Here is a 144,179-nt window from a genome sequence, read left to right as displayed (position 1 = left end):
AAAGAATCGATCCCATTTACAATTGCACCAAAAACAATAAGACATCTAGGAATAAACCTAACCAAAGAGGTATAAGATCTGTACTCTGAAAACTATAGAACACTTATGAAAGAAATTGAAGAGGGCACAAGGAAATGGGGAAAAAAATTCCGTGTTCATGGATTGGAAGAACAAACACTGTTAAAATGTCTATACTACCCAAAGCAATCTACACATTTAATGCAATCCCTATGAAAATACCAAAAGCATTGTTCCCAGAGCTACAACAATCCTAAATTTTGTATGGAACCACAAAAGACCCCAAATAGGCAAAGCAATCTGAAAGAAGAAAAGCAAAGCTGGAGGCATCACAATTCCAGACTTCAAGCTCTATTACAAAGCTGTAGTCATCACAACAGTACGGTGCTGGCACAAAAACAGACACACAGATCAATGGAACAGAATAGAAAACCCAGAAATGGACCCACACTTAAGTAGCCAACTAATCTTCGACAAAGCAGGAAAAAAAAATATCCAATGTTAAAAAGACAGTATCTTCAACAAATGGTGTTGGGAAAACTGGACAGCCACATGCAGAAGAATGAAACTGGACCACTTTCTTACACCATACACAAAAATAACTCAAAATGGATGAAAGACCTAAATGTGAGACAGGAATCCACCAATATCCTAGAGGAGAACACAGGCAGCAACCTCGTCGACCTCGGCCGCAGCACCTTCTTACCAGACACGTTGCCAGAGGCAAGGGAAACAAAAGCAAAAATGAAATGTTGGGACTTCATCAAGATAAGAAGTTTCTGCATGGCAAAGGAAAGTTAAAAATAGAACTATCTTATGACCCAGCAATTGTACTAGTAGATATTTACCCAAAGGATATAAAAATACAGATTCGAAGAGTTACATGCACCCTGATGTTTATAACAACATTATCAACGATAGTGAAACTATGGAAAGGACCCAAGTATCCATCGACAGATGAATGGATAAAGAAGATGTGGCATATGGAACGGAATACAATGGACTATTACTCAGCCATCAAAAAGAATGAAACCTTGCCATTTGCAACAACGTGGATGGAGCTAGAGTGTATTATGCTAAGTGAAGTAAGTCAGTGAAAGACAAATACTGTATGATTTCACTCATATGTGGAATTTAGGAAACAAAACAGATGAACATATGGGAAGGGGGTAAAAAGAGAGAAGGAAGCAAACCATAAGAGACTCAACTGTAGAGAACAAACTGAAGGTTGATGGCGGGAAGTCCATGGGGAATGGGCTAAATGAGTGATGGGTATTAAGGACGGCACTCGTTATGATGAGCACTGGGTGTTGTATGTAAGCAATGAATCACTAAATTCTACTCCTGAAACCAATATTACACTATATGTTAATTAACTGAAATTTAAATTAAAATTTGGAGAAAAAAAATTAAGTTTCTATGACTTAAGCTACTATAAGTAGGCTCTTCTGTTAGCTGTAGTTAAAAGCATTCCTAACTGATAAAATGATCAAGTTCATTATAAGACATACCACCTCTCTCTAGGTGTGTTAATACATTCAATCAGTTTATAGTCAAATATTAACTGGTCTGGGATACATTTTGAATTATCTCTACTTGATTTCAAGTTTCACTTTCAGAGGCTACCCTTCCTTCACTCATTTCTAATTCCACTACCCCAATCATGCAATCACCCCAACTGTCACAGCCCTGAGTACTTCAGGTCTCCTTTGCCAGCACTCCTTTCCCTGATCTGTTACTTCTTTCAAGTCTTTCCAACCCGTGCCAGATTGCAGGTATTTCTCAATCAAAATGATCTCTTTTATCATGATAAACAATTGATTTCAGTGCTGAAGGTATCAGATGTCGTTGATGCCATCATTAACAAAAGCTATAGAATTCCATTTGTGGGAGTCTGGATACCACATTTACTTACTTATTCTTTATCTCATTCCAGTTTCAAGAGGGTAAAAACAAGATGTTTTATGCTTTTCCTTTGGTGGTTTCTTACCTGATAGAGGAACAACAGCAGTCCTGTATTTCCATTTGTCCTATTTGTTCTTTGCTCCTTTTTCCCTCTTTCCCGGTCTTCCCTTGGATTATTTTTTATGAGTCCATCTTGCCTCCTCTATTGACAAAGTAGCCACACCTTTTTAATTTTTTTAGTAGTTCCTCTAAGCTTTACAATATGCATCTTTAACTTATCACCATCTGCCTTTGCATGTTACAGCATTTAACATACAACGTAAGGATCTTTTACCGACATCCTCGCAATCTCCCCCGTTCTTTCTGCTGTTGTGCTTATACTTTCTACCTCTATAAATGTCATAAATCTCATAAATACTGTTATTTGTACAAAATCAGTTAAGTCTCTTTTAAAGATATTAGAAACAAGAAAAATGTCTTTGATATTACCCACATATTTACCATATTTCCTCTCCCTTCCTTTGTGTAAAGTCATGTGTCCATCCGGTATCCTTTTCCTTCAGCCTGAAGAACTTCCTTTAACATTCCTTGTAGTAGAGGTTCACTAGTGATGAATGCTCTTGGCTTTGACTCAACTGAAATGTCTTTATTTTGCCTTCATCTTTGCAGAACATTTCCACTGGATATAAAATTCTCGGTTCACAATGTTTTTCTTGTAATGCTTTAAAGATGTTCCACCATCTTCTGGTTTGCATTATTTTTGATAACAAACCAGTGATTAATCTCATCTTTAAGATGTTCTCTTTATCACTGGTCTTCAGAAATTTAATTCTGTAGCGCCTTGGTGTGCTTTGTGTTTTTGCTGCTTGGGGTTCCCTGGGATTCTTGGATACGTTGAAGAGAGTTTTCAATGAATTTGAAATAATCTGGGAGTTGAACAACAGAATTACAAAACTGTACATTGTGTTTCATTGTTGACATGTTGCTAAAGGTAAATGAAGAGTGCTTAACCACTATTCACAGCTCCTTAACAGCTTTTTCTTTTTAAACATGGTTTCAGAGACGAGGTACTGAAAAGAAAGTTTGGGAAATTGTTCTGTCTGCTGTCCTGCCCAGATTCTAAGCACCGTAACTGCATAATTTCCCTCTATTTTATAGGTAAAATACCTGTAAAAAGGAGAAAGGAAAAAAGTTGTGTGAATTAATATGTTCTGCATAATGGCCTTTCCAACATGTTCTCCTATTTTCACTAAGCTGCTTTTTAAAAAAAAAAAATCTCCAGGTACGATTTATAGTTGAATATTAAATCAGGTCATGGATGAGGTCCACTTCTAAAGTTAGACAGAGTTGTAAATAATTTATCCTGGGGATGTGTTCTGGATTGAACCTTGTCTACATGATGTCTGGCCAGGCAGATAAAATACTCCAGGCAGAGTACAGTAGGGATTATAATACTGATTACCCAGCCTCTGTAATGATTCCTGATTCTATGACCACTGGGGCAGGCCTCATTGGTTGGCAAATATTAACAGAATCACTGCACAATTATTATTCATGAGGAAGATCAAAGCTTCATGAAATAAGAGAATGATCCTGCATAAGGGCAGAATAAAAATACGTTTAGAGATAAATCCTTCTCTGTCCTTATTGGATCATTCACAATTATTCTTCCTAATCCAAAAATTATTATACTTCTTATATCACCAGCTAGACAGAAAGGAATAAACATTTAGAGGGTACCTACTTTATTCTAAGCACTCTATAAAGGGTTTTTACAACACTATTTAATATTTACAACCATAGGAGGAGGAAACTAACTCCATGTTACAGATAAGCACACCGAGATTCAAGAATCTCATCCAAAATCACACAGCTGGTAACTGGCAGCACTGGAATTTGCCTCTAGGTCTGCCTGGCCTCAAAACTTCCTGCTTTTGCTGCCATACAGTGCATTCAGCTCCATCTTCCAAAAAGTACTCCCTAAGGGGCGCCTGGCTGGCTCAGTTGGAGGAGCATGCAACTCTTGATCTCAGGCTTGTGAGTTTAGGCCCCATGTTGGGTGTAGGGATTACTAAAAATAAATAAATAAACTTAAAAAAAAAAGAAGTACTTACTGAGCTAACTACACTTTGGTTTCATGTCAACAGGTTGGCATTCTCTAAGTTACTTGCTTAGGGGAAAAAACCCCCTCCTCCTGTCAGATGATGAGTGTGTACTCTATCTGGAAGGGAATAATATGAAGGAAGAGCTATGGACCATTTTCAAAGTACTGGGCTAGCACTCATCTCAGAAAGAATGACGATAGTGTCATGCCCCAGATTCACTGGCGAGATGTTCAAAGGGGAATCCTCCAGGAACACAAAGTCCTGTGGCCTCTGGCATTCTCCTGTGAAGAAGTCTGGATGGGAGTGGCTGCTTGCAGTCTCTTAGGGTGGCCTGGATCTCTGAGCAAGTGGATGGTTTACTGTAGGTGTTTCTGATCCATATTGCAGAGTCCTGCTTATCAGTCCCAGCCTTGGGACAGGGGGCAGGGGCATAAGGCGGAGGAGGAAGGCTTAGGAAAAGGAAGAAATTGAGGAGAGGAACTGTCAAGACCAAGCATTCTTTTTTTAAAATATTTTATTTATTTATTCATGAGAGACAGAGAGAGAGGGGGGTGGAGGCAGAGGGAGAAGCAGGCTCCTCCATGAGCAGGGAGCCTGATATGGGACTCGATCCCAGGACCCCAGCATCACGACCTGAGCTGAAGGCAGATGCTCAACCATCTGAGCCACCCAGGCGCCCAAGACCAAGCATTCTTTGCTGTAGTTAAAACAAGGCGTGTGCTAGTGAAACTTAATTTGTGAGAAGTGGACCAAATGTGTAGAATGTTCACAGTTTTCTGCCTGAGCTCCAACCTCAGGACAGTATTTAATACACGGTCTGTTTTTTAATTTTCCATTTTTGCTATAAGATCTATGAGGTATAGTAAAAGATCTCTTGACTTAGAATCAGGAGACCTGAGTTATATTTCTGACTCTGCCGCCTTCTAGCTGTGTGACCTTGGACGAGTACTTTACCCTCTCTGGGCTTCAATTTTCTTAGCTATTAGATGAGAAATTTGTACTAGTGAATCACTATCATTCTGCGTTTCTATGATGACAGAAGTCTCAAGAGTAGAGGTTGGAGAACTTTAAAGAAAAAAACCTTATTATTCCAGATTATATTCATCCAGGCTAGCTGTGTTTAAATGGCTGATTTCATTCCCAGTTTTCCCTGAAGCTCTGGAATGGAAATGTATAATTAACCATTTTTTTAGAACAACAACAAATATCTTTTTAATTTAATAAAATCTAGATGACAAAACAGAGCACACGTAAAAAAATAAGTTATAATACATAGTAATTAAGACTAAATGAAATCACATCTGTAAAATGCCAAGCAAGGCATGCCACTCATAATAGGCACTAAGAAATGCTAGTTGCATATCTCGTTTTTTCCTCTCCTATACATCCTCCTATAATTAGTCTTTTAAGGAGACCTTAAAATGTATTACAGTTCTCTCAATCCTATGGTCCTGGGTCCCCTTTTGATCTTCTTGTACCCCTTCTCTTACCTCCATCATCTCTTCAAAAGGAATGACTCAATCCCTTATCCTCTACCTCCAGAATCAGTTCTCAGGTAATAACCTTTGTTGTCTCTAGCACAATATGCCCAACATCCGCTCACATCAGGGCCAGAACATGGGTCTGTTCCTTGTTCCTCAAGTCAGACAGACGCTTGCTTGGGTGGAGTTCACTCCCTTGCCCTTCCTTCTTTGAAGTATCTTCTATTTTCCTGGATTCACAGTTAACACTTAATTGCCAGTTTATGAATGGTACAAAGATTTGTAAGCTGGATTCTGAACTTGAAAATCTATTGCATGTACCCAGGGGCCATAGGGAAAAGAGGGGGTGTCTTATACTTTGTGCACTAACAGGCAATTATTTCCTATGATCTTCCTGAGTAACCTCCATACCCAGATTCAAAGAGCTGATACTTTGGGAAGCCTAAGGATGGCTCACTGCACTTTGCAGGTTTCCTAAGTATTTGTGAGGGGTTAGAGCCTTGATCCTTGAGCTGAGTGGTTGGCAGCAGTCTTCCCTCCAGACAGGATTTCCGAAGGGGAGAGAGGGAGGGTGGCCTAGAGGAGGAAGGTGACACTGAATAGGTGACAAACTGTATCTGCCCCCTCAGCTCTGATTGTTCCTGTCCCTTTTCTCTAGGAAGCTGGATCCCTTCCATCCACAACTAGAACCTGCAATGTTTAACTGTAAGACCCTGGCGAGCAGGGACTATGTCACGTTTCTTTCATATTCCCCAAGCACAGTGCTTGGCAGGAAACAAAGCTTAATAAATGTTTGTTAAATGTTAAATAAAAAAACAGGCTTTTACTGACCTTTAAATGCAGAATGACCTCAAAGTGACCTCCATGATCCTGCCTCCTGTTGTTTATGCTTTTGTGTGCCCCCCTCTCTGCTTGTGCATGGGCAGCACTGGTGACTTGCTTTGAACCAAGAGACCATGATAAGGGTGACACGGTGTCACTCCCATGATTATGTTACATTACGTAAAGCCCTCTCTTGCCAGGCAACACAAGCAAAACTAGACAAATGGGACAACATCAACCTTAAAAACATCTGTACCTCAAAGGGAACAATCAACAGAGTGAAAAGGCAACCTAAGGAATGGGAGAAAATATTTGCAAATCATGTATCTGATAAAAGGTTAATATCCAGGATACAGAATGAACTCCTACAGCTCAACCATAAAAAAACAAATAACCTGTTTAAAAATGGCCAAAGAACCTAAATGGACATTTCTCCAATGAAGATATACAAATGGCCACAAGCATATGAAAAGATGTTCAACATCACTAATCATCAGAGAACCACAGTCAAAATCACAGTAAGCTACCACCTCACACCTGTTAGGATGACCACTAACCCCCAAAAAATGAAAACAAAAATAAGACCCGGAAAATAACAAGCACTGGTGCAGATGTGGAGAAAAAGAGAAGCCCCGTGCACTGTTGGTGGGAATGGAAAATGGTGCAGCCTCTATGGAAAATGGTGTACAGGTTCCTTAAAAATTAAAAATAGAAATACCATATGATCTAGCAATCCCGTTTCTGGGTATAGATCCTAAAGAATTGAAAACAGGATCTTGAAAAGATATTTGTACACCTATGCTCACTGTACCATTATTCATAAGAGCCAGAAAGTAGAAGCAACCTAAATGCCCATCAATGTGGCATATAATATGATTGCACTCATATGTGGAATTTAAGAAACAAAACAAATGAGCAAAGAGGGAAGAGAGAGAGAGAGAAAAACCAAAAAACAGACTCTTAACTCTAGAGAACAAACTGCTGGTTACCAGAGGGGAGGTGGCTGGGGGATGGGTGAAACAGGTGACGGGGCTTAAGGACGGCACGTGTCCTGATGAGCACCGGGTGAGGTATGGAAGTGGTGAATCACTATATTGTACGCCTGAAACTAATATTACACTGTATGTTAACTAACTGGAATTTAAATAAAGACTTAAACACATAAAATTTGTGAAAGTTTGCCGACAGAAAAAGAAATGTGGGATATACATACAATGGAATATTATTCAACTTTTAAAAAGAAGGAAGTTCTATCATAGGCTACAACACAGATAAACCTTGAGGACATTATGGTAAGTGAAATAAGCCAGTCACAAAAAGACAGTGTATGATTAACTTACATGAGGTATCTAAAGTAGTTAAACTCATAGAGTCGGGAAGCAGAATGGTGATTACCAGGTGCCAGGAGGAAGGGGTAATGAAGAGGTTTGCAATAGGTGTAGAGTTTCAGTTTTGCAAGATGAAAAATTGCTAGAGATTTGTTATACAGCAATATGCACATAGTTAACACTATGGTATTGTACAAATGGTTTAAAATGGTTAAGATGGTAAATTTTATGTTATGTGGGGGTTTTTTTTCACAATTAAAAGACTCTCCTGCTAACGGACTACTCTGTAGACTCTCCTTGCTGGCTTGATGAAGTAAATGGCCATACTGGGTAAGCGCATGTGATAAGGAACTGCAAGCAGCTTCTAGAAACCACAGGTGGCCTCAACCAACAGACAGTAAGAAGCCAACATCCTCAGTCAAGGAAATGAATTCTACCAATGCTAACAACTTGAGCTTGCAAGTGGATTCTTCTTTGGCCATACTCCCCCGTGAGAATGCAGCCTGGCTGATGCCTTGAGTAGAGGAATCAGCTAAGCCATGCCTGGACTCCCAACCTACAGAAACTGCAATAATAAATGTATGTAATTTAAGCCAATATGTTTGTGGTCATTTGATATATGGCAAAAGATAACTAATACAAAAGGGATGGTATAAAAAACTTGCTTCCAAGTAACTGCTTTGCTATTGTGGAACCCTGAAATAAAAAAGGTTCATGGTGGACAGTAATGGCCCTTGGGCCAACAAGACCAGTCTTAAGTCATAAACATTCAGAGACTTGGAATATGTCCGCATCTTTGCCTGAAAGTCACTCATCCTCTATATCTTGTTTCCAGGAGGCAATTGCTGAAGATTTAACACAACTGCCAAGAAGGGGAAAAAAAAGAGTCATGATCACATGTATTAAAGTTCAACCCCAGGGTCTCGATGGTCTCTCTCTACCATAATTCTTTATGATCTTCAGTGAGAGTCCCATGGAATGCAACAGTAACAGCCTGGGGTAGGCTTAGACTAGGATGGTAAATTTATAGATTTCATCTTATAAATACATAGGGCGGCTGGGGATAACTCATTATAACATGAGAATGTCTCTGCCTCAGTCTAACAATACAACCTCTCATTCTTCGGTTTGTTGTAGGCATTCCTGTGGCAAGAGTCAGAAATGAGCAGAACTTGGCACATTCATGGGATTTCAAGTATGATCACTCCTATTTCTGTATGTTCCCAAACAGTATCTACCACTCCCAATCCTTCTTTTTGGCCAAGGAGATTCTTATCTCCACTTCTTTGCAGAGTGAATGGAATGGAAACTTTCTGACCATTTGGCTCCCTTAGTCCTTTCAATTAGCAATAATCGCGCCTCAGATAAACCTCATTGGCTACGATACTGCCACTGCGCAAAGCTTAGTCCTTACAAGTGCATAAAGTGTTAGTAGCAGGGGGTGGCGGGTGTGTGTGTGAGATGGACAAAAGTAAGCAATGGGGGTGGTTGGAAGCATGCAGGCCATCCCATCTGTGGCTAAGCCAAGCCAGAAACTCAAATGTGGTCAGACTTCCCTGGCAGGTCAAAGTCATTGTCTCAGACCTCCACGTCTTCCCAGATGTGCCAGCAGAAAGGAAAGGACTTTCTTGGTGCCAATGAGAAAAGACACTGATTGGCACGGCTTGGATCACAATATCAACAAAGCAGGTGGCATGCTTTGATTGGCAGCTCCCCCACCACCGCCAAGGAGAACCATCTGTTTGGGTGTAGGGGGAAGATAATTATTCAAAAGCAGAAGATGCTTTTCTGGGAAACAACTAGGTGTCCATTACAAGCCCTGATCTTTCCTCTTGTTCAGTATATTTTGGACTGTACCACGAAGTCCTAGTTCCAGTCATACCTGTGCTCCTTGTGGTGAGCAGTGAATCCCCCTTTTGCCTAAACTAGTTAGAATCAGGTACTATCACTTGCATTCAAGAGTCCTGATTAATATCTTACTCATTACTGACCAGCCTCTTAACTGCAGCCTAAAGTAACATAATACTTTACATTTACAAAGAGAAGTCTTACACTTTTGATGGTCCACCCCTAAAAATGAAACAGATTTCCATGTCCTAACGTATAATTTCTCAAACAAAGAAAAAGGATAGAAAAAGAAAAGAAAATCTTGGCTCAAAACAGGGCGTTTTCCTGGGGCTAGTTGTTTTTATTGATCATTCTCAAAGGGTGTCACCCACACATAGCAAGAAAACCCCCTCTGGGGAAGACCCAAACTCTAGTCTATCCCAAGTATTATAACCTGTGGAATACAGATGTCAGATGTTATCAAAATTTAGATACTTTGAGCTAGAGCAAGCACATCTGGAGAGTCATCTCAAAGTATACTTTCATGTAATGAGGAACCTGAATTTACAATGTTTCTCTGGCTTCAGATCAACAAAATTACATCCCTGCTCACCTAGTAATTTCACTTCTAGGAATCTTCCTAAGGAAACAACCAGAAACCTGGGCCAAACCTGGATGGAAAGATGTTCATCAAGCATTATTTATCATTGAAAAAAAAACAAAACTTCAAGAGAATGGTAAAATAAATTGCACAGAATTGAACTCTAAGAAGCCATTACATTTTCTAAAAAATTTAAATATACTTAATGACGGAAAAATACACTACAAATGTTAATAGTAATAAAGCTAACAGTCCAGGTGCTACACTGAGCACTTTATATGTACTACCTCATTTAAGCCTCACAACAACTAACCATATTAAGGATATTCTTATTACTTACTCATTATAGACAAAGAAATGGTGATTTAACAAGGTTAAGTAAATGGTACAATCACACAGATGCGGAATCCATTTCCAAAGTCGTAATAGCTAAGAAGCCACTACACTACTCTGAAAGATAGAAATTATACTTATAGGATACCAATTTCTTATTATTACACACATACACACAGAGGTCATTTTTAAAATATTTTTTTAAAGATTTTATTTATTTATTCATGAGAGACAGAGGGAGAGAGAGAGAGAGAGAGAGAGAAGCAGAGGGAGAAGCAGGCTCCCAAGGAGCAGGGAGCCCGATGCGGGACTCGATCCCAGGACCCTGGGATCATGACCCGAGCCAAAGGCAGACGCCCAACCATCTGAGCCACCCAGGCGCCCCATTTTTAAAATATTTTTTAAAAGTACAGCAAAAAAGCACAGACCAGTCAGAACTGACACTACGACTAATCATGATGGAAGCCAGATGTAAACAACCAAAATGGCCATCTAGTTTGAGTTAGCCTTTGCTGTATAACAAACCACCCTAAAATTTAGTAGCTTTAAACAACCATTTTATTGGCTCATGATTCTGTGGTTGATAATGTGGCCTGTGATCAGCTAGGCGGTTATTCTGTTGGTTTTGCCTAGGGTCACTGTGTTGACTTATTAACCAAATCAAAGTTTTTCAGTTAATCCCTTTTTATGCAGTTTTAAATATAAATTCCAGTATCAAGAGTTAACATCGGTCATCCATTGTATCTATTCCTGACAATGGAAAAGCCTAACTTGTTTCACCACTATAAGAAAATTCATATTTCTTACGGTTCTAAGCTTCTACATGTGCACAAATACAATCACAATGAGTTGTTTTTGGTTTTTTTTAGCCATCAGCTTTTCATAATACGCTCTTCTTGGGGCACCTGGCTGGCTCAGTTGGTGGCGCGTGTGACTCTCGACCTCGGGGTTGTGAGTTCAAGCCACAGATTGGGTTGAGAGATTACTTAAAAAATAAACTCTTAAAAAAAAAAAGAATAGGCTCTTCTTGCCATATGGCAAAGTGCAGCATAAAAGCATGAAATTTAAACTGGAAAAACAGAACACATAGGAAAAAATGAAACAAATTTTAATGACAATCATTATTCTGAAAAACTAAGCAACCGAAACTGAAAACAGCCTTGCTATTGCTTCGACAGGCAGCTATCATTAGTGCTTAGTCATGGAGGTCTAATATACTGTTATCAAGAAACACAAAGGTAACACACTCTCCTAGTTCCTCCCACAAGTTAATCCAAACAGAGTAGGGAAGGGCCTATGAATGGTCATCCATGTGTCATGGTGTCAGGAAACACAATACCTTGAAGTGGCTTAGGCAGATGAGAATCAATGCTATTTTTAAACATCTTTGAGAAAGACATTTCATAAAGCCCCTGGGTGACCCACTATGTATAACCTCCCCAGAGGGTGGGAGGGGTTTAACAAACAGCCTACTTTTGCTTTCTTTTTTACATACAGGATATTGCTAGCAAAGGCAGAGAATCACTTGTTGAATGTTTGGGGGAGGTCATCTGGTGATAGTCCACTTCTCATTCTATGGACTGAAAATGCTGTGGGCCCCTTTCATGCTTTGACATCCTGGAACCCAGGCAGGGGGGCCAAAGCAAGCCCTCAGGGGCTCTGGCTGGGCCAGTGGGTTGTAAAAGAAAAACTGTATCTGCAAGAGGCTTGAATACTTGTTCCAGTGGGTACAATCGAGAAATAGCTATACTCTAATTCAACTGTTCCCAAACATTTTGCTCTCAGGACATTTAAAAATCACTGAAGAATCCAAAAAGCTTACCTTTGACAATCCTATTAAACATAAGAATACACAAGCACACATTCCTTTAGTCACCAGAGCAATGTCATCACACATTCTATAAATCTGTAACTATTTCAAAATAAAAAGCTAAAGAAAAGGGGAAAAAAGCACAGAGGATGGAGCAAGTACTTTCAACAGCAATGGAAGCCAGAAGATAATCTGACATTATCACTAGGCTGAAAGAAAGTAATTTCCAACCTCAACTTCTACAAGCGGTGAAATAAATCCTTCAAGAATTTTAAGATGAATTGAAGACATATTTAGACAAGCAAAGCAGAAAAGCTTTCAAAAGATCTTTACTGAAGGAAATTGTGAAGAGTGTACCTCAGGCAGGAGAGTGTTTCCACGAGGAAGGCCAGATTTAACAAAGAATAAGAAGGAAAAAAATAAGAAAGACAACAGTGTGCTAACTCTAAAAATTACAAGTATGAAAGAAAAATTATTGAGGAATCCAAATAATTTACCTTAGGAAATTTTAGAAAACGCCAAGAATATACAAGCACACATTACATTAGTCATCAGAGCAATGACTTCATCACACACACATCAGGTCGCCTCTGGAAAATTCCAGCAAGAATGAAAAAGGCCAGTGACGTCTTACTATTATTATGAAACTAGTCTTGACACAGACTCCCTGAAAGGAACTTGGGACCCACAGGGTGCCCCGCACCACACTGTAGAACACCGCTGCTCTAACCCCCATGTTGCCCAAGGTTGGTTCTCCTGAGTTTCACTTCCCGACCGGCCAAGGAAGAAACAGCAAGGTCACTGGTCAGGGTTCACAAGAGGAACTCCCCTCTCCCTTTTGTAAAGGCGCCTGGGTGACGCGCACGCCACAAAGTCGGGTTTCCGGGAAGGCTTTGAGAGGTGCCGCTAGAGGGCGCCCCGAGAGAACGCCCGCGACTCACCTCCCCGCCCCCCCCTCCCCGCCCCCGCCCGCGCCCGCGCCCGCGCCCGCGCCCGCGCCCGCCGGGTTCACACGGAAGCCCGGAAGAGAAGGAGGCTCCCGGAAGAGGGGGGCGGTCGCGGTCTCATTGGACGAGGTGCCTCCGCCTCACGGCGGGAGGCGGAGCTTCTTTGCGCTAAAAAGCGGGACCCGGCGGCCGCTAAAGCGCGCAGGTTTCGTCGCAACCGGGTGCAGCTTTTCCGTCGCTTACCGAGGTCCGCTGGGTCATGGTGCCAGCCTGACTGAGAAGAGGACGCTCCCGGGAGACGAATGAGGAACCACCTCCTCCTACTGTTCAAGTACAGGGGCCTGGTCCGCAAAGGGAAGAAAAGCAAAAGACGAAAATGGCTAAATTCGTGATCCGCCCGGCCACCGCCGCCGACTGCAGTGACATCCTGCGGCTGATCAAGGTAGCGGGAGGCCCGGATTTCTCCTGGGGCGGGGGGGGGTGGGAGGTGGGGAGCGGCTCCGGCAGGTCCCCCTCTCTCCGCCCGCCTCCCCCAGCCTCTGCCGGGCCGCTGTGGGCAGGATACTGGGAACGAATCGCCGCCCCGCCCACCCCGTTCCCTCTGAGCTGGCTGGGTCTGGGCCTCACTTAGTTTTCTGCTTCTCTCCCTTTCTCCCATGTGCATCGCCCCAGGAACTGGCTAAATACGAATACATGGAAGAGCAAGTGATGTTAACTGAAAAAGGTAACGCAGCTGTAGCTGGGCGGGGGAAGGGTATCCGGTACTTGTCATCTTCACCGAGGCCATCACTGTGTGTCCTTGCTGCCCCTTCTTGCAGATCTACTAGAGGATGGTTTCGGAGAGCACCCTTTCTACCACTGCCTGGTTGCCGAAGTGCCCAAGGAGCACCAGTCTCCGGAAGGTAACCGCCCTCCCCTTCCAGAAGCCAAACACCGACTGTTGTATAAAACTTATAGTGTCTGTTGTGTAGAACCACTGACAACACAGGCCAAAGTTACTGAGAAATTGGCCAGAAATAATAGCCAGTGTTCAAACTACTGAGAAAAAAGAAAATAGATGTGCTGCACATAATAATAGGGCGGGTTGAAAGAGCTGTTTAAGTAAGTATCAGAGTGCTGTGGAGACCCGGAAGAGTTTGAGCTGTTTTAAGTAAGTATCAGAATGCTGTGGAGACCCGGAAGAGTTAGGTATAATGTCATTTGTTGTAATTCAGTTTCATAAATGGTTCTTGTTTGACCCTAACGTAACCTTTTTTGTAATTGTGTTAAATCACATTTTTTTCTTTAATTTGTCCCAATCTTCAGGTTACAGTCTCTAGCTTCGCCATGTACATGGCCCTTCCGTGTACATGGATGGGCGGGGAGGTAACTAAAAGATCCTTTACACAATAAAGTAGATGATCATGATAAATGAGGTAAGGTCCTATTATCACACACTTAAAACACGGTAGATCAGAAACTCCAGTGTACTCTCTTCCTGTGTTTGCAAAGGACTATAAAGTGGCTAGAAAGTTTAATTTGAAACCTTTGCCTCCATTTGAAATTATAGACACCCTGTAAGAGGATGTCAGATTGTTTTATTTTTTTGCTGGTCCCTGTTGACTGGTCAGAAGACAGAGCTAAAAGGGGAAGTTGTTTGGGTGGGTCCTTCATTTTTTTTTTCTGAAGTCTCTTCCCCAAGCTAGAAGAAATGAACGCAAAACATAAGGGATGAGGTACTTTTTGGAGGTATGTGGATGTTATGTAATACCTGTTTCTGGGTACCTCTGCTTCTTCTGGCTTAAAACTGGGGAGAGCAAATTGAAAATCTGTGAATTGGAAGGCAAGTTCTGAAATTAAACGTTGCACTTTTGGCCTGATGTCCTGACCTTAAGGAAGCAGAGTTTCTCAACTACAAATATTTACTATTCTGAACTGCCGTGTAAACCCGACTTATTCCCAAGTCAACATACCAGTATATCAATAGGATGTGAATAATGTGTGTGTTTAGTTTAAGACTATAGCAGTTTTGCTCTGGCAAGTAATGAAAGCATTCTCACGTCCTGAGTGTGAGATCCAGCAGATTGCAGAGTGGCCAGTCCACAATTTTAGCCTCGCTTCAGCTAGCTCTAATGTGTGCTTTTTGCAAATACATGTTCTGAGAACAGTCAGATCATCCAACAGTGGCCTGGACTGCACTAGCATAAAAATCAGGAGACAGTCCCAATTCAGTGGCTACTTATTTCTATAATACATGCATGTCTGTTTTTTTAAAAACCTGTGATAGACTTCTGATTTTGCAGCTACAACTTCTATGGGTTGCTTTTCGTCCACATCTCATGTGATACTCTTATTACAGGACACAGCGTTGTGGGTTTTGCCATGTACTACTTTACCTATGACCCATGGATTGGCAAACTGTTGTATCTTGAGGATTTCTTCGTAATGAGTGATTATAGAGGTATGGCTGAGTTTAGGAGGGGTTTGCTCTGAAGAGAAACCAGGGCTTAAAGTCCTAAAGAAGACTTTTTAAACGGTACTTCTCTTTCTTTTAGGCTTTGGTATAGGATCAGAAATTCTGAAGAACCTAAGCCAGGTACGTCTTGGTTTGGGAAGGGGGTGGGTTTGGCTTCCAAGTTTGTTAGGGTTACTGAATCATTTTAATGACTGAATCAGACTTAGGTCTTGGAAAGCAGGTGGAAATGTCACCGAGTTTGTTTTACTCTCCCTTACAACAGGTTGCGATGAAATGTCGCTGCAGCAGCATGCACTTCTTGGTAGCAGAATGGAATGAACCATCTATCAACTTCTACAAAAGAAGAGGTGCTTCTGATCTGTCCAGCGAAGAGGGATGGAGACTCTTCAAGATCGACAAGGAGTACTTGCTAAAAATGGCAGCAGAGGAGTGAGGAGTGCTGGTGCAGACAATGACAGCTTCCATTCTATTTTAGATTAAATTCTCAACTGATCTTGCTTTCTGTCCTGCTTGTAGTCAAATAATAGAATGAACACCCATTCCAAAGCTTTATTACCAGTGGCGTTGTTGCATGTTTGAAATGCGGTCTGTTTAAGATGGCAATCTTGTATGCAGTTTGGAGTCAGATTTCTCCTTGAACATCTTTTGATAAACAACAGGGTGGTATGATCTTAATGTATATGAAAAAAACTTCATTCTTGTGAGTCATTTAAATGTGTACAATGTACACACTGGTACTTAGAGTTTCTGTTTTGATTCTTTTTTTTAATAAACTGCCCTTTGATTTAATTGGTATAAGCATTTTTACTAATCTTTATTTCTCAAGACATGTTTCTTGCTTTTGAATATGAAATAAAAATGGCCAAGAAACATAACCTGAGAACCTTACAATTATTGAAAAAGTTTTCAACCCAATTTAAAGTGGTCACAAGCTGTTCTCAAAGTCTAGAAAGAAGCCAGTTGAATTCCATGGTGTTATAGGTAGCAGTGTGTAAAATGACTTGACACTGGTGACTGGACACTTCATCTGACAGAATTTTCAGGAGCTGAGAACCAGGTTAGAAAGCGAAGCCCCTGACAAGCCCATTTGTTACCCACAGAAAAGGCGGAGACAGGCTTCTCAAATACTGGGGGTGGAGGGGGGCACACACCTTGCCCACAACAAGCTCATCCCACACAAAATGCCATTCTGAAGGAGGGAAAGCAGATCGCTTTGCTAATCAGGCAGGAGCGAACCAACATTTTTACAGGAAATGTGCAAACAAAAACGCTGGAGGTGGGTGAGGGTCCCAATCAGGGAAATCAATTTATTTGGAGGGCCAGTCTATGGTACTGTCGTACCCCAATGGGTTTCTATGTAGAAAAACAATAGTGCTTAAAACAGGGTGGTAAACAAAAGCTTCCTCCAGAACTGAAAAGGAAACTACCAAGAGGCATGAGGAAGAGACAGTCTTAGGTAAATGTTAACCTTTCTTTTAAAGTTTTATTTTTCCGTAACAATACACCCAACATGGGGCTCAAACTCACAACCCCGAGATCAAGGGTCATATGCTCCTCAAACTGAGCCAGCCAGGCGACCCTGTTACCTCCTTTTATTACTCATTACACTGAGCTAAATTCCTAAACCCAGCAATTCGCATAGTAAAGAAAACGGTAGTTAATAAGAACCACCACTGTGCTGATTTCTGAGATTAATGTTTTCCAAGTTATCAGATACCTGAAAAACAATGCTCCCTATCTTCTTTCTGTGTTCTCCAGGAAAGAAATACTAAGCTCCTCAGTTAAAGGGGGGTTTTGCCTGGCATCCCTTGCTCCGGCGTCTGTTCTGGCTTCCTAAGTTAGAAGGTAGCCATATAAACAAGTGGGATCCCGTACTGTACTGAATACAGGAGAGCTTTGGGATTTTTGGTGGCTCAGAGAGCATGCTATGAAAACAGGTTTCCAGAGTCCAGGGTCCTGCTGGGATGGTAAGTAACTAGGAAAGAGAAGCCGACAAACATCAAAAGGGTTAACTAAACACACAGAGCCTTGCAGGGAAAGCAGACATTTTGAAAACCATGTTTTGGAAAGTGGGTCTCTTTGAGGAAAACAACTACATGCTGACTGTGGTTAAATATGTGAATAAATTAGATTAACCAAGCAAGTTACAATATAACTCTTTGTTTTCTCATTCTTAGAGCTTAGGCCTAAAAATCCAGGGTTGTCACACAAAAGCTTTTATGAAGGTTGTGTCCACTCTAAAGAAGTCCCTTACGTTTAAAATTTAGAAGCTGCAACACCACAGCATCAACCCACTGAATGCTTAACTCGACTGCAAAGACACCTCTTGAAAAACTAAACTGTAAAATCCGTAAAGCTTGAAATCCCTAGGCAAGTAAGAAAACATGTCCTGGGAAATTTTATGAAAGGAAATAATAAACAATGATAAAACCAGAAAGTGGGGAGAAAGATAGCTTCCTGTAAAGATAACTTTAAAATTACCATTTTGCTAAAATATTATGCCTGACATAATCATTTGGGAAGAATAGGATTTCGGACCTAAGGACTTGCGAATCATCATATTACATAGGATATCTCAGGGGTTTTCTGTGTGTGTGTGTGTGTGTGTGTGTGTGTGTGTGTGTGTGTGTGTGTGTTTAAAACAACTGCTATTTGCTAAGTGTATTCTGTTCCTCCAAAAACTTATAAAATCAAAATTTCTGAAACTATCAAAACGGGAAGTAGCTGGGTTTGTCCATGTCCAGGTTTATGACATCCTGCTACTGATGCAACCACAGGGTTGATAGTAGAGCCCTGGTCTGTCACTGCCCAGACCAGAGCCCAAGATCATCGGCTGCTTCCATTCCACAGGGTAGCCTTTTGAAGGAAAGAAAGGGGCCCTTCACACAGAAAGGCAGAAGCAACAAATCAGAAGAAGCCCAATGATTTACTAATGCCTTATACCCACTCTACCCCATTCCATGAGTCTCCTTTGCATTGGGTCCCCAGCAGGGCCTAGGATGGATGGCACTTAACCACTGTTCCTTGAGGCAAGAGGCTGCTCAGCAGCCACTGATGGAGCTGGCCCTACTCCGAGAACCCGGCCACCATCTCCTGCTAGGGGAAGCAGCTTCCTCCTCGACTGCGGCAGACCTGGCCTCCCACTCGGAGTCTGCAGGCGGCCTTGCCCGCTCCTAGAATTCTGTTCGCTTGACTGGCTACATCTTTGTTTTCTTGTTTCATCAACTCTTCCTGTGGACTGTCACCTCTATGTGACCCTGTGCATGATTCTCATCCCTTTTCTTTGTGCTGCCAGTCGAGGCTTCAAGCCAGTCAGGGGTTACCCCCAGCTCAGACTGAGAGTTCCACACCCTTACTGAACATCCCCTCCAGCATCAACGCCTTCCTTGCCCCACCTAATGCCACCAAATGCCCTTCCTCAGAACGTTCTCCCAGCACCCCATTCCCCCATCATCTCTTTCTTTCTTGTGGCTCACCTCTGCCCAACAAATGTTTTAGTAGTTTCTGGATGGTTATCAACATAATAGTTAATAATAAGAGCTAACCTTTAGTAGGCACTCCCCAGGAACCAGGTATTACACTTAGCACTCTGTGTACATTGTTATCCAATCCTCGCCAACACACTACAGAGGGAAGTACTCTTACTAGTTTCTTTTTATAATGAGAAACTAAACCTCTGAGAGGTTAAGTTGCCTAAGGCCACACAACTAGGCCTGGGAATCAAACTCCCAAGCCAAATTTCTCAAATCCCTGGAGGTTCACTGCCATACTCTCAAAGCACCTCATGTTCTCTATAAGAATGATTGAATTTGGTGTTTCTTCTGGATTATACTCTAAAGATTAATCGGTATGAGCATTTTTCTAGATCATCAAAATCAGTAGTTCTCAGTATTGGCAGCAGGTTAGAATCGCCTAGAAAGCTTTTAAGAAATACTAAAGCCACACCCTGAGAAACTCCTAATTTAATTGTATTTGCATCTGCATGTCAAAGTGAAGCCAGGATGGAGAGCCAACCGATCTAGATAATGAGCTTAAAACAGAATCCTAGTTGTAGTTGTGAGCACAACCATTTCAGTTTGTTTTATGCTGCTCACCTTAGCACTGTGTCATTAACAAAGACCAAGTCCCACCACAACAGCATGAAGGAGAACCTTCTAGAGAGTTTTTAGAGAAAAATCACCACAGAATTGTGTCATCCAAGTGCATACAGTGCTGAAACCAATAACATCCACCCCAGCCATCAGCACCATGTTCCTCTGCAAGCAACAACTTCACTTGAGCAAAAAATCTCCCCTCATATTAAATCAGTGTTTTTCATTTGAATTTTATTAGTTTGGTCATTTTTTAAAGATTTGGTTTGCAAATGTATATTGGTTTTACAATTGTGTAGGAGCTATGAACATAACATATCCACATCTAGTTATGTGTCTATAGTAAGTAATATAATAAAAGTAACTTCTCTGGGCATCTGTGAGAATTCTATATTTTTTAACAGATTTCTTTTTTTCTAATTTTTTAAAAAATTTAGTTACTCGGGCGCCTGGGTGGCTCAGTCGTTGGGCGTCTGCCTTCGGCTCAGGTCATGATCCCGGGGTCCTAGGATTGAGTCCCACATCGGGCTCCCTGCTCGGCGGGAAGCCTGCTTCTCCCTCTCCCACTCCCCCTGCTTGTGTTCCTGCTCTCACTGTCTCTCTCTGTCAAATAAATAAATAAAATCTTTTAAAAAAATTTAGTTACTTAACATACAGTGCAATATTGGTTTCAGGAGTAGAATTCAGTGATTTATCACTTACATGCAACACCCAGTGCTCATCACATCAAGTGCCCTCCTGAATACCCATCCCCCATCTAGCCCATCTCCCACCCACCTCCCTCCATCAACCCTCAGTTTGTTCTTTTTTCTTTTAAGTAGGCTCCATGCTCAGTGTGGAGCCCAAAGTGGACTTTGAACTCACGACCCTGAAATCAAGACCTGAGCTAGATCAAGAGTCAGATGCCTAACTGACTGAGTCACCCAGGCGCCCCTGTTCTCTGTCTTTGTCTCTTATGGTTTGTTTCCCTCTCTCTTTCTTCTTTCTTCCCTCTTCCCATATGTTCATCTGTTTTGTTTCTTAAATTCCACATACCAGTGAAATCATACGGTATTTGTCTTTCTCTGACTGACTTATTTTGCTTAGCATAATACATTCTAGCTCCTCCATGTCGCTGCAAATGGCAAGATTTTATTCTTTTTGATGACTGAGTAATATTCCATTGTATAGATACCACATCTTCTTTATCCATTCATCAGTCAATGGACATTTGGGTTCTTTCCATAGTTTGGCTATTGTTGATAATGGTGCTATAAACATTGGGGTGCATGTATCCCTTCAAATCTGTATTTTTGTATCCTTTGGGTAAATACCTAGTAGTATAATTGCTAGATCATGGGGTAGTTCTATTTTAACCGTTTGAGGAACCCCCATACTGTTCCGCAGAGTGGCTGCACCAGTTTGCATTCCCACCAACAGTGCAAGAGGGTTCCCCTTTTCCACATCCTTGCCAACACCTGTTGTTTCTTGTGTTGTTAACTTTAGCCAAGAATTCTTTCCTTGAAAAGAGGTCTATGTTAAGTTCGAGACACACTGCCATAACCATAATGCAAAACTGTCTGCTTCTACATGGTCAAAAAAAAAAAAAAAAAAAAAGAGGGTGGTGTCAGAAGTAAAACTTTACCAGTTGGGCCCCAACTTGATCAGATTCAGATCTGATTTTTTGGCAAGAAAATTTCACTCACACACACACACACACAAAGAGCATTTCACAGATGATTTTTTCCCCCCACCAAGGTGTGTATAAAAAGTCTAGTCGTCTCTTTGTGATGCTGGCGGCTATTAATATCAACACTTACTAGGTCCACTGATTGACCGGGAGTTGCAAAATGGTGATATTCTGTTTCTATCATTGTTTCTTCATTTATTAGCTAAAATATTTCTATAAAAAGAGCACTCTCCCATCTTGTATTTCATTACCATGAAGTACAGTTCACCCAGCAAAGGCAGGATAAATACTTGATTCTTCCCTTTTATTTACTAGCTCTCAAAAAGAGTGAACTGGCTTCCCCAGCATCTTCCAATTAGCACCCCCCACCCCACCTGCCACCAAGTATCATTATTAACTCATGGACTTTAAACATTTCCTGTCTTAATTCATTGTCCTTATTTTCCTTATTGAAGCTCAGATGGCCCTAGTTGTTCAGTAGGAGGTTCTTCAAGTGGGCTTCAGAGTCCTTTGAACACGACCCCAGAAGCTCTTGGTAGCTTCCTCACTTTTAAGATGTCTCAGGTGCATCTTGTACATTCCCTACCCCAGATGTGACATCAATGGCTAGGTCCTTCTGAGATTCAGAGGTTCCTAGAGAAGCAACATTTACTGGGAGCAACTGTGTTCTCCACTGTTTTGATAACAACAGGGGCACAGCGGGGAGAGCCTTTTAAATGGGGGCTGAGGGTGGTGGCATTTCACTTCTGGCTTAGCTCAGAGAGACTTTCCTCAGCTCTCTTCTTCCACCTGGTTCCTTATACTGCTTTCTTTCATCCAGTCCCTCAACAACAACAACAAAAGTGATTTCAGAGGCAGTTTGGGTCTGGTGGAAAGAACACTCCACTTGGAGTCAAAGGAAGCTGAATTAGATGCTGGTTCTTCTTCATTACAGTTGCCATTCATAAATGAGATTATGGATATGGACGTGCACGAGGTACATTATTAATAGATTCTATGTGATCCGCTTATTGTAAGCTATGTTGAGCATTTCCTATGTGCCAGATGTTGTGATTTTGTTACTTCATTAATCTTCAGGACAACAGCATAGGGTATTTGAAGGGTGGCAGGATATGCCACCCCAAATATGCCACTTTGGCAGAAGGATTATTTTGAGCTAAAGGCACTTGAAAAACAGCAGATGCAAGAAGAGCGTTCTTATCTCCCCTTTTCCTTTCTGAAAATGGGAGATAAGACTCCCATGTGTGAAGTTGCCCTCCCTGTCCCAGGAGCAAAGAAACATACTTGCACCATGAGTCAATGCCAGAATTGTGTACAGTTTGTTAAAATAATCCTCTTCCTTTAACCTCCCCACATATTTTAGCTACTTTTCCACAATTGCCTCTCTTTGTTCGACCTAGTTTTTTTTTAAGATTTTATTTATTTACTTGACAGAGAGAGAGAGCGCGCACACACACAAGCAGGGGGAGCGGGAGAGGGAGAGGGAGAAGCAGGCTTCCCGCCAAGCAGGGAGCCCAATGCGGGACTCAATCCCAGGACCCTGGGATCATGACCTGAGCGGAAGGCAGACGCTTAATGACTGAGCCACCCAGGCGCTCCTGTTTAACCTAGTTTAAAAGCATGTAGGTTTTGCCACTTCTTTGGATCTTCAGTTCCTTATGAGGGCTCCCATGTCACGTAAAATTTATATGAAATAAATGTGTATGCTTTTCTCCTGTTAATCTGTTTGATGTTAATTAGATTCTCAAGCCCGGCCGAAGACCCTGGAGAATGAACTTTTGCCTCCCTCACATATTCCAGAGGTGTGCTGGTAAAGCAGCTGGAAGTGGGGTTGGGGGCCTTGATTCGTAGAAGTTGCTGATTAACATGGTGTAAATACTTCCACCGGGGCTGATTTGAAGCTACCCATGGTTTTAACCACTGGCTTGCAAAATTCCTGAATGTTTAACAAGAGGCTCTCCCAAGCCGGTAGGAGCCTGCTTCAGCACACCCCTGAATCAGGCCCACTTTAAAGATGAGGAAACATTGGCTGAGGGAGATTGAGCAACGTGGATTCATTCAGCCCGTGCACGTCCGGGCTGTCAGCCGGCTTTGTACCTCCACAGCTCCGCACACATGTGCTTTCTCTACCACACACTCGCCCCTTCTCCAAGCCTCTGGTTCATACACTTTGGCCTCAGATTTATGCTTAGGCATGACAGTGTGACCCAAATGTTTACTTCCTTGACTGTTAACAGCCTGAGAGCAGAGGCCATATCCCATAATCTTTTTTTTTTTTTTTTAGATTTTATTTATTTGAGAGAGAGACAGAGATAGTGAGAGAGAGCACAAGCAGGGAGGAGAGGGAGAAGCAGGCTTCCCGCTGAGCAGGGAGCCCCATGTGGGGCTCGATCCCAGGACCCTGGCATCATGACCTGAGCTGAAGGCAGACGCTTAACCCACTGAGCCACCCAGGTGCCCTCCCATAATCTTTATATCCTCAGGGCCTCATTCCATGCATCGCACACAGTGGGCACTTGATAAAAGAATTTATTTCATTAAATAAATGAAACAAACCAGCCCCAGTTTTAGAGGGGAAACTGAGAAATAGAATCAGCTCTCATGTTATTCTTTACTTGTAATAGGCCCCCATTTTGAGAGTCACAATTGGAGAAAAAAAAAAAAAGCTTATAATTATAGAGCACTTTTAATCCTCAAAACAAAGCCATCCTTCTGTGCATGAGGAAGGCAGGGTGTAGGGGGTGAAGGAATTTATTCAATGTTATACAACCAAAAGGCAATGGGGTTGAGATTTGAACTGGTCACCAGGCTCCAGATACATCTCACAAACCATAACTCACCATCTAGTGTAACCATACATGGTGGCCTTTGGTCATGGATACTGGTGGTGCTTTGGGGCTAAGACTGTTTCTTTGCCACGTGGAAAGGGTCTTGCCTGTGCCTAGATTAGGTGTGAAGGACCTGGGGGAATGTGGGCTTCCTATCAACTGCTCCTTGCCTCAAAACTTCTCAGCCAGCCCTGCAAGAAAATTCAACTTTTCCACAGAAGACCCACTTCAAGACAAGGCAAGTGGTTCGGGAACCATCCCATTTCACTTTTTCTTCCTCAAATTATATGTGAGTTCTGTTACTAGAAACAAAAATGTGCTCTCCTAAATTTTCCACACAGGCCTCCAAGGAGTTGAAAAACAAAAATCATTTTCCAGTTTCTCTGGCTTCAAGCCTGATTCTAGGATGTGATCCAACACTAATCACCATCCAAATGCCTGTCAGCAAGACAGTCGCTATGCACTCTGGCATATAGTACTGAGGCAGTCTTGTGCAATGTTGTTAAAGCATTATGTTATAATTATACCCCGGCCTTGTTTCCTGCACATCTCGCAGATGCTTATCCACCAGCGGGGTGTTAGCTGACAACCACTCTAAACAAGCCTGGACAAAAGAAATAATAGCGGTAACCCCGAGGAACTTCTGAAAGAATATGCAGCTAATGTTCCAGAATGTTCGGCCAGTTCAATATTCTCTTACAGGCAAGTCAAATGTCAGGCAGCATTTCTACCTTCTCCTATTCTACCTTTGACCTCTCTTTGTGCTCTCCTGTCTTGTCCAGAACAACGTCACTTAACTCCTCAGCATCTTAAAACATGTCATCTTAAAACATGTCAACTTAAAACATGAAACACTGGGGGAAATTCTTAACAACCCCTCAGCCTCAGAACCCGACACTACCCCACCTCCCAAAGAAGCTAAATGCTTTTCTGTAAGGAGTGGCGTACGCATGCTGTTCCTTAGAACTGCCAAAGAAGAGCTACCTACCTACTGTCTTATTGCTCCTCCCCTGGGATGGGAGGAGAAGGGTTATGCCAGGGCCATGGACACTCATGGTCATGAACACTATGGTCTCATGCCAGACCGGATGGAACTCTGGGGAAATGTTCCCACTGAAATCCAGGGAAGTGGTGAAGAGAAAGATCCTGAGGGAAGAATCTAGGTGGTGGTGTGTGTGGCTTACATTCTTGTCTGTGTTTTAAGAGGTTTCCAAGCAGGTTTTAATTAACCTTCAGCTGAAACTTGCTAAACAAGTTTTGCAACCCAGGTTATTGTGTTAGTATTTTTCCGGGTGTATTGTCCTAGGTTTGAATTTCATGAAGTTTATTATTCTAACTACAACTCAATGGGAAAAAGCTAAGTATACGTTTTAAAACCTAGGTATTTCCTGGTAATGACTTGTAGGAAAGAAGGATATCTTCATGAGATTTGGACCAAAAAAGGAAGTGAAAATTTTAAAGGTGACATTTACGAGTGATGAGATAAAACCAAAACTTTTTAAGAATATGCCTTTCTTCAAATGAAATATTCAGTCTTTTGGTTCAAATGATAATTTATTTGAGACCTAGCTTTTAAAACAAACTCTTAGGTTTCATATGCTCCAAATGAGGCAGGAGGGAAGGGTGGCTCAGGAGACAAGTTGACCAAAGTAAAGCCATTTTGGTTTTAGGCTGATGCTTAACTTGAAAGTCAGTAGGTCATGAAAAGAGTCACAAGATCCATGGAAGACCACAAGACCCTACTCCCTCTGGCAGTAAAAGCCACATAGGCTGATATTTTTTTTTTTTAAAGGAGGCTCCATGCCCAACATGGGGCTTGAACTCATGACCTGGAGATCAAGAGTCACATGCTCAACTGAATGAGCCAACCAGGTGCCCCTAGGCTAGACATTCTTAGAATTGCTCCCTATGGGTAATCCCACAACCCTAAGACAATGGAAGAACTAACCACCCAATGTAAGTGATAAACCCAAAATTAAAGAGTAAGCCCCTCCCTGTATGGTTAGCTAACTTAAAAAAAAAAAAAAACCACAAACTTATAAAACCCTTCGGTAGAGGCAAAGGGGGGGGTCCTTTTCCCATCTGGGAGGCGAGACCATTTCTTTGCCTTTGAAGCAGCTCCTTTCTTACTTCTATGCTTTATAATTCTATACTTTATAAATCTTTGTCCCTTTCTCTGAATGATTTGCTCTTGAATTCTTTCTCGGGCAAAGCCAAGAACCCTCTTGGCAATCATCCTGAATCCTTCCCTCTCAGGGCCTTGGCTGTTAGGCATCACAACCCCGAGGAGACAAATTCAGAATAGTTTCTGTTTCTTTCTGGTCTACTTCATCAAGTCCTACATTTCAGAGACTAAAGTACCACATGATCTTTCTGCAACAATAACCACTGAATAATAATCACTCTGTCCTCAAAGAGCCGCTGAGAAAAGTAGGCTTTGAGGAAACTCAGAAATCATCAAAAGATGTAGGATGCTGCCCAAGAGGCCTCCGTCCCAGAGCCCTTAGAATAATTTCTTGACATGATTTCTGTAAGTCACTCTTTATAGTCATTTTTATAAGCCCCTGCCTCAAGCACAGAGGAGTCATATAACTCAAGGTCTTCAAATTGAGAAACATTTGCCACTTGAGGTATATGAGAACTTTTCAGGGGACTGAGTTTCAGGAACTTGGTTTCCAAACCTCAAATTCCTGGAAATAATCTGCCTGATAATGACCCTGAGGTGAAGAGGTCAGTCTTGGTACCCCTTGCCCATCTCCAGTTTCATAATTGCGCCCCTCCCACAAAAGTGTATCCCTCACTCACCCCAAATCCCAGCATGGTGTGCTATCTTGAACTATAAAAACCTCTGGGCACTAAACCAAAGAATAATTCAGCAATGTACAGCTCCAAAGAAAAGAGTTCCTTGAGAGTAAGGCCAGTGTGGGGGAGGAAAAATAATCTTCCCTCTACCCTTCTAGGTTCTTGGCTGAGACTCCCTGGAATAAAAGACAGATAAACAGGAGAAAAATAAACAAAAGTTTAATAACATGTATACCTCCTGTATACATGGGAGAACCCAAGATAAATGAGTAACTCTCCAAAATGGTCCAAACCACCACCTTAAATATCATCTCCAGCTAAAGACAAAAGATGCTGGGGGAGGGCAGTTATGGGAGGCTATCAGGCCAAGCACAGGAAACAAAGGCATGGTTGTTATGCAGGTTTGCCCTTGCCTTCTCCACTGATTAGAGTTTCTAGAGATTTATAGTCATCCTTTTCAGTGAGTGAGAGAGAGAGAGACAGATGCTCCTACAAACGGATATTTCCCTTATAAATGTAAATGTCTCTTAACGAAAGGGTAATTTCTAGTCGGTTTTCGGAGCTTCTCCTGTGTCTGCTGTCTCTCAAAAAATAACCAGCTCAAGATAATCTTTATGCCAAAGAGACATATTTCTAGGTGACATATTCTGCTCCCTTTCACCAGCTTCTCAGATTGCTTAGGAGTATAGAAGAAGGTTTTATTTCAAACTCCACAAAGAGGCCCCTAAGCAAGCTAATTCAAAGGTTCTCTCTTGGTAGAGATGTCAGTGGTACAATACAGAAACTACTAGTTAAAGAGCATCAGCAGTCAGCTAGTGGGTAACCATAACATTCCATCACGAGATTGCTCAAGGATTTGTCAGGATTGTTAATTACCTCCCAGAAGAGACTGCAAATTACATCAGACATAAAAGTTCTATCCCAGACTAGATTTAGGACAACTTTCTTTCTCAAGACCTAAAAAAAATTGATAGGAATTGCAACTTATTTTATCCAGGTGACAAACTGCTTTATCTAAGCATTAGAATGAGATAATATTTCATGTTTATTTGAATTGAAAAATGAAGTGAGATTTTCTTGGAAGATTTCTCATTCCCCACCACCTAATTAGTTCCTATTCCTCCTCAGCTCTCAGCTTAAACTGTCACTTCCTCAGGGAAGCCCTCCCAGGACACCCACCCACCCATCTCCTATTACACATTCCTCTAACACCTCCTGACTTGCACTCTGCCCAGTTGTGATTTGCTGTTGGTGGAATTCTTTAAGCTCTGTCTCCTCTAGTAGAGCACAAGCTCCACAAAGGCAAGAATCATGTCAGTTACAGGTCCACCATTGTTTGGTGAGCAGGAAGAGGGCTAACATTTTGCACAATTCTTCACAAGTTAGTTTGATTTGTCTAGTTTGACAGTGAGGATTGCCTTGGCCATTAGGTTAGCAGAGAATCTCCTTCCATCAATTGGATGAGCTAAATGAGCTGTGCCAAGATTCTGAAACAATAAAAACAGATTTAAGGGAGGTGCATAATATATAGTATATCAGAAATCACATTCTTTGCAATTACTCAACCTATGTTTTTACAAAGATGTTAATTTGAAATATGCATGAGAAAATTTAAAAATTAAAATTTTAAAAGACAAAATACGTGAGGGGTACATAGTTGTCCAAAATTCCTTTAGGGCATATGCGAACAGAAATGCTTGAACAAAACTGAAAGAGTACAATCACTGCATTAACGCAGGACTCCCATCTCTACTGTTCCTGGGTGGGTGTCAGTCAGCATCTACTTGAACACATTTGCTGATAGGGAGATTACCTACATGGTAGCTCAAAGGATTGCTGGAAAGCTCCATTTGTGAAAAACTTCAGCTAGCCTGGAGTTGAAAGCTGCCTCTTTGTTATTTGCATTCACCCAATGGTGGCCTTAATTCTGCCCACTGGACCTAGAATAGCACCTCATCCACTGAGCAGGCTTTTGATGATTCCAAGACAGATGCATCAGATATCCAATCCTTCAATCATTCTTTATTAAATATAATTTCTAGGCAGGGCACCATCCTTCTTTGAAGATCTCAGTTTCCCTTTGCCTAATTAACTCCTACTCTTCTCAGCAGTTAGCTTAAACGTCACTTCCAGCACCTCCAAGCAATGTGTCCATTTTCCACACAGGGAAAGCGAGAAGGCAGAGGGTAAAATACCCAGCCTGTCCTCATATAGCTTGCCCCCTCCCCACTCTTTTTTTAATTCTGAAGAAAAGCTTCTTCATGCACATCCACCTACACTTCATTTACCGGGATATGGTCACATGGTAACCTTTAGCTGCAAGGGAGGCTGGAAATTCTAATATTTTGCTTTCCAGTTACTCTTGCAGAGAAAGTCATGGCTGTAAGATAAGCCAAGTGATAAAGCATATATTGCAAGAATTACAAGCTATAATTTTTAAAATGCTTTGGAGGACTGCAAGGCAAACTAAATAATCAGCTAACAAAATAGTTACACAAAACAAACTTTTGCCACCGGGTAAAGCTGTGCAACTTTCTAATTGGGTTTAAAGCAAAAATATAAACAGGTCACCAAAAAATGCAAATTCTCAAAAAATAAAGAGCAGGCCGTATGGCCTGACACTGCTCTGTTCTTAAACTTTTCCAGTGACTTCTCCTTCAACTTCCAACTCCATCCACCTTATCCCCAAATATTAATGGTTGTGACTTGTTGTCCAAACAGCATGAAAGTTAGAAATTCTTAAAATACATTTTAAATTGTGGATCACACCAATAGATGACTTGGTCTATAAAGCAATGTGATTTTTTTAAAGGCAACTTAATTTTAGAAACACACACAAATGTTCAGTTGATTATGCTGAAGACCATTTTCTTCTGGTGCGTCAGCATGATTTCTTCATCCAATTAGGTACTTTGTCTGCTTTGTGAAACACTGGCAGTTTCATTTCCTGCTAAGGAAACAGTATCTTCAGAACTCAGATAAATCTTTGCCTTTCCAATTTGAGTACTGAAAATAAACAAAGAAAAAATTTAGACACATCTATGTATATTTGGGAATAGTACAGCAAGTCTGTTTTTAGAATCATTTAAAGGTTTAGAAAGGGATTATTGTAATTGAAAAAAATCACCTTTTAATATGAGTATTTACATATGGAAGATCTATTTTTGAAGCTATTCTGCCCGATGCTGCTGGATTTGTTCCTAACTTCTTTCTTTTTGTAAAATAGTTAAAATCACATCATCATCACAATCTACACACATCCACCTAGACTCTTAGAGTGAAGTCTGGGGTGGGTCCGGGGCCCCAATCCTCCCCAGTATATGTTGCATACAACATCCTAAAAGCTCTTTGGAAGTTTTTTCATTATTAGTGTTTTGTTTTAGAAAGAGTCCAAAAGAGGACATGGTGAAAATCTAAAGGCTAAGTAAGACAAGGAGGAAGAGAAAACATTTAAAAATAGAATCACATGGTTTACAAGCTGGGAAAGAGCAAGGAAAAGGGGGACTTGGGAGAAATCATAGAGAAAATGTGCTGAATACCAGGGAAGAGAGATGAGCAATGTAGCGAATGTTTTCTCAAATGTCTGTATAGGGCTCAGTATGACAATGACTTTAATGTGGCATCCAATAGACAGTGGAAGGGGACTACATACAGGGTTGTTTGGTTTCTGGTGTTTATGAAACAGTCCAGATTTTTTCGTTTTCTGTCTGAAAGCAAAAAATCCGAATTCCACATATCGTGGCCTGTGGTGGCTAGTCTTTGCCCAGCCCACTCTCCATTTTCCTTCTTTGGCTCCTTTGCAGAACTCCCCATCCCATCTCCTTGGCCCAGGTGTCCCAGTAAGGTTATCAGTCATGGTACCCTGCCCCTCCCTAGCCTCTTGCCAGGAATTGGCTCAGGGCTGGGTAAACCCAGGCTTCACAGCTCCCACTATTTCCAGATAGTTCTCCAGCTGGAGGCTGTAGCCGAGGGCTGTTGGCTGCCATCTTCCTTGCCTTGAGGGAGCACCTGCTGCAAATGCAACCGAGGGCTGTGGGAATCAGAGCCACTTACTGAGGTACTGGCCTAGCTTTTTGAGCTGTTCCTCCTTCTTAGAATCCCTCCTCATTCTTTGTCCTTGAACTCCCAGCTCAAGCTCCACCCCAGCCCATGGGAAAGAACCACAGCCCCTGTTTACAGACTGCCTCATATTATTGACTATATCACACGGGGGTGGCTCTTCTCCCCACCTAGGTAGGTCCTAAAAGGCTTGGTAGGGGGGCGCCTGGGTGGCTCAGTCGGTTAAATGTCTGCCTTCGGCTCAGGTCGTGATCCCAGGGTCCTGGGATCGAGCCCCACATCGGGCTCCTTGCTCCGCAGGAAGCCTGCTTCTCCCTCTCCCACTCCCCCTGCTTGTGTTCTCTCTCTCGCTGTGTCTCTCTCTGTCAAATAAATAAATAAATCTTTAAAAACAAACAAACAAACAAAAAGGCTTGGTAGGGGCCATGTTACTGTTCTTTTCTGCCTCCTGTTGTGTACAGCACAAGCCTGGCATGTAGTAGAGTGACAGGTAAGACTTGTTCAATTCAATTCTTTTCTTGCAACAGAAAATATACTAAAACCAGAATGTTTTTTTTTTAAAGATTTTATTTATTTATTTGAGAGAGAGAGAATGAGAGATAGAGAGCACGAGAGGGAGGAGGGTCAGAGGGAGAAGCAGACTCCCCGCCGAGCAGGGAGCCCAATGTGGGACTCGATCCCGGGACTCCAGGATCATGACCCGAGCCAAAGGCAGTCGCTTAACCGACTGAGCCACCCAGGCGCCCCAGAATGTTTTTCTAATACGTGATCACATTAAGTGGCTGCTTAAGAAACATTTACTGTGCATAACTTGTATTATCTCATTTAATCTGCACAACCAACCTGTGGGGTAGATGTTCAAGTTTATGACCTTGGAATTTTGAAGTTCTGTGTTATAAACTGCAATGAACACAAGTACCTCTGACTCCAAATTCTGTCTAAGAAAATGTACTGCCCGTGATGGCTCCTTGCCACCCCCTCCCACCAACCAACAAGCAAACTTGCACCACATTACTATCCCCGGCATCTCCGGGGTAAAGGACATTCCGAGGACAAGGCCTTACAAGCTGAATAAACTGGGACAAATCATCCATTTTGAGTTCTGTCAAACACATTTCCCAAGCAACAAAATATGTGATTCAGCATAGAAAAAAACTAACCATTCACTCAGATAACACATTTTATGAGAAAGCTTTTGGCTAACCTTAATAACCCTGCCCCTGCAGGACAGGCGTCCATTTGGGGAATGGAGGGAGGGAGGACAAGCCAGTTGTTGGACTGGGACCTTCCGGAACTACAGCTGTGACCCTTAACAAGTTAGCTGACCTGAGCCTTTCATTTGCTTTGACTTCATTTGTGTGTTTAATCCCAAAGTTGCAAATAACAGGAAACGAACCACAGTTTAGCCAGTTAACATCAAAGGTAGGAGACCAGGAGGCCAACTGTGAAAAAGAATTAAAAGGGTAAAAAAATCCAGTGAGTCACACCCTTTCAATACTCCTGAGAACCACAAGAAGCAAAATGTGTGGGAACCTACAAGTGGACACCTCAAATAAGAACAGACCTGGTGCTCTTTGAAAAATGTAAAGTTCCACACAAATGTGAGAAATAATACATAAGCCATAGTTTGGGCAAATACTCATCAGCTGGAAAAATGATTTTTAATGGCAATTAATTTGGGGACATACTGATTTGGAGTGCATACATTTCATCCATTCGTTATTACTTGTAGAGAGAATAATCCTTGCGGGAACTTTCGTTTGAATTTCAGACAATAAATGTCACAGATTATGTGGCACTTCAACTTTGAAATAAAAGTTTGTATGCTGTTCTTTAATAAAAATGGCAAGCTTACAAGTCCTGCTGCTGGGGAGAAAGCAGCAGCAATCTGCTCTTTGTAACAGCAGTTCTCAGCCTTGGGGAGCTTTACAAAAATACCGATGCCTGGGTTGCCCCCCTCCCTGCGCCCCTCCCCGAGACTCTGATGTCACTGGTTTGAGTATCGGAATTTTTTAGATTGCCCCAGGTGGTTCAAGTGTGTGGATAAGGGCAAGAAGAACCACTGTCTTCAGGGCTTCTTAGGAAGCAAAGCAGCTGCCCAGAGAAGGAAGGATATTTCTGGAAGTAGGCGGAATCCACAGTCTTGATTCCATAGCCTTTAGCTTAGCACCCTCCACTCCAGGACATGTCCTCCGAGTGTTTCTACTACAAGCAATCTGGACTTCAAACAGCACCTCGTAACCTTCCTATTATTTCAGATGTCCAGGAGCAAAAGGGATAGAGGAAAACTTCCACGGCCACAGCAGTTGTGCTGGGTCTGCTCGACTCCACCACTTAGGCCGAGTTTGGACAAAGCAAAAATGTTCACAATGAGACTGTTTAAGAGATGGGACCCTCTCAGAGCGTATATGTGTGTGTTTTAGCTGAAGTACAGCTGACATGCAATACTAGTTTCAGGTGCACAACACAGTGATTGCACAACTCTACAGACGACGAAATGCTCACCATAAATGTAATCACCATCTGTCACCATACAAAGTTATTACAATATTATCGACTATATTTCCATGCTGTACTTTTCATCCCCGTGACTTATTTTTTTTAAAAAAGATTTTATTTATTTATTTGAGAGAGAACCAGAGACAATGAGCACACAGAGGGAGAAGGTTGCCTGCTGAGCAGGGAGCCAGATGTGGGACTCGACCCCAGGCCCCCAAGATCATGACCTTGAGCCGAAGGCAGATGCTTAACCAACTGAGCCAGCCAAGAACCCCGACTTATTTTATAACTACAAGTTTTTAACTCTTAATCCCCCTCACCTGTGTGTGTGTGTGTGTGTGTGTGTTAACAACAGAGTAACTTGGTACAAAGGCGTAGCACAGCAGTGCTTGACAAATTTACGGCTAGCACCTCTGACTAAAAGTGCATATAACCTTAGCCATAAAAATATTTATGTAATGGTGCATATGCAGGGGTTTTGCTTTCTGTCTGGTTTTATTTCACCTAACAATCAAAGAGAACTAGGAGAGAAAAAAGTGATCTCTAACTCTTATGTTTGACAATTCATCCGAGTAAAGGAGAATGAGGTTTAATGAGAAAGGACCAAAAATAGTATAAAGAAGTGAAAATCGGATTGAAAACAAAGACAAATTTTCAAGAGTCTGCTTTCAAAATGAAAGGTTCATTGCTGTGACTTTGCTGTAATTTCATTTTGATAATTTCGATTTGATTTAAATTTGGCTCCCCTCTTTTTTTCTCAAGTGTCTGCCAAAAACATTGGTGTTTCCCTGATGTACACCTCAGAATCTGCAAAGGGATGAAGATATCCATATCTCTGGGTTAAACACCGAGAGAAGAAAACAGTATGGAGGTTTCTCAAAAAATTAAAAATAGAACTACCACATGATCCAGCGATCCCACTTCTGGGTATTTATCCAAAAGAACTCAAAGCAGGATCTTGAGGAGATATCTGCACCCCCATGTTCATTGCAGCATGATTCACAGTAACCAAGACAGGGAAGCAACCCAAGTGTCCAGTGATGGATGAATGGACAACGAACTGCAGCAGATACACAGAATGGAATATTATTCAGCCTTAAAAATGAAGGCCAGCCTGGGACACCTGGCTGGCTCAGTTGGTAGAGCATGTGACTCTTGATCTCAGGATTGTGAGTTCAAGCCCCCCATAGGGCGTGGAGCCTACTTAAAAAAATAAAAAGGACATCCTGTCACATACTACAACACGGATGAACCTCAAGGACATTATGCTAAGTAAAACAAGCCAGTCACAAAAGACAAATACTGTATGATTTTATTTATGTGAGGTATCTAAAGTAGTCAGGTTCATAGAAACAGGGGCTGAGGGGAGGAGGGAATAGGGAGTTATCATTTATTGGGTTTCAGTTTCGGTTTCACAAGATGAAAAGCTTCTGGAGCTCCTTTTCACAAGAGTATGAACATATTTAATGCTACAAAAATGATTAAGATGGTAAATTTATGTCATGTGTTTTTTACCACAAATTAAAAAAAAAAAAAACACCTTGGTTTCAAGCATCAAAAACAGAATTTGGGCAACTTAAAGGAAGAAAATTTGGGAAGACTATTTAATCACTTTTGGAATCTCTGGGAAGCCCGAAGATCCACGATTAGCCTGTAAGAACAAGAAAGAGTAGGAATCCAGAAATTCAGTGTTCCCTTTAAGTTGGAGAGTTTTCTGTGTTCCCCTGACCGGAAAGCATTCAATAATAAATCTCAGGTTTGTAAATATGAAAAAACCCTAAAAACAAAAACACTAAAAACTACAAGAGAAGACTGAGCTAAAGGAAGTCAAAGGGTTTGGGCAGCAGGTGTGCTCCGTTCCAAATTAGAATGGGAACACTCATTCAGGGACAGCCTCGGAAACAATGGAAGGCTGGGGACTCAACAGTCCCGCTCAAAGATACTCCATTGTGATGTCAGCATTTTGATCTAAGTCTGAGTCTATTCTCCCTGTATTGAAAAAAAAAAAAAGTCTCTCTTTGGTGGGAACTAAAAACACGATCTGATTCATATTGAATTTTTCCCAAAAGTTACACAAAGGGAAGTAATAATGCTGACTGTGAGAACTGAAGTGGAAATCAGATCTCAGCCCAACCAGAACAACCAATGGAGACAATAGACAATAACTGTGACTCTAATGAAATTCATTTCTCAGCTGAAGGCACTGGGCCCATGTTTCTCTTGCTCTATTCTTAGCACTAAATCTAACTGTTTCCCTTTCAGGGAAACAGATCTCTTCAGTTTGAAACAATAGATATTCACACTGCAGTCCATATTTTCTGGGTTCTCAGCGTTGCCGAAAATGTCATGACCAGCTCGCTTCCCCCACAAGTTATGGCCAAGATTTCCCCATCGGCAGGGAGTCACGGCTGTTTTCAGAACATGCGTGTGCAGAGCCAGGCTAAGGGGCCCAAATCTATGCAGCAGGAGCAGTAGTGATAAAAGGAGGGAAGGCTCAAAAGCTGTGTCTTACTCACCATCTCCCGGGCTAGCCTTGCCATTTACCGGCATTCAGCAAATGTTATTGAATGAATAGGACAACTTTGGTATCTTTATACATAACACATCAAAAGGAGCTAAAAGTTGAGTTAAAGTGGTTCTAGCATTACAATCCCTTAATAAGTGCTAAAGGGACGTGTGGTTCGATAAACTGGAGTTCCTAATGACCATGATAGGCCTAACTGCCTACCAAATATCTATTCTCCAATTCGCTCTCAAATTTAAAAAAATCCCAGTTTCTCAGTTGGCATATTATTTCCCAACTAAAAAACTACATTTGTCAGGCTCCACTGCAGCAAGGTTAAGTTATAGTCAACAAGTAAGCTGAAGTAATGGGTACAAGTTCTGCGAAGTCTTGAAAGGAGGGCGGCATGTGCTCCTTCCTCTTATCTTCCATTCTGCAGCTTGGAACCATAATGTGATGGCTGGAGTTCCAGCAGCCATATTAGACTATAAGGATGATGATCATATCCTAGGGAGGGCAAGGTGGAAATCTTCAAGGTAGCCTGGGTCCCCTATGACCACGGAGCTGTCATTAAGAGCCCTCGATTGGTACCTTCTAAACTTTTATTTGAGAAATTTCTGTCTTTTTAGCCCTTAGATTTAGGGTCTCTATTACTCACAGCTGAACCCAATCCTAACTGACACAGCTGTCAGAAAACACAGAATTAGGGGAAAGGTCTCAGGAGTATACATTCCTTCTCCCCTTCCTCTCCTCAAGACATCAAACTGTCTAGGGAGGGTACCAGTCCTCTACCTCATAAAGGCATTCCAGCTTAGACTGTTTTTATGATATATTCCTATAAAACAGCAAAGGTGGTTTAACTTGACTGGCAATCTCCCAGCTCCTGACTTCTCTCCCCTGCTCCTAGAAGCCAGTGCGGTGCCATGCTACTTACCAAAGACTCCCTTTGGCCTTTCTGTCCCCCTCACTCCTGACCCCCTTTTTTTTAAGATTTATTTATTTATTTTAGGGAGAGAGAGAGTGTGTAAGCGAGCAAGTGGAGGGAGGGGCAGAGGGAGAGGGAGGGAAATCTTCACATAGACTCCCTGATGACTGTGAAGTCCGACGCAGGGCTCAATCCTAGGACCCTGAGATTATGACCTAGGCCAAAACCAAGAGCCAGATGCTTAACCGACTGAGCCACCCAGGTGCTCCAAATCCTGACCAAAGTTTTCTAAGCCCGTCTTCTTCATACAACAAAATTATCTAGTGCCTCTTGCAATCTGAAAAAACTGATTCAGATATTTCAGGAGAATAAATGACGAGTGGTCTTAATTTGAGAAGAAGAGTAGGTGAGCACACATTCTACATGTGTATAATTCAGAATGCACTCGTGACAGGTGGGGGGAGAGTGAGAGTGGAGCATAGTTGTAAACCAACTTGTTCAGGCCACATGGGCAGCGAGGCACAGACCTGGGACATGAATCCGGGCCTTCTAGCTTCCAGTTCAGCATTCTTTCCTTCGAGCCAAGGGGCCAGACACTTCAGAACTGGTGTTACCAAGTCCAGGGTCACTACAAGGAGCATGTGGGTGAGATGTGCACCTTATGAGCTCTGCCAAGTTGGAATCTGTTGACAGAGCTGAAGCCACAGGAAGCCGCAGGAGTGGGAAGCATGTGGGGAAGATCATGGGTTGAACTTTCAACCCAAAGGCTCTCAGTAGCACATGACAAGAAAGGGAAGTGGCTCACGCTGTGTGTACTTGACTTCTTTTCCTGTGTAGCTCTTCCACAGAAGTCTTCTGAGGAAGAGATGAAATTATCCAGAAAGCATCTCTATTGCTTCTTCTAGGGCTGAGTTTCTGTAATGGGTCCCATATCTTGTTGGGGATATTCAAAAGTAACAGGTTAGGGGTGCCTGGGTGGCTCAGTCGGTTAAGTGTCTGCCTTCGGCTCAGGTCCTGATCCCAGGGTCCTGGGATTGAGTTCCACATCGGGCTCCCTGCTCAGTGGGGAGCCTGCTTCTCTCTCTCCTTCCCACTCGTGCTCTCTCTCTCTCTCTCTCTCTCGTTATTTCTGTCTCTCGCTCTCAAATAAAATCTTTTTTAAAAAAAGTAACAGGTTATACAGAAATCTTTTTTTCCAATGTCATAAAATTTACATAACATAGAATTTACCATTGTAACTATCTTTAAGCATAGTTAAGGGTCATTAAATACATTCACGTTGTTGTACAACTGTCTCCACCGTCTATCCTCAGCTCTTTTCATCTTCCCAACCTGAAACTCTATCCCCATTAAACACTAACTTCCCATTCCCCTCCCCACTGGCCCTGGCAACCACCCCTCTACTTTCTGTCTCTGTGAATTGGGCTACTCTGAGTGTCTCATATGAGTGGAGTCACACAGTCTTTGTCCCTTTGTGTCGGGTTCATTTTTTACCTAGCATAATGTCTTCAGGGTTCATCCATGTTGTAGCAGGTATCAGAACTTGATCCCTTTTTAAGTCTGAATAATGTTCCGTTGTATGGATATACAGAGGAATTGCTTTTGAAGAAAAAATACACACACACACACACATACACACACATACACAAACACACAAACACACAAACACAGCTACTGACTATGTCTGATACTATACAAGGGGTCTGGATTTTGAGTCTATGGTTCATTCAGTGAGTACATAAGGAGATGTTAGCCTTGCCACACATCAGACACCACTGAAGAGAGAGAATATGTGGACCTGTCCTCCAAGACAGCTCAGAATTGACCTGGGATGCAGACACAAGCAGCTTTAACGTAATATGATGAATGTTGTGTCAAACCAGGTGACACAGATGAATTCGCCCTAGGAGTCAGCACGATTACACTAAGGTTGACCTTTGACGAAGTCTTTAAAAGCAATGAAGACAGGGGGATCTGGGCTTGTGACCTCAAGGGCAGGGCTCTCTCACAGGTCTGGGGTGGGTGTTCCAGCTGCGACAGCTGCATGATAAATAACCCAAAACTTGGGAGGCATAAAAAAACCCATTTATTACGCTCAGATTCAGTGAGTTGTCGATTCCATCATGGCTCAGCAGGGACAGGTTGTCGTGTCAGTTGGAAGACCTGAAGGCTGGCTCTGTCACGTTTGACGGTGGATGCTGGCTGCCTGCCCAGATTGCAGCCAGAACTGTCAGTGGAACCCCTACCCGGGGCCTCTCCGTGAGACCTGTGCTTCCTCACAGCATGGTGACTGCCTTCTGAGGGTGAGCAGAGTGAGGCAACCAGGTGGAAGGAAGCCACATCACCTTTTATGACCTAACCTCAAAAGTCATGCAGCCTCACTTCTACTGCGTCCAATTTGATAGGAAGAAATCACGAAGGTCAGCCCAAACTCCAAGGGAGGAGAATTACACTCCACCTTTTGCTGGGAGGGATGGCTAGGTTCTACAAGAACATGTGGAACCAGAAATATTGCTGTGGCCCTATTTGATCATCACAGGTTTGGCGGTACATGCCTGAGGCTGGAACCACCCTGGCGTGGGGACTCCCTTTGGGACAATGGCTGAGTCCATGAGTATAAATCAGCTGCTATAGGAGTGTAAAGAGTGGTGACCTTGGGCCACCACTCCAGCCCCTGTAATGCCCAATTTCAGTAGGCATTTCAGTTATGTTATGTAGTGACCAGGTGATAAGAACCACACATCTATCTTTCATTTAGAACTGATTAACTCAGGCCTAGTAAAACCCTGGGGTTCAAACACCTGGGGTTCTTGAAAACAATCTAGTGAGGAGAGGGAGAGAGGGAGAGAGAGAGGGAGAACGAGCACACAGTACTGGATTGCCTACTAATTTGGATATGTAAGTGTGTGAGCAATTAACTTAATTACGGGGACGTGACACCTGTCCCTCCAAGCTGGGGAAGAGGCCATACCTCCTATAACTTTCATATGCTAATCTGTGGGCCCGTCTGCCCCTCCACCAGACTGGAAGCTCTTTCGAGGAGAGGACTCTTCTTACCGGGTCTCCCCAAAAGATTCAACAAGCTTGGCCTTTGGAATCACACCTTTGATTTAAATCTCAACTCTGCCGCCTCCTAGTTGTGTAGCCGTGTCATTTCAGTGTGCCAGACTTGAGTGTTCTCACCTCAGACTTATTAAAAAGATTAAGTAAGATTATTTTGCCCTGCACCTAGAAGGCACTCAATAAATGGGAGGTCCTTTCTTTCCCACTAAAAATGGTGAATGGACGGGTACACTCCCCTCCCCCTGCCTTTCTCCATTCAGCTTTTTAGTTTCCAGGAGTCCTTTCTCTCCAACCACTCCTCTAATAGTGAAGGTTCCAGGGACTTTCCCTGAGTCCTGCAGGTCTGCTTTTCCCAGGGGCCGCCCCCCAGGAGTTTCACTCCTTCCCTGTTCCCGCCAGAGTAGGAGGAGGAGTTGGGGAGGCAGGAAGGGGTCAGAGGCTTCAGGCATATGCCCTAGGGGACAGGGAGGAGGTCAGGCTACTAGAGCAAATTAAACCCTTTCCATTCTTTGATGAAGCGAACACCGAGTTCATCTCACGAGGACCCAAACATTCTGTGAGAAGCTGGGGATGTGGCAGTGAGGAAAGACTCATCTTTGCAGACTTCGGGGTTTTATATTAGTCATTAATATATTGTACACGGAGAGGAGGGTAAGACTGCAGGCAAAAGACAGACAAGCAAAATATAATATAGTGATAGTGTAACAACAACAAAGAACAAAACTATGCTGGCTGATCAGAACCCATCCAAGCAAAGATCAACTGAGGTCAAGACCTGGGTGAGAAGGAGCTAGCTCTGCAAAGGTCCAGGGCACCAGGGCGGGGTTGCTCACCTCCAGCACTACTGGATCATTTTCTGCTGGGGGGGCTCTTCTGTTCTTTGGAGGAAGTTTAGCAGCATCTCTGGCCTCCCCCGAGACGAAGCCACTAGCACCCACCCTCCCAAGTTGAGACAACCAAACATGCCTCCAGACATTGCCACGGGTCGCCTGGGGGCAGAACCGCCTGATTGAAAACCCCAGGGCTAAGGCATGGGCATTCCTGGCCCAAGGGGCAAGGCCCCCAGGCTGCCTGACTTCACCAGTTCCAGCCGCCCCTCCCCTGGGGGAATCTGTCAACTGCTACGACTGGCAGATCTTAGAGAGCAAAGGGGTAAACCAGGAAGTGAGAATACTTTCTGGTTCAACACTGCAGCTGTTGCCTGTTCGGCTTCCCCACTTACAGCCTGCAACAGGCCAGTCTCAGAATGCAGCCAGGTGGGCACCAGCGCTCTGTGGCTCTGCGTCACTTCCCGGAAGGTGAGCGGCTCCCCCCTGCTACCCCCCAAACTCAGAGAAGAGCCAGGCAGCCACATTCCCATTCAAGACCAGGTCTTAACCATCTTAACCATTTCCAGCTGTGCAGTTCGGTGATGCTAAATGTTTACACTGTTCTGTAGGCGATCTCTAGAATTTTTTCATTTTGCAAATCTGAAACTGTAGCCATTGACCAGGAACTCCGCCTTTGCCCCTCCCCTCAGCTCCTGGCAACCGTCATTCTATTTCTATTAATTTGACTACTTTAGACAAGGTCCTATCAGTGGAAGCACACAGCATTTGTCCTTTTGTGACTGGCTTACTTCACTGAGCCTAATATGTCCTCAAGGTTCATCCATGATGCAGCATGTGACAGGGTTTTCTAACTTTAAAAAAAAAAAATGGTTTGTGGGGCACCTGGGTGGCTCAGTTGTTAAGCATCTGCCTTTGGCTCTGGTCATGGTCCCAGGGTGCTGGAATGGAGCCCCGCATCGGGCTCCCTGCTCTGCAGGAAGCCTGCTTCTCCCTCTCCCACTCCCCCTGCTTGTGTTCCCTCTCTCGCTGCCTCTCTGTCAAATAAATAAATAAAATCTATTTAAAAAATGGTTTGTTATACGCAAACAATGAATCATGGAACACTACATCAAAAACTTACGATGTAATGTATAGTGATTAACATAATAAAATAAAAAATGTAAAAAATAAAATAAAAAAATGGTCTGTTTTGGATTTCCTTCCTTTCTAGGGGTAATATTCTGTATGGATATCTCACATTTTGTTTATCCATTTGTCTATCAGTGGACATTTGGGTTGCTTCTACCTCCTGGCTATTGTGAATAGTGCTGCTATGAACACGGATGTTCAAGTACACATACAGTGTGTATTTATACCTTATTAGTTATACTAACATCTTTATGGCGATATAATTCACAAACCATACCATTCACCCATTTAAAGCATATAATTCAATAGTTTTCCATATATTCACAGAGCTCTGCAACCATGACAAGTTTAGAATATTTTCATCAGCCCAAAATGAAACCCATTAGCAGTCACTCCCCCTCCATGCCTCACCCCATGATGCTCAGTTGTTTTGTTGTTGTTGTTGTTTTTTTAAGTAGGTTCCACCAGTGGAATGCGAGGCTTGAACTCAGGACCCTGAGATCAAGACGCGAGCTGATATCAAAGGCGGAAGCTTAAACAAATGAGCCACCTAGGTGCCCCAAAGACGGTCAGTGTTACACTCAGTACTGCTGTGAAGATATTTTGTAGATGTGATTAAAGTCCTGGGATCGAGCCCCGCATGGGGCTCCCTGCTCAGTGGGAAGCCTGCTTCTCCCTCTCCCACTCCCCCTGCTTGTGTTCCCTCTCTCCCTGTGTCTCTCTCTGCCAAAAAAAAAAAAAAAAGTCCATAATCAGCTGACTTTAATGTAAATGGGCTTGATCCAATCAGTTCAAAGGCCTAACAGCAGAAGTGAGGTTTCTCCTAAGAAGAAATTCCACTTGCAGACTGTGGCTCCAGCTCACCCCGAGAATTCTAGCGTGCCCTTCCTGATGACTTGCCCTATGGACTTCGGACTTGCCTAGCTAACTCCAGCAATCACCTAAGCCAGTTCCTTGCAATAAACTTCTCAAAATATATCTCCTCCTTGTTCTGTTTCTCTAATTGAATCCTGATTGATACACTCCACTCCCACCCTCCAGAGTGCTAAGCGACCACTAATCTACTTTCTCTATGGATTTACCTATTCTAGACATTTCAAATGTATGGAATCATCCAATATGTGGTCTGACCATATAGTATGTGACTGGCTTCTTAGCATAATGTTTTCAAATGTCATCAATGTGGCATACACCAGTACTGCATTCCTTTTTACGGCTGAGTAATATTCCACTGTATGAAAATGCGTTTTGTTTATCCATTCATCTGTTGATAAGACATTTAGTTGTTTCTACTGTTTGGCTGATATAAATAATGATGCTGTAAACATTTGTGGACAAGTTTTTACGTGCACCATATTTTCATTTCTCTTGGGTATCTACCAAAGAGTGAGATTTGATTCACATGAGAACTCAATGCTTACATTGTGAAGTGCTATCTTATCGTGGTTCTCATTTGTACTGCTGTAACACTAATGATGGTAAAAATCTTCTCATTTGTTTATTGGCCACCTGTGTATCTTCTTTGGGAAAATGTTCCTTTGCCCAGTTTTAATTGGGTTGTCTTTTTATTGTTGAGTTGTAAAAGATCTTTATATATCTGGATACAGTCTCTTATCAGATATATGACTTGCAAGTATTTCCTGCACTCAATGGGTTATCTCTTAATTTTCTTGATCCTACTGTTTATATATAGCACAAAAGTTTTTAAATTTTGAAGTAGTCCAAATTATCTGTTCTGCTCCTTTGTGCTTTTGGTGTTGTAACTAAGAAACCATTGCCAAATGCAAGGTCACGGTTGACTCTTTTACCAAAATTTATTCCTATGTTGTCTTCTAAGAGTTCTAGTTTTAGCTCTTACATTTAGGTCTATGATCCCACACAGTTTCCTAAAAGTCTTACCTATTTGGTAGTGCTTTCCCCGAAAATATTTATGGCACCATCAAAAAACAATTAAACTGTTGTGTTTAAAACAAAATGTGCAATGTGTGCTCTTTAGCATTCTAATCTAGGCTGAGAACAATATTTGAAATGAGCCAGTACTCTCTCTGTAGGACAAATAAATGCTTTCATAAGTACGTCACTTTTGAATGGAGTGCAGTTTATGACCTATTTACTTATGAACCAGCCCAAACAGCTTGCCTCCATAGCGTGAGGGAAGGAAGAAAGACTCTATTGTGAGAATCAGAAAAAATCTAATCACTAATTTGGTCTAAACAAGGGAGCTTAGAACTTTCTATGGCTTTCAAAAACTACTTTCTCTTTGCTTGAGAAAGATGAATAAAAACTGTTTTTTAATGTCTTGTGACCTGGAAATATTTAATGTAAATATAACAGTCCTTTTATATTTTTCCTCTAAAGCTGAGGGGAAGAGAGCATAACATAAATGAAACAAATACCATCTCAACATGCTGTTTCAGGGGGGTTCCCAAGATTACCCACACATGTGGCAATTCACTAAGATGATTCACAGGACTCGGCATACATTTGTCCTTAGGCTTAGATTTATTACAGCAAAGGGTACACAACAAGACCACCAGGGGAAAAAGACACAGGCAGAGTCTGAGGAAATCCATGCACAGGCTTCCTTCATAGGCTCCCTCCTTCCCTGCCTGTGAGGGGACACACTAAACGTGCTCCTTTCCCCGGCAGAAAAAATGCTGCCACACCTGTATAATGCTGCTACCTGGGGACATCATTAGAGACTCAGCACCCAAGATTTTTACTGGGGGCTGGTCACATAAGCAGCCCTGGCCTAGCAACTACCCAAATCCCCAATTCCCAGAAGGAAATCAGGTGTTTGCCATAAATCACATCATTTACACAAACAATATACGTGTAGGGTCTGGTGCCCCAGCTTTTATTGGCTTGGGGAACTTTTGAGAAGCTGAGTTTCCTAAGGGCCAACCATGCAAGCAGACCTTTCTAAAAGACGGCGGTCTTGCACCTGCTATGTTAACTCTTCTGCACAGAGGCCTTAGCACTCATTCAAGCTCTAATTTACAGTTTACTTAGGGAAACATTCAAATTTGGTGTCTAGGAATATTTCAAATTTATCATCATTAGAGTGAGCTGAAGTTTATCCCATCCATGAATTTTTAAAAAGTCAGTATATTACTATAGTAAATACTGTATAGTGGCATGTTTAAGCTACTAAGAGATTTTTAAAGGTCTGTGGCATACCTTATTATGCAAATGGGTATTAATTTTAAATAAATTGTATTTATTCATTAAAGCAGGACCTGCAGGATTTCATCTGGTACTACTCTTTTTTTTTTTTAAGACCTAATTTATTTATCTGACAGAAAGAGAGTGCAAGCAGGGGAAGTGGCAGGCAGAGGGAGAGGGAGAAGCAGACTCTCCGCCAAGCAAGGAGCCTGATATGGGGCTCGATCCCAGGACCCCAGGATCATGACCTGAGCCAAAGGCAGTCGCTCAACTGACTGAGACACCCAGACGCCCCTCATCTGGTACTACTCTTAGGTAGATATTTAAATTCCCTTTTGTACTTGAAAGGAATAAAATATTAAATCTTGTCTATCCGTAATAACATTAAGAATGAGCTAGAGGAATCTATCAAGGATGCCCCAAAAGCCCAACCCTAAGGTAACTTTTGCCAGACTTGCTGGGGACAGAAGGTGTTCCAATAATCACATAAAGAGAGCAAAGGTTAGGTCCCAACAGACTAAAAGTAAAAACATCCATCCAAAACCAATGTCCTGTTGTACAAGACTTGTTTCCTCTGATTACTCTTCTTCCTCCTCTAAAAAAGCTAGGGTACACAAAAAATGTAAAACCACTCCCTAGGTACATTATGTTCACGTTTTAGACAAATATCCTTGGGTGCTTTTCTGCATAAGACCAATACACAGAATTACTATCAGCTAGTTGATCTGCACGTTATGATGATGCTGCCTGTGATTACTGTTTTGTGTACTTGCTTTGTCTTCGCATCTGAACTGTAACCTTATTTCTCCTCCCTGTCCAACATAAGAGAATATCTAGACCATGCACTCAAGGGGTGCTTCATCAATCTGAGGGGGAAAAGTCACAGAGATTGAAGGCCCCATTGAACACACTGAGCACAACCTCCTCTGTGTTTAGATTCAGAAGTCAGAAACAGAGGGACACACACTCTCGGAAGGGTGGCCATCAAACAAATCCAATGCTTATGGGTAGCCCCAAGGGCTCAAATAAAACCAAATCATAATGCAATCTTGAACTTTAAAGAACACACTCAGCACACATTTTGCCACGTATATGTCAGCGCATGAGGTCAGCATTGTGAGACCACTAAGGAAAAAGACACTTGGCCTGGTCTCAGGGAGAGTAGTCTACTAGAGATCAGGAGCGAACTCACGAGGGTAGAGCACGCATGAGGACACAGAAAATCTACAAAGGGATCCGGGAGTTCCAGAGAGAGAAGGTTTTCACGTCTGGAAATGTAGTTCTTTAGAAATGTAAGAGTGATGGTGAATTCAACAGGAGTACAAACAAGTTAAAAAGGTTTTGTAAAGGGGCAAGCTTTTCCTAAATCTCACATCCTGCCTAGAAATGAGGAACAAGAACAGAAGGCGACCCAAGGGGAAACAACAATCGCACAAAGAAATCTATTAGTAGTAGGTTAAGCGTCTTTAGATCAGTGGGGCCCATAAAGAGCCAGGAACACAAAGTGAGGAGCAGAAAACAATGTCATGTTTGCCTGACAGGACAGAGAGGAGATGCAGAAAGGAAGACATATCCTCCTCACCAGCCTCACCAGCAGGAGGCAAGTGGGGAACACGAAGCAGGGAAGGTCGTGGGAGCACTGTGGCCATGACCACATCTAAAGAGCCTCGGTAAGTCTAACACGACACGAAGCAGTCTGCTTTTCTTCATGGAAACAACGTGACTTTGGATCCCGGGGACCATGCCCCCATACGAATCACAGCTTCCCTCTTGAGTAATGCATTCTTGGAGAAGGAGTCAGAAACGAAATCAGAGAGATATGACCCAGAAAATGCCACAGATAAAAGTCACACCACAACTTTCTAAAACTTGGAAAAACGGACAGAAATGTATCATACTGCACTCAGGACAGGAAGGGCCCCATTGAACACATGGAACCAAAGTTTACAAAGTAAATATGAGACTTTTAATGTTAACTTCCTTGCTTTTCTTAGAATTCTTTTAAATGTTTTTGTTACTTTTATTTGTGTCAATGTTATATGGGTGCAGGGTTTCAAGAGTCAAACAGTTCCACTAAGTGTGTTGCAAAAACCAGGGGCCCATTGTCTCCCTCTCCCCATCCTTTCCTTGCGCGCTAATGACAACTTAAAAATCCCTCTCTTCTTAAGGAAAAACAAAATTCCCTCTCTTATGATCTTCCTGGGGTCTCAGGACAAAGTCATATGTGCATTCAGACACTCTTTAGCTGAGGGCCATTTTCTCCCAGTTTAGAAGAGATATGGAAGATAAACCACGGATGCCTGAGTGGCTCAGTCAGTTAAGCAGCTGCCTTTGGCTCTGACCCGAGGGTCATGATCTCGGAGTCTTGGGATTGAGCCCTGTTTTGGGCTTCCTGCTCAGTGGGGAGCTTGCTTCACCCTCTCCCTCTGCCTCTCCCCCGGCTTGTGCTCTCTCTCAAATAAATAAAATCCTAAAAAAAGAAAAAAAAAAGATAAATCAGACAGCTGATGTTTAAAAGCTAGTATTTTTCCTATAGTGAACAAAGCATTTAAAATCATGCCTCCAACCACACTCAAATTTGGAGTCACTAACAAAATCTGAGTATTGCATCATCTAAGCACTGGAAGGACTTGTTATGACTTCACTTTTGAGTGTGGGGAGCAGTGTCTGAATCCTGTAGTTTTCTCCATCTTTGCCTTTACTTTTGTGTCCACCAGATGGGCCAACGCTGAGCCGAGTGTCCCAAGGTGTACCTGAGAAGAGAGACTTTATGGACTGACTCTTGCAGCTACTGAGTCTGAAGACTATTTCACAGGTTGGGGGAGGGCAGGGAGAAGAGCCACTTCCTACGCTATTCTTCTGCCTCCCAGACTCACAGCTGAAGTGCAACAACAAAGCTTTAGAATTGATTAAGAAGACAAAGGCCCTTAAATGTGAAATACAGGTCACTTACTCAGCACTGCTAAGTGAACAAAATGTGAAACAGTGAAACACTGGCTTATGAAAACAAACTTTTGCTCCGTCCAGAAATTTCTTTGGCTATCATTTCCTAAATATAAATAAGCCTGAACTTTGGTCATGTCTAGAGTCTGACCTAATTGTACCTTTAGAACTATGTGCTAGCTAACTGTGGACCTGAAATGTGAACCTATCAAAAGGGAAACAAAACATTAGACAGGGAGGTGTACAGGGTGAAAACCAAAACCACAAGCAACTTCCTTTCAGCTGGTGGTAAATGAAACCATTATATCTTTTATCATTTTTTTCCTGTCATGGTAGGTATACTCTAATTTCCATCTCCTGTTTCACCCATTCCCCCACCCTCCCCTCTGGTAACCATCAGTTTGTTCTCTATAGTCAAGACTGTTCCCTGGTTTGTCTTTTTTCTTTGTTTGTTTCTTAAATTCCACATGAGTGAAATCATATAGTATTTGTCTTTCACTGACTTATTTTGCTTAGCGTAAGACTCTCTAGCTCCATCCATGTCGTTGCAAATGGCAAGATTTCATTTTTATGGCTGAATAATATTCCATTTTATGTGTATATACACATAAAATACACACACACGTGTGTGTGTGTATATATATATATATATATCACTTCTTTATCCATTTATCAATTGATGGGACACTTCTGCTGCTTCCATAGTTGGGCTATTGTAAATAATGCTGCTCTAAACATAGGGGTGTATGTATCCCTCTGAATTACTGTTTTTGCATTTTTGAGGTAAATACCCAGGAGTGCAATTACTGGATCATGAGTAGTTCTATTTTAATTTTTTTGAGGAACCTCCATACTGTTTTCCACAGGGGCTGCACCAGTTTGCATTGGTGCATGAGGTTTCCTTTTTCTCCACATCCTTGCCAACACTTGTTTCTTGTGTTTTTGATTTTAGCCATTCTGACAGGTGTGAACTGAAATCTCATTGTGGTTTTGATTTGCATTCCCCTGATAATGAGTGACGATGAACTTCTCTTTATGTGTCTATTGGCCATCTGGACGCCTTCTTTGGAAAAATGTCTGTTTGTGTCTTCCATCCATTTTTTAGTTGAATTATGTTTTTTGGGTGTTGAGCTGTATCAGTTCTTTATATATTTTGGACACTAACCCTTTACCAAATATGTCATTTGCAAATATCTTCTCCCATTCTGTAGGTTGCCTTTTAGTTTTGTTGACTGTTTCCTTCGCTGTGCAGACGCTTTTTATTTTGATGGAGTGCCAGTAGTTTATTTCTGCTTTTATTTCCCTTGCCTTAAGAGACATATCTAGAAAAATGTTGCTCTAGCCCGTGTATGAGAAACTACTGCCTGTGCTCTCCTGAAGGATTTTTATGGGTTCAGGTCTCACATTTAGGTCTTCAATCCATTTTGAGTTTATTTTTGTGTGTGGTGAAAGAACGTGGTCCAGTTTCCTTCTTTTGCATGTAGCTGTCCAGTTTTCCCAGCACCATTTGTTGAAGAGACTTTTTCCCACTGTATATTCATTCCTCCTTTGTTGAAGATTAATTGATCATATAATTGTGGGTTTATTTCTGGGTTTTCTGTTCTATTCCATTTATCTATGTACCTATTTTTATGCCAGTACCATACTGTTTTAATGACTACCCCTTTGTAACATAACTTGAAACCTGGAATTATAATACCTCCACAGTTTTTTTCCAAGATTGCTTTGGCTATTTGAGGTCTTTTGTGGTTCCATACAAATTTTAGGATTGTTTGTTCTAGTTCTGTGAAAAATGGCTGTTGGTATTTTGATAGGGATTGCATTAAATGTGTGGACTGCTTTGGGTAGTACAGACAACTCAATTCTTCCAACCCATGAGCATGGAATGTCTTTCCATTTCTTTATGTCATCTTGGATTTCTTTCATCAGTGTTTTATAGTTTTCACCTGTTTGATCAGTTTATTCCTAGATATTTTATTGGTTTTGGTACAACTATAAATGGGATTTTCTTAATTTTACCTTCTGCTTCTTCATTTTTAGGGTAGAGGAAGGCCACAGGTTTCTGTACATTGATTCTGTATCCTGAGACTTAACTGATTCATTTATCTAGTAGTTTTTTGGTGGAGTCTTAAAGGTTTTCTATATATAGCATCATGTCATCTGCAAAGAGAGTTTTACTTCTTCCTTACCAGTTTAGATTCCTTTTATTTCAGATATTTACCTTTAATTAAAATTAAGCCTTGGATGAGAAATTTAGTCCCACAAATATATTGCTGGTCCCTCTGACAGAAGTTTTTGCATTAGATTGGGTGGGTGCATTAAATTAAAAAGTGAAAACATTGACACTCATTGTACACCATTCAGCTTATATAATAAACATGAATACTGCTGGTCACAATGAAAAGTGTTTCTCTACATATCAAACCTTTCCCAGAAAATGAGTGCAAAGTGCGTTCATTAATATAGAACAATGAGGAGAACATAATCTGTCTCTTTTTCACTGAATTCAAGGATTCTGATCTTTAAATGAATAAAAATCAGTAATACTCACTACAGGACCTAATTTTTTTTTAAAGATTTTATTTATTTGACAGAGACACAGTGATAGAGGGAACACAAGCAGGGGGAGTGGGAGAGGGAGAAGCAGGCTTCCCGAGGAGCAGGGAGCCCAATGCAGGGCTCGATCCCAGGACCCTGCGATCATGACCTAAGCAGAAGGCAGACGCTTTACAACTGAGCCACCCAGGCGCCCCTACATGGCCTAATTTTAACTGTCATTGGCTGGCTATTTAACCAAACAAGTCACATTATTTCATCTGTATACGGGAACAGAAGCATTTTACCTTATTTTGAATCTCCTTTAGGCCACTTGAATCCAATGTCATTGATCCTTTGGGGAAATACTTTGCAATACAGGGGCCACCTGTCGGCTGGGATCCAGCAGTACATTTACCATAAAAGCTGCTAACCCAGTAGCCCAGGTACCTGCGACTGTACCGCCAAGATGGGCGGTCCCTCAGCTCATCTTGGTTCTTCTATCTACCACTATTGTTTTGATTTTGTCCCAAGCGGCAACACAGGTGATAAGACTGATGAAGGCATTCTTTAGCATCTCTGGTCCCTTTTTCCCCACTGAAACAACTGCTTTACAATCTTCATTTGTGATAAAGCAATCTTTCTTAGGACTCCAACTACCCCATTATCACAGAACAGACCACACCACATTTGTCTCTTCAGAGCACCTTAAATCACTCTGTACGGAAGAGAACATTCCCTCCAAAGTCTCTAGAGTTATTCAAATAGAATTGTGCTGATTAAGTTACAGATAATCTGAATTGAGAGTCTCAGTTTTATCATAAGGGGAACTGGTCATAAAAACACAGAATAAAAAGTGTAAACATAAGTAGAAAGTACTACCTCAGGACACAGAAAAACAGAGTACAAACATACTGAGGCCAGGAATAAGCCAAGAAAGGAAAGATATAAACTAGCACTGTGAAAAGTATAAAGAGCTGGAGAAATGCAAGACCTTATAATATGCAAATTTTTTATTCCCTACAGTTCAGGGTTCATGGAAGGCAAGCAAAAAGTGATAAATGTAAAAGGCAGGCAGCACTGGATACAAATCACCAAAGAAAAGGATCATAGTATAAAGAGCAACTGAGTTAGCCTGGTTGGAAAGTGATGACCTTGCTGTCCTAGATACAGGCCACATACTACTCCAAGCCGGCTCTGTGACCCCCACCCCACCAATCCCCTTGGAGAATTTAAGAGGTTTTAAGGCAATGTTTCAATACCAACTAAACGGTTAAAAATGGGAAGTAATATCAGTTACAGTTAGGAGGCACTCAAATACCTTTTGATTAATGACCTCAAGAGCCATTTCTTCATCTTCTCTAGATCAAGCAATCTCAGGAACGAGGAAACTTGTGGAGTTTCTACTTTCTGGGGGTGATAAAGGAAGCAAAGCCAATGGGAAAAGCCTGAAATAATAATAGTATATTTATGAGATATTAAATTTAGGGCACAGCTTTAATGTAATTGGATGACTAGTACAGTAACACGAAAGTATTTTGGCAAAAAAGGAAATAGACTTCTGGGTCACTACGGGGATTATTCTAGGGACAAATTTGCTTCAGCTCATTAGACCGGTGATAATGCTGGCAACATTCTCGGCCATTTTGGCTTTATCAAATGTACTGAAACGTTAACATGAGCACGTTCCATTTGTGCCGTGCTATCTTCTCAAATGCCATCAGATGTGGAAGGTCAACAATCCGGAATTAAATTGACACTACAAGAATACAAAGACGACTTTTAATTTCCAATCTGACTGCAATCTGGAAATTCTCAATTCCCTTTCACACGCTGTTCCCCTGCCAACCTCCCTCGCTGGCTGATGTCAAAAGGGGCTCCTGCTGTTCCCATCAGCACTGCAAATACAAAGTTCAATAAGCTGTGCATTCAGGGGCCACAAAAGTGTATACAAGGCTGACACACACAGAACCAACACACATGACCACATACCATTCCTCCACCAGCCGAGGATAGACTGCTTCATTATGCATCTTTCACTGGCCTTCAAGAAGGGGAAGATCTGTGGAAGGTGGGAGGCAACGGAACACAACAAGGGGTCACGGTTAACTGTTCTCTTCTGTATGTCTTCTAATCACTGTCAGGCCAGCTACTACTTACAAGGTACGTTCTTGGGCTGGCCGGTGAAGCCTCATCTCTCAGCTCTAGAGCCACTCTGCTTGACTCGACTCTTGTGGGGCTTGCACTGTGCAGACTTCCAGCTGGTACTGCCCTGAGGGGGGTTACCGGTTTCAACACACACACACACGTACACTCAGAGAGACATACCACACATACAACCCATACAACCATGCACACCGCACACATGGGCACCAGATACGCTTAAACTGTCACTCAGCAATATTAAAAAAAAAGCAGAACATTTCTTTTAATTTGGAATTTTAATTATGTACATAAATAGCAACTTGAGAATGAGGAGTTCTAAGGCTAGACATTATCTCTAGGTGAAAGGATTTCCGATTAGTCCACTTGCAGTATGGCATCACCCAAGATAACAAAGAAGCCTAGTATAGTTTGTCCTGAAGAAAGCCAATTTACTATATTCAGTACTGGCTTCTCTGCCATTTTTCTGTAGAAATACTGGTTTACTGCATGGAGTTTCCAATGTTTACCTATAACTAAAAGAAAAAGAAAACCATAAGTAAACTACCATGGAGAAAAAGAGAAACTCTAAAACTTTGCTTTTTGAAAATTCATTAAGGTTAAACTGAGAAACCCTATCAAATATTTACATTACTATTATGACCATAAGGATCATCATGCACCAGAAAAAAACTGTAATTATTTCTGTTTTACAGACACTTAAACTACAAAGCAGAAAGGTTTTGTGTTTCATCCAAACTACATTCAGATTCTCAACTGACTGTGTACCTGAGCATAATTAAATGGATGGATGGATGAATAAATAAAAAATAAATGCTTAAACAGCACAGCAAACACTACATCTCTCCCCATCTGAAAAACCAAACAACTACATTTCCATCCACCTGCTGAAGGAGAGTATGATTATATCACCGTCGGGTCTAACATATACCTTTCCTCATATCACCCCACTATTCTTTTCTGGAATGGAACACACATCATCCAAAGACACACCAAAGACAAATGGATTCTTCTCCAGATTGCTTTCTTCCCAATATGTAATGAATCTACTTAGCAATTAGAGGGTTATAAGTATTTGAGAGATATATTTTTAGATACAAATATATCTTTTAATATAAAACCAAACTTCTTAAGTTAAAGATGTAAACCTCTAGCTTACTTTTCCCATTTCAGTTTATTAATCTGTCTTGGACTTCTCTAAGAATTCAATACATTTACTGCATTGTTAAAACTGCAAACTGGAAATGACCTATTTTGATAAGGATTCAATAGGCCATGGTAGTCCATACTAGGAAATTATTAAGCAGCTAAGAGGAGGAATGAGACAGATCTCTAAGTACTAAGAGAAAAAGATGCACATAATATATTAAGTGAAAAAAGGCAAGTTATTTCATTCGTTCAACACAGCTAAACACAGCACTGTCTATGAAGTATTCTTACCGAAACTGAACCTCAATATGATGGAGCCTTCAGATCTATCATTTTATGGGAAATGGAGAAAAGAGAGGAACCAAGAGATCAACAGAATGACACTAAATGGATGCACTCAGCCACAGCCAGAATGTGGGATCTTCTAAAGGATAAATAGGCCTGTTTTTCAAAAAATGAATGGCAAGGGAAAAATGAAGGAGAAGGGACTATTACAGTTTAAAAGGGACTTCAGGGACCTATCAGTCAAATGTAATGGGCAGATCCTGTTTGGTTCCTGATTCAAATAAACCAATGCAAAAAGACAATCAGGGAAATCTGCATACTACCTAAATACGAAATGATATTAAGCAATTAGTGTTAATTTCTTTAGGTGTAATAATAAAATTGATATGTTCCCTCATGGAGGTTTCAGTGTACTTGCAAAACAATTCAAGGAATATGAGCTCATTCTGTCAAAACACCAAAAGAAGGTATGCACACATTTACACACAGAGAAAAATGTCTGGAATGGTAATGTCAAACTATTAACAGAAATTAACCATGGAAAAGGAATAGAGAACCAGATAAACTAAAAATACTTATCTAAAAAAATTTCTTTTTAAAAAGATTTTATTTATTATTTATTTGAGAGAGAGCACGAGTGGTGGGAGGGGCAGAGGGAGAGGGAGAAGCAGACTCCTCACTGAGCAGGGAGCCCGATGCGGGGCCTGATTGGATCCCAGGACCCTGAGATCATCACAACCTGAGCCAAAGTCAGCTGATTAACCAACTGAGCCACCCAGGCACCCATAAAAAAATTTCTTTACAACAAATATGTATCACTTTTATAATTGAAAACTCCATCTCCAATAGAGAAGTAAAAAAGTAAAGAATGAAATCAAGGTTGTATATACAGTAAGCTGAACTCTGGCCCAGAGTATTTTGGAAAGATGAAATAGATATTTACGTTGTTTCCCTGTATTCCAAGTCTCATTGTCCCTGCAGAGAAACATAATATATTCAATGTCAAGTTTCTGGAGGACATATGTGGTTTCCTGGCTGCTCACGTTCTAGTCTCTCTTCCAATAGCAGATCCATCCAGTACACATCTGGCCCGGCTCTCCAGAGATGCTGATTCTGGGGTGGGGCTTAGGCCTCTGTCTTTTAACAAGCTCCTGTGGTAATTTGTTTGTATAATAAAATTTGAGAAGTACCACTGGGGGTTACCATATAAAGGGCTGAGATGTGAAAGAGGATCTGGGTTTGTTTTCTGTGACCCCTAAGGCAAGATCAGAACCAATGCATAGGAGTTACAAAAAGACATATTTTTGCTTAGTATAAGAAACAGCTTCCTAAAAATCAGAACCATCCAAAGATGGCTGCCCTATGGGGTAAGGTGCCTATCAGTGAGGAGGAAAAGTGAGAACACACAGAGCTACAGGGTATTTATGCTTGAGGCTGGCTGGGGGGCCAGAGGACCCCTCTCAAATTCTAAGACTATATGACTCTCTGCATCTCTAAAAATATGGAGACAGCTTGAGAAAGAAAAACCTCACACTGAGGGCTTTCATGGATTGTAAATAGCAGCTATGATTTACAATAAGTGTAGCTGTGATTTAAAAAAAAGACTATAAAAGAAAATTCATATTCACTGCAAAATATTTTAAAATATAGAAAGTTATAATAGAAGAAAAACTATAAAAACATCCATAATTAAGATACATACTTAAATTTTTTGTTGTATTTCCTGGTCTTTATCATCTCTAAAAATGTACCATACTATCTTTATTTTTCATTTAACAAGTTTCCATGCAATTAAATATTACTGAAACATAATAACATTCCTCTTCATGGATATACCAGAATTAAGCCACTTTTTGTAGCTAAATATTTGTTTCCAAACTCGTTATAATCTTATCAGGAAATCACAAGTGCTATTATATAATTTTTCATATATATACAAATGAACATTAATATAACTACTGTTTTATACTTAGCTGGTATTCATGAGTAAATATTGAACAAATGAATGAAGACAGTGAATTGAGTATAAGAGCAGAAGAAATCACACTGATTTTCTGACTTCATCTGGTATCCTAAATTTCTCTAGCCTCAGGTTACTCATCTTTAAAGAAAGAATAATTACACCTATGAATTCCCTATGGTACTTATAATAATATTTCTATATAATCTTGAGCTTCTCTACAACCATCACTCATTCAACAAATGTTTATTTAATGACTATCAGATGAATACAAGGGTGCCTACTATAGTAAAGTCTTATTTGAAAAAAAACACAAACCTAAGAAATAATGGCACTTTTCAACTGTTTGAAATAGTTTTCTAGACAAATCCCAACTGCCAAGTTCTAGCTTGCCTAAAAAACCCAGGTACTTCTCAGGAATGAACACAATTAAACAAGTGAAGGCACTCAAGTCCACAAATTAAAGATGGAATGAAACATCATACCGGCCCTTATGTATCTACATGAAGCTGAAACTGCTATAATTAATTAAGTTAATTAAGGACAAGTCATTTCAGCTGGTGTTAACAAGGCTAAAAATGATTATAGAATTCTCTTGTTCTTTACCTGATTAAAATGGGCAGAGCATGGAGCATTCTATTTATTTCCAGGTGAATTCTTCACATTTCCTGGCTTATAAAACAAAAATAAAGAATATTAATACAGTTTAAAAAGAAATAGTGAAACTTCTAAAGAAAGACTGGAATGTCTCAGCGTGCCCATCTTCAGTATTTGGCTGAATACAACATTAAATATTCTTATAATGCAACCTGACCCATTTCTCAGTTAACTGAAGGAATTACGAGGGCTCCCTGAGGGCCCTGCTGTAGACAGTGACTTTGGCACAGAGAAGAGCAGGAACTAAAGCTCCATTAATCCTTACCACAGAGATTCAGCCAAACAGCTGATTCTATAAAAAAATCCAAGAGTGAAAAGATTTCTTTACTACTTTATGCTGCTGCCATTGCTAAAGAATTAAAAAAAAATAAAAATAAAGAATAAAGCTGTTCTTCTCTGTGTATCATCCACCATAGGGGCCAAATCACAAAACATGTTTACTGTGAAAGAGGTTATAATTGGACCACACCCATTCTGCCTGGCCACCATCTGGGAACGTATAATTAGGTCATTTCATCTACCAGAAGTGATGTAGGAAAGTTTCTAGTAGGAAAAGTTCATGAGCTAAATGTTTAAGGCTTTACTTTCCTTCCTGTATGTTTTCAATACTGTAATTCTGAAAACATGTTAATAAGAATTGATGTCCATCAAGGGGGTGAACTCTCATGAGATGGCAACCCGAAAACAGTAGGCTGTAGGTGAGCGGGCAATGGGGCTGGGATTCCGTGGTCTAGACTTGGTGCAGGTTCCCCTGGCGGCCTTCTCCAAGAGTTATCCATGGGTGAAGGAGGGGGGAAAGTGAGAAAGCAGGAACACATACTAACCCTGTAATTTCAGAGCATGGTTTCTAGGCAACTCCAGGCTTACTGGAGTGGCTGAAAACTGGTCTGTAAGCATGGTGATCATACATCCTGGCGTGCCCAAGTTATACTGGTTTATACCCACTGTCCCAGCATAATTAACAGCACCTCCTTTCACTCTCAAGCATATCCTGACTTGGATGATAAATTATATGGTTACCCTATCTCCAGACCACATCCACTTGATGATGAAGTTCTGGGGAACAAGGCCCTATGTATTGCTTGGTGGATCATCATATAACACCCATGTCTACTTGTTGCTCTGAACAGAGCTCTACGGGACTCAGTACCGTGTGCCTTACTGTATTCCTTGAGAGCCACAATCACACACACACACACACACACACACACACACACACACACACACACACGCTTGGTGGATCATCATATAACACCCATGTCTACTTGTTGCTCTGAACAGAGCTCTATGGGACTCAGTACCGTGTGCCTTACTGTATTCCTTGAGAGCCACAATCACACACACACACACACCCAGAGGCCTTCTTGCTGTTGCTGTTGCTTTTCCAACCTGCCAAGCTCCTTCCTAGGATTAGAACTTGCAAAATGTATCCCTTGACCTAAGACTGGTCAATCCCACTTTCTGCCTGACTAAATGCTATTCATCCTCTAGATCAAGGCTTTCCCGTCACGTGTCCTTTGATTTAGATGAGAACCTTCTGTTCACATTCACAGCACCCATGTCCTTCCCGATTTGTATAATTCTTCCATTCATTTACTAATATGTAAGCCGAATCATTTACTAATACATAAGCTTCGTGAGGGCACAATATCCCTAGGGACATCCTAGCACATGGTATTTAAACATTTGTTGAAGAAACAATGAAATGTTTATTCAGAACCTAGAGATCTGATGAGGGTAAAAAAAAAAAGTTTGGGTATGTAATTAATGAAGAACAAAAGAGATTTAAAAAAAAGAGATTTCATTTATGAAGATAAGTGAGATAACCATGTCTGACAATTGGGTCTATCATAAAAACCATATAGTTCTCTACCTCGTTAAATATATTTTAGGTGTGAATTACCTTAATGTAATGTTTGCCAAGTACTTCTACTGATATTCTTATATATTTTATTATCTATACTCACCAGCATTTCAATCCCCAAAATATAAGATGCTAAATTCATAAGCTTTTTTATCTTTCGGACATTCAGAAAATGAGCACATAAAATATTCTTCTGGTTGAGGAAAACAACTCTGTTGCTAGGAAATTTTTCTTGTTTGGTTACGTATCAGTTATAGTATAACAAAACATGACAGTCAAATACCTCACTAAGGAAATATTGAACCCATCCACCCTATTACAAATCAGATTTCTCTTGGCAGAAACTGCCATGATCTCAGAAAAAAAAACATTCTCTGACTTCAAAATATTGTGATTTAGTACAAGCCAGAAATTAACTTTTTTTTGCATTTTTCAGACAGTTGTATTTGAAATATTTTATAACTGATTCTCCTTATAATTTAATTTTGATACCTATCAGGTTTCATTGCTTTTTTTTTTTTAAGATTTATTTATTTACGGGTGTCTGGGTGGGGTGCCCGCTCTCAGATTTATTTATTTATTTTAGAGAGACAGTGCGTGTGAGCAGGGGGAGGGGCAGAGAGAGAGGAAGAGAATCTCAAGCAGACTCCCTGCTGAGCATGGAGCCTGACACAGGGCTCGATCCCAGGACCCTGAGACCATGACCTGAGCCGAAATCAAGAGTCAGGAGCTCAACCAACTGAATCATCCAGGTGCCCTGGTTTCATTGTTTTTTAAAGTAATTAATACATTTTATTTAACCCAACATATCTAAAATACTATTATTTCAACATACGATCAGTATAACAATAATGACAGTTTACCTTCTTTTTATTTGTATCGTGTCTTCTAAGTTTGCGTGAATTTACACTTACAGCACACGCCTCAATTCAGACTAGCTATATTTCAAGTACCCAATAGCTGGCTGCCATATTGGACTATACAGGGTTAGAGGAATAAGCTAAATAGCACTGTGATGGTTAGTTTTATGTGTTAACTTGGCTAGGCTATAGAAGAAAATTTATTTTCTTACCACAGCCATGAACATGAATGATAATTTCTATTAGCAAAATCAAAACACTGTTTTAGTCCAAACATTTACTTCCAATTAGTACGCATTACCATGTGAAGAGGCATTTCCAGACAAACCTCTGAGGTATACTAGCCCAGTGAAATGTCTGAGCCCCTCACCAGTTGATTATTTTGATCAATTACTTAACTTCCCCAAATGCAGTTTCCTCGTTTATAAAATGGGAATAATAGAACCTGCCGCAGACTCTGTGAACAAAGAGTTTAGCACCCAAGACCAAGCTCACAGCAAGCACTCAATAAACATTATTTATCCTAGGTAGAAGATCATGTACCTTTTTGATGGAGAAATAAAAGGTAAGGATAAATGACCTGTTAAAGACCCCAATGACATCCCAGTTCACTGGATATGGTAAGCAGAATCAGGCCTCCCCCAAAAATGTCTGCATCCTAATGGTGGAAACTGTGACTATGTTACTTTACATGACAAAGGTGAATTTCCGCAGCATGGAGGGAGGTTCAGGCTGCTTATCAGCTGACTTTCCAACAGGGAGATTATTTTGCATTATTACATGGGTTCCGATAGTCAAAGAGGGAGGCTAAAGACAGGGTCAGAGAAATGGGACATGAAAAGGACTCAACTTGCAGTGGCTGGCTTTGAAGATGGAGGAAGAGGGCCATGAGCCAAGGAAAGCTGCAGCCTCTAGAAGCTAGGAACAGCCCTCAGCTGGCAGCCAGCAAAACAGACCTTGACCCTACAACCACAAGGAACTGAAATGAATTCTGTCAAAACCCGCCCCCCCGAATGAGGGGGGGAAATGGATTCTCCCCTGGAGCTGCCAAAAAGGAGTGCAGCCCTGCTGACACCTTGATTTAGCACCAGACTTCTGACCTACGGGGTCTAAAATAATATAAATTTGTATTACTTTCAGCCAGTAAATTTGTGGTCATTTGTTATGGCAGGATAGGAAACTAAAACACTGGCGGGAGGACTCTTGACTAATGGATATAAGCCCTACAGTTCCATTTCCCATCAGGAGAGGTTATCTTCTCAAGCAGAAGCAAAAGTATGCAGTGTCATGTCAGAGGGGGAGACGAACCATGAGAGATGATGGACTCTGAAAAACAAACTGAGGGTTCTAGAGGGGAGGGGGGTGGGGGGATGGGTTAGCCTGGTGATGGGTATTGAGGAGGGCACGTTCTGCATGGAGCACTGGGTGTTATGAACAAACAATGAATCATGGAACACTGCATCAAAAACTAATGATGTAATATATGGTGATTAACATAACAATAAAAAATTTTTAAAAAAAGTATGCAGTGTCACATGACATCTGTCATGGCTGTCATGTGCTAAAGAGTCTGGCCATTTTATGTTTCTTACATGGATAAACTCATTTCGTCCTCAAAGCAGCCCCATGAGGTCCTACTCTCATTTCCCAGAGTGCAGGAACAATTTCCCCAGGTTTCAAGGCTTGTAAGAGGTGGAGGTGGAGGCGGGGTGGGGTGGAGCGAGGCAGAGCCTGGAGCACCTACCCCAGAGTCCACTCTCCTGGCCACCAGGCTATGCTGCATTCTGCTTGGTCCACCTTTTCTGATACAAAAGCTTTATGCCTTTCAAAAAAGGAGATGCTCCCCCTGCCCAGAATTTTTAACTTTTTATTTTGTTAAGTGATGATGTTAAAAAAAAAAAAGAAAGAAAAATCATTGCCTAGCACCTTTAGGTTTTAAACAGCCGACACTAGAAAAGGCACCAATTCAGAACAAATTTAGCTTTATGGAAAACCCACCACACCGTCCTTATTTTTATTTTTATTTTATTGTGTTAAGAACACTTAACATGAGACTGACTCTCCAAATTTTTAAATGTACAATACAGTACTGTTGACTTATAGGCACAATGCTGTACAGGAGATCTCTAGAACATATTCATCTTGCGTGACTGAGACTTTACACCCCTTGAACAGTAACCCCCAATCCCCTTCCCCTTCCCCACCCCCAGCCCCTGGCAACCACCATTCTACTCTCTGCTGCCCTGAGTTTGACTATTTCGGATACTTCATGTAAGTTGAATCATGAAGTATTTCTCCGTCTGTGACAGAAATATCAGAAAGGACCATTGTGAAACCACGTAACTTACTGAGAGCTAAACTTGAGAGTGTTTAGCAAGCTGAGGAATTTGGAATGGAGGAAGAGAAAGCACGGCATATTTACTCAGGGTGGTGCCTGCCGCTTCCCTTTCATTTTCCTGCTGAGCCAGCAAGGCCTGAACACAACTATTAAAAGCCCAGCTTTGGAAGTTCTGCTCAGTTTTCACGTTAGTAACAGGTTTATATTTCTTCATGGATTTTCCTGCCCTTGAAAGAATTATTAAGGCTTTACTTTTTAGTTATTGTTGGCCTTTAGCAGTCATTCTACAATTCTTTCATAGTAACTTGTTACATTTTTTTTAAAACCTACTGAAAACTAAACGTGCCATTTATGGAGACACACTGCTGTGTTTGGCTAATTATAGGACAACTCCAAAAGAACCATCTGTGACCCTGGGGCTCCACGCCCACAACTGGCATCCATCTTGGATACTCAGACGTTGGGCTGATACTTGCAAAAGGGTTTCAGATCAGCAATGGACAATCAGGAAATAGTTTCAGGCTTTTATTAAGCTCCTAGATTCAGAGTGAAAACCATAATGGAAAAAAAAAATCAATAAAACCAACTACAATAAGAACTTCTGATCGTCAAAAGACACCCAAACTGAAAAGACAAGCCTCAGACTGGGAGAAGACATCTGCCAACACGTGACCAACAATATTAGCATCTAAGAAAAAAAATAAAGAACCCTTATAAATCATTAAGAAAGGAACACATTAGTCATACAAAGAAATGGCCAAAAGACATGAGTAGGCGGTTCAAAAAGAAACCAATAAACATGTGAAAATGCTCAACCTCATTAGTGATCAAGGAAATGTACATTAAAACTACAATGAGAAATTCTGAGACCACTGTGACATGCCAGATAGTGAGGAAACCATCAGACTACTTGGGTCACGTGAAAAGGACTCAAAGCCAACTTCTACTAGCCAAAGTAAGATGATCATAAAATGTTCAAATCCAAATATGTATAAATCTACAAATTCATAACTAACTGGTGACCTTCTCAGGATGAGAGGGAACCGATCCATTATTTTGAAAACTGGATACATAAGAGAAAAAATAAAGCATTTATCCTGTCTTTCCTCTAACTGGGTAACTAAACAGTAGATGAGGGGAAGTGGTTCCTTATTAAAGTATTCCAGTTAATATGTGAAAAATGACATGACAGAGGTAGAATAAAACCATTTTCTAACCCCCAATGAATCAATGGGTCTAGGCACTGGGCATCAATACCTGCTAACACCAAAAGAGCAAAGTAAAAACCAGACTTAGGTGCCTATGCAGACCTACAGCCTTGCCAAAAGGATCAAACACAAACCTCATCAATCAGTCATCTGAATCCAGCTGCCAATCTGCAGTAAATGCAGAGAAGAGAGGAACATGGTCAACTGCATTTGAAGTGTGCCATCAGCAAAGCCCAAACCACTGGAAACTCTCGAGGACCAATATGCCAGTTTCTTTTAACAGATACGTTGTAAGGAAAATAAAAAGATGGAAGGGGAACCTGTAGATTAAAAGTGACTTAAAAAAGGGGGGGGGAAGACTTAAAAGGCATATAAAGTCAGAAATAATAAGAGGCAAAACTAAAGTGACAGCGATAAAACCGTAAAGAGAAGTAAGAAAGTTATTACTATAAAAGTCAGGGTAGTAGGTAATTTTGGATGGAGGGAGAGAGCTATAATTGGAGTGAGCTACATGGAGGGGGTTCTGGGAAAGGCTGGCAAAGTTCTGGTTTTGGTCCTTAGAAGATGGTCACAGGGGAGTTTGCCTTATACTAATTCACTAAGCTAAAACAATAAATTAAAAAGTTGTTGAAGGAATGCACATTATTGGGGCAGTTGGGGAAACCTGAATATGGACTGCATATGAGGTAATGTTTACGTAAACAAGGAAATGTTACCTTTCCCCAGTGTGATAGTGGTACTGCGATTATATTAGTGAATGTCCACGTTCTTTGGAAATACATGCTGAATTAGGTATGGGTGGAAAGTGCAATGATACCTACAACTAACTCTCACGTAGTTCAGAAAAAGAAAATACGTGTGTGTGAGTGCCCACACATGTGTAAAGTAAGAGACAAAGCAAATGTAGCAAAAGTGAAGGGGAGAGTCATTATATACTATTTCTGCAACTGTTCTGTAGTTTTGAAATTTTTTCAAAATAAAAATTGGAGAATACAGCAAAACCACACACAGACACACAAACACACAAACACACACACACACCCCATAGTGAAAAACTATTTTAAAGCTACCAGAATGGCAAACTGGAAACAACCACTTTGTAGAACTAGTTGGCATCATCCAGTAAAACTGATGTGCAGACCCTATGAACCAGGAATCCCAGCCTAGGAAAACTCTTAATATATCTGACATAGGTACAAAAATGCTCACAGCTGTGCGTGCAACAGTATACTGAAAATCACCCAACTAGTCATCAACATGGTTATTTTCCCACAAAGGAATATTCTACAGCAGTGAAAATGAATAAACTATAGCCATACACAGCCCATAAACATGTTAAGGGGACAAAACAAGTTACAAAATAGTACACATGGTAAGATTCCATCTAGATAAACTCTTTATATTTATATGTATATTTGATATATTTATTTATAGTTTAAAGACAAAAAACAGGCAAACTCAACTACAGTGTTTTAGAAGAACAAGGAAATGAAAAACCAAATTCTGGATAGTAGCTCCCTCTGGGGACACAGGGGCAGGAGGGGGAGGGCATGGAGAACTTGGAAGGCACTGGTAATTTCCTATCTTTTATTTTTTAATTTTTTTAAAGATTTTATTTATTTAACAGAGAGAGAGACAGCGAGAAAGGGAACACAAGCAGGGGGAGTGGGAGAGGGAGAAGCAGGCTTCCCACGGAGCAAGGAGCCCGATGCGGGGCTTGATCCCAAGACCCTGGGATCATGACCTGAACCGAAGGCGGACGCTTAACGACTGAGCCACCCAGGCGCCCCAGTAATTTCCTTCCTTTTAAAGGTGGGTGGATGACTGGTTTATATGTGGTCATTATACTGTTGGATTTTAAACTCTGTCTCTGTGTCTGTAAACAGAAGTTTTTTTTAAGATTTCTTTTTTTTTTAAAGTTATCTCTATAGATACCCAATGTGGGGCTTGAACTCATGACCCCGAGATCAAGAGTCGCTCCGCTGACTAAGCCAGCCAGGGGCCCCTGTAAACAGAGTTTAAAATCCAACAGATATCTTCTATCTGAAAAACAAAAACAAAAACAAAAACAAAAAAACAAACCCTAGACCACACTAGGCTGACAATATTTTTAGACACACCCATCATTGCTTCACAATTCTGACAAACAGTTCATTTTAGCTGAAGCAGATAAATTTCTCTGACCTGACCAAAGGCAATGACAGAATTGAAAGATCACCTTGTCCGAACTACTGTTCGAAGACTCAGTGCAAACATTTAGTATCAATTCCTAAAAGGGAAAAGGGATGTGGCAGAGCAGAAAAATGCCACAGACTTATTTAGGGTCTTTGAGAGTAATACAACTCCGTGGCAAATAATATAATTGAGAACTGAGCCATCATTCATACCACTGGAAATTTCAGGGCCCTGTTTTATTTTTATTTATTATTTTCTTAAATTTTATTTTATTATGTTATGTTAGTCACCATACATTACATCATTAGTTTTTGATGTGGTGTTCCATGATTCATTGTTTTCCATATAACACCCAGTGCTCCATGCAGTACGTGCCCTCCTTAATACCCATCACCGGGCTAACCCATCCCCCCCACCCCCCTCCCCTCTAAAACCCTCAGTTTGTTTCTCAGAGTCCACGGTCTCTCATGGCTCATCTCCCCTCCGATTCCCCCCGCTTCATTTTCCCCTTCCTTCTCCTAATGTCCTCCATGTTATTCCTTATGTTCCACAAATAAGTGAAACCATATGATAATTGACTTTCTCTGCTTGACTTATTTCACTTAGCATAATCTCCTCCAGTCCCATCCACGTTGATGTAAAAGTTGGGTATTCATCCTTTCTGATGGCTGAGTAATATTCCATTGTATATATGGACCACATCTTCTTTATCCATTCATCTGTTGAAGGGCATCTCGGCTCTTTCCACAGGTTGGCTATTGCGGACATTGCTGCTATGAACATTGGGGTGCATATGGCCCTTCTTTTCACTACATCTGTGTCTTTGCAGTAAATACTCAGGGCCCCGTTTTAAACACGATGTCCACAAATTCCTTTTGACTGTTTAGAACCACAAGCATGTACCTTTGTTAGATCACTACAGTGATAACTATGGACAACCATGAATTAGATTGCATCTAATTGAAACCGCTAATTTCAAGTCTGACTTGAAAACCGATTTCCAAATAAGCTAAGGAACAAAATCTCAATCAAGTGTCCCCCAGGTCCCTTCAAAGACACAGTTCCTGGGCCCCAAAGGATTCCTGTTCCAGGGTAACCTATATCTTTGCTCTCATTCATAAAACAAAATAAAAACCACTGAAACCCGCAAAATCCAACAAGAAGGGGGAAGAGCAATAAAAAACAATGGCATTTCACCATCAGTTAATTCCTGAAATCTAAGAGTATATCAAAATTTGATTAGAGCCATCTGTTGTTCTTCATTTAAAACTTGTGCTAAATGTTTAAGTAGTCAACATCAACTTTATTACCTTCTAGTGAGAACACACAACCTTCAGGAAGAGATTATGCTTTCAAGGTAAACAAATGAAAGAACATTACATTCTCAATGACTCCGAAGAGGACAAAGGCACAGAAGACTAGAGAAAAAAATACAGGCCAACCATGAGCTAATTAGACATCTTTACTCTCTCACTCCCCAAAGACTCGCATATAAATGTGAGTAGCTTTAATATCTAACGTTTTCAAATTACCATAAAATGCTGGCCTGTTTAACCTGCCTTCCAACCACAGTCCCGCTGCTTCTGCCCTGGGCTGAATTCTCAGAGCAGAGAAAGCTATTTCCAAGCTAGAGGCTCTGGGCAGGAGGGGGTAGGGGGAATCCCCTCCTTGGCTTTCATGCACAGTGGGTCTGAGGTGCCCACGGAAACCACGGTGAGCACTCAGAGGCTCCCAGGAGACACCCGCCCAACTGGCTTTGGGGCACGTGTGTCTCTGCCACCACCACAGTGAGCACTCGGAACTGAGCATGAGTTTCCTTTTCCACGTTTCTTTCTAGGGCTCTGTAGAGCTTTCCTGACATTCTATTTCCTTTCCCATATAAAACTCGGTGTGGACTTAAGGAATTCTTTAAACAGGAAAGCAAGCTTCCAAAGAAAATGTCAGAGGAATGGAAACAAAACTACGGGTGTTTATTTTTTTTTTTTCGGGTGTTTATTTTTTAAAGGGGATTGCCAAAGGGCACTTGATATTAACACAGAACTTCCTACTCAAAGCTAGCTTAACCAGGCTCCAGAGAGACTAATTCCTTTAGCTATCACTAATACAAAAATGAGTCTTGAGATTTCACTGGAAGACTATTTATGTAAATAATGAGGAGCGCTCATAATTGATTCTACAATATTACATCCAAATTCTGGATTTCAATTTTGACACAGTTCTTTATATTTTTAAAGAGTATTTTGATTTGAGATGACAGAAGTCAAAATGAACTTCCTTCAATCTATAACGTAGAAGGTATGTTAATATAAGAACCCTGATTCTTCCTTATCGAGCAGTGCCTCCAAGGGCTTGGAGGAGACATGATGCCTTGTTCTATAGTCATTCTTCCTTATCAGAGGAAAGAATGTTCCAGCAAACAGGGGCAACATTCAATCAGCTATGGGGCTGCAAGAAGAGATGAAAGATGACACCTTCTTAAAATTACACAACCTCCTCCCTCTGCTGCTCATCCACCAGTCAGCAGAGAAAGTATGGTCTGTAGCTGGTGGCTGATCCCCAACACACCACCGCTCATGCCCTTAAGTGGGCCAAGAAGGCTAGGGGATGAAGAGATACGGTCTTGCTAAAAGGAGGGAGCCCATAGTAAGTGAAATAGCAAGAGGAGGAGCCTTGGTTAGTTGTTTTTTGTTTTTGTTTTTGTTTTTTTGCCTGGGAACACAGTATGTTCTCTATGAATCCAGTTTTGATAAAACTTTCAGAAAATACACTACACTTTGAGCACATTATAAATACAACAGAGAGGAAATGATGATCTAAGACTGCAGTGGAATGCATTTTATGGTCACCACTTATTCAGCCCTGCCAATAAAAACCAAATGCACAGAGGTTCTACTGCTCCTCCAATAAAGGCCACCAAGAGAGAATCTGAGCTAGAGGCATAATGAAAACAAAGAGAAAAAGCAGGATCAGGCAACAGTGTTATCAGGAGTCTTATAAAACCCTAGAGAAACCATATATTTAAACCAAAAGAAAGATAATGAAAAAGATCTTTCTCACCTTTTGAAAGTTCTTCCATAAATCTTCTACGACTATGTATCCTCGTAAACCCCAGTCATATAATTTCTCCCCACTGACCTTGAAACAAAATATAAAAGATCCATTGCTATTCCATACATGACTGGTAAGAATGAGAATATTCCACTTTCCTTTTTCCTGTTTCCAAAAGAACTGTATTTAAGCATACGACAGCTCCAGAAGCCTTGGGGCATACACATTAAGGCTGTGCAACATAAGCAAATAAAAAGATAGCGAGAATCATAGCATAAGCAGAAAACAGTTTGGTCGTGCAGTTACTGTTTAAAATAATTTGCCATAAATTACAGGTTAACAAGGAAAAAAATGAAGGAGGTCAACTGCTGATACTGAAATTCCTGAAAACGAGACACAAAAAGAAGGCTTCTGCCTATCACATCTAACACGTCATAGCCAACGAAAGCACATGCCCAGCTGAAAATCACTCACTCACTTTAGGGGCCTGGGTAAAAAATTAGGTGAACCTAATGAAGATGGTCTTAGTTTTCCCAGGTCCCCCAAAACATAAAGTCTTCACATTTCTATAGGGATTTTGCCTCTTGATCCAAGATCCTTTCTACAACACCCTGAGAGGTAGGGCCCAGGGTCAGAGAATACTTTGGGGCCAAGCCGTTCACTCCTTCATATGATACTGTAATAGCATTACACGGTGACAGATGGTAGCTACACCTCTGGTGAGCACAGCATAATGTATAAACTTGTCAAATCACTATGTTGTACACCTGAAACTAATGTAATACTGTGTGGCAACTATACTCAAATAAAAAAAAATTTTTAAAAAATGCCCTGGTCCACCTTTCTCTAGTTGACTTTAACTGTTGGAATTTTTTACATTTTAGGTACTGAGTATTGATTTTTCTTAAAAAAAAAAAAAATGCTTCCAGTAATTTGCATTCATTGGTCCTCCATGTGACAAACTATGTTGATTACTCTTCTACATGGAATTTCCACTGCAAGTTTCTGAAAGCAGTTATTGTTGTCTAATTTTTGTAATTTCTGTATCTATAGCATTTTAGTTTACAAAACACTTTCACACGAATTATTTCTATTCTAAATAACAACCCTGTACAGTAAGTAGGCAAAGATTATATGGAAATATTCAGGGGCCAAGTGACTAATCCAACTAAGGTCACAGTGCTAGTAAATCCGGTGGTCACTGTAACATGCTGGTTTCTTACAAGTTATTTTCTTCCAGTTGCTCTAACTGTTCTTAAAATATATGATTCTCAAACCCACTGGTAGACATATTGAGCATTTACCACATATATGACATTATTCTTGATGCTTTACATTTCTGAGGGGAAAATAACACTTGCCATCACTTTAAGCATTTTCTTACAGTACTTCTCTCCAAACACTACTGAACAAAAAACAATGTGAGCAATTAAGTGGCTGGTCCAAGGTCAGGGTATTCATAAAAAAAATTAAAACTGCTGAAATAGGAACTAAATGACACTAAAACAGTAACAGAAAATCCCTTTCAATCACTGATGTCTCTTTTGATTTATTATAGCAAAATATACATACAATTTACCATTTCATCCATTTTTAGGTGTACTATTCAGTGGCATTAAGTACATTCACAGTGTTATGAAACCATCACCATTATCCATGTCCAGAACTTTCTCATCATCCCAAACAGATCGCTAATGTTTTATATCTAGTGAAAATAAGTTAATTGTTTTGTTCTGGCTTATTCTAAGTACAAAATAAAAGACAAAACTCCTTCCCACTGACTTGAAAAATAAATTAGAATACAACTCATATTTGCGTCCTACGATCTTGGCTGTGAAAACAAAAGATCTTTTGCAACATATGCTGTGGCGTATAAATAAAAAAGACCTCTACTCAGGGGGCAGCCACATATGCTTCTCAACCAGCAGCCAAGCCCACTATCCACACCCTATCCATTTACTGTTGAAACCACAACACACTGAGATGATGTATGACTATGTTTATGATCCGGGGCAGGCAGACGTGATTCACTGTTCCTGAGCTGGGGCTGAAGCAGGCAGAGGAACATTAACTCTCTGCCTCCGGGACTGCTATAAACAATGTCAAGCCCATGCTCTAAAGATCCTACTGGCATCTGCTACCAAAGCCACCAATTTCTCACAGCTGGAGCCACTGGCCTCCCACCCACCTACAAGTGCAGTGCAGTCCAGGAATCCAGACTCAATCCTGTCAGGCGAGCCCTCCAGGGAGCTCAGTGTCAGATCCGTCTGGCTCAGGGCCCTGAGGGCCCAACTGCTGCTCTTCTGGGACCAAGTCTCAGCGTGACAGAGTACCTCCAGGAACCGGGCGGGTCCCTGTCTCCAGATGCTGTCCAGGACTTCAAAACCTCGAGCTTGTCTTGTTCTTGCCAGTTTTCCAAGGCACTCTATGTCTAGAGTTCCACTAAGTCTAGACACCAGTGCCCTGAGGAAGTCTAGTCTCTGTCAGTGGTTCTCAAACATCAGGGACATTCAAATCCCCTGGAGGGCTTGCTAAAACACAGATTGCTGGCCCTCATCCTCAGAATGTCCGAGGCAGTCAGTCTGGGTTGGGGCCTGAGAATGTGCATTTCTAACAAGCCAGGGGATCCTGATGTTGCTGGTCTCGGGACCACACTTTGCAAACAGCTGGTCTAGCTGTTAGGGACTAAATTGTGTCCCTCGAAAATCACATGTTGAAGTCCTAACCCATAGCGTGACTGTATTTGGAGATAGGGCCTTTACAGTAGTAGTAGTAATTGAGGTTAAATGAGGTAATAAGAATAGGGCTCTAATCCAATATGACTGGTGTCATTTTAAGTCGACGACGAGACACCAGGAATGTCCACACACAGTGAAACGGTGGCCATCTGCCAGCCAAGGAGAGAGGCCCTAGGAGAAACCAACCCTACCAACACCGTGATCTTGGACTTCCAGCCTCCAGAACAACGCAAAAATAAATCTTTGTTGTTCAAGCCACTCAGTCTGTGGTATTTTCTTACGGAACCCTGAGCAGGCTAAAACATAGCTCTACCCATCTTGCCTGCCAACTCTGTTCTCTGACTTGACAGGATGCCCTCAAGCTGAGGTCTGAAGGGAAAGAAAGGAGCGGCCAACTGAGAGCCCTAAGACAGGGATTCCCAGCGGAGGGGACCGCACTCCTTGAAGCCCCCAGCAAGCACAGTGAGGCTGACACCAGGCCCAGGGAGAAGGTGCAGAGGGGCAGAGCACAGGCCTATGCCTGCAACTCCAAGGAGGACAGGATGTGACCAGATACACCCAAATGGAGAATGACCCATAACTAGCAGCTTTGGAGTTGAAGTCTCTAGACTTCCATGTAAATATACCCCCAAAAAAGGTATCTTAATTTTTTTGACTAACATTCAAATTAGTGTGCATTCTCTGAATACTGACATGATTGGAAGGAGGGCCAGAACTGAGGTACATGGTGGAGAAAAACATTTAAATGTGTGGTAGTTCATCTAGGTGTGGAAACAAATTTTAGTCTGGCGCAATAAAAGCTGCAAAATAAAAAATATTAAGCAGTAAACCCAGACACACATAAGCAAGAATAAGGGACACCCCAGCTTACTGGGTCTAACTTACCTGGACAAATACAATGGCTTGTTGTGGATAATAAAGAGAGGCAGCAAGTCCCATGAATCCAGGTGGATACACCAGCTTCTTTATTTTTGAACCTATTAAATAAAAGGTTGTAGATGCCAACAGATGATTCATGACCCTTACCATCTCAGTTTGCCCTGGACACCTAACACTGAATAAGACTACTTTTCTTTGATCCTAGATTAACAGAGAATGTGCCTAATAATGTCATATGCACCAAAAAGAACCACCACATCTTCACAGCTTTGGTGAGATGTAATTCACACAACTCACCCATAAGTATACATTCATCATGATGTATTCACAGAGGTATACAACCATCACTACAATCAGTTCTAGAATATTTTCATCACCCCAAAAAGAAATGCCATATCCATCCCTATTCCCCCATTACCCCCCATCCCTAAGGGACCACTAATGTACTTTCTGTCTCTACAGAGTTGCCTACTCTGAACATTTCACATAAATGCAGTTATATAATATGTGGCCCTTTGTGACCGGCTTCTTTCATCAGCACAATGTTTTCAAGAGAACCACCACTTCTAAGGGAGTAAATAAAGAATGTTCTGAAAAGAAGCCCACGGCACTTTGGTTTCTAAGGTTTCTGTTCTTTTGTAGTAAACTAGCTTTCTATTTAAGGACTCAGCACAAGCACTGCTCTCCTCTCCTTTCTAATACTCCATGAAAATTAACAGTAAAGGAATATAATACAGGTAATAAACCCACAATGAAGAGGAAATGTGGGGAGGGGCCATCGGGAGATAAGATGTGTCATCCAATTTACAGAAAATGGCGAGTGGACAGAAGCAAGAGGACACACAGCTATGAAGTCTGGAGGAGAAGGGAGCAGCAGGGTCCCCGGCAGCCCAGAGATGGCAGCGACTGTGGACGATGGAGAGGGCAGCCAAGGACCAAGATGGGGGGAGGCGGGGAGACCTGGGGACTATGGACGGACGCAAATATAAGTCCTGTGCAGAGTCTAGGTGGTTCTCTCCTTCCTCCATGCCATCGTGGTGTAAAACTGCCCGTGGCCAGGCAGTCTATCCAGCCAAACTTTTACAAAGGTGGAGAAGTATCTTTAAAGAGGGGCTCCTGGGTGGCTCAGTCAGTTAAGCATCGGACTCTTGATCTCAGCTCATGTCTTGATCTCAGGGTGAGTTCAAGCCCTGCATTGGGCTCCATGCTGGGTATAGAGCCTACTTTAAAAAAAAAAGGGGGGGGTAATCTCTAAAGAAATGCCATAAATTTTCTGCTGAGAACCAAGATAGCTGGTGTGTGTACATGTGAGCATTAGTACCCAAGAGCAGTTTTCCTCGCACAGGCCCCAGGTGTGGGCACCCTGCGTATAAAGTCAGTTCCCTTTCAGCTCACCCTGAGGTAGAACCTGCTGGCCAGTAAGCCCCATCTATGCACAAAAAAAATTCTTATTAGCATTTCAATTGCCGTGCTCTTAAATATGACTATATAACCAAGGATCACTAGTCATTTGAGGAAAGCCTGCAGCATAAAAGAGAAGATCAAGACAAGCCAGAAAGGAAAAAAAAAAAAAAGACCCCACAGGAAACAAAATAACTTAAAAACAAAACTATACCTGTTATTAAGTATAATCGAATAAATTTAAGAAGCTACTACATTGAAATAAAAAAAGGGTTCTATGAAAAAGGAACAATCAAAGAACAAGAAAGAGTGACTTGGAAATGACAAAACTAAAAAAAAAATCAAATCAAAAGGAATAAAATAAAATGATCAAAAAAATAAAAGAGACATATAGGGTCCCTTGAACAGCTTCACTGCTGAGAGTAAATTTTCAAATAAATACAAACCAGATTACATTCCTACAGCTGAGGGTTGCAAGCCACCAAAATGCCCAACCAGGAATGAGACATCTATACGTAGTCACAGCACCCTGAAGTTCAGAACACTGAAGATTAAGAGAAGATCCTCGGGCGCCTGGGTGGCTCAGTTGGTTAAGCGACTGCCTTCGGCTCAGGTCATGATCCCGGAGTCCCGGGATCGAGTCCCACACATCGGGCTTCCTGCTCAGCAGGGAGTCTGCTTCTCCCTCTGACCCTCTTCCCTCTCGTGCTTGCTATCTCTCATTCTCTCTCTCTCTCTCAAATAAATAAAAAAAATCTATAAAAAAAAAAAAAAAAAAAAGACAGAAGATCCTCAAAGGTTCCAGGGGGAAAAAAATGAATCACTTCAGAAGTAACAAGCATCCAGGCTGGCTACTGACAGACACATCTGCAAGGCCAGATGCTAGAAGACACGGCCTTCAAAGTTTTGATGGAAAACAAATTCTATAACCAACCTAATTATCACCGAATATGAGGGTAGAAGGTAATTTTTAGACCTGCAAGGATTTAGAAAGTGACTTGAGCATGTAGTTCAACAACATGGCAGAGCAAACCAAGGAAAAGATGACATGGAACCCAAAAATAGGGGGTCAAACCCAAGAGAGCATAGAGCCATGTCCCAAGACCACCGCAGTGCTGAGTCTCAGTCCAGACTTCAAGAGGATATGTGAAAGAGGACTTCAACTACCTCCATTTTGGCCTCAGTCTGCACTTTTTAAAAATTTTTTAAGATTTTATTTTTAAGTGATCTCTACACCCAACATGGGGCTTGAACTACAACTCCGAGATCGAGTCACCTGCTCTAATGACTGAGCTAGTCAGGCGCCCCTCAGTCTGCACTTTCTAAATGATTAAATTTCCCTTTCTAGCTTATCTCTTAACTCAGGCAAAAGACCCTACGTGCAAAATGTCCCCTGATGGGAACCAAACCTACCCCCTCAAGTAATAAGGACTGCACTGAACCAGCAGGACCCCACGTGACTGACTCCAAGACAATGATGGACTGGACCTTCACTGACTACCTGCACTTACCTTTGCCCCACATTTTCCTTACATAAACCTAGAAGGATTTTCGGCACTTTGGAGACAGTCTTTAAGATGCTAGTCCACTGTCTTCTGGGTGTTGGCCTCACCGAAATAAATTCCTTTCTTGTTTCAACGCCACTTATCTCTCTGCCTTTGGATTTTGTCAACGATGACTGACTGAACCTGGTCTGTTTAAGACTCCCGAAGACAGTTGCTCTTACACCCTTGCGCCCCAGCTACATGTAGAGCCCTGGGCAAAAGAGAATGGCAGTATAGGTAGCAGCACAGAGAATTGGAGAAGCCTGAGAATGAGGTTCAGAAAACTGGTACTGGGTGAAACAGGAGGAGCCTCTAGAAATGAACTTGGACCTAGACAGTCTCTGCTGAGAGGCACAGGACTTTTGACATGGGACACGGATAGATGTTAGTGCAATGTATGTTACTTACACACAGTTAGAATAACCTAAGTGCTGTTTATTGGTTTTATTTATTTTTTTAAAGATTTTATTTATTTATTTGACAGAGAGAGAGATGGCGAGAGCAGGAACACAAGCAGGGGGAGTGGGAGAGGGAGAAGCAGGCTTCCCGCCGAGCAGGGAGCCCGATGCAGGGCTCGATCCCAGGACCCCAGGATCACGACCCGAGCAGAAGGCAGACGCTTAATGACTGAGCGACCCAGGCGCCTCTCTTTATTGGTTTTAAACTTTAAACAGACATATCTCCAAAGAGGGAACTAGGGTCACAGAAGACAAAACAAATGTTATCAATCTAGACTCTTAATAAATTAATGTTTCTTTCCTTGTCCTACCGCCTTGATTGAAAGGATAGAATTACTCTAGAAAACACTGTTTTGTCCCTGGGTCCCACCGGTATAGTTCCTGAGCAGCTCACATAAGTGAGGACCAGGTGAAGGGCAGCACAGCCGACAACCAGCCATTTCTGGGTCATTTACAAAAAAACTGGTAAGCAGCAGCTCTTGGGCCTCCAGCTTCTAATGGTTCACACAATGAGCTGGGGTCTCCAAAACTTCAGGAAGTGAGGAGGGGAAGGAGCCACAGGAAGGTGACAATAGTGGGCAACAACCACCTGCCACCCTTGAGTGACCTGGCTGAGTCCACTTCCTCGGAATGATCATCCCACTCACCTCCTAGAGAGGTGCCTTGTCACCACCAGTCATGGCCATTCTCATCAAATGAGCAGGATTACCTTAGCATTTATGCTCAAGAAACCCTATCATATGATGCAGCAATCCCGCTTCTGGGTATACACCCAAAGGAAATGAAATCAGTCTCTCAAACAGGTATCTGCACTCCCATGTTCACTGCAGCATTAGTCACAAGAGCCAAGACATGGAAACAACCGAAGTGTCAAGGGATGAGTAGGTAAAGAAATTGTGATACCTACATGAATGGAATATTATAATATTATTCAGTTTTAAAAAAGGAGACCCTGCCATTTGCAACAACATGGATGAACGCAGAGGACATTATACTATGTGAAATAAGCCTTAATGAGAAAGAACAAAAACTACATGATCTCACTGATATCTGGAATCTAAAAGAGTCAGATGCACAGAAGCAGACAGCAGACGTGTGGCTACCAGAAGGAGTGGGGGAGGGGAGATGGAGAGATGCTGGTCACAGGGTACAAAGTTGCAGTTATGTAGAAGGAGTAAGCCTAGAGAGTAATGTATGGCATGATGACTATAGTTAATAATACTGAATCTTGGAGATTTACTAAGAGAGATTACTGGTGCTTTCATCTGAAAAAAAAAAAAGGTAACTATGGGGCACTTGGGTGGTTCAGTGGTTAAGCGTCTGCCTTCAGCTCAGGTCATGATCCCGGGGTCCTGGGATCGAGCCCCGCATCGGGCTCCCTGCTCAGTGGGAAGCCTGCTTCTCCCTCTCCCTCTCCCACTCCCCCTGCTTGTGTTCCCTCTCTCGCTGTGTCTCTCTCTATCAAATAAATAAAATCTTAAAAAATAATAATAATAAAAAAATTTTTAAAAAGGTAACTATGATAGAAGGTATGTTAAATAGCTTGACTGGGGTAACCATTTCACTATGTATATGTATGCATATATGTATATCAAAACATGCCATATACCTTAAATACATACAATTTTTATTAAAAAATAAAATTTTGGGGGGGCGCCTGGGTGGCTCAGTCGGTTAAGCGACTACCTTTGGCTCAGGTCATGATCCTGGAGTCCTGGGACTGAGTCCCACATCGGGCTCCCTGCTCGGCAAGGAGTCTGCTTCTCCCTCGGACCCTCCCCCGCTCTCGTGTGCTCCCTCTCTCTCTCATATAAATAAATAAAATCTTTAAAAAAATCAAAATAAAAAATAAAAAAAATTTTTAAAGTTAGACCAAAAAAAAAGAAAGAAAAGAAACTGTGCCAGGAGGGATCTTCTGAGCCCACCCTGCTGCTGCCAGCATAGGGGGACCATCTACCTGGAGGGGGCTGCAAACCACTCCAGATACCCAATAAACATACTCACCATCCCGCCCATCTTATTCAGTGACCACCTGACGTTGTTCACCTCAGGCCTTTCTACCCCAGCCCCAAGGAAAAGACTTGTTGTTGAATATTTGTGCATGAATGTGTGTGTGCACATGTGTACTTTTTTTTTTAAGATTCATATATTTATTTCAGAGAGAGAAAGAGAGAGTGAGAGCAAGGAGGAGAAGGGGCAGAGGGAGAGAATATCCAAACAGACTCCCACTGAGCATGGAGCCCGATGCCTCAGATCAGCACCTGAGGCGAAACCAAGAGTCGGATGCTTAACTGACTGAGCCAACCAGGTACTCCTATGTGTACTTTCTTGAAAAAGAATTAGGGTTTTACATTATGTTAATTCTACTGAGCCCTCCCTGGAAAAGGAAAAGGAGAGAGGAAAAAATAAACCAGCAAGCAAAAACGAAGGAATAGAACCCGCAGTAGTGGGTGTCCTTATGTCACTGTTCTGCCCGGGAGAGCACAGTCCCCGATTCTCCTCAGGATAGTCACCCCAGTGGACGTGCCCGGGGATGAACACCAGACAGCATGGCAACGCACGCACACACGCACAGCAGAGGACGCTGGCTTTAGGGCCATGCTCTCACCATGGCGGGGGGCGGGGGGGGGAGCTAATATCACTTGATTCTACATTCCTGGCTCCCTAACAGTAGCCAAGATTCCAACACCCTGGCCTTGGGAGCTTCATAAATTTAAAATGCTATCTATCTAAGTGAGACAGGAATGCTTTTTTGGACAGCTTTACAGAAAGGAGGGGGAAAATGTTTGGTGGGGGAGTTGGTTCAACTCCTTCGCAAGTCAATTAGTAAAAATGAACTCTTAATTCTTATATACTCTGCACAGGCTGGGAAGAGGGCACAGAAACTATGACAGGAGTTCATTCCACAGGTTGAGGGAGTGGCACCATGCTGCCTGTTTCCAGACTAAAATAACAGATACGCCATGTGCAGAAAAGCTTTATAAATTTGGAGGAATGGGTACCAAATCAGTCACTATAGTTAATCTTTTATGAGGGTTTGATTGCAGGGTTCATAAACCCTCTATTTTAGGAATTTTTGTCAAGTCTGAATTTTATAATCAGTGAAACCTCAGTAGTTTATAACAAATTTATCCCATTATAGTGAAGTACCTTGTCATCCTTTACTTCCTCTAACTGTTTGCAATCCAGCAGTATAGTGTAGTAATATATTTCAAGTTGACATCTGTTAGTTTTTAAGTGTTTTAAAAATTTTAATATCATCACTGATGACCAAAGCTATGACACATCAAGAAATTAATAAAATCTCTATGAAATCACTGTTCTATTTACTGTGATTAATAGCCTGATCTCAACAGTGAAACCAACAGAAACAGTTTCTCAGGTGTGACAGACTTCGGTTAACAAAAATTCACTCTTTCTGTACCAAAGGGAGATGGTAACTTAATCAAGTAAATGTGCCCATAAAGGATATAACTATATTATTTTTTTAACTAACAGTATACAATTTCTTCCATTTCATATTTTTATAATTTCTATATATGCTTAAAATCAAATATACTGGATAAAATAACCATATCAATTATATATTAAGAGGCCATATTTCAGGAACCAACTCATTATTCTGACAACTGGCAGATAAAAAGAAATAACCAAGTTATCTATCTTATCTCTCCCTTATGAGCTGTTTAAAAAAAACCCCACAAAATTGCACCTACCTCTAGCCAAAAGAAGTCCAACAATGCCAGCAAAACCAATAACACCAAGTCTTGGAAAAAATCCAGGAGGTGCATTTTGGAGATATTCATAGCTGCCTACAATAGAATCAGACCAGGAAATAGTTCTGTAAATTGCCCATTAAGAAACAAACCAAAAAAATCTTACACATAACTAGTATATATAGTACCAAATGCTTCTCAAATAATGTGTTCTTTGTTTTATGCTAATATGCTTTTTTTCAACACATTCTTTTTATGTGATATATGAACATGATTTATTATTCACATAGCAAGTAGCCAATTTTCAAACACTTCAGGTCTGATGACCTACTGACAAGAAAGTAATGTTAGACTACCTTCATATTCCTGAATGCAACAGATCTGAATCAACTATACACAGGGGGAGAAATACTAATACAGGGATTCCTTGCCTTCCAAACACAGAAACAGAATAGATTTGGCTAGATCTGCCGCTATCTTGAAGCTCTGCTGCTTGTTCTCCGAAACTCAGGAACCAAATACATGAGGCTCAGGGGAAAAACGTTTCCTTTGCCATCTGAACTCATTCTTTGAAATTGAGAAGAGAATAAATCTGGACAATGCAGGAAACTGTTAGTGCAAGTATATGCGGGAAATAGTCACTGGTGATAGATAAACACAAAGAAATGCAGCATATGAGCCTAGGTGCCATGCCTGAGCATGCCTTATGACCTCATGCAAATGATGACTCCTCTCCTGTCCACTGAGCCAATCCCACGAAGTAAGAGCCATCTGCATTCCTAACCTCCTCAGAAAAGCCTTTCCTAGACTCCTCAGCCCACACCGCTCTCTCTCTCTCCTCTAAAGTCTCATCATATTTATTCTCTGGACCCTCATTTGGTATGTAATCTTATATAGCACCTTATGTTTAATTAGTCAGGGGTGTATTTTATGTCTCCTCAAGGAGAACATATGCTCCTGAATGGTACACTGCTTGGACTTCTATGTTATTTTCCCTCAGTGGTAACAGTGGATGTTCGTCCAACAGATATTTACTAAAAGCACTGCTAGGTGTTGACGGATACTGAATGAATTAACAAACGGGTTTCAGAGAGGCTGTAACTTAAAAACACTTCACGTCTCTCTCTCAACCCCATCTTCAGCACTTGCTATCTGCTTCCAGTTTCCGGCTCAGGAAACAATGAGTCACTCCTCCAAGCCCTGATTGAGCTGTGTCCTCCGTGTGGAATGCTGCTAAGTGTTCCACCCCCATGTCTTGGTGTGGTTGACTCTATTCTAAGATTCAACTTAGAAACCCTTCCCTGACTCTTCCCCTCCCTCCAAACTCCATTAAACTCATCTCCTTCCTCTGCACCTTCAACAGTGGTCTGTGACTTTCTCTGTATTTGTGCTACTGTTGAAAATGTATTATATGCACCTCGGTGGTTGTGACCACTGTCTTAATCAGCTGCGCTCTTCCATGCCTGCCATGGAAGGCACATATGTGGAACCGAACTAACTGGAATGCTTGGTAATTTTCTCCCCCAGAAAAGAGCAGACACATGCCAGTTTTCCGTTTCCTGGGTGTTTGGGAAACGTGGTGATCATTTTAAATAATACTATAGGGCTTGTGCTGTTTGCACGAATTCCTGTCTGGCCTTTTACTTATTTTGCCTTTAACTTAGTTTTCACTTTCCATTTCGTTGTCTGGATCATCTGAAGCAATTTTCTACTTCCCTTTATTTTTGCCTACCGGCGCAGTGTTTTTAATTCGAGACGTGCACACGGAGCAGTTGATAGGAGGTCACCCGGATGGCCTTGGTGAGCTGAGCTGAAGTGGGTGAATCACAGAGAAACGGGAAAGAAGATATGCTAAAAGGCTGCGATGAAGCCCCAGCCCGGCTTCTGGTAACGGGCCGTGGCTGTGACTGCTGGGAAATGGACGGACCGCCTTGGCAGATAACAACACAACTCATAATGGAATGTTTCTTCTTAAGAGCTTTTGCAGTAACCAGGCCAAGAGACGAAAACCAAGACTTAGGTTGCAAATAATGCCTATTGCTATGAATCAATGGGAAGTGATAGGTAACAATGAAGAGCCCTCCTCAGTCACATATGTAATGACAAGAGATCAGAAGTTCTTTAGTTTCCTCAGATTAAAACATGAAGGTAATAAAAGCACCTATCTGTCAGGGTTATGAGGATTATACATAAATCAATATTTTAAAGCACTCAGGGTAGTTCCTGGCATGTAATAAAAACTAAGTAAGTGCTGATGAAATTAATAAAACTGAGATGTTACTTATTAACATACATATTATTCATGGATGTTAATATCCTATATCAGCCCATCAACACTCCATGATCTTCGGAAGGAAATAAACTGTATTCGTGCTTGTTTTATTCTGTCATGGAAGCAAACACTTGTAAAAACATGAGTTTTTGTTTGCTGAGATGCCCAGTAAAGGGAATGAAACACACTCAATGTCCATTAATTCACCAGTTTCTGATGGAGATGAGTCAGAACGTAGACTGTGAACCAAGTTTATGAGTGTTTGGGATAAGTGGATGTGAAAAACAATCAAGGACAATAAAAACCCAATGGAAAAAAATGTAAGAACACTACTCATGCAGTAAGGTCTTTCCTAGGCACACCAGCCCAGTTCCTTCTAGCCTCTAAACTTCTGTCACGTGTATTAACAGACATACAAATAAGTTATCCTGATTCCGAAAACCTATTGATGAGTTAGTGGGGGTTAGTACGAGTCATGGAAAACGCACCTGGAAACAGATTTCAGGGAAAAAAAACATCCAGTGTCTCTGAACTTGTTAGCCCAACAATCCTAATGATCTTGAATGGACTTCCCAAATGTTTAGGGACACTAGTCCTCTGAAATCTGAGGAAAATAACCGATCTTCTTTCTAGAAAAACCCACACAGCTCTAATATTCTGCATACAACTTCAAGGAATTTCCAGACCTCCTGGGGCCCATCCAGGGAATCCCAGTTAAAGAATCCAATATTAATGAAGAAACTAATTATGCCTAATCAACTTACCTAATAATAATTTTTAAAAAATCAACTCACCTAACCCCCATTGAACCAAGCTCTGCATCCTGGGCTTAGTTTGTGAGTACATTTCCTAAAAAGGTGAAAAGAAAATGAATGAGAAGGATATGCTGATTAGAAAGTAACAATAAATATATTTGTCTTTACTGCATAAGTTATCATATTATTAACACTTTGTGAACAAAGGGATACACTGTCTATCTGGGGTTTTTTGTGTTCTTTTTCTCTTGTGTAATTTCCCCTTCACTGCAAGCTGCTCAGCAGAACAGTTTATTATTACCACAGGAAGCAAACATTACAAGCAGAGTGATTTCAACAACCTAGCCTTTTTATTCTTCTATTAGATTCAAAGAGAATAGACAAAAATCAACCCCCTTGATAATTAAAGTGGCAATCCTCTCCCTGTGAGATTAAATCTGTCTTTCATATTAAGTCTATATGTCATGATTTTAGAGTCTGTATCTGAAAACTGCCCTTCTGAAGCAGGAATGACCACCTTGAATGGGACAAAGGAGTCTATATCCAAGTTTTGAGAGATACTTACCCTAATCCTGAGCAAATGAAGTATTAACATTCTCTTAACAACAATAACATGGCTTTGTACAAGAACATCATATATTCTAAAGAAAACAACGGACTAGCTGGAAGGGACCCCACTCTTCACGAAGTCTACAATAGGGGCGCCTGGGTGGCTCAGTCAGTTAAGCGTCTGCCTTTGGCTCAGGTCATGATCCCGGGGTGTGGGGCTCCCTGCTCAGCGGGAAGCCTGCTTCTCCCTCTCCCTCTGCCCCCCCCCATGCTTGTGCTCTCTCTCTCTCTCTCTCTCTCTCCCAAATAAATAAAATCCTAAAAAAAAAAGAAGTCTACAATAAAGATAGGAAAAGAGACACATGGACATCAGAAGGTATTAGAACCAGTTGCCACTTGGAAAAGGATTTGTTTTGTTTAATTTTGGTCCAAGTCAGAACAAGTTATCCTAATACTGTTAAATGCCCTTAAACAATAAACACTGAATTTAGGGGAGGACATAAAAAACATTAAAAAATTGAATACTGCTTCATTAAAATTCATTACTGGTATTTTAATGCCCATAAAAAGAAAGAAAAACTACAGATAAACATCTAGAGTGATGACCTATTTCTTTTGCTAGCATAATCTTCTCACTATAAAGAAAAATTAAATTAGTTTTTAAAGAAAGGGGCTAGAAATTATTGGCCCAAGGAGCCAGGAATTAGAAATATTTCTATTGAAGAAGACATCATTCTGTAGAAAAATAAAGCCATTGTAGTCACAGAATGGCTTTTTTATTTAGAAATAGTACAAATAAACATGTTGATAATTATTCTGTCCTTTAGAGAGGTATTTTGCTGCACTGAGCATCATGCACAGATGAAAGAGTAAAAAACAGAAGGCAATCTTAGGTTGAAAGGTTAAGAGACAAAGTACTTTTATAACCCGCCCCCAAAAAAAGAGCACAAAATAACCGCAGTCAATGCCTACATGATAGAAAAATATTCACACAAATTTGCCGACCTTATCTTAACCAGCAGATGGTTTAAAAATCTTCTAGAACAAGAGAATAAAGTCTAAGCTTTTTACAACACATTACGTAAAAGTCTTTAGATATTTATAACTCAATAATATGGTTATGATACTTAAGTATACTGGCCTAATTTATACTGTTGACAGAGTCTATGCTTACTATTTTCTTCTAAATTGGTGAAAAGAAGTTCAGCCGTGGCACAGAGAATGGAAATGAAAATCTTAAGACAAGTTCTGGATGAAAATTCAGTCTGTGAATCTCAAGCAAAGTATAGCTAGACCATGTCACACACAACTACACACTTTGTACTAATCTGCCATCAATTTTCGAGATCCAGATCAAGTATGGCAAATACTTTATGTGTCAAAGCCCACAAAAGCATTCTGTATATTGTAAACTTCCATTTCAGATGTTAAGAATTGCAGAAATGTTTCCACGAACATAGTTAACAGGGGCCTGATCTAAAACCTGAGCAGTGACAGAAGCCCATCTGCCTATGTAGCTCTCTGGTCACTGGGGCAAATAGTTCAGTACTCAAATATGTAATCCCACACTTTTTTAGCTATATCCATCCTTCTGTTACAGCATTCAAAATGTTCTGTAACCATTCCTGTTAAAATGGTTCTGATGTGTACACTTTCTGGGGGGAGAAAAACGTTCCAATTTTGATATAAATGCTTACATTATATGCTTTTCCTTCTACTAGAGTTCCAGCCCCATACCTTCCCCTAGGAGACAATCATGGCTTCCTAGCTGCGACCAACAAGAGAATTACCAGTCCACTCCTCAGTCAAGGTGCCGCACGCTGCCTGGAAGGAGGGCCATCCTCCCTGCAGCGATGGCAAGAGCTGCACCAGGATGCTAGGGCTCTCTGCTCCTCTCAGAGATGGCACTGATGAGCACCGCAAGTCAGGCCCTTGAAGGTTGGAGTCCCCTATCATGCCTTTTTCTGAAAACATGCAGCCAATATAGACTTTTCACTCTTGACTCTAGACCGAAATGTGTCACTCCACTTTTAGAACAGCTGTACCTGACACCAACTTGTATATGGCTCGCAGTAACGTCGGAGATGTGAAATGCTTTCTTCAAGTGGGGTCCTTGGCTCCTCCACATATTTAGATTGACCCTCAGGGACGGAGTAGAGTGAAAGCTGCATACATTAAAAAGCAGAACAAAAAGAAATAAAAAAGCACATGCAGTCATTAGAATGCAATCAATCATCAAATCAGCAAGCATCATTATTTCTAATAATTCATGAACTGCTGTGATTCTAAGGGTTTCATGCACCCTGAACCTTACTTCAGAGGATCTTTGCACCTGATTTATCAATAAGAAGAAGGCCAAGAAGACAGAACTATGAAGTGTCCTACCCTTCTCCCACTCCAGTGGTAGCAGACAAAGCAGCCCCCCCTTGATCCATTTTATATCCTGGCATTTAGTATTTCACCTTAGATACAGTTTGGAAAAAGGATTCTATGACTCTAAAGTGGGGAGGGGATGCAAAACAAAAACTGAGTTTAAATGATCAGTCTGGTGCTAATCCAAGCAGGTTTGTTTCCCACCCAGAGGAGCGACTTGTTCATAGTCGCTACTGGCTGCCTTCTTCACCCTCAAAAAACGCCACAGTCCCTAGGTCTGAGAAGAGTAAAAAAAGGCAAAAGATAAACTAATTAGCTTTTTGAAAACACCATTCAAGTAACCTGGTTCATGACTGAAGGCAGATCTTTATATCATTTTACTCTAAGTCAACAAAAAGCAAATATCCAAAATAATCACCGGGAAGTATAGACAAAAAAAGAATGTAAACAATGGAGAGAAGATTTCTTGTTTCATTTATTTAGTATTTATTAAGCATCTACTTAAAAGCCTCTAATCTGGCCAAGAAGAATGAAGCCAGGTCTTTAATTTCTTAGAGAGGGAAAAATGCAAATATTTTCTTGGCTTGAAAGCAGTCTTGCAGGGGCACCTGGGTGGCTCAGTTGGTTAAATGACTGCCTTTGGCTCAGGTCATGATCCCAGGGTCCTGGGATCAAGCCTCGCAGAGGGCTCCCTGCTCTGTGGGGGAGACTGCTTCTCCCTCTGCGTCTGCCTGCCACTCTCCCTGCTTGTGCTCTCTGTCTCTGTTAAATAAATAAAATCTTAAAAAAAAAAAAAAAGGAAAGCAGTCTTGGATGAGGCGGATCGCTTAGCGGTGACGAGCAGATTCCCTACAAAAAAACCTAGGAAATACTCAATTATGCCTTTAGTTAACTATCATTAATTAAAGTTTATTTGTTGAAAAGTTACATTTTAGTAGCGTCCCACGAAGAAAAACTACAAAGAAATATATTTCCTCCCTTTAAGTGTCTTCTAAAATGTCCTGTCTCCTGACATACAATGTGTATACTTCGTATATAACTAAAGCAGATGTTCAAAAAATAGCACAACATGAATGGCATGTTACCTCATTAACCTTCACAGAAGTTTTGTGAGGTGAGTCCTTTTTAGGTGATGCATAGACTCTGAAGGTGAGCAGACTCAGGCTGGCTGGCCCCACAGACCTCTGAATTACCTGAAACACAGAAACAATCTTAAGCCTTCTGTCAATGCAATAAACTGAATGTGCATAACGTGAGCACATTTATTGCGCTTTATGAGAAACAGATGTATTCCTGAAGTTTTATGGAAGTCAGAAACTAAAAAACGTGTACTCACAGACTTAAAATTTCAGGTCACCTTCACCTTAATTTCCAAGACAGTAGTTCTTAAGTTTTTCTACTTAGCCTGTCAAGTAAAATAAAATATACATACAAAGACACGTGTGCACACTTTTAAAAATAACAGAGAAATGCTATGGAATGACTTTAAAATTATAAGAATCTCGATCTCTCTCACACACATACACACACCCCCCACCACCAACAGTGGAAGAGGTTTCTAATGATTTCAACTAGTGATTTGCCGAACAGAGTGAAGATTATCTCTGTGATTCTAATAACCAAACTTTCACAAGTGTTCTCTTTCCATTCCCACTCAGAGCTGGTCTCCCCCAATCTAAGTTCCCCAACTCAGTATCTTTTCCTGCCTTGCCCTCCCTCACTGGGTCACTCACACCCAGGGCTGCAACGCGAAGGCAGTACCTCCCAGATATGCAGCCCCAGCCCAGAGCTCCCCCCGAGCTCCCAACTCACTATCCAGTTACTCCTGGACATTTCTACTTTTCTACAAGCCATGTCCAAAATCAACTCATCAGTATTTTGACTGTGCCTCCAAGTCCACACTTGGCCTGATGGCTGGGTATGTGTTATGGAATCAAGTCAGAAGGCTTTATTTTCAATAATAATCCCCTACCTTTACACAGCACTTGACCATTGAGCATCTTTCCCCCAGACCTGCCCCTTCTTCCTCTACTTCCTCTCAGGCATGGTGCCACCACCCAACCAGACAACCCGGTCAGAAGCTCTGAGGTCATATTCACCACCACCCCATCCTATCGGTCAGTAAGTCCTGTTAATTCTAACTGTTCAATAATCTCAATTCACTCTCCCCACTTTATCTCCTCCTGTACAATCTTCCCCCGGGCCCTCATTTCATGGATTGTTTCCAGCAGCATTCTAACGGCTCACCTGGCCCTCTGATGACTCGAACCACCACACTGCAAAAGAATGATCTTTCTAAACTGCAAATTGATTATCTTCTACCCTTCTTTGAGATCCTTTGTTATTTATTATCTAGGACTTTTATGCGGGCCAAACAAGGCCCATTATGATGCGACCCCAACCACCTTCTTTCACCTCATCTCTGCCACTCTGCCTTCTCCCACAACACACAAATTCCCTAGATTTCTCCCATGCTGTTGCCCAGCTTCCTGCGTTTACACATGCTGCTTGCTCTGCCTGAAATGTCCTATCCTTGCTTTGTCTTTCTGTATAACTGCCTAAGAGCAGGGAGATATATTGCATTTTTCTTTTCTTTTCTTATTTATCCATTAATTTATGTCTATCAAGTTCTCCCTACCAGACTGGAAGACCTTTCACGATGCTGCCATGTCTTACTCGGTCTCCCTACTGCCCCTGCCTGTGCCTAGCACAAAAGAAATATTCACGAACTGTTTACTGCCTACATGAATGGATGGAAGAGAGGTGGAAAATAAATGAGTGGCTGACTTGTTCTAACTCTGTAGGCATGCCTTAGCATCATGGAAATCATACTACTGAGATTTGCAATGCCTACACTGTGAAAAGACTAGGCTATTTTATAATACTCACAAAACATATAATGCTAAATAAAACATAACAAAATGTCTGTTGAAATGTATGCCTGGAGTTACACACAAAAAGGGAAATTCCTACTTCAGAAGCAAATAAAGAGCTAGAAGCTATTTAAAGGAGTGGCTATGACTTTAAACTGGTTTAAAAATAATTAACATAACCTGAAGTAGTAAGTGTTCATCTTGAAAGGACTTAATTTCAAGGCAATATTGCTACAAATTTCTTTTGTTTCCAGGGTAAAGGTTAACCAGCTATTGCCGACAGTCAGTGTGGTCCCTCCTGGCACCCCAGGAGAGGGGCCTATAAGGCTGCTGGTATCTGGAGGTGCCAACTCAGTACTCTCTGCCCCTGGGTCTGTCCACAACCTACTGACAACGCTGCTTTGAACTGGGGACTTTACACTGAGCCAGCTAGCCCTACTCTGGACTTTGATCCCCTTCCTTATCGGCAAGAGCTGGTGCCTCACCCTTTCCCACTCCCCATCCAGCACGGCAGCCCCCAAGCATTTGGGGTCCATACTGTCCTCTACCTTCATCATTCTTCTTTTGAAATTTTTATTTGAGAGAGAGAGAGGGAGGGTGAGAGAGGGACAGAGAGAGCGCACAAGCAGGCAGAGGGGCAGAGGGAGAGGGCGAAACAGATTCACTGCTGAGCAGGGAGCCTGATGCAGGGCTCCATCCCAGGACCCCGGGATCATGACCTGAGCTGAAGGCAGACGCTTAACTGAGCCACCCAGGCGCCCCTACCTTCATCCTTCTTTGATATAATGCCTTATGCTGACCTTTTTAATTCTCAGTTCCTGCTTTCGATCCTTAATCCTATCTACTCACATACTTCGTTTTTCATTTCGTAGCCTTCTGTTGTTTTAACTCAGATTTCCACTTTTCCTGTTCCTACTGATTATTTTCACTCCCTTTTCATCTTTTCTTTTCAATCTCAACTTATTCACTGTTTAAATGTAACATTTTATTGGACTCTTGATTACTTTTACTTTATTTTTCCCTTTCATCCACTTTTCTTATTTTAATATTAAGTAAAGCCTGGTCCTTTATTGCTCAAGTTGTTTTCTTCCTCTTCTCCTGTCAGTCTTCCGCCCCCTCAAAAGCCACCCCCACTCCCATCCCACAGCAAGAACTATGGCCACAAGGGCGGGAGCACCCAAGAAAGCTCCCTCCTGCAAGCTGCCCTTTCAAGTTCCCCAAGGCTCTCAACAAATAAAGAAAAAATAAACCTCACCCCAGAAGACTTGGGAGAACTACAGATTAACACTCCCTAGGGCCACAGTTCTCTCCGCAGAGAGCACATAATTTACTTCAGGGTTTCTCAATCTCAGCAATATTAACACTTTGGCCTGGATCATTCTTTATGTGAGGGCTGTCCTGTGCACTTAGACGCTTCTTGACATCCTTGGCCTCTACCCACCAGATGCCAGTAGCACCCCTCCCAGTCATGACTCAACACCGTGTCTCTAGACACTGCCAAAGACTCCTGGGAGGCATCTCCCCCGCCTCACCCTGCATTGAGAAGCACTGATTTGCCTAAATATTATTTTCTGACATCTCTCATCATCCAGACTTCAAGAAAATCAGGATGTCTTAAAATCCAGGGCCTCAGATCTAATATACAGTGAGAGAAATTAGAATAGTCTTGCCTGGGGGCGGGTGAAGTGTGGGGAGGGGATGGACTTACTGAGAAGAAGCATGAAGGAACTTTCTGGGATGACAGAAATGATCCATACCTCGACTGGGGTATGGGTTACAGAAGGTGTACATACATTTGTTAAAACTCTAATTGTAAGGGGGTGCCTGGCTGGCTCAGTCGTTAAGCGTCTGCCTTTGGCTCAGGTCATGATCCCAGGGTTCTGGGATCGAGCCCCACATCGGGCTCCCTGCTCGGTGGGAAGCCTGCTTCTCTCTCTCCCACTCCCCCTGCTTGTGTTCCCTCTCTCGCTGTCTCTCTGTGTCAAATAAATAAATAAAATCTTTAAAAAAAAAAAAAAACTCTAATTGTAAGATCTGTACAACTTAACATCTATGCATCTCACTGTACGTAAACTATATCTCAAAAAATCCATGCACACCTAAACTGCACCAAGTTCATGCTAAAATATGAGTGGGAACTGGAGGCCAAGGGTGACCCCTAAAGAATCTGACCATGGTAAGGAACCAGGTGCTATTGAGCTTTGCGACGGAAACCCACAGAAGGAGCCTCAGTAACAGGTCCATAGGCAGACAAGCCTGATGCTGATGCACTGCCCAACATCTTGGATGGCTCACTTTTCTTTTTGGCATCAAATGGGGCTCCTCTTGGTGAGAGACTACCCTATCCTGCCTCAGCCAGACCAGATATTATCACAAATGGGGATTCTGGAAGCTGGGCCCCTGCCAGGCGTTAACTGTTACTTGTGAGAGCTCATATTGAGTATTCAGGCCAACCCATTTGATGTCAGAATTTAAGAAGAGAAAGGCTATTTAAAATGGGCACAGATCACCCCACGAAAGTGTGAGAGCAAAAGAGGAGTCAAAGAAGAACCTTCTTCAATCTTCTGTCTCAAGGAAGAAAAAAAACCACTAATCTGGAAGTTAGATGTCTTGAAGAAAGATTTAACCAACTCCAGGGTCTGGATCACTAAATCACTAAAGTTCTGGATTTATCACCTTTTCTCCAATGGACACTTCTGTTGGGTTGCCTTGTGTGAGACTGGAACACAGAGGCATTCCCTCTCCATGAGGGGTCTTGACCCATTATGGTACAAACAGACTGAAAATACCTCCTGGGAAATGAGATCTCCCCTGGACCTTTTCTAATGAGAGCTGGAACCTCTAGGCTGTGCATACCCCTGGCCTAAGCACTCACTGTCCCAAGTAACGGTCCTTGAGAATCTTTGTTTGCGAGGTTCACTCTCTACCCAGGAGAGATGGCTTGGCTCAGAAAATGGGTACATATGCACCTTCCAAGAGCTGATTAGACATGCTCTAGTTCAGATTCGGTAAGTTTGGCTTGATAAACCAAAGTTGAGCCCACTCTGTTAAGAACTGCATCTTCAACTGGTGCTAAGCTACAGCTACAGAATAACTAGATTCAACAGCTTCGTTGCTTTAGATCCAGCCTATCCTCTGGAATGTATCCTTCAGCTACTAGATGCCTCTCCTGGAACTCAGACAGTTGGGGGTCTCAAAAGTAAGGAACCCAATGTGGTGACTTGTCTGAGGTTCTAAATGCAGCTGTAAGAGACCCTCAGTCATAGAGAAAACTAAAACCTGACTGAGACAAAGGTGAGTTGGTGACACTTAGCCTTGCAAACCTCAGGGGGAGGGCCAGTGAGTTCCCTGGCTCATGTGGCTAACCCTTCTTTCTTTCTGTCTGATTCTATTCCTCAGCGAGGTATCTTAAACTCTCCCTTATTTAGGTACATTTTCCAACTTAAACATTTGGATTCTTTTTCAACATTTGTTTTTACATAGCCCACAGAGGGTTTCATCATCAATGTAAACTGAGCACTAGGACTGGCAGGTGGTTGGATGGGGCCCTAAGAAGTGTCACAAACGGCCACCACTGTCTTAAAGGATTTCTCCTTCTTACTCTCTCCAATGAAGGTCATCAAGGACTGATGAGAGCAAAAACAATTTTGGCTAGGAAAGCAGAGTTATACATGATATAACAATTAGAAGAGGTCAACTACGATTTTATTCCAAAAACAAATTTATTATATACCTACTCCATGTTATGCACAGTGCTAAATATGCCACAACATTTAGGGAGACATGGTCCTTGCCCTTACAGAGTTTCCAGGAAGCTAATGAGTTTACTCAAAACGACTCAGGTCACAATTTAAAAAAACAAATGAAAAAAAAACAAAACACAAAAACTTGGGCCTGAGATTCAGTTTAGCCTTCAGCTCCAGCGGCAAAGGAGATTCTTGGACACAGTTAGCCAAGATATGAATCTGGTGAGGTCATAAACACTCAGCTCATAATGGGCACCCAGAAGGCTAAACTGTCCTTGTTTTGCAAATAAACACTGGCCAGACTCTGTAGCTCCGGGATCACTTTCTGATTGTGTCCCAGTAAAACTGCCTTAAAGACAAATAAAAATCTCAAGCAAATAAGCCATTTTCAGGACTACTCAAGGATGCTCATGAATAGTAGGGCTCAAAACCTGACAACTTGCTTTCTTTTTAAACTTTATGGAGAATCCAGTATATAGTCTCTCCCATCCTTAAGAAGGGTGACCCTTTATTTTCCCCAAATTAAAGATCTATTATCTTATTAGACCTTTCATTTAAAATATATACCAGTTTCCTTCGGGTAAATGTAAGCCTCACTTTGCAAGCCTGCGTACAGAAGAGGTTTCAGAATCACCTGGGGAGGTTTTCTCTTAGGAGCAGAGATTTCAATGCATTCCCTGACAGTGTCTGATTCCATAAACCTGGGGGGTGGGGGCCAAGAATCTATTCCCACAATCAGCCAAATTTAGAAAACCAGTATTCAACAAGCAGATACTTGGGTAACAGTTATTCAACTTAGGTTTGTATGAACACTCAAATGTACATACTTTTAAAAACATCTGAAAGCATAAAATGAAAATTGCCCTAAACAAAAAAATAAACAGTGAATGGCCCACCCATTGGAGAAGTTAATGGGATTTATTTACATTCAAGAAAATCTTTCCCATCATAAACACAACACAACCAATACCCTCCACCCATAATTCTCATTCTACCACCCATCATTCTATCTCCCTTCACTGACATATTTATTTTAAAAATAGACTATGGTTAGGAGGGAGAATAGTGGATATCCTTGGGGCACCTGGCTGGCTCAGTTGGAAGGCCATGTGACTCTTGATCTTGGGGTTGTGAATTCGAGCCTACACTGGGTGTAAAGATTACATAAATAAATAAATATTAAAAAAAGAGGAGGAGCGTCCAAGATGGCAGAGGAGTAGGAGACCTTAATTTCATCTGGTCCCAGGAATTCAGATAGATAGCTATAAAACCATTCAGAACACTTGCAAACTTAACCCAAGATCAAAGAAAAGATTAGCAGCAACTCTCTGAACAGAAAAGCGACCACTTTCTGGAAGGTAGGATAGGCAGAGAAGTGAATCGGAGGCGATATTCGGGAGGATAGAGGGCGGGGGAGGGGGACTCCGCTGGCCACTTCTGGCAAGTGATAGAGCCGCGGAGCACAAAATTGGAACTTTTAGAACTCGGCTCTGCTGAGGGACGTCGCTCCAGTGGCTAAGCAGGGGGTGGAACCCTCACTGGGACAGTGTGGTCTCAGGACCCAAAACCAGGGGTGCCTGAGTGCAGCAGAGCTCCCAGGTATCGGAGAGGGGAAGCCAGCTGCAGAGACAGAGCCGAGGAGTGGGCTCACAGCCCAGGGTTGCCATAAACCGTGATCCATGGCACAGTTGGGCCACTGCTCTTCCAGCAGGGACCCAACAAGCAGCAGATCCAGGGAGACTCCCCTTCCTCCCCTGGGAGGAGTGGCGCGGGAGAGCTCACTGCAGGAATCTGCTGGGTTTGGAGACTCCACACGGGGTCGGTTGCCAGAGATAGAATCGCGTGGTCACAGGCCAGGTGAGCATGGAGTGCGGCCTGAGACCGGGAAGACGGGAGTGATTGCTCTTCTCTGGGGGCACATTGAGGAGTGGGGCCCCAAGTTCTCGGTTCCTCTGGGGCAGAGATTGGGAGGCCGCCATTTTCACTCTCGTCCTCCAAAGCTGTAGGGAACCCTGGCAAGGAACAAAAGTTCCCAAGACCAAACCTGAGCAGATTACTTAGCCGGGACTGGCAAGGGTGGGGCAATTCCATCTCCAGCAAAGACATCTGGGAACCATGGCAACAGGCCCCTCCCCCAGAAGATCAGCAAGAACAGCCAGCCAAGACCAAGTTTACCGATCAATGAGAACAGCAGATCTCCAGTGCTAAGGGAATAGAGCACATAGAATTCATGGCTTTTTTCACATGATTCTTTAGTCTTTCAACTTTTTAAAAATTTTATTTACTTTTTAAAAAATTTTTCTTCTTTCCTTTTTCAACCAACTTCTTACCAATTCCTTTTTTAAAATCTTTTTTTATTTTCATTTTTACAGTCATATTCTTTCCCTTCCTTGTATTTTACCTTATTTTTGTGTATATATATATATATATATATATATATATATATATATATGTTTTCCTTTCTTTGAAATTTTGGGAAGCAGTTTCTTTTAACAGACCAAAATACCCCCAAAATCTCATCTATGGTTCTGTTCTATTCAGCTGCCGGATCATATTCTCTTTGTTTTCCCCCAGGTTTCGGGTCTCTTCTGATTTGTTTAGTGCATATTTCTCTGGGGTCGTTGTTGCCCTTTTAGTATTCTGTTTTCTCATTCATCTATTCTTCTATGGACAGAATGACAAGACAGAAAAACTCACCTCAAAAAAGAGAACAAGAGGCAGTACTGACTGCCAGGGACCTAATCAATATGGACATTAGTAAGATGTCGGAACTAGAGTTCAGAATAATGGTCATAAAGATACTAGCTGGGCTTGAACAAAGAATAGAAGACACTAGAGAATCCCTTTCTGAAGAAATAAAAGTAAAAAAACCAACCAAGTCGAAATCAAAAAGGCTATTAATGAAATGCAATAAAAAAATGGAAGCTCTCGGGATGCCTGGGTGGTTCAGGTGGTTAAGCATCTGCCTTTGGCTCAGGCCATGATCCCAGGGTCCTGGGATCAAGTCCTGCATCAGGCTCCTTGCTCAGCAGGGAGACTGCTTCTCCCTCTGCCTGCCGCTCCCCCCTCCTTGTGCTCTCTCTCTTTGGCAAATAAATAAATAAAATCTTTAAAAAAAAAATGGAGGCTCTAACTGCTAGGATAAATGAGGCAGAAGAGAGAATTAGTGATATAGAAGACCAAATGATGGAGAGTAAAGAAGCTGAGAAAAAGAGATATAAACAACTACTGGATTACGAGGGGAGAATTCGAGACGTAAGTAATACCATAAAGCAAAACAATGTTAGAATAATTGGGATCCCACAAGAGAGAGAGGGGCAGAAGGTATACTGGAGCAAATTAGAGCAGAGAACTTCCCTCATTTGGGGAAGGAAACAGGCATCAAAATCCAAGAGGCAAAGAGAACCCCCCTCAAAAATCAATAAAAATAGGTCAATACCCCAACATCTAATAGTCAGACTTACAAATCTCAGAGACAAAGAGAAAATCCTGAAAACAGCTCAGGACAAGAGGTCTGTAACCTACAAGGGCAGAAACATTAGACTGACAGCACACCTATCCACAGAGACCTGGAAGGCCAGAAAGGACTGGCATGATATATTCAGGGTACTAAATGAGAAAAATATGCAGCCAAGACTACTTTATCTAGCTAGGCTGTTACTGAAAATAGAAGGAGTGATAAAAAGCTTCCAGGACAAACAGATACTAAAAGAATTTGTGATCACCAAACCAGTCCTATAAGAAATATTGAAAGTGGTCCTCTAAGCAAAGAGAGAGCCTAAAAGTAACTTGGACCAGAAAGGAACAGAGACAATATACAATAACAGTCACCTTACAGGCAATACAATGGCACTAAATTCATATATTTCAATAGTTATCCTGAATGTAAATGGGCTAATGTTCCAATCAAAAGACAAAGGGTAACAGATTGGATAAAAAACAAGACCCATCGATATGCTGTCTGCAAGAGACTCATTTTAGACCCAATGACACCTCCAGATTTAAAGTGAGGGGGTGGAAAACCATTTACCATGCTAATGGACATCAAAAGAAAGCTGGGGTGGCAATCCTTATATCACACAAATTAGATTTTAAACCAAAGACTGTAATAAGAGATGAGGAAGGACACTATATCATAATTAAAGGGTCTATACAACAAGAAGATCTAACAACTGTAAATATTTATGCCCCTAACATGGGAGCAGCCAATTATATAAGCCAATTAATAACAAAATCAAAGAAACACATTGACAATAATATAATTATAGTAGGGGACTTTAACAACCCCCTCACTGCAATGGACAGATCATCTAAGCAAAAGATCAACAAGGAAATATGGCCTTTGAATGACATACTAGACCAGATGGACTTCGCAGATACATTTAGAACATTCCATCCCAAAGCAAAAGAATACATATTCTTCTCTAGTGCACATGGAACATTCTCCAGAACAGATCACATCTTGGGTCACAAATCAGGTCTCAACTGGTACCAAAAGACTGGGATTATTCCCTGCCTATTTTAGAACCACAATGCTTTGAAACTTGAACTCAATCACAAGAGGAAAGTTGGAAAGAACTCAACTACATGGAGGCTAAAGAGCATCCTACTAAAGAATGAATGGGTCAACCAGGAAATTAAAGAAGAATTAAAAAAAATTCATGGAAACAAATGAAAATGAAAACACAACCGTTCAAAATCTTTGGGATGCAGCAAAGGCGGTTCTAAGAGGGAAGTATATAGTACTACAAGCCTTTCTCAAGAAATAAGAAAGGTCTCAAATGCACAACTTAACCCTACACCTAAAGGAGCTGGAGAAAGAACAGCAAATAAAGCCTAAACCCAGCAGGAGAAGAGAAATAATGAAGATTAGAGCAGAAATCAATGATAAATAGAAATCAAAAGAACAGCAGAACAGATAAATGAAAGAAACTAGGAGCTGGTTCTTCAAAAGGATTAATAAAACTGATAAACCCCTGACCAGACTTATCAAAAAGAAAAGAGAAAGGACCCAAATAAATAAAATCATGAATGAAAGAGGAGAGATCACAACCAACACCAACGAAATACAATTATAAGAACATACTATGAGCAACTATATGCCAAAAAATTAGACAATCTGGAAGAAACGGATGCATTCCTAGAGACGTATAAACTACCAAAACTGAACGAGGAAGAAAGAGAAAACCTGAACAGATTATATGTTAAAAAAAAAAAAGAAGACAGTAGGAAGGGAAAAATGAAGGGGAGAAATCGTAGGGGGAGACGAACCATGAGAGACTATGGACTCTGAGAAACAAACTGAGGGTTTTAGAGGGGGGGGGGTTGGGGGATGGGTTAGCCCAGTGATGGGTATTAAGGAGGATATGTACTACATGGAGCACTGGGTGTTATACGCAAACAGTGAATCGTGGAACACTACATCAGAAACTAATGATGTAATGTATGGTGACTAACATTACATAATAAAATAAAATTAATAAAAAAAAAAGAAAACCTGAACAGACCGATAACCAGCAAGGAAATTGAAACAGTAATCAAAAATCTCCCAAACAAGAGCCCAGGGCCAGATGGCTCCCCAGGGGAATTCTACCAAACATTGAAAGAAGAAGTAATACCTATTCTTCTGAAGCTGTTCCAAAAAATAGAAGTTGAAGGAAAACTTCCAAACTCTTTTTATTAGGCCAGCCTTACCTTGATCCCAGAACCAGATAAAGACCCCACCAAAAAGGACAATTACAGACCAATATCCCTGATGAACATGGATACAAAAATTCTCACCAAAATACTAGCCAATAGGATCCAACAGTCCATTAAAAGGATTATTCACCACGACCAAGTGGGATTTATCCCTGGGCTGCAAGTTGGTTCAACATCTGCAAATCAATCAATGCGATACACTACATTAATAAAAGAAAGGACAAGAACCATATGATTCTTTCAGTAGATGCAGAAAAAGCTTTTGACAAAGTACAGCATCGTTTCTTGATTAAAACTCTTCGCAGTGTAGGGACAGAGGGAACATATCTCAATATCATAAAAGCCATCTATGAAAAACCCACAGCGAATATCATTCTCAATGGGGAAAAACCAAGAGCTTTTCCCCTAAGGTCAGGAACATGGCAGGGATGTCCACTATCACCACTGCTCTTTAACATAGTACTAGAAGTCCTAGCCTCAGCAATCAGACAAAAAGAAATAAAAGGCATCAGAATCAGCAAAGAAGTCAAACTCTCAGGGACGCCTGGGTGGCTCAATTGGTTAAGCATCTGCCTTCGGCTCGGGTCATGATCCGGGGGTCCTGGGATCGAGCCCCACATCAGATCCCTGCTCAGCGGGGAGTCTGCTTCTCCCTCTCCCTCTACTGCTGCCCCTGCTTGTGCTCTCTCTCTCAATCTGACAAATAAATTTTTAAAAAAAGGTGTTTTTTTTTTTAAAAGAAGTCAAACTCTTACTCTTTGCAGATGATATGATACTTTATGTGGAGAACCCAAAAGACTATACCCCAAAATTGCTAGAACTCATACAGGAATTCAGTAAAGTGGCAGGATATAAAATCAATGCACAGATCAGTGGCATTTCTATACACCAACAACGAGACAGAATTAAGAGAAATTAAGGAGTCGATCCCATTTACAATTGCACCCCAAACCACAAGATACCTAGGAATAAATCTAACCAAAGAGCCAAAGGATCTGTACTCAGAAAACTATAGAATACTCATGAAAGAAACTGAGGAAGACACAAAGAAATGGAAAAATGTTCCATGCCCATGGATTGGAAGAACAAATATTGTGAAAATGTCTATGCTACCTAGAGCAATCTACACATTTAATGCAATCCCTATCAAAATACCATCCACTTTTTTCAAAGAAATGGAACAAATAATCCTAAAATTTGTATGGAACCAGAAAAGACCCCGAATAGCCAGAGGAATGTTGAAAAAGAAAACCAAAGCTGGCGGCATCACAATTCCGGACTTCAAGCTCTATTACAAAGCTGTAATCATCAAGACAGTATGGTACTGTCACAAAAAAACAGACACACAGATCAATGGAACAGAATAGAGAACTCAGAAATGGACCCTCAACTCTATGGTCAACTAATCTTGGACAAAGCAGGAAAGAATGTCCAATGAAAAGAGACAGTCTCTTCAACAAATGGTGGTGGGAAAATTGGACAGCCACGTGCAGAAGAATGAAACTGGACCACTTTCTTACACCATACACAAAAATAAACTCAAAATGGACGAAAGACCTAACTGTGAGACAGGAATCCATCAAAATCCTTGAGGAGAACACAGGCAGCAACCTCTTCGACCTTAGCTGCAGCAACTTCTTGCTCGACACATTTCCAAAGGCAAGGGAAACAAAGACAAAAATGAACTATTGGGTCTTCATCAAGATAAAAAGCTTTTGCACAGCAAAGGAAACAGTCAACAAAACCAAAAGGCAACTGAAAGAATAGAAGATATCTGCAAATGACATATCAGAAAAAGGGCTTATCCAAAATCTATAACAAACTTATCAAACTCAACACCCAAAGAACAAACAATCTAATCAAGAAATGGGCAGAAGACATGAACAGACATTTCTGCAAAGACATCCAAATGGCCAACAGACACATGAAAAAGTGTTCGACATCACTTGGCATCAGGGAAATACAAATCAAAACCACAATGAGATACCACCTAACACTAGTCAGAATGGCTAAAATTAACAAGTCAGGAAACGACAGATTTTGGCAAGGTTGTGGAGAAAGGGGAACCCTCCTACACTGCTTGTGGGAATGCACGCTGGTGCAGACACCTGGAAAACAGTATGGAGGCTCCTCAAAAAATTGAAAATAGAGCTACCCTACGACCCACCTATTGCACTCTTGGGTACTTACCCCAAAGATACAAATGTAGTGATCTGAAGGGGTACGTGCACCGCAATGTTTAGAGCAGCAATGTCCACAATAGCCAAACTATGGAAATAGCCCAGATCTCCATAGACAGATGAATGGATAAAGATGTGCTATATATATACAATGGAATATTACACAGCCATCAAAAAAGGGAAATCTTGCCATTTGCAACAACATGGATAGAACTAGAGGGTATTATGCTAAGCGAAATGAGTCAATCAGAGAAAGGCAAGTATCATATGATCACACTGATATGTGGAATTTGAGAAACAAGGCAGAGGATCATAGGGGAAGAGAGGAAAAAATGAAATAAGACAAAACCAGAGAGGGAGACAAACCATAAGCGACTCTTAATCTCAGGAAACAAACTGAGGGTTGCTGGAGGGGAGGGAGGTGGGGGTATGGGGTGGCTGGGTGATGGACACTGGGGAGGGTATGTGTTGTGGTGAACGCTGTGTGTTGTCTAAGACTGATGAATCACAGACCTGTACCCCTGAAACAAATAATACATTGTATGTTACTAAAAAAAATGATAAAGGGGATTAAGAAGTACAAACTTGCAGTTATAAAATAAGTCATGGAAATGAAAAATACAGCATAGCCAATAGTGCCTATAATACTGTATAATGTATGGTGACAGATGGTGACTACACTTATTATAGGGAGCAATAAGTAATATATAGAATTGGTGAATCAATATGTTGTACACCTGAAACTAATAAAACACTGTATGTCAACTATACTTCAATAATAATAATAAAACAATTTCAGGCCAAAAAAAAAAAAAGAATAGTGGATACCCTTCGCAAGTTGGGGAGTGACCAGAACCATGAGGGGTTCCAGAGTACTAGATATGCTAGTATGGTCAGTTAGTAAATATTCACTTGTGATCTGTGTACTTTTCTATATGTGAGATTTCAACACAAAGTTAGAAAAATAGACTCTTGGGGCACCTGGGTAGCTCAGTTGGCTAAGCATCTGCCTTCGGCTCAGGTCATGATCCCAAGGTCCTGGGATTGAGCCCCACATGGAGCTACTTGCTCAGCGGGGAGCCTGTTTCTCCCTCTCCCTCTGCTGCTCCCACTGCTTGTGCTCTCTTGCTCTCTAATAAATAAATTAATTAATTAAAAAAATAGACTCTTACTTGCTTTCTCTACTTCATTCCCTCCTCCCTTCACTACTCAACTTACCTAAAATCATTCTTCCCAAAGCCACCAATGGCATCCCAGTTACTAAACTCAAATGGTCATCTGGCATCCTGGCTGCCCCCCAAAACTGGTGACCCCTCCACCATCTTCATACTCTCTCTTGCTTCAGTTGCTAAGATTCTACTCCAGCTCCATTGTGCATGCTTTGTAGGGCACCCTTTCCCTCTCCTTTCGGGCCTTATCTTCCTCTGCCCATTTCTTGCAAGTTGGTGAGTCGGAGTAGTCCTTAACCCTCTTCCCTTCTCACTCTGGAGCAATTTCATTTGAAATCTAACTCTTTGACTTCCACCCTATGCTACTGATGCCCAAATCAGTATTCCCAACCCCAGCCTCTCCCTAAGCCTCAGGCTTGCACGTGGAACTCCCCATGGACTTCTTCACTAAGCATTTCAATTGCTACCTCATAATGAGTTTCCTTTCTCCAAAACCCTGTTTTTCTCCGTCTCCCTACCTCACTTAATGGCCCTACAAGCCACACAAAGGACAACATCAAAGCAACTCTTTAATGAAAATAGACTTCAAAGACAGTCAGATGTGGCTGCTGCCTCCACCATCTAAACAAGTGGACAAATAATTACACCTCTCGTGATGAGTGCACTAACCGACAAAGGACCGGAGTAACACAGAGAAAAGAATAACACACCACAACTGGAAATTCTGGGAAACAACTGCAGGGAGAAGGCAGAATCAACAATCAAAAGTTTATGCATTTCTTTCTTTTGGCAGCCACCCAACAGACTGATGTTAAGACTTAGTGTCACTAGGACCCCCAGCCTCTGTAAAGATCAGTAACAAAAGAAACCAAAGGTTTGGAACATGAGGGTGATTTCTGAAACACCACAATCTTTTCAGCTATACCCATGAGTAGGGTACGGTGTCTGAACATAGCAAATACAGAGCCATAAACCATGGCTGCTGCTTTAATAATATGGAAACTTTCTCAATCAAGAAGCTCCCTTTTAATATCAAGGTCAGATGGGTTTTGATGATAACATGCTCAAAATTATTTGGTATCAAAAACTGCACAAATAAACATAATGCCTTAATTATTGCATTTTAGCTATTATATAACTTAGCAGTCATATAATCTGTACATTAAAATGTGCAGCTGTTTCCAAAGTTATTACACAAGACCATTTTTGTATCTATCACTATGGAAAATAAATGCATGTGGGGACATTTTTACAGTAAATGTCATTTAAAATTAGATATTCTCCTATTTATAGGAAATGAGGCATAATTGCATATTTTTCCTCCAAATGTTACACTGGTTCTTTGATCTTCAGTCAACCTTTTCTGCAATAATTTCCATCTGAAAGCATTTTTCATTAAAAACAAAATGTTTTTAATCTGATTCTTTTTGGTTGTTTAAGAGATAAAAATCTGAAATGGAATTTTTAAAGACAAAAGGTCTGGAGCGCCTGGGTGGCTCATTCGGTTAAGTGTCTGCCTTTGGCTCAGGTCATGATCCCAGAGTCCTGGGATCGAGCCCCACGTCAGGCTCCTTGCTCAGCAAGGAACCTGTTTCTCCTCCTCCCTCTGCCCCTCCTCCCACCCTGCTCATGTTCTCTCTCTCAAATAAAATCTTTATAAAAAATTAAAAAGGTCTATGAAAACTGACAATACTTTTGAGGATATTCTTGTTCCAAAAAAATAAAAAACCCATAAAATGAAAAAATAAACTATGTGAAAGAATTTAGGGGAAAACAATGAACAATTTTGCCCAAACCAGGCTACACTGCTGTCCTTAGTAATGTGTTGTACACTGAATTAAAAATAAAGAGAAGCTAAATGAGTCCATATTCGTGAAATATCCAAAAAATAATTATGTCTTCCTGCCATAATGAGCATTCAGTACCATATCTACATTTTATACAGCAATCCTTTCTCATCTGGAGAGCCACACAACAACCGGTAATCGAGGCTTTCTTTCTCTGAGAAGGGAGTTAGAGGGATACAATGGGAACCTGAAAATTATCTTCACTGTACTGTTTTGACTTTTTAAAAGAACAGTTATTCAGTATTACTTATATACTATTTTTATTTTATTTTAGATTTTATTTATTTGAGAGAGAGAGAGAGAGAATGAGAGAGAGAGCGAGAGCGAGCATGGGGGGGGTGGTCAGAAGAAGCAGCAGATTCCCTGCCGAGCAGGGAGCCTGATGTGGGACTCAATCCCGGGACTCCAGGATCATGACCTGAACTGAAGGCAGTCGCTTAACCAACTGAGCCACCCAGGCGCCCCCACTTATATACTATTTTTTAAAAATAGGTAGATTCTTACCTCATATGCCTTAGGATGGCCACTATCAAAAAACCAGAAAATAGCAAGTGTTAGCAAGGATACAGAGACAGTGGATCCCTTGTGCACTGCTGGTGGGATTGTGAAATGGTGCAATACCTAGGGAAAACACTGTGGAAGTTCCTCAAAAAATTAAACATAGAATTACCATTTGATCCAGCAATTCCATGTCTGGGTATAGATCCCCAAAAAACTGAAAACAGGGTCTTGAGGATACACTCAGGTTCACAGCAGCATTATTCACAATAGCCAATAGGTGAAAGCAACCCTACTCTCAAGGACATTATGCTAAACAAAATAAACCAGTCACAAAAGACAAGTACTGTATGAGTTCATTTACATGAGGCATCTAAAGTAGTCAAATTCATAAAAAGAGAGAGTGAAATGGTGGTTACCAGGGCCTGGAGGAGGAAGAAATGGGGAAAAGTTTAATGGATAGAGAGTGTCAGTTTCCCAAGATAAAAAAGTTCTGGAGGTTATCCTGCATCAATATGAATATATTTAGCACTGCTGAACTGTACACTTAAAAATGGCTAAGATGGTAAATTTTTTGTTACATGTGGGGTTTTTTTTTTTTACTGCAATCCAAAAATGAAACTAAAAAAATGGTTAAGATGGTTAAAAAAAAAAAAAATGAATGCAGCCAGAGAGGAAAATAAACAGTACGCCTCCTCAAAAAAAGTTTTTTCTCTTCAAAGCAGTAACCTTGATAGATCAAATACGGAGTCAGAATTTATTGCAACTATTTATATAACAAATTAATAAGGGGAATTTACTTTTAATATGTGATCATATAGCTTCCATTTCTAAATGCTTTCAGATCAAATTTTAAGCCTATAAGAAAAGCAGTCTCAGTACATTTGAAATATAAGTGAGAAAAGCAGATTAGAAAATGGCATTGTTTAAAAGGTAGGGCGTTGTTGTAAGTTTTCTGAAAATGTGAAACTGAGGGTATGTGTAAGTATGCCCACAAATAAGTCTAAAAAAATATTAACCGTAGTTGTCTATGAAGGTGGAGGAATTAAGGGTGATTCTTTTTTTTTTTTTTTTAAGGGTGATTCTTTAGTATCTTCTGTATTTCCTAAAGTTTTTACAACATACATTGAGTCATTTTGTAATATGCAAAGAATGAAAGTGGCTGGCTCCTGAGTATATTCTAAAGAATCTGCCAAAGTATGAAGATCACTCCAAATGAAGAGGGGTAAAAATATTTTGATCTGTGAAGATATTTTTTGAATAAATCTGATCAGTGACACGATGTCTTGGAAGAAATGTATTGACAAGATAATTAAATCTATCCTCTCAAAACGACCATTTGGATGGGCATTCATTTGGATGTATAAATTTGGGAACACTTACACTTTCACAACAACGGAAACCACAATCATTTTAGTCTGTTTCATAGTAAATGGATTACAAAGTCAGTATTTTAAGAGTTCAGACCTTAACCTACAAATAGAAAAATGGTCTTCCAACTACAACAAATACAGAACTATTTTTTAAGAGTTTATTTATGAGAGAGAGAGAGAGAGAGCACAAGCAGGGGGAGGGACAGAGGGAGGGGCAAGAGGGCAAGAAAGAAGGCGACTACCCGCTGAGCAGGGAGCCCGATGCAAGGCAGGATCCCAGGACCCCAGGATCCTGCCCTGAGTGGAAGGCAGAAGCTTAACCGAATGAGCCACCCAGGCGCCCCAGTACAGAACTACTTTGTGAGAAACTCAATTCTGTAATTCTGCAGTAGAGTAACTGATATCTCCCAGTTCTTTCTCATCCACCATAAACAAACTGTGATCTAAAGAGATAAGGGGGGGGAAATGAGGCTGTCTTCAAGATTAACACTATCTCTGGCCTACATAAAACCAACTTCTATTTTATCTTTGGAGGGCAGAATTCACCACAAAATCAGGTCAGCAAAGCAACTACGTTTCATCTGCAACTGTTTCATATTCTACTCTTTAAAAATAGTTATTGGTTTTTGTTAAATTCACACAAAAAAGTAATAAACTTGTCTGATATACGGGAAGGAAATCTCAAGGCTGACAAGTGAGATTACTGTTCCTTCAGGCACGTTTTGAGTCAGCTGGTTGGGCTGTACTGACGTCACAGACTTAGAACACACATGACGCATAATCTACCTTGTTTCAAATTTATCTTGAACTTCCTCATTCAGGCAGAAATTTACCACTGCTTACCTAAACCCTTATGTATATATTTCTCTCTCTCTCTCTCTCTCTCTCTTTCAGAATGGCACCCCAATATCCATTCAATCTTTTCTGAGTTAAGGGAATACAAGGAGGAAAAAAATCAGAGGGGAACAATTTACTTCAAGAACTGTCTTTCAAACGTTTTCATTTTTTCAAGTAGCTAAAAAATCTACATTTTCTAAGAGGAAGAGCTATTTTGTCAAAGCAAAGTCTATCGAAACCCAGGTTTCATTTCCTAATAAACCACTGTGTTACGAAGAACACTGAACTCACTGATGACAACTGCCTTCAACCTCATCTCATTTATTCACAGCTTTTTCTTAAGAAAAAAAAATGGTAACAATTTTTTAGAATAAAAAGTGGCTGTGTAAGGCTCAATTCAGTTGATAATAATCCGGATTCATAATGAAAATCTCTGCAAAAATACAGAAAACAAGAAAAGTCAATATTTGGACTATAAACAGCAACTCTAACAGTGCTCCCAAATGATTTGACTCCACAAACAGGCTCAGGGTCAATATTTGCCAAGTGAGGTAAGCAATTAACAGAGGATTCAGGAAACTTGTTGGAGTCCTCGTATCACTTGGTGCTTACTTCTCACTTGCCAGTTTAACCCATGTCATAACACAACACATGAATCAGCACCTCTAATGGGAGAGGAGATTCATTTCAGCAAGCATAAAGAAAAACATTCTATTTCACAAGGAATGACGTCTGTGGGATGGGGGAGAAAAGAAAAAGAAACCTTTACTATTTTCATATATCCTATTTAAAAAGACCAGTCAAACCTCAAGCTCTATTACAAAGCTATAATCATCAAGACAGTATGGTACTGGCACAGAAACAGACACATAGATCAATGGAACAGACCAGAGAGCCCAGAAATGGACCCTCAACTCTATGGTCAACTCATCTTTGACAAAGCAGGAAAGAATATCCAATGGAAAAAAGATAATCTCTTCAACAAATGGTGCTGGGAAAATTGGACAGTCACATGCAGAAGAATGAAACTGGACTACTTTCTTACACCATACACAAAAATAAACTCAAAATGGATGAAAGACCTAAATGTGAGATAGGAATCCACCAAAATCCTAGAGGGGAACACAGGCAGCAACCTCTTCGACCTAGGGTACAGCAACTTCTTTGTAGACACGTCTCTGGAGGCAAGGGAAACAAAAACAAAAATGAACTACTGGGACTTCATCAGGATAAAAAGCTTTTGCACAGCAAAGGAAACAGTCGAAAAACCAAAAAACAACTGACAGAATGGGAGAAGATATTTGTAAATGCCTTATCAGATAAAGAGCTAGTATCTAAAATCTATAAAGAACTTATCAAATTCAACACCCAAAAAATCCAGTCCAGAAACGGGCAGAAGACATGAACAGACATTTCTCCAAAGACATACAAATGGCCAACAGACACGTGAAAAAATGCTCGACATCACTCAGCATCAGGGAAATACAAATCAAAACCACAATGAGATACCACCTCACACCTGTTAGAATGGCTAAAATGAACAACTCAGGAAACGACAGATGTTGGCAAAAATGTGGAGAAAGGGGAACCCTCTTACACTGTTGGTGGGAATGCAAGCTGGTGCAGCCACTCTGGAAAACAGCATGGAGGTTCCTCAAAAAGTTAAAAACAGAACTATCCTATGAGCCAGCAATTGCACTACTAGGTATTTATTCAAAGAATACAAACATAGTGATTCAAAGGGGCACATGCACCCCAATGTTTATAGCAGCAATGTCCCCAATAGCCAAACTATGGAAAGAGCCCAGATGTCCATTGACAGATGAATAAAGATGATATGGTGTATATATATACAATGGAATATTACTCAGCCATCAGAAAGAATGAAATCTTGCCATTTGCAATGACGTGGATGGAACTACAGTGTATTATCCTAAGCAAAATAAGTCAGTCAGAGAAAGACAAATACCATATGATTTCACTCATGTGTGGAATTTAAGAAACAAAACAAAGGAACAAAGGGGAAGGGAAGAAAAAATAAAATAAGATGAAAACAAAGAGGGAGGCAAACCATAAGAGACTCTTAACTCTAGGGAACAAACTGAGGGTTGCTGGAGGGAAGGTGGGTGGGTGGATGGGGTAACTGGGTGATGGGCATTAAGGAGGGCATTTGATGGAATGAGCACTGGGTGTTATATGCAACTGATGAATCCCTAAATTCTACCCTTAAAACTAATAATACAGTATATGTTAACTAAATTGAGTTTAAATTAAAATTTTTTAAATTAAAAAAATAAAAAGATTGGTCAAATGAATGAATAGATATTTCTGAAAAAAGAAACCACTGGATATCCCTCCCAACCAGAGCTACTAACACACGCTTGTGAATCTCTCTCTAGCCACCACGAAGGGCTCCTCATCCTTGCCCAACCAAAGACATCCTTAAGTTGGAGCCAGTGTGGGCTTTGAATAAGACACACGGAGGTGCTTCAAAGAGTCAGAAAAGAAGTAGGAAGACAAAGGGTGACAGTATTTAAAATGCTTTTAAAACAATATTCATTCAAAATACAACTGTACTATCTATAATGCTATTATCATAAAAATACAGCTTAATATTCAAAGTTATAGGCTCTCAGCATACTGAAAACTCTCCAACCCTTGCTCTAAATTCTTGCTTCTACCACGTTTAGTATATAATGAACAGTTTTAAAACCCACTACATTAAGAAATTGGCACTGTTCAACTCTTCTAAAAGAACTGGCATGAGGCCATGCAGAAATTAGGAAAAACTCAAAATGAAAAACAAGTAACTTCCAAATTCTAAGATTTATCTTCAGACTGAGATTTTTTTCCCTTGAAATTATCTACATGAACTTTCATGTTGTATGCACTAACCATAAAATTCCACTTAATCACTACTGGGGAAAATCAACTCTTTCAACTTGCATTTCAAAAATCTTTTGGCACTTTCCTGTCATAAATAAGTCAACTGTCGAGTTTTGGAAACAGATAGCTTCTTTGCTATAGAGATGTCTTATGCATCTAATTACTTGCAGTAATTTTAAATGTACCATACAAACAAATATCAAAGTTCATTTCTTAGCCTCCAGAAACTTCCAGTCTAGCCTAGAAAAGACAGAAGTGTGGAGCACATACATATAGATCCTCTAATCATAAAAGTCTACAAATACGCATAGGCCTCACAGGGTAATAAATTCACTGATCATAAATATCTAGTCGATTATCTGCTGTTTTCCATTAGTCTCTGCTCCCCATTCTTTTAAGGTACAATTCATCTGCATCTTCCTTCTCCTCTTTCAGTGTTAGCTGCATATAAGAGGCCATTAGCATTTTAGATGGAAGAGTGTTACAGTGTCCTGAGCAGAATTCAGTCCTATATGAGAAGTGAATTTATCCAAGTTTCATCTATTTGTGACAGTCGTAAGTCCAGTGTGCTACCTGAAACTCTAGATCACTTCACGAGACAGATGTGATGCAGAAGGGATAGAAAACAGCTTACATTCATACAGTGCTTAATAGTTTACAGTTCTTTCCACATGTTATTGTATTTGAACCTCCCAACGACCCTGTGCCAAATGGAGGGGCATATTACTGGCCCCGCAGTACCTTGATATGGGGACTCTGAGAAATTAAGAAACCTCATTAAAGTTGCTCAGCCAGAAACCAAAAACTCTATCAACTGAACCTGATCCTGTGCTTTCTGACATCATCCAGTGGGGCTGGGCAGTTTTTCTTCTTTGTGATCTACCACCCAACATCTTTGAAAGGTAAGAAAGGAAAAAAATCCAATTAATCCTGCACATAAATATGTATTTGAGTAAATACATATGCATATATACATATATGATAAATATATACACATAGTAAATATATATATGTATATATACATATATGTATTCGCTATAATTTCTCAAGGAGTCTTTTGGAGATGCTTAAATTGTAGGGGAGAAACCTTTATTATCTTTCCAAATGTGTGCCGTTTAAAATAATATTCAAGTAAAATAAAGTTACAACACTTCTTTTGCAATTTACAGGTGATTTTCCTTTTCCATTTAGCAGTGTTATTCTCCCCTCAGTCTGTACTAGTGATGTACTATTTATGGTATGAAAATTAATTTCAGAAAGTAAGATAGGCAATAAAGGCATCACATCAAAACCAAACAGCCACAAAGAGTATGCAAGGTAGTAATGCCTTGTAGCCAAGGACACGGTCACCTCAGGCTCCTGTAAGTGGGGAGCTCTGAGTGCAGGTTATATCTCTGTCTTTCAGGAAGGAACTGCCAGAGTTTTCAGGAGGCCAAGTTCTCTCCCTCAAGATGTCTGATGATTCCCCATCTCCAACCCACATCTTGCATGAAAACGCCATACTCTTGGGTTACATGTTAACCGATCACCACACGATGATGTCCACAGACACTTCAAGGGGGCCAATCTGTTCAAAATCAAATGATGACCTCCCTTCCCCCAAACCCACCTCAGCCTTCTTCCACTTTCCCATCTCACTGAATAGTTCTAACAGCTCCTCGATTTTCCAAGCTAAAAGCCTGGGCAGCATCCTTAAATTCCCCTTTTCTCTCCTCTGCCACAGCCAGTCAACAACCAAACTTTGAAATTAAAAAATACTTTTGGAAAGCCCCAAGACCATGCACCACCATAACACTACATAGCAGCCTCCTCCAAGAAGCCCACTAAAAGTAACAGCTCACGTTTATCAAGCCCTTACTTGATACCAAGCACTGTGTGAGGCTTTGGGTCTGAGTTAATTTAAGCCACAAAAAATTTGAGGTTGGTGCTAGTCTTATCCTCGTTTCACAGATGAGGACACAGCTACAGAGAATTTGAGTATCTTGCCCACAGGAACACGGTGAAGCCTAAGGTCTCAACACAGCGCCGAACTCTTCTGTGTCCTTGCATCTGCTTTTCTGCTCTGCTTAGAAGGCTTCCAATTGTGTCCGCCCAGCTTCAGAGGTCAGCACAAGCAATGTTTCCCTCTACAAAGGCTCCTGATGCCCCCTGCTGGAGCTCACTCCTCTAAGTCAGTAGTTCTCCAGGGTGGCTACACACTCTACAAACTAGATGACTACATCCCAATCCTAAAGATTCCGACGGCATTGGCCTGCACGCAGCCTGGGCAGCAGGACTTGCTCCCTAGGTGATTCTATGGTGTAGCCAAAGTTGAGACCCAATGGTCTATACTTCCTGCAACTTTTACATCAGAGCACTTACCACACTGCATTGGAATGGGCCATTTCTGCGCCACTAACCTGAAGTTTTAGTCACCTGGGGGGCAGGGTGGTTCAAAACCAGAGGTTCCTGGACCTCACATAAAAAGGAAATCAGATCCATGGGCAGGGCCCTGGAAAATGTCTCTCGAATAATTCTGGCATGCGGCCAAATCTGGGGACTCTGTCCTGGGTAAGAACTAAGACTTTTTATTTGTACCAGTGAGGGTGTAGCACGGTGCTCAGTCATAGCTGGACTATGATAAACATTTGTGTAATGAATGAAATCTAGTAACATGAATCTGGAGACTGGGTATATATTTTCAACTCCAGCAGCAGCACCTAGAAAAACTTGCTTCCTGGAATAGTGTGCAAATACAGACTGGGCAGCTTTTCCGAATGTGTTTTTTAATCCACCAGTGCCCCCTACTGACCTGAAGATGGATAAATCAAAACAATGGTTCCAGTTTAAATATTTTAATTGTATATGCACATAACTAGTCACACACACAGTACTATTTCCACCAACACCTATACTATCAATTCCTTTCCGCTCCAGTCCTGGTTGACCCAAGCTGACCCAACTCTTAAACCCAGATGAATCCTACCAGTTGCTGGTCCCCACTTCCAGGAGGCAGCCATGATGAACCTCCCGAAGCAGTTCTCAGAAGAGTCTTCAACGCCCCTCACTGACCTTTTTTTCCTTTGTTCAGTGCCTCTTGCAAATCCCACCACACTCATAAAATCAATCTACCTTTAAAAACACAAGAAACCATTCATCTACCCGTCTGCTTCAGTTCTTGCTATTCAAAGTATGATGGGGGACCAGCAGCATCTGTATCATCCAGAAGCTCACTGAAAAAAAAAAAATGGACACCAAGAGGCCCCACCCCAGACCTACTGGAGCAGAGCTGCATGTACATTAAAGTTTGAGAAGCATTGGTTCTTAACTTTCTCAACCTAACACCGCCATTCTATGACAAATATTCTAAGTAACCGTTTTGCTATCTTGAAATAAAATTGATCACCCATCTACACATGTAAGACCAAAAAAAAGAGAGACCAGTATACTGATTTGATGGTAACATGTTAGAGAACAAAAGTGAAAGATTTATAAGAATTGTATTTCAGTATATAAATGTTAAAAACAACTAAATTAAAGACATGCAGAACAATCCAAGTTTCCAAAATGTATCCCAAATGGCTGGTACTGTCTGGCTGAGAACCACTGGTCTACCATCACTGCCAACCTTTTCTTTCCAGCTCACAGAAGGAAGGCAACATCTTTCCTCCTTTTTGACGCTGAGGCATTCTCTCCTCTAAAAGCCCCCTCCTACATTCCTCCCTAAGGCCATAAACACTGCCAAATCTTGAATACTGGAACAACCACAAAAACAACTCCACAATCTTGACCCAACATGTCCCTCTAGTTACCATATTCTCTCTCCTTCCCTTGAAGGAGAAAGTCAAATTTATCAACCCCACTATTGTGTCCACTTACTCATGTCTCAATCACCAACCCATATCAATATAGCTTTCATTTCATCAGTAAACCCACATGTATAAAAGTCATGAAAGCTTTCCAAACTGCCCAAATTAACAAACACTTCTCTAAATTCATCTAACTTATCTCTCTGTAATGGACATTGCTGGTCGCACACCCAAACTCCATTCCCCACTGGGTTAAATTCATTTCTTTCCCACATGTTTAAGGTAAACTGACCCCATCCCTAGCTGATCCTGTTTAGTCCAAGCCAATCAGAGCATGGCATTCCCCTGGCACTGGCTATCAGGTCAGGGGCGGACATGTGACCTAAGTTGGTCCAATCAGATTGAAGGAAAAGTGTAATCCAAGCGTGGAAGTTTTGTCCTCTCCCCTGCTCTAGTGAATGAGAAAGCATGTGTTACTATTGCCAGTCATGCTACAACCATAAGGGGAACCAATCTTACCATGGAAAGCCAAGAAATGAGCCCAGGTCCTTGATAACATTGTTGACCCACTGGAGTCCACCCTTCCTCTAGACTTTGTGAGAGAATTCTCCTTAAATATTTAAGTAACTGGGTTTGCCCAGCTGAAAGCATCCTAACATAGCCTGTCCTCCTTGAAACTTTTTTCCCTTGATTTTCTAAACATCACCCTTTTGTACACCTACTTATCAGAAGTTGCTTCTCGAACATCTCTGGCCTCCCCTCTTCCTCTGCTTATTTCTTACATTTTGGTGTCTGCCACGGTTTGTTGTGATCTTTTCTACTCAAACTATATGTCTGAATAATTTAAGCTGAGCTATACTAGCACTCCCCACAAAGGAGTACCACTGCTGATGCTCCCCAGCTCATCCACCTGAGGAATTCCTACTTGTCTTTCAAAATTAATGTAAACGTCTCCTCTGTGAAGCCTCCCCTTAAGTTCCCAGGGGTTCTTTGTCCTTTTTTTTGTGCCACAGACCCTGTGGACCCCTTCTCAAAATAATGCTTCCAACTGCATAAAATGCCAACTATACTTCAATAGTTATAAAAACATTTTTAAAACTCAAAATGTGAGGGCGCCTGGGTGGCTCAGTTGGTTAAGCGACTGCCTTCGGCTCAGGTCATGATCCTGGAGTCCTGGGATCAAGTCCCACATCGGGCTCCCTGCTCGGCGGGGAGTCTGCTTCTCCCTCTGACCCTCTTCCCTCTCGTGCTCTCTGGCTCTCCTTCTCTCTCTCTCAAATAAATAAATAAAATCTTTAAAAAAAAACTCAAAATGTGATACAGTAATATATACTCATTACCTCATTAAATAAAAGGACCTAACAGTGAGTCTTTTAACTACTGTAATTTTGAAGTAGTGATGATCATAAATGACACTTTGCGATCTGCAAAAATTGTGATATGAAAATATCTGTGACGTCTATTGGTCCTGTGACTTCTACTGATGACAGGTACTGCTAATACTATTGTGATTTATTGCTGTATTAGCTTATTAAATTAATTGCTCCCAATGAACCTCCTCATATCCATGCTCTTGTGTAGTGCACCCATATTGACTCTGGCTTGGCCATGTGACTTGTTTTTGACATCAGCAAATGTGATGCAAGCAGGTAAGTGTTTGCACAATCGGACTTGCCCTCTTGGAACCCAGTGACCATGTGAGGAAGCCCAAGGAAAGCAAAATGAGGGGCACCAAGCCCCCATACATGACAGTAAGACCACCTTAAAGTCTAGGCACCAGCTGAATTCAGCCACTTGGGGATGCCAGAACTGCCCAGGCAACCCACTGATGATGAGAAATAATAAATTATTGTAGTTTTAAGGCACTGGTTTTCACTGTCTTGTTACCCAACAATAACTAACTGGAACAGTTACCTACACTCATAACTGAAGGAAATGTTAACATTTCGGTTGCAGATTGGTGAAAATAAAGATTTTTTTTTTCCATCAGGGTTTAGGGACTCCCCTGAATTCTACCTATAGACCCACTGACGGGCTGAAGACCACAGGTCAAGAACCCCCGGTGTACAGGGGAACCCCTGAGGCAGAGGAGATCCTGCTCTCCTTTCTACTACCACAGTGCATTGTTGATACCCATATAAACTGATCACAGCATATCCTTTGTGGTACAACCCTAAAACTGAGCTGAGCTCCTAGCACATAATAGGTGTTCAACACAAATTTATCGAATGAATGCAAGTTGCTTATGATCTGTGGTGGTTAAGTAAACCAGCCTGAAAACAAAATAAAAGTAAATACTTAGATGGCCCTTCTATATGCCAAGAGCTCTTCCAAGTGCTTTACACTCACTCATTCTTTATAACAACCCTATGAAGTATATGCTATTCCCCCAAACTCACCGATAGGAAAACAGGCACAAAATGGTTAAGTGATGTGCCCAAGGTCACCCAGCTAGAAAGCGGCAATGCCAGGACTGTAAGGCTGAATCCATGTTCTGATTTTATAGCCTGTCCTGACATGCCCAAAGCACACTGCAGAACCACAATAAAACTTTTAAACAAGTAGTACAATTTTGAGATTTCATTAGCACTATTTTATGGGTGCTATGCTTCTTGAAGACTCAATTTTGTAGACTAATTTCTTGTAGCTTGTGATTTCTCATGATAGAAAACATTATTTACTTTTTTAAAAAAAGTAGAATAATGGGCGCCTGGGTGGCTCAGTTGGTTAAGCGACTGCCTTCGGCTCAGGTCATGATCCCGGAGTCCTGGGATCGAGTCCCACATCAGGCTACCGGCTCAGCGGGGAGCCTGCTTCTCCCTCTGACCCTCTCCCCTCTCATGCTGTTTCTCTCTCTCTCTCAAATAAATAAATAAAATCTTTTTTAAAAAAAGTAGAATAATGGTTTCAGGTTAAAATGCAGATTTTCGAAACAAAGCCTTGACTCTGAAAAGCGATTTCTTTCAAAGGACAAAAGTTCGTCAAATGTAAAGAAGGGGATCGACTTGTCTACACTAAATAATGTTCACTTGGGAGGGGAACTAAGTTCCAGCTTCCCACCCTTCCAGCCATTCCCACACCAGCTTCCCCAAATTCTACAGCAGCTTCTCCAAAGGTGACCCTCCCCGGTTCACACACCAGGTTCTGAAACCTGACCCTGCCAGGCAACCAAAGCCGAACCCTGCAGTGCCCTAGGCTGGCCTCTCCTTACCCAAGAACCCAATAGGGAACCATCGGGAGGTGGGAGGGGTGAATACTTTGGTGGGTACTTTAACTTTTCAAAGTGTTTTATTCACGAGAGCAAGACCCACAGGGCCCACCCACCCACCCTGGGATCTCACGCCTCCGCCCGGCAACCCCTCCCTCCTAGCGCATCAGTGAATGAACCGCGGAGTCCGGACGCACCGGCCCGGAGGCGGGAAAAGCCTCGGGGCGAACCGGGCCTAGCCCCCGGGAAAGCCCACGAGACCGCGAGCAGGGCTCCGCGAGGCCGGGAGAGGGCGGTGACAGCTGTGACCCGGCTCCACGCTCTCACCTTGAACATGCTGCTGGCAGAGGTGGCTCCGGCGGGGGTCACCCCGGCTTTGGCCCCGCCCACTACAGAGAGGTGGCTACGGCGGCCGGGTAGGGCCCTGATTCCTCTGACCGCAAGCGGGCCGCGGTGCAGATGACTGCCGACCAGCCAATTCGATCCCGCGAAGGACTTGTTCGGAAGCCTGGTCTCGGAGCGGCGTCGCTGAGCGGTAACGCGTCGCTCCTCAGTCAGGGAGCGAACGCAAGCCCCGCCTCCCGGAGGCTCCGCTCCTGCGCCGACCGTTGCTAGGCGGCAGGAAAGCGCCAGCTCAGTGTGGGCGGCCCGCGGGGGCGAGAGGAGGGAGGCGCCGGGTTCCTCGCCGCGCAGGGAATCGGCCTTCGCTATCGCGATTGGGCGCCCAGCGGCGTGGGCTGGGAATCCTGTGCGCCGAGGCCGCCGGGCGGGGGCGCTCGGCTGGTCTCAGGCGTCTTTGAAAGTCTCACAGCCGGAAGCTGCCGACCCCTGGGGCCTGGAATTATCTCACAAAAGGTTTTCAGATTTTTTTTTTTCCGTGGGCTGGAAGTTCCTGAGGTTTTTAAATTTAATCTAATTTGCCATATCCTTTAGTCTCGAAAGGCCCTGACCCTCTCTGGGAATCAAATGTCCCTTAATGCTACTAGAAAAGGTAATAATGAGAGTAATGATCTAATTAGCAGGAGTACACTAATTAACAAAACACTAACACAGTGTTTACTATGTGCTCAGCTCTGATCAGAACTCCTTACACATATTCATCTAATCTTTCCAACAACCCAGGTAGGTGAGTACGATTATTCTTCCCAATCTAGTAGATGAGGAAATCGAGGCACGGAGAAGTAATTTGTACGAGGCCTCATGGAAAAAGTGGAAACCCGGAATCCAAACCGAGGTAGTCTGCCTTTAAAGCCTGTGATCTCGCCTAAATAATTGTTATACTGTCTCATAATGGGGGTATGCTTCATATTTCAATCTATATTACACGTCCTCACCCCCCATAGAAAGTGTAAATTTATACAGGCGGGCATCCAAAAGATTTTGGGGGTTTGTGTGAGGCCGCGTCGCGCCCTCCAGCCAAAGACCACTAGGAACACATCTGTAGTTGAACAAGTTGGGTTTATTATGCCTCACTGCTGCAAGGAAAACACACAACTTGGCACAGCAGGGCATCTCAGTGAGAGGGTGCTAGAAAAATTTATTATAAGATTTGGGCTGGGGCGCCTGGGGTGGCACAGTGAGTTAAGCATCAGGCTCTTAATCTCAGCTCAGGTCTTGATCTCAGGGTCGTGAGTTCAAGACCCCCGTTTGTCTCCACGCTGGGCATGCAGCCTACTTAAAAAAAAAAAAAAAAGGTTTGGGCTTTGGTTAGGTAATTTGGGGGTGAATTCAAAGAAGCCAGGCTTTGCTCTGGGTTGGGTGTTGTTAGGAAGTGAGGATAGTACCAAATCCCAGCTGTGAGTGCCAGGCCAACTTCCACATGTTAAGGGCTGCTTTTCCTTTTCTCAAGAGAATTGTATATTCCAAGCCATCCCTATCCCTATCCTCAAGGACAAATATTGAGAAGACTCTGAAGGCTCCGCATTTGTAATGGAATGGCACATGTATATAAAAGTGTGAAGTATAGTGATAAATTAGGGCAGATGTATTTATCTGAAAGAGAGAGAGCAGGGGGAGAGGCAGAATGAGAGAATTTTCAAGCCAACTCCCCGTTGATCCCACGACCCATGAGATCATGACCTGAGCTGAAAGCAAGAGTTGGATGCTCAACCTGACTGAGCCACCCAGGCACCCCAAGGCAGGAGTTCTTAATTCAAGGGGTATATGAACTTAGATGGGGAAAAAAATTACAACTTTATTTTCACTCATCTCTAACTGAACTTTAACATTTCTGTCACTTACAGTGTAGGCAACAAAGCACAGTAGTATCAGCAGTACCTGGGACTTAGTCACCAGTAGAAAGCACAGATACTTTCATACAGTGTTACAGTCATGGCAGACTTCTTGACATACCATTTCTGCTCCTTGACATACCATTTCTGCTCATTACCACCTCACAAATACAGTAGTTATTAGAGCGCTCGACTTATTTAACGCCTGAAGAGGACAGATTCCTATAATTTTGTTTTTGAAAATATTTTGACAGTGATTTCAATATAGAGTCCTTTGTGATCCTATGTGTTTTTTGTTATGCATTTATGAAATGTAATTCTTAGGAATCTCTCCATAGGGGTCCATGGCACCAGAAGAAAATGAAGAGCCCTTGGTTTAGTAGAAGAGACTAAGCAGTGACTAAGAATTTGGGAACTGCATCCAAATCGGAGTAATGCATCAAAGGATAGAAAACCAAAGGTGGAATCAGTACATTTAGTACACACCCTCTCACTTTACCATGGAGAGAACTGAGGTACCAAGAGGTTAAGGAACTTGCCCAAAGTCTCACTGCTATTCCATGATAAAACCAGGACAGAAAGCTCTTAAACAAGCATGTAAAATTCTCCACTCTCGCTAGACATGGAGGATTCCATACTTAGCAAGATGCCTCTGGCCCTCAATGAGCTTGGTGGGGTGACAGCCAGGAAAAATCATACATGAGAAGTACTGTGAAAGAAAAACATGTACGGTTTTATGGGACCTTGGAGACAGGGTGAAAAATTGTTGAAAAAGAGAGGGTGGAAAACTTCAGAGAAGAGGCATCAAATAGCTGGGGTCTTGAAAGATGAATAGATGTTTGCTGGCCGTAGGGAAGTCACTCCAGGAAGAGGAAATGGCATGATCAATGGTACAGAGTTGAAAAACTTTGGCTGATTTTGGTGAGAAGTTCTTGTTCTCACAGAGTCTAGAGAGGAATACTGGTGAAAGTTGGTGTTTTGATATTTGAAAGAGTGGACCGTAGATTGAGAAAACTCTAAGGAGTCTGGACTTCAGTGTGGAGGAAATGAAGTGTCCCTTAAAGATTTTAAGCTGGGGAGTCAGAAAGCTGGATTATTGCTCTACAGAATTAACTCGAGCTGTGGTGTGGAGGAGGACCAAGAGGACACAGAGACTGAAGGCTGGTGGACCAGTTAGAAGGCTATGGATAGATCCACTTGTCTTTTCCATGTCCCTCAGAATATTTGTAGTACATAAAGCATGTAAACTGTAAGCAACATTAACAGATCCATGATGCCTGCCTTTGTAACGTGTTCTGGAATTAGCCCAACATTCATATGGCACTTGAGTCTTGTCCAAATAGTGCAAGAATATAGATTATGACCTCAAATGCTGAATCTGTATACTTTCAGAGCACTTCATCATAAGGAAAATGAAGCGTTCTTCAAAGGCATCAGTTACTGGTGTTCCAAAATCGGATAATCCACGCTCAGGAAAAGACTACAAAATGCATCTGTCAAATATTGGAAAGAGAAAGGCAGTACAACAGTAAGTAGCCATCTTTCGCCCTTTATCATTTTCCACAACTGGTCGGTTTCCATACCGTATTCACCCAGCTAACATCAAACACTTCTTGTTTGTAAATTAGAGGTTTTTTAGTGTGTTTTAAAATTACTTTTGAATTGAATAGTAATTATTATAATTATAGTATTTCATAATTTGCAAAGCATGTTAACACACATTTCTTTGATCCTGACAACTCTGTGAAGCAGTCTTATTATTACATTTTATAAGTGAGGAAGCAGCAACTGGGAGAAGGTAAGTGATTTGCATAAGGTTAAACAACTAATAAATGGCATCAGCAATGATTTAAAGCTTTGTTTCCATATGTCAGGCTTTTTCTACTCTACATCTTATAGTCTGCATTTTGCCAGCCAATGGTGACCTTATACAGAAGTATCTACCTCTCTTCACATGTAGCCCTGTGAGGGGTAAGGATGGGATTGGGGGGTTTTGGAGAGGGTGATCCCTACAATCTGCTAGTACTGAGATGTGATCCAAAGTAAGATAATTCTCTGACCTGACTTGGATGAGCCGGTTTCAAGCAAAGATTAGAGAAAGGAGTTTCTTTTTTTAGGGCCTGGTTGTCTGTTCCCAGAAAAGAATTGGACCTACTGTAACTTTGAGTATTCTATATTCTATTTTCATAGCACTTGGACTAGTTGGACAGTGTTCTTAAGAACTAACTATAATGGAATCATTTTAGGTCATGGATGTTTTTAGAAAGCAAATTTGTCTCTTCTTACATTTTTAGTTATATATGCCTTTTGCTGATAAAGTTTTAGCCAGGACTTTTTTTAATCCTAAGGGAAATATTCTCAAATATCTTAAATCCTCATTCTGACTAGATTCTACAAATGACCAGTTCCAATTACCACATCCAAATGTTCCTCATTAGGTCAGTCTTAGGGTAGGGGATGGGAGAGTGCAGGGGGAAGAAGCATAAATTCAGAGTTCCCCAAGATTTTAGGAAAATGAAAACTACTTCATTAATGTTAACCTCTTGTTTTTCTTCTCAGAGCTAATAAAGATATTTCAGCTCAAAGGATCCAGAGAGCTTGGTTATCTCATATGGACAAAACAATATTTCAACTCCTAAAGCACACAGTTTGTGCAGCGGTATGTATTTTGCTTTTTGTTTTCGCTGACAGATTTAATTACTTGTAAGCTAAAAGGTCTGTTAAGTAAAGATAAAATATATAACCTTTTTTGTCTCTTATTTGAATCTAATAATAGTGCATGGGGTTCTGGGATTGCTTCTTTGGTTAACCCTAAATGAATATTTCTGGATTTATTTGTAAATAATGTAGGTGACTATTATTTCTTTTTCTGAAACCAAAATGATGTTTTTAAAAAATTCAATTTCTTGTTTGAAGATGTGGGACACTGATTGTCCAACAAGAAAAATCTCTGAATTAAAAGTGCCCTTACCTTCACCCAACAATTTCACTTCTGGGAATCCATTATACAATTTATGTACAATTTCATTGCAGTATTGTTTGTAATAGCAAAGAAATAAACCATATAATGTCAAACAATGGGATGCTGGTTAAATAAGTGTTGGTGCTTTCATGGTGTCAAACCTTGCGGCCTTGTATGTGATTCTACAGTACAAAGATAGCTAAGATATCTCATTAATGAAAAAGGCAAGTATAGAACAGTATGAATAATATGGTCCTATTTAAGTAAAAAAAAAAAAAAAACCCTAAGGTGCATATTCCCTCCCTCCCCTCTGCCAAAAAACAACTCTGGCAATGCTAGCAGAGTATAGAAAGCTTTCCTTCATATAATACCAAGTATTCTAAGAAAATCACCTATGATTATAATAGTTTATAATTAGTAATAGCCACATTAAGGTAATTTTAGCAGCTCTGAAAAAAATCATGAAGTCTGAGCCGTATGTACACTTCTTTACCATCTGACCCCCAGACCCATTTCTGATGCCAGTAAAAGCAGAATACCTCAGAGAAAACCCACTCAGGTAAACAGGTGACACTTCAGGTCCATAATCCATTGTCTTCACATACAGAACTTGCATTTAATTATCATAGTACTGGTTTTGTTATAACTTTAGATGCTTATAATAACAGAAAGAAGGAAATTAATTCTTTTTTAAAAATCTGGTATCCTAACACTTCAGGTTCCTACCTGACATTAATAATGATTTGTCATTTTAAAAACCCTTTGGTGTACATTTTTATGTGATTGTCATAGGCATAAAGGTTGGCAGGGTCATGTCGTGGGGCTTTAGAGTCAAAGAGACCTATGTTTGCATCCTGGCTTGTCCGCTTACTACCTGTATGCCTTTGAATAAGTTACAGACACTCCCAGAGTCTCAGCCTGCTCATTGGAAGGATGGAAATGATAATATTTGAATAATATTGCTGAGTTGTAAGGATTAAATGAGGTTATGTCTATAAGGCATGTAACAGAGTGTGTGGTATATAAAAGGTGCTTAAAAGCTAGTAACATTACTATTATCTTCCTCATTTTACAGTGATGATTCATTCAACATCAAATACTTGCTCAGCACCTGCTGTGTTCCAAGGACTGTACTAGATGCTAGGCATACATGGTAAAGAAGAAAGACAGGATCAGTACCTTCATGCAGCTTACAGTCTAGTGGAAGACACAGATTAGTTCATAGTTAATTACAATACATGGTGAAAAGTGTTGTCATGGGGAAAGAACAATGCCTGGGATGTCAAGGAGGGACACCTACTCCAACTTGGAAGTAACTGACTTAGGGTTACACAGTTGATGAATGGAAGAGCCAAGACTAGAACCCAGGTCTTCAGAACTCCAAGCCTGGTGTACTTTTCACTTTACCATGCCACCTCTGTTCTCAGTAAATTACATCTGGGTTGGGTACCATTTTCCATTTATAGCATCATCATCATCTATTTCAGGAATGTTGTGTGACACATGAAATACTGAAGAAAGTGAGCCCCTTAGAGGCTGAGCTCCTGAAAGATCCTAGCATGAAGTGTAAAGTTAGATTCAGGTAATATTTCTATGCTAATTTATTTCAAGAAGCACTTGTTAAAATGAAGAAACCTTAGAAATTTATTTTCTCAAGTCCTCATACGTTTTCAGGGTATAATTACAGAGTAAATGTGTTATTCTTACTTACATTTATTATGTGAGGAAACTGAGGCATGACTCTTGGGCCGAAAGCTGCCTTGAGAGTGGCTTATCTCCCATGATACGTCCAGTGTGACAGGTGAATGAGAATAATTGTGAGTGCACACACTCCACTGTGGCTCTTCCATCTCTGGAATCCATATCATTGCCCATTCTTTCCGCGCTCTGGCAGAGCCTTTACCCTGCCTGCAGGAAACTATGGGAACTATCTTAAGTATAGGAGGAGAAGTAACTAAGCCCCAAGCCTGATGCCAAATCACTAATTTTTGGTCTTTATTTCAGATTTAGTGGTGAAACATTTCCACCTTTCATCGTATTTAAAATTTTTCTTCATACTGAAGGCCATGGTAACAAGTATTTCAGTGGAAGAAATTTATTTAAGCCATCAAATGAGGTGATGTTTCATGATGTACATTTTATGTTGCTTTATTTTTTAAAGATTTTTATTTATTTGAGAGAGAGAGACAGAGATAGCAACAGAGAGCATGAGCGGGAAGGAGAGGGAGAAGCAGGCTCCCCGCTGAGCAGGGAGCCCGATGCGGGGCTCCATCCCAGGAGCCCGGGATCACGACCTGAGCCGGAGGCAGATGCTTAACCGACTGAGCCACTCAGGTGCCCCCATTTTATGTTACTTTCGCTTCTTAACATCTATGTAGTATCTGAATTGCATTCAAAGTGGACAGACTAAGTGTTTTCACCATTAAACAGCCCAGCAGCCGGGTAGTATTTTTTTAATCATCATGTTTCAGGGTGTCTCTGTTTATTAGCTAAAAAAATATTTGGAATGGATTACTTTTAAAGGCCCTTAAAAATACTCATCACTTTTCTTTGTATTTAATTTTGGCTTGTTCATGAGAGACTTTTAACTATGGGAAAGAAACTGAGGGTTGGTGGAGGGGGGGTAGGTGGGGGGATGGGGTAACTGGGTGACAGGCATTAAGGAGGGCACGTGATGAGATGAGCATGGGTGTTATACGCAACTGATGAATCACTGAACTCTACATCTGAAACTAATGATGTTCTATATGTTGGCTAACTGAATTTAAGTTAAAAGAAAAGAAAAAAATAAAATTTTGGTTTGTTAATAATGGACTAAAGTGGCCCATTGGTCAGGGCTTTTAAATTATGCAGAACATTTGATGCCATTTTATTTTAAAGACATTTTACCATGGCTTCTTTGATTCTGGTAGCATATTTAGAAAAAAAGTGTGCTGGACTATTGATTGAAAATGAAGTTTTAAAATATTTATCCTTCTTTATATGATTTCTCATACTTTTAAGTTTCATATATATTTACCATAATTGTGTCTACAGCATAGGAATCACCTGAGAATCTTGTTAAAATGTAGTTTCTGGTTCATTAGATCTGGGAAGGGACCTGAGATTCTGCATTTCTAACTGGTTCCCGGGTGCTGCCACTACTGCTGGTCCATGGACCCCACTTTTAATAGCAAGGATCTGCAGTGCTGCTACAGTGTAGGTTTTGCTCCTTTGGCCCTTAAACATGACTATGAGGAAAAAAACGTGCGCATTCTCATACTTAGCCTTTTATAAATCATACATCAAAGGTTATTTTCCTGTAGCCTTCTGGAGATATTTTACATGAAAAGTATGGCCCATCCCAAATCATCAGTACTGTCACATGTTCAGGATAGACCACTCAGCCTGGGAGTTTCTGATCAGATACAGGATGTACAGCATTTATTCTCTGAAGAATATTAGAAAAGAAAAAGAGACTGCTTTTCTCTGTGTTCTCAGGCAACATCAGAGAACATTTCATTCAGTTTCAGAATATATCAAATGGACTCTGTGTTTTCATATGGAATATGGTGTTCTGGAAACAGTATTTGTTCATTTGTATAGAATGACTTCGCATGCAAAAGTTGATATTTATCCTACGCTCAGGGAATAATTTCATGCCACATTCATGTACAGAATAAGCTTATCATTCCTATAAAATATCATCAAGTGTTGCTTTTCTGAGATTGCATGATGAGACTTTTCCAGGAACAGAAATTCTCCTGGGTCAGCTCCTGATGGCCCCTACTGTCTGCAGGCCAGAGCAAATGAGAAACTTAAAGGCTGTGACTGGAAAGGACTGTGTGTATATTAAAACTCATTAAAATGCTCTATAATAACTTTAGTTTTTATTTAAATTACAAAGTGACTGTTGGGAAAAAAGGAAATAGCACAGAGATTTTTAAAAAAGGAAACTGTGCCTCATGCCTTTCTCCTCTGCGCTGGGCCTTTCACTGGCCTGGGGTGAGCACTGCTAATAGTTTACTGTGTATCCTTCACTTTTTTGCCCATAAAAATGCTCACACAAATATGTTTTTTAAAAATTTTTGTTCTTATTATACAAATGTGATAACACTGTTTAGTTTGAGTTTTTCACTAAACATTCTGAGAGGATTTAAATGATGAGAACATGAAAGAACAGATTAGGATTCCTTTTTCAGCTTCATAACAAACTGGTAACACTTGGATTCACAGTTGATAGAAAACCTGTAGAAGGAGAATTTTTCTCACTATAAGTTTGTACCAGTCCTTTGAATGTAGAAACTGTGTTGAGCAAACTGATGCAAATTTCCTAAGTTCACTTCTTTCTCTCTCTTTTTTTAAAGATTTTATTTTTTTGAGTAATCTCTACTACACCCATCGTGGGGCTCAAACCGACAACCCCAAGATCAAGAGTCTCACACTCTACTGACCGAGCCAGCCAGGAGCCCCCACTTATTTTTAGTATGAAATAAATAAGTCAGTTTTAGTTCAGACGTGTAATTTAAGTTCACTGATGAACACAGTTTTGTTGTTGTTCTGTCTTTTCCCTGGTTCTTACTTCCAATACTAGTTTCATTTCCTTATCATTTCCCAACAATATTTCTCATGTATTTACACACACACACACACAGTAAAAACAAGTGAAAGGACATAAAATAGCCTAAACCGCTTTAGAGAAGAAGAACAAAGGTTTTCATTACCTGACTTCAAGGCTTAAAAAGCTGCAGTGATCCTGACAGTATTGTGATGACTTAAAGACAGGCATGTAAATCAATGAGATATAGGGAATTTAGAAATATGTGCACTCATAGATGATCAGTTGATTTTCATCAAATGTGCCAGATCAGTTCAAATGGTGCTAAAACAATTGGATAGCCATGTGTACAAAAAAGAGATCTCATTTCAGTTACCTACTTCGATGATCTATTTTCAGAGCAATGCTTATTTACAGAGGGTTGTCACTATAGTTCATCCTCCAGCTATATTTAGAATATTCTAAAGCCTTGCTACTCAGAGTGTGGTCTGCAGACCCACAGCACTGGCATCCCCTGGAACTTATTAGAAATGTGGACTATCAGCCCCCACCCTAGACCCACTGAATTAGCACCTGTGTTTTAACAAGACCCCCAGACGATCCTAGGCACAATATAGTTTGACAAGCACTGTCATAAAGGTGCCCCCCCCAACACACACCGTGGCCTGGAATGCCTCCAGGTAAATTGGCAGTTCTGAAACATTAATGTCCAGCAACCATTCGCTTAAATTGAAGATCCCTGTTCTTTTTGAGGATTGGGCATTTATGTAAAAAGGAAAAACATTATTATTAATAAGAGCTGCCCTTATTGAGCACTATCAAGTACTGTGTTAAACATTTTGTGTGCATTATCATTTAATTCTCATAAACTCTAGAATGTAGATTCTGTGGCTATCTTCCATTTTAAAAGACTAAGTCACTTGCCTAAGGTCTCACAGCTAGAAAGGGAAGGAACCGATATCAAAACCCAGTGATCCTGATTCCAGAGCCTGTGCTCATAACCACTCTTGAGTCAGGAAGCCTGCTCAATATGTTCTCTTATACGGCCCCCTGATAACTCCAGTGAGGTACATGTTATTCCCATTTTTGCCTGTGAGGAAGCTGGAACTCGGAGAGGCTTGTCAGGGGCAGAACTGAGGCTTGAATACTCCCCTGTCTATCTGCCGCCCTGTGCCCACTTCAAGGTTTAAACAACCCCAGCAGGTGTGCTGGTTTCGTGAATTTGGAGCCCATATATAACTGAACTGCTCCAGACCAGGAAACTCTGTGCCTGTGCAGGGATACCAGTTATTGCTACCTTCGTGAGTGAGAATTTCCAGCCGGGCGGGGAAGTGACTTGAGATAGTAGAGTAACTTCACGAGCGCAGGTATGGGGATCTAGGCCAGCACGGAGCTGCAGGCCTGTGGGGGCTTCTGGGCCACAGTGATGCCAGGTATCAGGGGAGGTGTCAAATTTAGAGATGCCCCCCTTTGACCTTTTGAGTCACCCACTAAGAATGCAACCTGCCTCTTGAATCCTAGTCTGATTGGCGGCTATCCTGGGCTCCTTGCCTCGTTTCCGCCCTTCCCTTTCACCTGGGCCTGGGCCCTTCTTAACCATCCCTTCCGACCCAGAAGCACTTTCCTGAAGCTGGTCATCTCCAGCAGATGCCGGAGAAAGAACATCCTGGCCATTGGAGGGCAAACTTTTTTCAAGCCCCTGTCGCAAGTGGGCAGCGAGCCTGCCCCATGCTGCCAGGCATAGGGTTTTTTTGGCTGGATACTGGGATGGGCCTGACACAGCTGAGCCACACAGCTGAGGCACTGTACAAATAAGGAAACTGGGGCTTGGAGAGGTTGTGGGTGGTGGCTGAGTGGAGTAGAGTGGGGAGGGACTGACAAGAAATACCCTTACGGAGTAACTTGAGCTAAAGTAAAATACAGTTATAGCTAAAGAAATTCTCAAAGCAGAAATTGTATAGTTTTCAGACATGTTCTCTGTACAGTTTATTTGCTTTTACCTTTAGTGTTACTGTGAGGATGGTTAATGAGAGCCCACAGGAAATTAATTGCAAGAAAGCATAATGGTGACACGTGCCAATACTGCCTTCTCTTTAAGATGCATACTGTATAAAGAAACTAATGAAATGGAAAACAAAGATGATCTGCCTAAAGGAACGTTCATCACATAAACAGTTGCTGTCCCTTCAATTTAGTGCCTTAGGAATAAAACTACAACCATTTGAATATTCTTTCATTTTCCGTGTGTGTCCATGTTCAAAGCTTTGGAATTAGAAAAATAAAAAATATTCTCAATAACAAAAGTGAAAAATGAAATGGAAAATACATTCAGGCTCATTGTTGTATTGTGTGTTAAGTAAAAAGAACACATTCCAAATTTCGATCTCGTCTCAAGTGGCCTCATATCAGCATTATAACCTGGAGTTCCCATGCTTTCACAAATACACATTCTGAGATACAAAGGGAAAGAGAAACTGATCTGGAATCCAAAGATACTTGAATTTTCATCTAAGCCAGTCTCCCTTCTCATAAGCATATACTTTGTGGCCAGAAGCACAGATATGTAATATAAATATGTGTTAGAAGAGTCAGCACATACTTATGGGGGGTGGGAACGAGGGTGGGGAGTACTTAAGTCTCTACTCACAGTCTATGTATAGCTCTTAGCAAAGGATGGGCGTTATGTGAAAGGGTATGGTACAAACAGGGCCAGATGAGATTTGGGCCTCCGTATTTTCTAGCATTCTTCTACCTCTGCCCTATCAGGGGCTGTCCTTGAGTACAAAATGCCAACATTTCAGAGAGAAAAAAAAAATGCTCTACTACTCTGGCCACAGAGAATGTCATCTGAAGGAGAGGGAGGCAATCTGAAACGTACATGTTTCCATTTGGGGGTGAGGTATTAACTAACACATAAAAGAGAGCTGGCCTTAGTAACACCTTTCGCTGCAGTTCCTAGGGTAACCTATTTAATAACCAAGGAAGTTTTCTCTGCCTTGACAGCACGAATGACGCTACAGATTTGTTTTGTTAAGGGCAAAGAACGTTTTTTAAGGGGGGATAAAAACAGATTTTTAAAACACTGTGGTTCTCTGAGGGTTGTAGACTCAGCTACTCCTCCAGCTACAATTTAAAACTATATATGGTTATGGAAACAAATTTTAAATGGTTTAAAAACTCCTATACAATCTTTTCTTTGTAAATACGGTCTTTTTATTGAATAGCAAGCTGCTAGAAGAAAGGAACAATATTTGATGTATTTGTCAGAAGAAATATGTAAAATATGCACTGATAATTGTTGCTATTATACTACTGTTTTAAAGGTCTATTTTCTATTCTCTTTATAGAGAGTGGCTGATGCTTGCAAAATGATGGGGAAAAAGAAGTTTTACCATCAAGTTATGGAAGATGAACATCTTTTCCAGAAATTCAAAATAACTGATGAAATAGATATTGTCACCCTGAAAGATTACATGCAAGTAAGGAATTGAGATTTAGATATTAGAAACAACAATTTTAAAAAACCTTCTGGGGGCATCTGGGTGGCTCCGTCGGTTAAGCATCTGCCTTTGGCTCAGGTCATGATCTCAAGGTCCTGGGATCAAGCCCCTTGTCCGGCTCCCTGCTTAGCAGGGAGCCCGTTTCTCCCTCTCCCTCTGCCCCACCCCCCCTCATGCTCACTCGCTCTCTTTCTCTCTCTCAAATAAATAAAATCTTTAAAAAAATTAATCTTTAAAAAAGCCTCCTGACCTTGTCCTCCAAGAAGAAAGTTTCATTTTTTTCACTATAGAAAAATACACACCATATAAAATGGTACAATTCAGTGACATTAAGTACATTCACAATGTTGTGCAAACACCACCACTATCTAGTTCCAGAACCTTTTTGTTGCCCCGAAAGGAAACCTCACATCTATTAAGCTGTCACTCCCCATTCCTCCCCATCACTCCAGCCCCTGTCAACCACTAATCCACTTTCTATCTCCTTGAATTTACCTATTCTGGATAGCTTGTATTAATGGAATCATATAATATTTGGCTTTTTGCATCTGGGGAGTGATAGCTAATGAATGTGGCCTTTCTTTTGGGGGCAATAGAAATGTTTTGGAATTAGATAGGTAGTGCTACTTTTAAAATGGTTAAAATGGTGAATTTTATATTATGTGAAATCAAGTACATGGTTTTGAAAGGGTGCATAATGGAGATTTGACCTAGTAAGGAAGGGTTCTATTAATATTTGGATTATTATTTGGATGCTTTGTAGTGCTCGCTTCGGCAGCACATATATTATTTGGATGCTTTGTGCTACAAGTGACAGAATACTCCCAACCACAAGAGGCTTAAACAACAAAGGACATTTATTGTCCCATGTCAGAAGTCCACAGATAGGTGGGTCCTGGGCTAGCTAATGCTAGCTCAAGGACATCAGGGTTCTGGGTCAGCTTCTCTACGGTGCTTCACATGGTGACAAGATGACTATCACATTCTTAACTTCCTTCAAAGGCAGGAACAAGGGGACTCTGAAGCATCGTTTTCCTTTTTATCGCAAGAAGAAAAATCTTTGGGGGTACTTGGGTGGCTCAGTTGCTTAAGCATCCAACTCTTGATCTCAGCTCACGTCTTGATCTCAGGGTTGTGAGTTCAAGCCCTGTGTTGGGCTCCACGCTGGGTGTGGAGCCTACCTTAAAAAAAGAAAAAGAAAAAAGAAAAATCTTTGCCAGAAGCCCCCAACAGACTTCCCCTCAGGTCCCATTGGTCAGAACTGGATCACATACTCCCCCTAACCTAATCACTGATAAAGGGAAATGGGATCATTTTCCATGATTGACTTAGAACAATCATGGTTCATGTGCTGGGGCCCTCCTTCCTGGAACATATTGCTGTTCCATACTTGGGGGAAAAAAAAAATCCGGGCTCTGGAGGCAAGGGAGAAGTGGGAAATGGTTGATGGGCAGGCAATCAACAATGTGTCACAGCGTCAGTCTGGGGCTGAGCAGGTGTTGCGCCCCAGGAAGAGGCTCTGTGGTAGGAGGAACTGCAGGGCCGGAAAGCAGGTCTGTGGGGTAGAGAAGAGGGAGCAGAGGGTTTGGTATGTAGGCAGCCTGGAGGGCTGGGAAGAGAGCATCAGGCATGGGCAGCTGGGTGGCTCAGTTGGTTAAGCGACTGCCTTCAGCTCAGGTCATGATCTTGGAGTCCCAGGATGGAGTCCCGCATCAGGCTCCCTGCTCAGCAGGGAGTCTGCTTCTCCCTCTGACCCTCCCCCCTCTCATGTGCGCGCTCTCTCTCTCTCATTCTCTCTCTCAAATAAATAAATAAAATCTTTAAAAAAAGAGAGAGAGAGAGAGAGCATCAGGCAGGCCTTTTGACCACAGCAAGGTGTTTCTTTTTCTTGATCCTGTGTGCAAGTAGAAGCTGGTGCTTCTTAATGGGTTAAGAAATCAGGTGATCTAATGAGTGAAGAGATCTGTCTGGCTGCAGTGTAGGAAATGGATTAGAGGATAGCAAGAGCCTTCTCCTAGTTTGGATGTTCCTGCTGTATCTCAGGAGAAATGGTGGTGTCTTGGCGGAGGGCTGTGAGGCTGAAGACACGAGAGGTAAGTAGAGAGTAAAAGCAGTGGGCCTTGGTGACAGACGGGGGCCAGCTAAGGAGAGGTGTCCAGCATGGCTCCTAGGTTCCTGGTTTGCATAACAGGCTGGACAGCAGTACTAAGTCAGGAAACTTAAACTAGATACCTGATTAATAATAATAGCAAATACTCAGTAGTACCAATTCCTTTTCTTCTCATAACAACCCTAAGAGGTAGGTACTATTATTACCACCATTTTACAAGTTCTAAAGATGCAAGGGATCCCAAAATTCTGACTCATAATAATAATAATAACATATGGCCTTAACTATTCACTCAGTTGCTTCATTGTGACACATGAAATTAATGCACTGCCTTAGAGACTCCCAATTGTGCTTTATTTCCTTTAGAGTCTTAATCTGGAAAATGAGGGGATTGAACCAGGAAATAAGTAGCACTTGGGGATGCCAACTATCTTTGCTAAGGACATGGGTCACATACTTGCAGACTGTGACTATGCCAAGGATTGGTGTCATAGGAAGAAGTCCCAGATAGACATATTGGGAGAGAGAAACTTGATGATTGCTGACTTTTTTTTTAAAGATTTATTTATTTATTTGACAGAGAGAGACACAGCAAGAGAGGGAACACAAGCAGGGGGAGTGGGAGAGGGAGAAGCATGCTTCCCGAGGAGCAGGGAGCCGGATGCGGGGCTCGATCCCAGGACCCTGGGATCATTATCTGAGCTGAAGGCAGACGCTTAACAACTGAGCCACCCAGGCTCCCCAGATGATTGCTGACTTTTATTGAGCCCCTTATGGAAACAGCACTGTTGTTGGCTCTTTTAAAAAAAAATTTTTTTTTATTTGAGAGAAAGAGAGAGACAGAGAAACAGAGCACAAGCAGGTGGAGGGGCAGAGGGAGAAGCAGACTCCCCACTGAGGAGGGAGCCTGACGCCGGGCTCCACCCCAGGACCCTGGGATCATGACCTGAGCGAAGGCAGAAGCTTAACCACTTAACCACTTAACCGACTGAGCCACCCAGGCACCCCTTGTTGGCTCTTTTTGTGCATATTATCTCCTTTAATCTTCAAGTGTATAGATTATGTGACCTTTTAACAGATGAGAACAATGGAGTTTAATAAGATTTTTAAAAACTTGGGGCACCTGGGTGGCTCAGTCGTTAAGCATCTGCCTACGGCTCAGGTCATGATCCCAGGGTCCTGGGATGGAGCCCCACATTGGGCTCCCTGGTCTGCAGAGAGCCTGCTTCTCCCTCTCCCTCTGCCTGCCGTTCTGCCTATCTGTGCTCTCTATGTCTCTGTCAAATAAATAAAAACTAATGATGTAATGTATGGTGATTAACATAACAATAAAAAATTTTAAAAAATAAAATCTTTAAAAAAGAAAAAAAGATTTTTAAAAACTTGCCCAAAGTCACATATCTAAGTACAGAGCAGGTCATTGACAGTTCTGAGATGTTTACTCATTTTACTACTCCACTCTCAGCAAGTAAAATATACAGGCAGTCCTCACTTTGTGCGGTAGTGCAGGGCCATAAAATGACTGTTCAGGGGTGCCTGGCTGACTCAGTCGGTGGAGCGTGCAACTCTTGATCTCAGGGTTGTGGGTTCAAGCCCCACATTGGGTGTGGAGATTTTTTAAAAATAAAATCTTTTAAAAAATGACCGTGCAAGCTGAAACCATGCAAAGCAAACTTAATAATTGATGTGAAAAATCACGATTGTTCCATGCCTTTCAAAAAAATCTTGTCAAAACATTAAAAACTCTCTTATTGTCTGTTATAAATATATAGGAAAATGAAAAACAAAACATTTATTACGCTATAATTTAAAACATTGGAAACATTGAGGAGGAAAAGTGTTTTCTTTGTAAAAAACTTATCAACTGTAAATATACTAAAAACCATTGAATTATATACTTTATATGGGTGAATTGTATGGGATGTGAATCTCAATAAAGCTTTAAAAAAGCACTGTATGAGGAGTAGTTTAAACAGTGCTTGCCTTCTTGTTCTTCTCATGTAGCTTATAGTACATAGTGAGCATCTCTTCCATGCCTTGGTGAATTGTCACACTCCTAAGTTCGGATTACCTACCAACATTTTATCCTTTACGCTTTAAAAGTTGTGAAATCTCTCAAAGTTCCTTTAATGTGAAGAGTCTTTTTTTGTCAATGTCACTTCCTCTGGGACAGCTTCATCCTTTTCGTCACAACCACTTTCCTCATTTATGTTGCCAAGTTCACCTTCAGCACGTTCCTCTAGCTGCCCACCCGCAGTCTCTTGAATGATGGCAATGTCAATATCCCCTTGTCACCTATTTCTTCTAGAACTCCATTTACATTTGATTTGAATTTCATTTCATTTTGGTTTCTCTTTTGGCCTATTCTTTTGATTATCTTTTTTTTTTTTTTTGGTAAAATGGCACAGGGGTTTATCACTGGGAGACAAAGAGGTGATACAACTAAATAACAGATCTTCAGTGACCAACTGCTGACACTTTGGAGGAAGGGACATGATTTGTCACTCATCACCACACACATCTGTTATCTCTGTAGTGATCTATGGACTGGAGAGCTATCAGCAAAGTTTGTACTTTATGCAGTTAAGTTATACTGGGGAAACTGAAATTTGAGACGAGTTGTTGGAGGACTAGGCTTATTCAATCAAATGGTAGTAATTAAAATTTGTGCATGCCTAAATGATACAAAAGAAAGACTGCTTGTCGTCTGCCTTCAGCTCAGGTCATGATCCCAGGATCCTGGGATCGAACCCCACATCGGGCTCCCTGCTCTGCGGGAAGCCTGCTTCTCCCTCTCCCACTCTCCCTGCTTGTGTTCCTGCTCTAGCTATCTCTCTCTCTGTCAAATAAATAAATAAAATCTTAAAAAAAAAAAGACTGCTTGTATATGCAGTGCGTGCTCACATGTGTGTGTGTGAGATATACCCTAAATGCCTAGCTGATAAGCATTGTAGATCCTCCGGCCCTATTCCTGTCTCTTAAATGAACATTTTATAAGGTTGCATCGATTATATATATTTGCATTTTAACATTCCTAATTTGATATTTTAAATTAAAAAAATAAATAAATACAAGTGGGATTTCTACAAAGCTCCAAATGAAAATTGTGAAATTTGCCACTTAGTACCAGAGGTGAACTCATTATTCTTATAACAAGGTTTGTGCAAATGTCCTCTCAACCCAAGCATGTTATGAACAAGCACTACCAGGTATGCAGATCATGTATTTGGCATTAAAATGTTTATTCATTAAATAAAATAAAATGTTTATCATTAAAGATTTAGTGAGTGTGGTACTATGAGCGTGATACTGTGTGACAAGGATCATGCCTTCTCGTGGGGGAGCTAAGTACACAAACAGCTAAAACGTCAAGTAGTCAGGAATAAGCCATAGAAGAAAGTTGCTGATAAAGTTCAGAGATGGGATCAAGGAATGCATTTTGGATGAAGTGACAATGGACATTTGAACCTTGGGAAATGTGTCTAAAAACATTCTGGAGTACCCACAACTGATCATTCTTACTTGTTTTTTCCATATAGTATTCCAGTCTCCTGGATGAGACCCCGGCATCTTCTGGTGGCAGAAACAACTACTGGCGAAAATTAAACCTCAAAAACATCCCCAGGACAATGATAATATATGACATAGTTGATTATGCAGAGTCTGGAATAATCTCAAACCGTCTACAAAAAGAAATGAAGTATCTATTACAGAGACCACAAACAGAAGAGATGCGTCAACACCAGCTACAGATTGTTTCTGAAGTTAGGTAAAAGTGATATTTTAATGGGGTCACAATACTAGGGGCATTTCTGAAAATGTTCACATTCTGCCAAATAGCTCATGAAAGATAATAATAAGGCATATGGGAAAAATAGGGTTGGGGCAGATTGCTCAAAATGTAGGCATCTCTGTAAACAGAGCACTAACAAAAAGGACAACTGGAACCTGGGGAGATAACTTGTACCACCAGACAGGCAGCTCAGGACGGCTTCAGGCCACCACAGCAAATATAAAAAATGTACGATGAGAGAGCAGAAATGCTGGCCACTCTTTAATTAGAGCAGGTAGTGGGTACGGAGATAATGCAGATGGAAGTGGAGCCCTGGGCTAGTGTGGTTGCCTTTTAAGTGGACATGAGAGGCAGTGCAACCTGCCAATAACCAACCCCCCCTCCCAAGGCAGGGAGCATGGGGAACGGCAGTCAGGGTGGACTGGGGGGTGGGGGGTGCCTCTGGAGAGAGAGCCCTAGATGCAGGTGCTAATTCTTGTTTTCATAAATACAGCCAAAAGGGCTCCCATTGCCTGTGCTGCACACAACTGAGGACCTTTTCCTTTTCTACTGAAGGTTATAATTCTACTCTTGTGATTCCGGCTCCCCTTGCTGAGGACAAATTGCATATAAATTACAGTGACATTATTCCCTTCTTTAGCAATAGCATGTGAGCCAATTCACATTATAGAAACTCATGTTGTAGCAAAATAGACTGTATTATGATCTGAAACAATACGGACAGAATATGCTCCAATTACATTCCTTTTTTCTTTCCATTACAAGTCTCACCTAGCCCATCTTATTTACAAATGAAGCTTTCTTAAGAAAAAAAGAAAGAGATAATCAGATTGAAGAGGATCTATTGGTAGTCTATTTCCACAGAGTCATATTTGAAATGAAAAAATACTCCTTTAGTACATGAAGACACTGGTGATCCACTGTCAGGCACACACTGGGTTTTTTCCAGGGCTAGAGATGAGTGGTGCTGACCCAATAATATAATTTAGCCCATATATTTTATGATCAAGGCTGTACATTTGCCAGACAGATGGCCTGGTGTAGGGTGTCGTCTGTCATCATGAAATAGATTTTCTCTAACTCATCTATATAAGTACTGAATATAGAACTTAACCCTATTACCACCAAGGTCAAATAAATGGTGTAATTTTCCCTGCTACCATATATAACCCCAGGTTCCCTGCTATTTGGACTCTTGCTAGTGATTATCTAAGAATGAGTCATCTGAAGAGCCAAATGAAGTAGCCAAATCCTAAATCAATTAAAGAGGGAAAAGTACTTTCTTACAGATTTCTTTGAATGCAGTGTTAGTTTGGGATCTCCCAGGAGATCAAATATTTGGATATGAGTAGTCTATTTGGGAGGTGATTCCCAGAACCACTGATGAAAGGGAAACAAGGAGGGGCAGGCAGCCAAAACAGTGTGTGTTAGCAAACAAGTTACTTCTGCGGGTAAGTGGAGCTTAATCCCTTCTGGGAATGTCCAAGCCATTGCAGAAGGTGCGACTCAAGTTATCCTGCGGGGGCAAGGGAGTTGGGATATTTATACACGGATGTACATCAGGCACTGGCTAAGGACTGTTTAGGAGGGGAAGTATTAATTCTCAGGCACTTTCCCCGCACATGGGCCCTTGTTTTCACAAGAAAGCTGTTATGCTGAGCAAGGCTGATACTGGCGGTTGCAAGTTGGGCCTATGTGCTTTGCAGTGGTGAGGCCTGGGGGGCTATGGGCACAGCACCACCTGTATCTGATCTCAACACTGATAAGAACAGCTTGTTTTTTCAGCCATTATGAAATTTAACACCTTTTTGTGTTAGTATATGGTGTGTGGGAGTGTATGTGTCTGTATATATATATATATATATAATTCAAATGACTACTACATGGTATTTTCCAGGAACACCGATTTTAAATTGATACCATGTTTTATAATTTTCATCATCATCGTGATCCACATCATCATTTTTACACCTTCATATGGCACAAATAAAGAACTACGCCATATAATTTAAGCAGAAATGGTAACTCTGGCCTAAAAACTTGCATGCAATATTGTTCCAGATACTGAGGCCTATGATCTAGTTGCTGGAAGATGTTTTAATAAAATTTGCAACTTGCTTTACATTTAAATGTTATTTGGTGCATTTTTTTCTGTCTGTAATTCAAATCTTTTCTAGATGCCCTTCATCCTTTTCAGCTATCAAACCTTTATATCGGCCCTACCAACAGCAGAATCAAATTAAACATCTGGGTCGTCGATCCAAACAAGCTCAAATGAAAGTTGAAAAAATGAAAAAAGCCTATAAGATGGCTAAAGAAAAAACTGCTTCCATGGGGACGGTAAGTTGAACTTGTACTGAATTCATTGTTTTGGACACTATTCAAACTGTAAGTCATTCTACTTGTATAAGTAGAATTTCCTAATCTACAAGTTCAAGGCTGAAACACCTTTGGTATGTACTTGGATAGTATAAAGCTGTGTTCCTCTTGGTAACATATGTTTTAAAAATTCTTCAACAATATGGCTGACCTGATAAATACTGGCTGTTGTGGCTCATCAATATGAGGGGGCCAAGAACAGTAGTCTCTGTATGTTGACACTGTTGATTCAGCACATCTCAAATGTTGCTTTTCTCAAAATAAAAGTCATTTCTATCCAAGCTTTTTAAAAACTGTATTTGTAAAGTCAGCCTCAGTACATTCCTACGTGGTGGGATATTTGCAACTAACATGTATTCACATATTGCTTTGTCATTTTTTTAAAATCTGCTGTAAATGTTTGGAGATGAGGCTAAGTATAAACAGCCAATATAAAAACAGAAAGTAGTAAAAACCAAATGTAAAATCCTTTCCTCTTTTGTTTATACTTCTACCTAGGAACCACAAACGGACACATGAGGTACAAAGCAGCGACAATCATCTTCTCTACCCCATCTTTTGACATTGTGAAAGTTGATGAGCTCATGCCAGATGAGGAATTGGAAAAACAAGAAAAGGAGTTGTTTGCCTGGTATCAAGACTTGTATATTAATAGTCTTCCGTCATGTTAATATGTAGCTAACTGATAGAAAGCCAAATTATTTAACAATCTGCTTGTCTTGCTAAGATGCATATTAAAGGAAAAGGAAATACATAAACAAGCCTTCAGGATGCTCTCTTAACCAAATGTGTGACCGATTTTTAAGCCCTTTTAGTATCCATGAGTACTAATATTTTTTTACTGACAGAATTTTAGTCTGAATAATGATTTCTACTAGATGCCCTCGAACTAGCTGTATACAGTTTTACTCAAGAAATGATGAGTAAGTTAGTCCCTGGAACTTTTACTCAATTTTGATTTTCCTTTGTTTTTAAAAACATCTAAACAGGCCATGCTTAGCATAAATATTAGAATTCACAGAATAAAAGGCTATTCTTGAGTCAGCTTCTAGTGCCTTTTTTTTTTTAACTGGCATGTTGTTTTTACAGAGCACCTTTTGATTGACCTATTCTGAATTATAATAAAAATAATAATGAATTTGTTACTACAGTAGGCATGACATAGCATACCTAATCATTATGGAGGATTGTAAGGACCTGGGGCAGAATGTCTCATCTGCTTCAATGATGTATTTGGATATTTTTCAAGTATAAAAATTGTTTTGAATAATATTTACCAATCTCCTTTTGAATTGATTATTTTATTCCTGATACAGTACAAATTATTGATCCTTTTTTGTGATCTAGGCTGTTGGATTATATCAAACCTTACCAGGGACTATGATAATTAAACAAAGTGCATTCTTTATTGAACTGTAAAAATACAATTTTTGATTTTGGTTAACATGTAAGATATGGAGGTTGATTGCTGATTTAACTCAGGCAAGCAGCCTATAAATGGATCTCGTTCTCTGTAAAAACATTCTCTTAAATGATAAGGAATATTGGGGTAAATGTGTATGATTCCCACTAGAATATAGTTAACATAAACATGTACTCTACCATATTAATATATTATCATTTGATACCCAAAAATAGGATGGATAATCCCCTTGTTTTCAGAGCTTGTACTGGACGCCGGTTGAATAGAAAACACGTATTTGTCCTCATGAGTCACACATACTCATTCGTTAAATTAGGAAGCAGTCCCTCATTCAATCAAACGTATATGGGGTTCAGTCTACCCATAGTATGTGCTAAGGAAGATTTCAGGTAAACAAGATGAAAGAAAAAGACAAAGGAAGGACGAACTCTTGACGTTTCAGGGCGCCCACTTCTCATATTTCATTAGCTCTGACTTTGTCCCATTGTAAGGCCTAGCTACAAGGGAGGCTGGGAAATGTACACTTGTTTTGGGCAGTTCTGTACCCAACTAAAATTCTATTGTTATAAAAGAAAAGGATAATGGATATTAAGGCATAAGTAGCATCAGCTGCCAGACAGAGATCAGGTCTTCTATTGATTATTTTAACTCACATTAAACAGTATAACCACATCACAGAAAATCTTTTTAAAGGTAGAATTACACATAATCTCATCACTGTAATATAACAACTGTTTTCATTTGCTTATATCTTTCTAAATACATATTTTCACTTGGTTGTAGTCATAAATACAATAGATTTAAAATTTTTACTTAATATATTATACCTTAAACATAGTCCATTTAAAAAAATAATTTTTAATGGCCACATGATAGCCCATTGGGTTGATGTAGCATAATTTACTTAAGCATACCCATATCATTGGATAATTCCATGATTCTAATTTTTCATTGTTGTTGCTAATTAACCCTAGAGTGAATATCTTCATACAATCTTTTTTCTTTCAGTTATCTTTCTGTTACTTATTTTTGACCTAATTGCACTGTAATCAGAATACGTGGTTTGTATGATACTGATTCTGGGAAACTTGTTGACTTTATAGCTAAGTATATGGTCAGTTTTCATAAATGTTTCTTGCACTCTGAAGAAAAAAATGTACATTTTTCTCTAGTTGGATACAAGATTCTATTCATGCCCTTTTGATCAAGCTTATTAATCAGATTATTTATATTTTCTATATACTACTAATTTTTGGTTTATGTGACAACAATTGCTGAGAAAGGTATATGTTATATCAGTTTCTCCTCCTACTTCTGTCAATTTTTGCTTTATGTTATTTGAAGATATCATCAGGTACATATATAATTTCAGAATTAGTGTCTCTTCCTGACAAGTTGAATGTTATCTTTATGTAGTTACTATCTTTATTCCTTTTTAAAAAATATTTATTTATTTGCTTGCTGAGCAGGGAGCCCGATGCAGGGCCCGATCCCAGGACCCCGAGATCATGACCTGAGCTGAAGGCAGACGCTTAACCAATTGTGCCACCCAAGTGCCCCACTATCTTTATTCCTAATAACCCATTTTGCCTTGAAAACTATTTTGTGCAATATGAACAGAGCTACTCTAGCTTTCTTCTGGTTAGTGTCTGCCTAGCATATCCATTTCCATCTTTTCATATTTTCAATCTTTTTATGTGTCAGAGACTGGCTAGATGCTCACTAATTCCATTTCTTCTTCCTGGAAACACAGGAAGAAGCCCAGCCTCTGCAGTTATGTTGGGACCACTGAGGAATATAGACAGAAGCGATGTATGCCACTTCTAGGCTTGGCCCCTAAAATGCCGTGCATGGTCTTAAATGTGCTCTCTCCCCTGCTTACATGGCTCAAGGCAAAGAACTCCAAGACGGTAGAACTAGGATCGACAGATACCAGATTCCTATGTCACTGATTGAAGGAGTGACAGCCAAAGCAGGAACCTTACCTGATGAACTATGATGTGAGCAAAAATTAAACCTTGTGTTAAGCCCCAACCAGCTTAGGGGTTGTTTGTACCAGCAGCTAACATGAGTTATTCTGATATACCACATCTTTGTATTTTAGGTTTTCTCTAGGATACAACAAATATCTGGATTGTTTTGTTTTGTTTCATTTTAGTCCAATCTGAGGATATCTTTCTTTTGACTGGTGAGTTTAGAACATTTACACTTTATTGTGCTTTTAATTCGTTGTTGGTATGTGGAATTCTCTTTACCATTTTATTTTGTGATGTCTATCCTGCTTTTTCTGTATCTTCTCCACTTCCTATTTTCTTTCAGATTATTCTTTTGATTCCACATTTTCCCTTCTATTGGTTTGGAAGTTGTATACTCTATTTCTCTTCTTAGTGATTACTCTTAAATTTCAGCATGTGTACTCAAAATCTAAATCAATAGCTCCACTCCTCCCAAACTATCCAAGGGCCTTAGGATGGCTAATCACCATCCTCTTGTCTTAAAAGTTATTGTTATCTAATATTTTTAGCACCATCTTATTTTTAACCTCCAAATGAGATGTTCTTGTTGTTTTATAAATCTCAGACTTTCCTTCTGGGATCATTTTTCTTTATCCTAATGTATGCTCTTAAAAGCTCCTTTAATGAGCATCTTTTGGTGATAACTCTTTCAGATTTTGGTTTTCTGAAAATACCCTCATTTCACCCTGTTCTTAAATACATGATTTAAGTAGGTATCAAATTCTACCTAGACGGTGGTTTTCTCTCAGCAATCTAAAGTTATTGGTCCATTGTTGCTGCCAGGCTAGTTCCTTTTAGATGGTCTCTCTTTTCTCTCTGACAACTTTTAAGATTTTCTCTTTGCATTTTGTGTTCTTCAGTTATACGGAAGATTAATTCTCCCACATTCCCTCTCCTCTATGTCTCCATTTTGTCTCACTTTACTGTCCTGTGAGAGTCTGGCTTTATGCAGACATCTCAGTTCCAATTCCCTACCTTCCCTGAGTCCAAGATCTTGTCTCCCACACGCATGAGGTCATAAAAACCCAAGACTTTAGGTTCCTGAGAGTGACGAATGTGCTTGGAGTCCTGTCACAGACCATAGTTTGGAGCTCCCTCTTTATCTTTCACTCCCAAGGATTTTCCTTCTTATAAGCCTAATGATAGCTTTTTTTTTTTAAGATTTGTTTATTTTGGAGAGAGTAAGAGTGGGGGAGGGGGAGGTGGGAGGGACAAGCAGACTCCATGCTGAGCGCGGAGCCCAAACAGGGCTCTATCTCAGGACCCTGAAATCATGACCCAAGCCTAAACCAAGAGTCAGATGCTTAGTCCGACTGCACTACCTAGGCACCCCTCAACAATACCTTTTAAAAGATGTTTTTCTGTATTTTATTTAGGGTTTCTTTGGTTTTTGTGGTGGAATGGTTTTTCAGAATATTTAGTCCACCATTTTCTCATCACAAATGAAAGTCTACATTGTCATTTCTTCCTGTTGAATTATATCCTCAGGATAAAATCTTGAGAGTGGTTCTACTTACTCTATCAGAGATTTTAAGCATTTTTATAGCTGTTCACATGCATTGTTGGATTGCTTTCCAGCCATTCTCTTCTTGAGTGGTGAGTACTATATTTGTTTATTCATCCACTTCATGGAGGCAGAGTGGTATCAGTAGAATATGGGCTTTGAATCAATCGAACTTGGCTCTCCCTCTCCCTACCCCATCTCTCTCTCTCCTTCCACTCTTCACATATATCGAGAATAGAGAAATATTTTCCTTACAAGTTTTGTTGTGGTTTGAGATGTGAGAGAATTAAAAAAGAAGGCACCACTTGAGAAGGAGAGAACGAAGATACACATAGAAGAACTTCTGGCTAAAAATGCTGGCTTCAATATCTATCTTAGTTTCAGCTCCACCCTCAAACCCCAATAAAATTATAGTAAAGAGATTTTTTTTTTAAGGCATAAACCTTCAATGATAAAAAGAGAACAGAGGGAACAAAGACAAAATTTTGTCAGTTGGAAAACTTACAAATGATAGTTGACATAGCAGTTCTGAGAAACTAACTTAAACTGGCCTTGAGGAGGACTAAGAAACCACTTTACACCATGCGCCCCCCACAAGACTCAAGAATTGGCAACAGCAAACAAGTTACCTTTGGAAGTGAAGGGTGAAGGAAAGGGATTTGGCTGAAGATCTGTGTAAGAAGTAATTAGAACACCAAATCCCTTCCCCGGGCACGGGTTGAATTGTGTCCAGTCCTCTCCCTGAGAAAAGATGTTTTGAAGTCCTAACCGGCAGTACCTCGGAATGTGACCTTATTTGGAAATAGAGTTGTGGCAGATGTAATTAGTTAAGATGAGGTCATACTAGAGTAGGGTGGGCCCCTAATCCGTTTGGACTGGTGTCTTCAACAGAATCAGTTAAAATAGGAATTGAAGTGGTTGCCTCCAAGGATCAGAAAATGGGGGAAAGAGAGGCAGAGCCTAGTGGATTTTATAATAATCATTATAGAACTATATGGCCTTTAAAACTCTGTGCAAGTATGCATTTGATTTTAAAAACTAAAAAAAAAAATTTTTTTAAACACAAGAAAGCAGGAGAATTATTGGGACAGAGACACGACTGTGCCAGAATAGACCATTCTTAGCTTGCTCAAGCTGGTTGTGAAATTTCCGGAAATTTCATGAGCCACTTCTTAAATACAGCCATTATTAAAAATGAAATTGTATAAACTTATGATTAAGTAAACTATTATATTAAAACCAAGTTAGATACTCAAAACTCATCACTTCTGGGGTGCCTGGGTGGCTCAGTCCATTAAGCGTCTGCCTTTGGCTCAGGTCATGATCCCAGGGTCCTGGGATCAAGCCCCGCATCGGGGGTGGGCTCCCTGCTCAGCAGGGAGTCTGCTTCTCCCTCTCTTTCTGCCCCTCCCCGTGCTCATGTTCTCTCTCCCTCTCTCAAATAAATAAAATCTTTGAAAAAAAACTCATCACTTTTTTTTTAAAGAATTTTTTATTTATTTGACAGAGAGAGACACAGCAAGAGAGGGAACACAAGCAGGGGGAGTGGGAGGGAGAGAAGCAGACTCCCCACCGAGCAGGGAGCCCGATGCGGGGCTCGATCCCAGGAACCTGGGATCATGACCTGAGCTGAAGGCAGACGCTTAACGACTGAGCCACCCAGGTACCCCCCTCCCCTTTTTTAAAGATTTTATTTATTTATTTGACAGAGAGAGCAAGACAGCGAGAAAGGGAACATAAGCGGGGGGAGTGGGAGAGGGAGAAGCAGGCTCCCCACTGATCAAGTAGCCCGACGCAGGACTCGATCCCAGGACCCTGGGATCATGACCTGAGCTGAAGGCAGCCGCCTAACGACTGAGCCACCCAGGTGCCCCAAAACTTATCACTTCTTAATTACTTTACATTTTACTATGATGCTCTGGTCTCAATGTTACTTATATGTATTGCATCTGTCTGGTAGAAATGCCAAATAACAATGTGCTGCTGGACATCTCTGCTCACCTCTGTGTTGTGAATATCATGTTGGTTGTTTATTTCTTAAACTTTTTAATTAAGTATAACACATTTATAGAAAACCAGATAAAACAAATATACAGCTTAATGAATTATTGTAAGGCAACAGACCTTTGTAACTACCATCCGTGTCAGAAAAAGAACCACGGCGGACCACCGCCGAAGTTCTCCACTTGCTCCCCCTTTCCTACAAGTAACTGTACTTCTGACTTTTCTGGTAACCATGTCATTACTTTATAGTTTCATCACCTAAGTATGCATCCACAAACACAAACACTATGGTTTCCTTTCCCCTATTATCTTTATATGGCTTTTACCTCTTTTTAATCTGGAGGTTCCCCACCCACTGCTTTTTGTCCCCCTTACAATTTGTTGACCAACCAGATTGTTTATCTGTAGCATCTCCCATGATCTGAATGTTGCTGATTGAATTCCCGTGGGATAACTTAACATGTTCTTCTGCCCTCTGTATTTCCTGGAAGTTGGTAGGTGGATCTAGACACTCGTTCTTTATTATTAACAATGACAACAGCCAAAATACTA

The 144,179-nt window shown here is 41.1% G+C and overlaps 3 protein-coding genes and 1 pseudogene across 10 annotated transcripts; 2 read left to right on the top strand and 2 right to left on the bottom strand.

Moving 5' to 3' along the window:
* Positions 1-8,995: 8,995 nt before the first annotated feature.
* Positions 8,996-9,063, bottom strand: LOC112813023 (U4 spliceosomal RNA; annotated as a pseudogene).
* A 4,301-nt stretch (positions 9,064-13,364) lies between these two features.
* SAT1 (spermidine/spermine N1-acetyltransferase 1) lies at positions 13,365-16,421 on the top strand. The gene is made up of 6 exons (XM_025857545.2): positions 13,365-13,619; positions 13,850-13,901; positions 13,996-14,079; positions 15,516-15,617; positions 15,712-15,752; positions 15,895-16,421. Exons 1-6 carry the CDS (start codon positions 13,554-13,556, stop codon positions 16,063-16,065), a joined length of 516 nt encoding a protein of 171 aa, XP_025713330.1. The 5' UTR covers positions 13,365-13,553; the 3' UTR covers positions 16,066-16,421.
* Positions 16,422-29,757: 13,336 nt separating this feature from the next.
* APOO (apolipoprotein O) lies at positions 29,758-115,731 on the bottom strand. 7 transcript variants are annotated; one of them, XR_012381044.1, is made up of 10 exons: positions 115,497-115,731; positions 86,150-86,257; positions 84,737-84,856; positions 82,182-82,236; positions 79,116-79,211; positions 72,003-72,094; positions 68,389-68,466; positions 56,836-56,901; positions 55,213-55,244; positions 53,095-53,350 (listed from the first exon to the last, which is right to left on the bottom strand). XR_012381044.1 is itself a non-coding variant. In XM_025857860.2 (9 exons), the coding sequence occupies exons 1-8, from the start codon at positions 115,503-115,505 to the stop codon at positions 56,866-56,868; spliced, it is 594 nt and encodes a 197-aa protein (XP_025713645.1). In that variant the 5' UTR covers positions 115,506-115,731; the 3' UTR covers positions 53,095-53,350; positions 56,836-56,865. The 7 variants fall into 7 exon arrangements, 6 of the variants coding, with proteins under 6 accessions (XP_073758079.1, XP_025713645.1, XP_073758080.1 ...); XM_025857860.2 differs by lacking the exon at positions 55,213-55,244; XM_073901978.1 differs by lacking the exons at positions 53,095-53,350; positions 55,213-55,244; positions 56,836-56,901 and adding an exon at positions 29,758-30,028.
* A 98-nt stretch (positions 115,732-115,829) lies between these two features.
* CUNHXorf58 (chromosome unknown CXorf58 homolog) lies at positions 115,830-137,852 on the top strand. 2 transcript variants are annotated; one of them, XM_025857813.2, is made up of 9 exons: positions 115,830-116,024; positions 118,793-118,928; positions 119,960-120,059; positions 121,850-121,944; positions 122,367-122,478; positions 128,247-128,378; positions 134,049-134,278; positions 136,480-136,642; positions 137,180-137,852. In XM_025857813.2, the coding sequence occupies exons 2-9, from the start codon at positions 118,813-118,815 to the stop codon at positions 137,198-137,200; spliced, it is 969 nt and encodes a 322-aa protein (XP_025713598.1). In that variant the 5' UTR covers positions 115,830-116,024; positions 118,793-118,812; the 3' UTR covers positions 137,201-137,852. The 2 variants fall into 2 exon arrangements, with proteins under 2 accessions (XP_025713598.1, XP_073758075.1); XM_073901974.1 differs by lacking the exon at positions 115,830-116,024 and adding an exon at positions 116,062-116,160.
* Positions 137,853-144,179: the final 6,327 nt, after the last annotated feature.

The sequence above is a fragment of the Callorhinus ursinus genome, unplaced genomic scaffold, assembly GCF_003265705.2.
Source record: "Callorhinus ursinus isolate GAN/ISIS: 27379988/994484 unplaced genomic scaffold, GSC_fseal_2.0 scaffold16, whole genome shotgun sequence".
Classification (NCBI taxonomy): domain Eukaryota; kingdom Metazoa; phylum Chordata; class Mammalia; order Carnivora; family Otariidae; genus Callorhinus; species Callorhinus ursinus.
Note: the sequence above shows the minus strand (reverse complement) of the source record. Positions and strands in the feature narration are given on the sequence as shown.

Coding starts and splice junctions, on each gene's coding strand:
- SAT1 (XM_025857545.2), top strand. CDS start 13,554: ATGGCTAAATTCGTGATCCGCCCGGCCACCGCCGCCGACTGCAGTGAC. Junction 13,620..13,849: donor ACATCCTGCGGCTGATCAAG/GTAGCGGGAGGC, acceptor GCATCGCCCCAG/GAACTGGCTAAATACGAATA. Junction 15,618..15,711: donor CGTAATGAGTGATTATAGAG/GTATGGCTGAGT, acceptor TCTTTCTTTTAG/GCTTTGGTATAGGATCAGAA.
- APOO (XM_073901975.1), bottom strand. Junction 84,857..86,149: donor CTTCTGTGAAGGTTAATGAG/GTAACATGCCAT, acceptor TAATGTATGCAG/CTTTCACTCTACTCCGTCCC. Junction 79,212..82,181: donor CTTGGTTCAATGGGGGTTAG/GTGAGTTGATTT, acceptor ATTCTATTGTAG/GCAGCTATGAATATCTCCAA.
- CUNHXorf58 (XM_073901974.1), top strand. CDS start 116,136: ATGTCCCTTAATGCTACTAGAAAAG. Junction 118,929..119,959: donor AAGAGAAAGGCAGTACAACA/GTAAGTAGCCAT, acceptor TTTTCTTCTCAG/AGCTAATAAAGATATTTCAG. Junction 134,279..136,479: donor CAGATTGTTTCTGAAGTTAG/GTAAAAGTGATA, acceptor AATCTTTTCTAG/ATGCCCTTCATCCTTTTCAG.